This window comes from Wolffia australiana, chromosome 12, assembly GCF_029677425.1.
Source record: "Wolffia australiana isolate 7733 chromosome 12, ASM2967742v1".
In the NCBI taxonomy this organism is placed as follows: Eukaryota; Viridiplantae; Streptophyta; class Magnoliopsida; order Alismatales; family Araceae; genus Wolffia; species Wolffia australiana.
In genome coordinates this window covers 1,771,110-1,915,288 of record NC_135846.1, presented here as the reverse complement: position 1 = coordinate 1,915,288, position 144,179 = coordinate 1,771,110, and the positions used below count along the sequence as shown (strand labels likewise).

The 144,179-nt window shown below is 40.6% G+C and overlaps 4 protein-coding genes and 8 long non-coding RNA genes across 19 annotated transcripts in view; 1 reads left to right on the top strand and 11 right to left on the bottom strand.

The window, feature by feature from the left end:
- Window positions 1-4,046: 4,046 nt before the first annotated feature.
- Window positions 4,047-4,564, bottom strand: LOC144710198 (uncharacterized). Its single transcript, XM_078583897.1, has one exon. It carries the CDS (start codon window positions 4,542-4,544, stop codon window positions 4,125-4,127), a length of 420 nt encoding a protein of 139 aa, XP_078440023.1. The 5' UTR covers window positions 4,545-4,564; the 3' UTR covers window positions 4,047-4,124.
- A 5,674-nt stretch (window positions 4,565-10,238) lies between these two features.
- LOC144710197 (cell division cycle 20.2, cofactor of APC complex-like) lies at window positions 10,239-15,589 on the top strand. Its single transcript, XM_078583896.1, has 5 exons — window positions 10,239-10,596; window positions 11,476-12,030; window positions 12,919-13,485; window positions 14,545-14,909; window positions 15,449-15,589. Exons 1-4 carry the CDS (start codon window positions 10,480-10,482, stop codon window positions 14,686-14,688), a joined length of 1,383 nt encoding a protein of 460 aa, XP_078440022.1. The 5' UTR covers window positions 10,239-10,479; the 3' UTR covers window positions 14,689-14,909; window positions 15,449-15,589.
- A 14,298-nt stretch (window positions 15,590-29,887) lies between these two features.
- Window positions 29,888-37,967, bottom strand: LOC144710691 (uncharacterized). 2 transcript variants are annotated; one of them, XR_013583374.1, is made up of 6 exons: window positions 37,939-37,956; window positions 35,009-35,079; window positions 32,572-32,630; window positions 31,795-32,497; window positions 30,496-30,747; window positions 29,888-30,079 (listed from the first exon to the last, which is right to left on the bottom strand). It is a non-coding gene; the product is annotated as an uncharacterized LOC144710691 (long non-coding RNA). The 2 variants fall into 2 exon arrangements; XR_013583373.1 differs by lacking the exon at window positions 35,009-35,079 and having other exon boundaries at window positions 37,939-37,967.
- A 27-nt stretch (window positions 37,968-37,994) lies between these two features.
- On the bottom strand, window positions 37,995-39,343 carry LOC144710692 (uncharacterized). Its single transcript, XR_013583375.1, has 2 exons — window positions 39,260-39,343; window positions 37,995-38,188 (listed from the first exon to the last, which is right to left on the bottom strand). It is a non-coding gene; the product is annotated as an uncharacterized LOC144710692 (long non-coding RNA).
- Window positions 39,344-44,795: 5,452 nt separating this feature from the next.
- LOC144710710 (uncharacterized) lies at window positions 44,796-46,735 on the bottom strand. The gene is made up of 3 exons (XR_013583384.1): window positions 46,714-46,735; window positions 45,400-45,651; window positions 44,796-44,987 (listed from the first exon to the last, which is right to left on the bottom strand). It is a non-coding gene; the product is annotated as an uncharacterized LOC144710710 (long non-coding RNA).
- A 5,521-nt stretch (window positions 46,736-52,256) lies between these two features.
- Window positions 52,257-54,361, bottom strand: LOC144710730 (uncharacterized). Its single transcript, XR_013583394.1, has 3 exons — window positions 54,182-54,361; window positions 52,858-53,109; window positions 52,257-52,448 (listed from the first exon to the last, which is right to left on the bottom strand). It is a non-coding gene; the product is annotated as an uncharacterized LOC144710730 (long non-coding RNA).
- Window positions 54,362-54,541: 180 nt separating this feature from the next.
- Window positions 54,542-57,673, bottom strand: LOC144710457 (uncharacterized). The gene is made up of 3 exons (XR_013583294.1): window positions 57,402-57,673; window positions 54,955-55,013; window positions 54,542-54,880 (listed from the first exon to the last, which is right to left on the bottom strand). It is a non-coding gene; the product is annotated as an uncharacterized LOC144710457 (long non-coding RNA).
- Window positions 57,674-59,729: 2,056 nt separating this feature from the next.
- Window positions 59,730-61,754, bottom strand: LOC144710718 (uncharacterized). The gene is made up of 3 exons (XR_013583389.1): window positions 61,655-61,754; window positions 60,335-60,586; window positions 59,730-59,921 (listed from the first exon to the last, which is right to left on the bottom strand). It is a non-coding gene; the product is annotated as an uncharacterized LOC144710718 (long non-coding RNA).
- Window positions 61,755-62,047: 293 nt separating this feature from the next.
- Window positions 62,048-65,135, bottom strand: LOC144710474 (uncharacterized). The gene is made up of 3 exons (XR_013583298.1): window positions 64,864-65,135; window positions 62,429-62,487; window positions 62,048-62,354 (listed from the first exon to the last, which is right to left on the bottom strand). It is a non-coding gene; the product is annotated as an uncharacterized LOC144710474 (long non-coding RNA).
- A 2,061-nt stretch (window positions 65,136-67,196) lies between these two features.
- LOC144710717 (uncharacterized) lies at window positions 67,197-69,305 on the bottom strand. The gene is made up of 3 exons (XR_013583388.1): window positions 69,136-69,305; window positions 67,805-68,056; window positions 67,197-67,388 (listed from the first exon to the last, which is right to left on the bottom strand). It is a non-coding gene; the product is annotated as an uncharacterized LOC144710717 (long non-coding RNA).
- Window positions 69,306-81,046: 11,741 nt separating this feature from the next.
- Window positions 81,047-85,669, bottom strand: LOC144710305 (polyamine transporter PUT1-like). Of its 6 annotated transcripts, none has more exons than XM_078584035.1 (4): window positions 85,508-85,669; window positions 84,571-84,668; window positions 84,434-84,496; window positions 81,047-82,818 (listed from the first exon to the last, which is right to left on the bottom strand). In XM_078584035.1, exons 2-4 carry the CDS (start codon window positions 84,583-84,585, stop codon window positions 81,406-81,408), a joined length of 1,491 nt encoding a protein of 496 aa, XP_078440161.1. In that variant the 5' UTR covers window positions 84,586-84,668; window positions 85,508-85,669; the 3' UTR covers window positions 81,047-81,405. The 6 variants fall into 6 exon arrangements, with proteins under 6 accessions (XP_078440161.1, XP_078440163.1, XP_078440164.1 ...); XM_078584037.1 differs by having other exon boundaries at window positions 81,047-82,815; XM_078584038.1 differs by having other exon boundaries at window positions 84,434-84,489; window positions 85,508-85,657.
- A 43,549-nt stretch (window positions 85,670-129,218) lies between these two features.
- Window positions 129,219-144,179, bottom strand: part of LOC144710142 (DNA polymerase I A, chloroplastic-like) — a 19,544-nt gene continuing 4,583 nt past the window's right edge. Inside the window, exons 6-13 of one of the 2 annotated variants that reach the window (XM_078583819.1) lie at window positions 143,479-143,574; window positions 143,259-143,351; window positions 142,862-143,056; window positions 142,248-142,340; window positions 131,961-132,173; window positions 130,247-130,336; window positions 129,502-129,666; window positions 129,219-129,417 (exon numbers count right to left, since the gene is read on the bottom strand). In XM_078583819.1, coding sequence (XP_078439945.1) covers window positions 129,505-129,666; window positions 130,247-130,336; window positions 131,961-132,173; window positions 142,248-142,340; window positions 142,862-143,056; window positions 143,259-143,351; window positions 143,479-143,574 — 942 coding nt within the window. In that variant the 3' untranslated portion in view covers window positions 129,219-129,417; window positions 129,502-129,504. Of the gene's footprint in view, window positions 129,667-130,246; window positions 130,337-131,960; window positions 132,174-142,247; window positions 142,341-142,861; window positions 143,057-143,258; window positions 143,352-143,478; window positions 143,575-144,179 lie in introns of both variants that reach the window. The other variant, XM_078583818.1, reaches the window with a different exon arrangement.

Below are 144,179 nucleotides of genomic sequence, written 5' to 3'. Positions count from 1 at the left end.
GTGATATTAGAATTCTGGAAGAATTTAAATTTGATTTTGTAACGTAATATAATGTGAATAAAAACTACTTTTAATATAATTCACATTACTTTAAATATAATTTTAAGTATATCCAAATTAGAATATAATGTGAATAATAAAATGTATTAGAATTCCAAGTGGATAGTTTACTCATTAAAATTTAGAAGACTTTATAAAATACTTGAGATACCCATCGCCTTATTATAAGTTTGTGTCAGATAAGGCGGTAAGGTTGATCCTAATTATGCCATCTAGTATTGTGATATGCTGAAGTGACCCACAAACAGAAGTATTGTGGTATCCTAATTAGTCTGCTTTTTTTAAAATAAATCCTAATTAGTCTGATACAACCTAACAAAATAATTATTCAATATAGGGTCCTTTGTATAGATGTGAATTCAGGTTGTAATTGATTACTATTCCTCTTAAATTATGTGAATTTAGCTTCCATGTATTTTCTCATAACATCAAAAAAGTATATTGTAAAACACATAATCCATGTATTCTTTAAAAATTATTTTATAAACGATGGTTGTTAGTCAAAGAGAATAGTTCACGATTGGACCGAATATATCCATTCTAACAATGCATATATTGTAATATAGTTGGAGCATAACCCGCATTGGGAAATATTTGTTTGATCATCAAAATTTCTGGTTATAAACTTTTTGTAAGGCAGAAATAAATTTTTAGCCCACCATTGAGACAAATGTGAATTCCCTGTACTATCCAAAAAATCTTCTCTCACTATCTAAAAAGCTCAACACCCGTTCTCTCTCATAATTTATTTTAAATTATCATTATACATTATTTCCCTTGTGACATTAGCCTTGTGAATTTTAACTGAAAATGTGTGTTTAATGAGTTAAGTAATAAATCAGAAGGCTAGACAGAGCAGCTTTGGGTAATTTCTTAGACTGACCAAAATATCATTCATTCCTGTTCTCTCCATCCTTGCTCTATGGGAGACCAATCGATCAGTCCTCACATCTGACACATGATTGAAGTAGGTCAATGTAATCTATCTTCTTCACCGCCCACAGTAAACTACTAGGATTAAACTTATTTAATGAGCTCGTACAGCAACATTTAAGTGAAACAGTTATTAATCCAAGGAATTAAGAAAGCAGTAATCAATGATCATGAATTATCTTTTCAAAAAAAATGATAATCAGTTACCCAATGTAAAATCCAAGATTTTGAACTCGTTCAAAAGCTTCCTACAGCAATGTACATGTTTTTAAATGGAGCATAACCTACATATAATCTATCATTTCTCACATTACAGAAAGTTTTTAAAGCTCAGTGACAGTATGAATGAGAAATCAACTTAGATAGTCTGATAAATTTTCCACCAAAATACAACAGAGAAAAATTCCTGCAAATCAACTGACTCCAGGCTTGACAAGATCCAATAAAACCTGAAGTTTAGGAGGAATTCGATTTACATTTCTTGCCATCTAAATATTCAAAAAACAGGAGACCTTAGACAAAAAAACATATGTAATAATTTCTCCCACATACATTTTCCTGAAAATCGTTTTCAGAGCACCAATTTTGACAAGATTACAACAAACACGAAGATTTTTGAGGAAACTCCGCATTGCCTTACCTGCCCAGAAAGATCAAAAAAACTGACACCTTTGAGAAGAAAAGTTGAGAAATGATTTCGCCAGCACCAAAAAATTCCTAGGAGCGCTTGGATATATCCTAAGAAACATGAAGAATTCGGCATTGCATTACCTACACGACTGATCTAGAAAAAGGGACTTCAATGAAGAAAACCAGAAGTACGATTCCTCCGCAGGATAATACAAGACCAAATAAACCTTTATGGAAACCCATTATATAAATATCTATGTCAAATTACAAAACTTTCGGAACTACACCTCATTCCATAACCTGTTTAAATAAAGATCCAGAAAAAAGGGACCTGAAATCAGAAATAGCATGCAATCGGCTCATAAATACTAATTGTGCAGAATCAACAGAGAAATCACATAAAAATTGAATAATCTCTCCCTCCCTCTGAGAGATAACTCCAGAAAGCATACTACAATTCAAAATAAACCTTCCTGGAAACCCCATCGCCAAAATATCGCGAGGGAAATCAACAATAAGGAAGAATTCCGTATCACACGACCTGTGGAAAGAAATATCCAGAGAAAAACGAGGACCTGAAACAAGAAAACTTCATAGTAATACCATCCGATCGTCTCACAGACACTAATAGCATAGAATCAAGAGAAAAATTCCATAAAAACTGAATTATCTCTCTGTTTCTCTGTGAGGCCTAATTCCTTGAAAATAAATACAAGACAAAATAAACTTTCCTGTAGACCCATTGCCAAAATGGGAAGAATTCCACATCACACTACCTATTCCAAGAAAGATCCAGAAAAGAAGAAGACCGGGAGCAAGAAAACATCATAGTAATACCATTCAATGGGCTCAAGAAGATAACTGCGTATAATCAACAGAAAACTTCCATAAAACCGAATTATCTCTCTGTCTCTCTCTCTCTCTGAGACCGAATTCCTCAATATATATATATATATACAAGACCAAACAAACTTCCCGGAGACCCATTGCCAAAATGGGAAGAATTCCACATCACACTACCTGTTCCAAGAAAGATCCAGGAAAAAAGACGACCTGAAGCAAGAAAACTTCCTAGTAATACAAAACAATGGGCTCAAGATGATTATTGCGTATAATCAACAGCAAAATTACATAAAAACCCAACTATCTCTCTGTCTCTCTCTCTGTGAGGCCTAATTCCTTGCAAAAAACAAAAAAACACAAGACAAAACAAACTTTCCCGGAGACCCATTGCCAAAATTGGAAGTGAATTCCGCATCACACTACCTGTTCCAAGAAAGAGGCCTAATTCCACAATATACATATATATATACAAGACGAAACAAACTTTCCCGGAGACCCATTGCCAAAATTGCAAGTGAATTCCGCATTACACAACCTGTTCCAAGAAATATCGAGAAAAAAAAAGAGGACCTGAATCAAGAAAACTTGACAGTAATACCATTCAAAGGGCTCAAGAAGATAACTGCCAATAATCAATAGCAAAATTCCATAAAAACTGAATTATCACTCTGTCTCTCTCGATGAGGCCTAATTCCACAAAAAAAACTAATAATAATAATACGAGACAAAACAAATTTTCCCCGAGACCCATTACTGAAATTGCAAGTGAATTCTGCAGCACACTACCTGTTCCAAAAAAGATCGACAAAAAAAAAGGGGACCTGAATCAAGAAAACATGACAGTAATACCATTCAAAGGGCTCAAGAAGATAACTGCCTAAAATCAATAGCAAAATTCCATAAAAACTGAATTATCACTCTGTCTCTCTCGATGAGGCCTAATTCCACAAAAAAAACTAATAATAATAATACGAGACAAAAAAAATTTTCCCAGAGACCCATTACTGAAATTGCAAGTGAATTCTGTAGCACACTACCTGTTCCAAGAAAGATCGATAAAAAAAAAAGAGGACCTGAATCAAGAAAACTTGAGAGTAATACCATTCAAAGGGCTCAAGCAGATAACTGCGTATAATCAACAGCAAAATTCCATAAAAACTGAATTATCTCTGTGCCTCTCTCGATGAGGCCTAATTCCTCAAAAAAAAAAAATAATAATAATACGAGACAAAACAAGTTTTCCCGCAGACCCATTGCCGAAATTGCAAGTGAATTCTGCCGCACACTACCTGTTTCAAGAAAGATCGAGAAAAAAAAAAGAGGACCTGAATCAAGAAAACTTGAGAGTAATACCATTCAAAGGGCTCAAGCAGATAACTGCGTATAATCAACAGCAAAATTCCATAAAAACTGAATTATCTCTGTGCCTCTCTCGATGAGGCCTAATTCCTCAAAAAAAGAAATAATAATACGAGACAAAACAAACTTTCCCCGAGACCTATTGCCAAAATTGGAAGAGTAATACCAATAATCCCACAACCTATTCCAAGGAAGATCGAGAAAAAAAAAAAAAGAGGACCTGAATCAAGAAAACTTGAAGATTAATACCACTGAATCGCGCAGAACCAACACCAATAATCCCACAAAAACTATAACAATCAGTCATCGCCGTAGGCCCGAAATCGGTAGCGCTCCTCGTAAGGCCCATCGAAGAAGAGATCCGCCTCGAACCACTTGGGAAATCGAATCAAATCTCCTTGGACGAACCGCATGAACCGGCGGCCACCGAAGGCAGCCCCGCCTTCGGGCACGACCCGGACCTCGCCCTTGACGACGTAGACCTCCTGGTCGACGTGCCAGTCCCAGGGCAGAGCGCAGCGGCCCGTCTTCCACGAGGACCAGCGGTGGACGCCGAGCTGGTCGAGGCGCTGCGGGGAGACTCCGCGCTCGACGCGGACGTTGTAGATCTCTTCGAGGGGGCGCTCCAGCTTGGATTTGACGGAGGGGGAAGCGAGGGAGGGCTTGTGAGAGGGGCGGGGGAGGAAGAGGGAGGGGATTCCGAGGGCGAGGGAGGCCATGGCGGAGCTCGGGGAGGTGGGTGGGGTCTTATCTTGTTGTGGTGGAGGGTTTAAGGGAGAAGAAGAAGAAGAAGACCGGTTGGGGGGGGGGGAGAAGGATGAACCGGATATATTTTTGGGTAAAAAATTTGGGTGTTTTTTTTGGGTATATCTGTTTTTTTCCTTGCTCTCTGTGTCTCTCTCTCTACCCTCTTTCTCTCTCTGACTCTCTCTACCCTCTTTCTCTCTCTGTCTCTCTCTCTCTCGTCCTATCTCTCTTCTCGCTTTATCTCTCTATCTCTCTCACTCTCTCTCCTCCTATCTCTCTCTCTTTATCTCTCTGTCTCTCTTTATCTCTCTGTCTCTCTCTCTCTCTCCTCTCTCTCTCTCTCTTTATCTATCTCTCTGTCTCTGCTCTATCTCTCTGTCTCTGTGTCTCTCTCTCTTTTCCTATCTCTCTTCCTCTCTCTGCTTCTCTTTCCACCCTCTTTTCTGTCTGTCTCTCTCTCACTGTCTCTCTGTCTCTATCTCTGCTCTCTCTTTCTATCTCTGCTCTATCTCTCTCTATCTCTGCTCCGTCTCTCTATCTCTCTCTCTATCTATCTCTCTATCTCTACTTTGTCTCTCTCTCTAGCTCGGCACTATTAGGTTTGGGAGACGGCCTTATCTGGTTGTGGTGGAGAGTTTATGGGAGAAGCAGAAGAAGAAGAGGACCGGTTGGGGACGGCCTTATCTATCTCACTCTCTATCTCTGCTCTGTCTCTCTATTTGTGTCTCGCTATCTCTCTCTATCTCTATCTGTGTCTCTCTCTACCCTCTTTCTCTCTCTGTCTCTCTCTCTCTCGTCCTATCTCTCTGTCTCTGCTCTGTCTCTCTGTCTCTATGTCTCTCTCTCTCTCTCTCTGTCTCTGCTCTGTCTCTCTCTCTCTCTCTCTCTCTCTCTGCTCTGTCTCTCTCTCTCTCTCTCTCTCTCTCTCTCTCTCTCTCTCTCTCTCTCTCTCTCTCTCTCTCTCTCTCTCTCTCTCTCTCTCTCTCTCTGCCTCTCTTTCTAGCCTCTATCGTCTCTCTCTGTCTCTCTCTCTAGCTCGACTCTATGAGGTTTGGGGGAGGACTTTATCTGGCTGTAGTGGAGAGAGGGGGGGGAAGGGTTTAAGGGAGAAGAAGATGAAGAAGGATGAGTTGGGTCTCTTTGGTAAATTTTTTGGGTGTTTTCTTGGGGATATGTCTGTTTCTTTTTCTTTCTCTCTCTTTTCCTATCTCTCTTCCTCTCTCTGCCTCTCTCTCTCTCTCTTTATCTCTATCTCTCTTCCTATCTATCTCCCCCTCTCTCCCTCTCTCTCTCTTCATATCTCTCTCCCTCTCTTTGTCTCTCTCTCTTCCTATCTCTCCACCCCTCTCTTCCTCTCGCTCTCTCTTCCTATCTCTCTCCCTCTCTTTGTCTCTATCTCTCTTCCTATCTCTCCCCCCCTCTCTCCCTCTCTTGCTCTCTCTTCCTATCTCTCCACCCCTCTCTTTCCCTCTTTCTCTCTCTTCCTATCTCTCTCCTCCTTTCTCTCTCTCCCTCTCTTTCCCTCTCTCTCTCTCTTTCTATCTCTCTCCCTCTCTCTCATCCCCTCTCTCTTTCTCTCTCTCTCTCTCTCCCCCTCTCTTTGTCTCTGTCTCATTATCTAAGACTTGAAAAAGTGATCACCCCTAACCCAAGAAAGAATCCATTTAACAAAGATTCCTTTCATTTGAGAGATTCAGCTAGTGGAAAGTGTTGTGATGGGTGGTTCACTCAGCACTCAACTTAGAAAATATTACTTCAACCATTTGATTTTCATGTATGTTCCTCACCCTACCAGATATCCTAACCATTTAGGAAGAGATCATGGATCTTGAATCACGGCTCCTACCATTAAGAGGTATACTCGATCTGCTACAAGAGCCTAACTTCTATGCCCCTATTTCTAGGATTCAAAGTGGAGCAACTTCCCAAGGTGGGGTTGCTTTAAATGAAGGGAGATATTTGGAAAAAAATTCTAGATTTTTAAAGAAAATCAGTTCCCCCCAACTTGACTTAATTCATGAATTTAGAAATTACTAACAATCTGCTTCCCCCTAACTAAAATCTGCATTGTCCCTCATGCAAGAAATAAAAGTGTAGGAGAAGGGATTGTCAAACCGTGATTCTTGTGCCACTGATCTTTCTTGTCGTGGATCCTGTTGAGGTTTTTGTGTTTTAATGTACATTAAATTAAAATAGTAATCATGACTTTATAAATTAATAAGTTCCTTGAAGTTAAAGGTTTTTGAATGCTTTTAAAAAAAATGTTTTAAAATATTAAGAGCTATTAATATAATTGTTAAAGAAATTGTTAAAATCTTCTGTATAATTAAAAATACTTTTTAAATATTCTTTAAATGTTTTTAAAATGTTTTAAATAATATAAAGGGCGTTTTAGGTTTTAAAGTGTCTTTAAAATATTGATTTATATTTTAAAATGTCAAAAAAATAATAAATAAATTAAAAGAATTTTTATTGAATGAGAAATGGTTTTTTAATCACTTTTTTCTTGGATTTATTTTGGGTTATAAAGGGCCCAATAAGGCCTAAATGGGCGGAGCCCGTTAGCCTTAGTGGCGGACCCGACGGGCGGACTTATCCAGTTAAGTCTGCGGTCGGGTCTGCAATAGAAAGTTTATATAAAGAAAAAAAAATGGGGTGGGCGGGATTCGAACCCGCGACCTCCGCCCTGGAAACGTGGCGCTTGACCAGTGCGCCGCTTGTGCAATTTAATATAGAAATAAAATTTCTATATTTAACTCACTTCAGACCCGATAAATCGAATTAGGAAATTCGATTTATTCCAAAGGTCGGGTCCGACGGTCGACTTTCCAAAATTCATTTGTCATTTCTAAAAATCATATTTTTTCTGACTTTTGGAATTCCTATATTAAAACTAACTACTTTAATTAGCACTAATTACTATAATTAATTTTTTAATTAAGGAAACTTTCTATAAAACTTTGAAAGATCATAAAAAATTAATTACAGCTCCTTTTGAGCTCGATTTTTTTTTAAAATTCTCATAAAATTACAATCTACCCCTCTAGCCCTATAAATACCCATTCAGAGCAAGGGTTGAGGCATCGACTTTGAAAACCATCTCTCTTGAGCTCCTCTTTGAAGAAGAAAGTGCTCCCTCTTGTGAAGTTCTTCCCCTGCAATCAGTGTGCTCGTGCTTCTTGACTCTCAAGGGAAGTTTTTTATTTTCATCATTCATTCATTTACTGAATAGGGTGATAGTTTCCTCCACAATCATTGAGTTAGTGGTGATTTTTATGAGATTTTGTGAAGGATAGTGAAGGGATTGATATTATTTTTGAAAGTGATTAAGAGGAATTCATTTGTTGATCTTGAAAGTACTTATGAGACAGGTTTTCAGAGTTGATCTTGATATCACATTTGAATCTTAGTGTGTTTGATCATTCATACATCATTGAGAGCGGTGATTGATACATAGTATATTGGACGTCCTGAAGCATGTCTTGGACGTCCTGAAGGCGTTTGATCCCTAGCCCCCTTGTACTTCGTTTAATACATAGTATATTTATTAAATATATTTGTCTACTGAATTAATGCCTCGTTTAATATATATAACTCAATGTTTTTGTTTTCTTTCATATGGGATAATAGGATTCGGAAGTTTAATGTTAAACTTTGAATCCTGTTATTCCATATGGAAGAAAACAAAAAGTTTGAGCTATATATATTAAACAAGCTAGAAAATAACTTAGAAAGCTCTCTGCTTACCTATTGGCCCACATATTTTCTCTCCAACAATTAAAATATATTTTTATAACCCTTCTAGTTTGGATATTGAAATCCAATATCCAACTCTGATATATGATATCGTCATCCTCTACTGACGGAGGCAGATCACGACATCGAGACGGATCACGATATCGGATATCAGTATTGTAGCAACCAATATCCGATATCATTATCCGATATTCGGATATCGGTAAAAATGGATACCTGAAATTTGATTTCTGATATCCGGCATCGCATCCGTCCCAATACCGTAATCCGATGTCAGTATCGGGACGTGAGATCCCTACTTGACAAGGAAGATACGAAAAAAAGACAGCCAACAGGAAAGGGAGAGAGAGTAATAACTTGAAATAATAAAGTGAATTGGCTGAGAGAGGGAGAGAGAGCAAAGATTCTAAATAATAAGGGAGATTGTAAATAGAGAAAAGAGAACATGTTGGTGCTTCAAGAGAGATTTTCTGGAGAGGTTATCACACTAAAACACTTTATTAGTTGGCTCATTAAGGACGTCAATTACATCCTAACATGCAAAAGTGCAGAACTCTAGAGAAACCAAATGTTTATTGATGTACATGATCTATAGTTAAAATGTTTATGCTTTATACTCTAAATACCATGTAACCATCTATGTTAAAATGCCAATTGGATTAAAAATTGGCACCTTTTTGCATAAAATAGAACCAGTAATAAAAAATTATGTTCAAATATCTACAAAAAGTGAGGCTGCCCAGAGAATCTCCAATGTGAAAAGGTGGCAGTGATGAAAAATCACCAGTGTAAGGTTCAACAGGCCAAATTTATGACTAGTGTGAGAAAAAAGCTCACATTTTTTCCCTTAGGAAAAACACAAGTAAACCATTCCTAATTTGAACTTTTAAGGACTCCAACTTTTCAAATAAAACACATCACCAATTGAGATATTTCAATTAACCCTTGAAATGTTAAGTTTAGCAGGAACACCTTTAAATCATTCTTTGTCATTGAATTTAAACTTCAAAAAACTGAAGGAAAAATATAAATTGTAGTATTTAGTCATAAAGGGAGTTAATCTTGTTGTGATTGGGCTCGAATGAATCCATTTTTTAAGATGAAAATCAATCTTTGAAGACTAACATTTAAGATTTCGTTGATCCGCATGGGGCAATGGGAAAGCACAAGCTTAGCCATATGATGTAGTTGGTAATAAAAGAAAGAGAATAAATACCTATTTCTTTGTTTTTTAAAGTTCATCATTCATTTTCTATTTCTGGGATGTATGTTCCCATGAGTTGGAGGTACTAGATTTTAAGCCTCACATACCTCTGTCGTCACAATTTTTTATTCTCTCTCATAAGGAGGCATGATCTCATCTGTTTGACACTCAAGATAAATCAACCAATATTTAATAAAATACAGTTCTCTGCTTTGATGTTTTCTCTTTGATTTTCTCTCATTGCGAGGTGCAATCTTAGCTGTTCAGTCTACTGGAGAATTAAAAATGAATAAATGGATTTATATCTCTCAAATTTTATTCTCTCTCATCAGGAGGCATGAACTCAGCAATTCGATCAACACAATAAATAAAAAACAAACTAAATATATATATATATATGTCTCTAATTTGTAGGCAATTATACATGAAAAAATTGATACATTTGAATCTCTCTGTCTCATTTGGAGCCACGATCTCAGCCGTTCATCTTCTAAAGAGTTAAAAAGAAAAACAAATTAATAAATTTCTACTACTGACCGTCTGAGGAGAAGATATAAATTAATACTTAAAATAATTTACTTAAAAATAATTAATAATCTCGAAATCCGAGGCCAACGGCTAGTTTTCCAAGTCTCGTGAGACGAGGGCTGGATATGACCGTTGGACAGCCGTAAGATAAATACGACTGTCCCTCCTTCAAAAATGCTCCTCGGTCTTTCTGTTCGACGCGCTTCTCGCTGCACCGTTGAGAACGAATCAAGCTAGCTTGCGCTCTTAACTGATCTCTGTTGCTCGTTTTGATCTGCATTTGGCCGATTTTATAGATATTTCATTTGATTAATTTCGATTTTGGCGTGACGATCTTGCTAACCGTGCAGGAAATAGGTACAGTTTTTTTTTCCGCTTGTGTTTTTCGTTCTTCCTTTATCTTTGATTGCAGATCTTTGATGTCGTCGGTGGAGAAGATGAGCGGCAACAATCGTGATTCGCTCGATCGGCGTCCCCTTGAGGAAGTTCTCGGATCGAAACTCCGGACGAGACCGCAGAACTCCTCTCGGCAATGTGTAAGCATCGCGATCTACGCGTTCCCGATCTTATATTTTCGACTGTTTCCGGATGAATTTGTTGATGTTCTTCCGCGATCGATTCGGACAAAGAAATCTTGTTTGCTCTGTACTTGAATGCATTCGGTAAATTACTTTGGCGATTTTCCTTGGCCTATCGCAAGGACGTAACGTCGATTCTGCTCTTGATCGGTCTGGAGTTCAGATCGTATTTAGTTATTCTGATCTTTCTTGGTTTATCACTCGTCGATTTGGAATTAGCATTTCAACGATCTGATTTTGATTTCTCAGATCTCCAATGACCTGTTGTTTCAATTGACGTACCGAAAATCTCAAGGTTTCAAACCGTATTGTCGGATCCGCCCAATCTCCACGGTCGGCATGTATCATCAGGTCTTCAACTAACTATTGAAGATTTGATCATGTTTTTTCAGTCGATCAACCGGAAATCTCAAGATCCCCAATCGGACGGTTGAATTCGGCCAACCTCTTCGATCTGATCATGTTCTATCAGTTCTTCATGGAAAGACTGAAGATATGTTCAAGATTTGTCAATCCATCAATAGGGAACTTCAAGATTCCTAATCGGACAGTTGAATCTCAACGACATATAGAAAATCCGATCATTTATTTTGCAATCGATGGAATTCTTAAGATTTCTGATCGGGCAATCGAATCCGCAAAATCTCAACGATTTGTTCTTGATTTATAAATTCTGAAACGACCGATCGAAACACTGACCACATTTTATCAGATTATCACCGATCTATCGAAAATCCGATCAGATTTCTTCAAAAGATCATCTGAAAAATCGCATAATTCCTAATCGGACAGCCAAACCCTCACACTCTCAACGATCTGTTCTACGAACAATCGCAGGGCGACCGATTCATCCCGGACAGATCGGCGATGGACATGGACACGGCCTACTACCTTCTAACGGAGACGAAGAAGGAGAAGGAGAACGCGTCATCCGTCCCGTCCCCGTCCAAGGAAGCGTACCGAAGACAGCTCGCGGACACATTAATCCCAAACAGAACGAGAATCCTCGCCTTCAAGTCCAAGCCGCCGCCTTCCTGCCAGCTGTCAGAGCAGAGCCAGCTGTCAAGCCAGCTGGCAGGCCAGCTGGCAAAGCCGACGAAGCCGAGAAGGCACATTCCTCAGTCGGCGGAGAGAACGTTGGACGCGCCGGACATCGTGGACGACTATTATTTGAACTTGCTTGACTGGGGGAGCGCCAACGTGCTGGCAATTGCGCTGGGGCCCACGGTTTACCTGTGGGATGCCACGGAGGGTGCCACGTCGGAGCTCGCCACGTGCGAGGAGGACGCCGGTCCCGTGACCAGCGTGTCGTGGGCGCCAGATGGCCGCCACCTGGCAGTCGGCCTCAACAACTCCGAAGTCCAGCTGTGGGACACCTCCTCTTCACGCATGGTTAGTATCTCATCATCATCATCAACTTAATAGCCATTTTTTATCATCATAATCTCATCATAACTATCAACTTCTCTTCAGTCATGTTCAATTTGTATCGTTGCCATCATCATCATCATCAGCGTCATTATACTATGATTATCATCACAACTATAATCATGTTCGATATGATCAGCAGCAGCAGGATCATCGTAAGGATCTATAATGATTATCACCATAAGGATCGACCTTTCAGTGTAATGTAGCCATTACAATATTATTATCATCATGTTCACCACCAACGACCACGGCTATGATCATATGATTATCATTAGTTGGCAATGTCATCATAATGATTATTTTCCTATAATGATGATTTGTGGCCATATCATCATTATTCTCATCATCACCGATCATAATGATCTGCTGCCATCATGATGATCGCTTCCCATCATTGTAATGATGATCATCACAAGTATCAAACCATGTTCAACACCACCACGGTCGTCAGGATACCCGCGTCGTCATAATTATTATCTTTCCCATGATTATTTTTCCGTTCACCACCATCATCATTGTTTGATCATCACCAGTCATAATCATCATCATCACCACCAATCATCATCATTATTATATGGTCACAACTCATCATCACCAATCATCATCATCATCATTGTCATTATGATCATCATCAACAATCATCATCGTCATCACTATTATGATCATCAACAATCATTGTCACTATTTTGATCAGAATCAACTATCATCATCATCATCATCATCGTCATCACTATTATGATCATCAACAAGCATTATCATCATTATGATCATCATCAACAATCATCAACCATCACCATGAAATCCTCATGAGCACGAATGAATGGGTGATGGGTTGACACGTGGCAACAGCTGAGGACGCTGCGCGGGGCCCATCAGGGGAGAGTGGGGGCGCTGTCGTGGAACGGGCACGTGCTGAGCACGGGGGGGGTGGACGGGCTAGTGGTGAACCACGACGTGCGCGTGCGGGCCCACGCCATCCGGACCCACCGGGGCCACCAGCAGGAGGTCTGCGGCCTCAAGTGGTCCCCCTCGGGGCAGCACCTGGCGAGCGGCGGCAACGACAACCTCCTGCACATCTGGGACCAACAGCAGGCCGACACGTGGCTGCACCAGCTGGATGGCCACGTGGCGGCTGTTAAGGCGCTGGCGTGGAGCCCCTTCCAGAGCGGTTTGTTGGCCTCGGGGGGCGGAGGCGGGGACCGGTGTATAAAGACGTGGAACGCGCACACGGGGGCGTGTTTGAATTCGGTGGACACGGGGTCGCAGGTGTGCGCGCTGCAGTGGAGCAGGCACGAGAGGGAGCTGCTGAGCTCGCACGGATTCACGAACAACCAGCTTACTCTCTGGAAGTATCCTTCCATGGTGAAGATGGCCGAGCTCACCGGCCACACCTCCCGCGTCCTCTTCCTCGCGCAGGTGCTGATTTTTTATTCCATCTCTCTCCGATATTGATTCTCATCTTGATTTTTTTAGTTGTTTGTTTCTCTTCTTTTGATAGTTTCTTTCGACTTTACGTTTTGCTCATCTTGATCCTCTTTCGATCTGTTTTTGCTCCACTTCCGATCTGTTTTTTTTATTGTCGACTTTTTTTTTTCATCTTGATCCTCTGTCGATCTGTTTTTCTCTGTCAATCTCGGATCCTCTGTCTATCTTCTCCACTTCGGATCTTTTTTTTCTGTTTATTCGCTATTCTGATCTTGATTTTTCGATGTTTTTGATTATTCGGATCTCTTTTCGATGTTAATTCGCTTTGTTGATCTTGATTTTTCCACTTCGCTCTGTTTTTAAGCTGTTTTTCAGTGTTTTTCTCATCTTGATCCTCTTTCTATCTGTTCTTTTCTCCTCTATCGGTTCTTTTGTTTATTTTCTGTTTTTCTTTGTCTTTTTTTTATATTTTTCTACGGACTGCTTTTTTTACGGAATACAATCTGCTTTTTCTCGTTTTCCTTCAGCACTTGGTCTTTATTTTTCTTCTGATCTGTTTTTTCCCTCTTCTCATCTTGTTTTGTTTTCTGATATATTTCTGTTGACTATTTTGTTCACATCTCTTCTTCCTCGGTTTTCTTCTCCTCTTCTGAATTGTTTTTTCTGCGTTTGCCTTCTTTTGATCTGTTTTTTCTTTCCTCTTCCGTCTTTTTTGTCTTTTTTATTTTTGTTTTTCATCTGTTTTCTATCTTATGATATTTTTCTCTGTTTTCTGTCTTCTTTTGATCCTTTTTCGATTCGTGTTTTTCTCTGTCATCTGATCTTCTCCACTTTGTCGCCCTTAAAAAACAGTAGCATGATCCTTCACCTTCGGATCTCGTTGTTTTTGTTTTTTCTTTTGATTTTTTCCTCTGGACTGTATATTTTTTCTTGTCTTTTCTTTTTCTACTGTTTTTACTTTTTTTATGTTTTTTTTTATCTCATCTCAATACCTTTTGATTTCGTTTTTCTTATTTATTCTGATTTTATTTTAATTCTTTGTGCGTGAAGAGCCCGGATGGCTACACGGTGGCGTCAGCGGCGGGGGACGAGACGCTGAGGTTCTGGAACGTGTTCGGCACGCCAGAAACGGCGGCCCAAAAGCCCATTAAGGCCGCCCCTGCTGCCTTCTCCGGCTTCAACCACATCAGATAAAGACTGCAGTAATTATAACTAATATATATATATATATATATATATATATATATATATATACACATATATATATATATATACATACATATATATATATATACATACATATATATATATATATATACATACATATATATATATATACATACATATATATACAAATCCCTGCGCGGCAGCTTCAGCAGAAAAAGAAAAAGAGGAACCAAAAATCACCTGCACAGGTAACCACCAAATCATCGTATTATGTCCTGTTTCCGATTTATAATTTGTTTCCACTTCATACACCGCTTAGAGTTTCTAATTTTCTTTCGTATTCTTCTTTCCGCTAGCATTTTCTAACTAAGTTTTACTTTATTCGCCGTTCAGTTTTTCTCGGGTTTTTGGAATTCATCAATAATTATTTATCAGTTTTACTATATTCTCCACTCAGTTTTTCTCAATTTTTTGGAATTCTTTTAGTTCATTCATTAATAATTATTTATCAGTTTTACTCTATTCTCCGGTCAATTTTTCTCGGTTTTTTGGAATTCTTTTAGTTCTTTCATTAATAATTATTTATCAGTTTCTCTTCATATCATTTATTTTTCTAGCTTTCATTAAAAAATATGAATATCCAATTTATTTTCTCTTACCGCCCTATATTCCCGTCCCAATTATGCTGAAAATTAAATTTCTTAAACGTATATGCATTGTTTCTTGTCCTAGTTTTTAGAAATTAGCGCAGTTAATTAATATTTTCCTTTCCATCTTTTTGCGACAGCGCCGCGGCAGAAGAGAAGCCTAAACTGAAAGAAGGAATAATAAATGTGAATCTTCTTATCAGATGTAATTTTTTCTTTCCCTCCTTGAGAAAGAAGGAACCAACTAAATTTCCGTTTTATTGGAGAATCTTTTCAAATCTTGCCCTTCTTGAGAAAGAAGATATTAATAGAAATCGCACTTCCAGAGAAAGAACGAATACTATTACCGACATGTCTTTTAAAGATGCAAGAGGGAGAAAGGTAGAGGGAGAAAGAAGAGAGAGAAAGACAAAGACAGAAAGAGAAAGGGAGAGGGAGAGAGAGAGAAGAGGGAGCAAGAGGAGAGGGTTTTTAATTTAGGGGTTGACATATTTAAAATTTAGGGGTCTTAATTTGTTGTTGAGATTATTCAATAAAAATATATTTAATCGTACTTATGTGATATTAATAAATATCGCACTTCCAGAGAAAGAATGAATACTATTACCGACATGTCTTTTAAAGATGCAAGAGGGAGAAAGGTAGAGGGAGAAAGAAGAGAGAGAAAGACAAAGACAGAAAGAGAAAGGGAGAGGGAGAGAGAGAGAAGAGGGATCAAGAGGAGAGGGTTTTTAATTTAGGGGTTGACATATCTAAAATTTAGGGGTTTTAATTTGTTGTTGAGATTATTCAATAAAAATATATTTAATCGTAATTAAGTGATGAGTACAAATCGTCTCCAAAGGGAATGATAATTAAGGATTTAATTTTCTCACAATAGTGATTATCAGTTATAGGAGAGATAAAAATGACAAGAATAGGTGAGATAGAGAGGTACAAGGAAAATATAGATATAGATAGAGATGGTATAATGGGTGCCTAAGGGAGTGGAATGAATAAAACTCTAATTGTGATGATGAAGATGTCGGGAAACAAAATAAGACAAGGCAATGACATTTACTTTGATTTTTACGTCCAGCTAGGATCATGACGATTTACGAGTGTTGGTAAACTCTGCCTCTTCCAGTCGGCTCCCCCTCTTCTCAAATATTTATCCCCACACATCCAAGCACCAAGAAAACAACTGACAGATCTCAAACCTCACTATCTTTCAATCAGCCCCATAAGTTCAATAAGGACTTCACAGTCACCCATGCCTTTATTTATAAGATCAGAAGGTATGGATGGAAAGAGGGGGGAGGATAAAGCAGCATTGAAAATTTAAGCTCAATTAGATTTGTAGATCAAATTATATGGCCGTTTGAAGTTGGAGAAACCCTATGCATTGATTTTTTGTCTCTCTTGGTCATCTGCTTCCTCAATTTTTTTTATTAAACAGTCACGTGGTTCCAAAATTCTCCATCTCCTCATCTTCCGTGCTTGGATTTCTCTCCCGTGCTACGTATACCTATAGTGGGAAAATGACAAAAAACACAAAAAACGAAAAGACTATTCTTTCTCAAGCTGACATGGAGGCGCGTCAACGTGCCCCATGTGTTTTTTCCTTTTAATCCATTCAACGGCAGACACCTGGCAACTCGTGTACTCATACATGTAGCGCACTGTCGTGCGGGCACGTTGCCATCGCTTTTTCAATGAAAAAAGAAAAAGTAAAGTTTGTCATTTATTCCTTCGGTCCACGTGCATTTATTGCAAAAGGGTCTCCTTTTAAATTGGTCCACATCCCATGCGTCAAAAAATCCAAAAATCAATGTTAATCATAAATGCAATCCTGGCTTGGCAAATCACGAAGTCATGCTTGCTCGGCAAAATGATTGACTTATGCCAGTCATTAACTAAGTTAATGGTTGGCTGTTGGAGTCATCACACATCAATGTGTTATTTGCATCGTTCCGTGAATTGAACGGCGACACGTGGTGACGTGAAATTAAAAAAAAATCAAATATTTTAAAAGTCATAATAACTAAAATAAAAGGCCAAAAATACACACACACATATATATATATATCGATTTAGAAAACTTTTATCTTTCCAAATTTAACGTAAAAAAGAACCATAAATTATATGCTTTTCGAATCCATTGTTAGAAATATCAAAAAATACATACAATTGTAGAAAATTTAGAAAACTATTCTAAAAAGAGATTTAATCATTTTCAGAATGATAGCATTTTCAGAAAACTATTCTAGAATTTGAATATAAGTGAATTCAGTAAAATAAAGGTGTAAATATGATCAGATTAAATTAGTAAAAATGCATGTCATCAGAAAGACAAAGAGAGAGGGAGAGGGAGGAGAGGGAGAGAAAGAGGAGAGAGAGAAAAATAGAGAGAAGGGGAGACAGAAGAGGGAGAAATAGGAGAGGGAGATATAGGGAGAGACGGAGAGAGAGAGGATAAGGAGAAAGAGGAGAGGAATAGACAGGTAGAGGAAGAGAGAGATAAAGAAGAAGGAGAAAGAGGAGGGAGAGAAAGAGAAAAATACGAGAGGGACACAGGGAGAGAGATATATAGAGCGAAAATCAGAGAGAGAGAGATGGATAGAGAGAGAAATTAAGGAGAGAGAGAAAACGAGGAGGAGAAAAAAAAGACAGAAAGTGAGAAGCAGATACAGAAAAGAGGAAAGATGGAAGGAGAGAAGGAGACAAGGAGAGAGAGAAAAGGAAAGAGGAAAATAGAGAGAGAGAGAGAGAGAGAGAGAGAGAGAGAGAGAGAGAGAGAGAGAGAGAGAGAGAGAGAGAGAGAGAGAGAGAGAGAGAGAGAGAGAGAGAGAGAGAGAGAGAGAGGAAGGGAGTCATAGAAATAGAGAAGAGGAAGGGAGGTATAGAAAGAGAGATGGATAGAGGGAGTGATTGCAGAGATGTGTATGAGAGACACAGAGACAGAGAGAGAGACAAGCACAGAGAGAGAGAGGAAAATAACCAGAGCGCAATTTTCACGATGCCCATCATTAGTTAATAAAAGTAATAGTGAGATTGAGGTCAAAGACGAAGTTTGTATGGTTCCTTGTACCCTAGGGGTTCGTCTCCATCTAAATAGGAGAGAGGGGAGAAAGGAGAGAAGAAAGATAATGATGATATGAGCTGAGAGAGGGAAGGAATGAGAGAAGAAAGAGAGTGATTAGATGAGATTAATGAGGGAAAAAAGGGAGAGAAGAGATAGAGTGATGAGATAAGATGATTGGAGATGAGAGAGAAAGTGATGTATGAAATAATGGAGAGAAGTGAATGGGAGAACAGAGAGAGAGAAAGAGAAGTGAGAGAGAAGTAATGGAAAAAAGTGAGAAAGAGAAGAGAGAGAAAGAGACGTGAGATAGAAATAATGGAGAAAAGCGAGTTAGAGAAGAGCAAGAAAGAGAAGTGATAGTGAAAATGAGCAATATAAGAGAGAGCACGAGAAGTGAGAGTAAAAAAGAGTACGAGGAGAGATAGAAAGCGAAGTGGGTAAGAAAAGCGAGAGACAGAGAAGGGAGGGAACGAGAAGTGAGTAAGAGAAAGAGAGAAAGAGAAGTGAGAGAGGAATTGGGTGACAAAATAGAGATAAAGAGAGGTGAAAGTGAAAGTGAGTCAGAGAACAAAGATAAAGAGAAATGAGAGAAATAAAGTAGAGAGCAGAGAGAGAGATAGAGAACAGAAAATAAAAAGTGAGCAAGACAAGAGAGAAAAATAATAAATAGAAGAGAAAGAAAGGATAAAGAAATTATCCAGAGAAGAGAGAGAAAGAGAAGTGAGAGAAATAATAAAGAGTGAGGAATAAAAGATAGAGAAATAATACCGAGTGAGGAATAAAAGATAGAGAAATAATACAGAGTACCTCAGGAGAGAAGAGAGAGAAATAATACAGAGAAGAGTAACATAATAGATGGTGAAATAATACATAGTACCTTAGTAAGAGAAGAGAGAGAAGGAAGTCAGAGAAAAAAGAATGATAGAATAATACGCACATAGTAACAGAAGATGGAGGAATAATATAGAGAGCGTTGTTGAGGATCTTATCTTAATGGAGCCTTAGTATGTATCCAAGTAACTCAAGAATCCACCAAGAATATAGGGACGAGAGTAAACAAAGCCCACACCCAGATTTGGAGAAAATAACCTTCTTGAACAGGATGATAAGTGTTCACAACAATGGTCCAAGATAGCAAGTACAAAAGGAGAAAAGAGAACAGTTTTCCAAAGGGACTAACCAATAAGAAAATACGCCAATGGTGTCACCTTCTTCCAAAAACCTATTTGCAAGATGCTTTGTCCCCAACTCTTCTCCAACTCTCCAATTAGCTAAGCTTGAATCCTCCAAGGATGATCACAGGATGCTCTCAAGAATTCCTTCAGAATTCCACCCCATGATGAGGAAGACACCTCCTTTTATAGAGCTCCTTGGAAGCTTCTAGAAACCTCCCTCTCTAGAAGGTTTCCACATCTTTCTAGAACACCTAGAAAGACCCACAAGCTTCTAGAAAGATCCATTGGCTCCTAGGATGGACTAGAGGACTCGATAAGATTCTAGAAGCATCTAAAAGGTTCAAGAAGACTCTTGATGGTTCTAGAAGCATCTAGAATATTCTAGAAGAGTCCACAATTCTAGATCATTCTGAAAGCTTCTAGAACATGAGTGCTGAACAAGTCAACCCTCACAAGAGTAACGGAAAAGAGAGAAATAATACAGAGAGAGTAAGAGAAGAGATAGAGAACTAATACAGACTAATTTAGTAAGAGAAGAGAGAAGAAGAGAAGCGAAAGAAATAATAGAGAGAGGGTAACAGAAGAGATAGCGAAATAATAGAGTACCTTAGTACGAGAAGATAGAGCAAGAGAAGTGAACGATTTTATGGAGAGAGAGTAACAGAAGAAATATCGAAATAATATAGAGAGAGAGTAACAGAAGATAGAGAAATAATACAGAGAGTGTAACACAAGAGAGAAAAATAATACAGAGAGAGTAACATAAGAGATGGATAATTAACAGAGTACCTTCAAAAGAGAAGAGAGAGGAAGATAAGTGAGAGAAATAGTAGAGAGAGAGTAACGCAAGAAAGAGAAATAGTACAGAGGGAGTAATAGAAGAGAGTGAAATAATGCAGAGAGACTAACAGAAGAGATATAAATAATACAGAATACCTTAGTAAGAGAAGAAAGAAGAAGATAAATGAGATAAATATTAGAGAGAGAGTATGAGAAGAGAGAGAAATAATACAGACTACCTTAATAAAAAAAGAGAAAGGAAGGTAAATGAGAGAAATATTAGAGAGTGAGTGTAAGAAGCGATAGAGAAATAATACATAGAGAGAGTAACAGAAGAGATAGAGAAAATAATACGATGTACTTTAGCAAGAGAAGAGAGAGGAAGAGAAGGGACAGAAATAATACAGAGAGAGAGAGAATAACAAAACAAAGAGAATGACGAGTGAGAGTAATAAAAGAAAACGAGTATGAGAAGAGAGATAAATAATAAGGATTGTTTCGATTGGTCAGGTGAATTTGTGCGATTGTTTCGATTGCATGAAATCCCTTTTCGATGGCCGGTGCAAATCTGTGCAAAAAATCACATCGCACATTGCACAAATTTGCACAAAAAATTGACTTCAGAGATGGAATGAAGGAGAGAGCCAGCGAGGCAGAAGGAAGGAGAGAGCCAGCGAGAGACGAGACAGAAGGAAAGGGGGAGCCAGCGAGAGACGAGACACAAGGAAAGAGAGAGCCAGCGAGAGACGAGACAGAAGGAAAGAGAGAGCCAGCGAGAGATTCCTATCTGTTGATCTCCTTCTCTCCCTCCCTCTTTCTCACTCATTCTCTTCTTGTCTTTCTCTCAATCGATGTCTCTTTCCATCCTTTTTATTTCTCATTTTCTTTCTCCCCCCTTTTTTCAATCACTTATTATCTCATTCTCGATCTCTCTCAATCGATGTCTCTTTCCAAACATTCTCTTTCTCATTCGCTATCTTCCTCCCCCATTCTCTCTCATTCATTCTATCCCTCCCTCATTCTCTCTGTCATTTGCTATCCACCATCCTCTCTATTTCTCTCACTCGTTCACTGTCTCCATCCCTCTCTCTTTCTTACTCGTTCTCCCCCTTACTCCCTCCCTCTCTGTCTGTCTCTCTCTCTCTCTCTCTCTCTCTCTCTCTCTCTCTCGTTTTCCTCCTTCCCCTCTGCTTCTTTCTCTCTCACTATTCCTGTCCCTCCCTATCTCTTTCCCTTTGTCTTTTTTCGCCTCTAGCCCTCTTACACTCTCTAACTCTTCCTCTCCCTCTATGAGCGAGGGAGAGGAAGAAAGAGGGAGCAAGAGCGGAAGGGAGAGAGAGAGAGAAAGAGAAGAAAGAAAGAGCGAAGAAGGGCCAAAGAGAAAAACAGAGAAAGAGAGAGAGAGAGAGAGAGAGAGAGAGAGAGAGAGAGAGAGAGAGAGAGAGAGAGAGAGAGAGAGAGAGAGAGAGAGAGAGCAGAAGGCGCAGATAGACTTGTAGACATGGTCATTCTATTCTGTTCATTTTAAACGAACAAAAAATTCGCACAAAAGAACCGCACAGGGCCTTGTTCTTTTTTTTCGAAAACGAACAAAATTCGCACATTTGCACAAAACTAGAACAAAATTCGCACACGGGTCTGTCCGATGTTCTATTCTAAATTGTTTTTGTTCTGTTCGGAAAACTGAATAGAATGAACAATTCGCACAAATTCACACCAAAAGAACAGAGCGACCATGTCTAGGTTCAGATCGAGAAAGCGAGAAAAGAAAAAGAGAGAGAGAGAGAGAGAGAGAGGGAGAGAGGAAGGGACAGAAAGAGAAAGGAAGAGAGAGAGAGAGAGAGAGAGAGAGAGAGAGAGAGAGAGAGAGAGAGAGAGAGAGAGAGAGAGAGAGAGAGAGAGAGAGAGAGAGAGAGAGAGAGAGAGAGAGAAGAGAGAGAGAGAGAAAGAGAGAGAGAGAGAGAGAGAGAGAGAGAGAGAGAGAGAGAGAGAGAGAGATGAAGAGATAGAAGAGAAAGACAGAAAGAAAGAGAGAGAGCAGAAGGGACAGAGAGAGAGAAAGAGAGAAAAAAAGAGATGAAGAGATAGAAGAGAAAGACAGAAAGAAAGAGAGAGAGAAAGGAACAGATAGAGAGAGATGAAGAGACAGAAGAGAAAGACACAAAGAAAGAGAGAGAGCAGAAGGGACGGAGAGAGAAAGAGAGAGAGAAAGAGCTAGGAAGGTAGAGAGAAAGGAACAGAGGGAGAGAAAGAGAGAAAGAAATAGAGAGAGAGAGGAAAGACAGAGACAAAAAGAGAGAAAGATCTCTATCTCTCTGTCTCTCTCTCTCTCTCTCTCTCTCTCTTTCTATCTCTTTTATTCAAAATCTCTATCTCTATTTCCGTGTAACCCTCTCCCCATTTCTAAGTTTATCTCTTTCCAACTTACTTCGTAGCCCATTCTAACTTATCTTTTATTCCAATCTCTTTCGCTCTATAACTTTGTCTCTTTTACGCTCACTCTCTTTCCATTTCAAATACATCCATTTCTTTCACTCTCTTCCTGTTTATAATATTTCATTTTTCCTTTCCCCTCTCTAAATATATCTCTTTCACTATCAATCTCTCCCTCTATTGACATCTATCTATTTCCCTTCTACTCTCTATCTCATCCTCTCTAGTTAGAACCCATGTTTGTGACATTCTTACAATGCATTATTGTGTGTACTTTTCTAACCAGCTTGAGAAAGATAATTAACTTGAAAGGGGTACGACGGTTTGTGGAGTCACTGAAAGATGAATATAATGTTTTTCAGTATGGACTTAAGAGAGATTAATATATGCGTAGGATGGGTATTAATGTGAATATTTTGTTTGATTTATGATAAGCTAACATGTATACGTTTGACTCTGAACTATTGATTTTTCGCTCAAAACAATGAAATTGGCTTTTAAACCTTGACTTTGACATTGATCAGTCTTCGTGACCTGACTGAGACTGGATGAGACCAGTCCACGAGCAGACTGAGGCCAGATAGAACTCCAAGGCGTAAGTTGACCTTCCTAACTATAACTTAATTGAATAGTTCAATGAAACTGGAGAGAAATAGTTTCATTGCTATCAAGGCATTCTTTTTTGAGTAATTCTTATAACATCAGTAAAAGTGCTATATATTTACATACGACTTGAATCATTTGTAGGTTTAAATATCCGTTTACAAGCAGTGAGATTCTCACCTTGAGGTAATTGAACAATATCACAAATGGCATTGTGTGACATACATTTACACTCTTCGTCCATGACATCCATCTACATTTGACCAATAAATTGAGATTGTTCGATTCCCTGATTTATATAAAAAACTATTGTTTCTTAAGAAATATAATTTCCTAAAATATCATTGCATTGATTTTTCTTGGTTAGAATAGGTAATAGCCCACAAATGTATGCATGTGTCAATTTTTATGCATATGCAACTTGACTGACCCCTTTTTTCTTAGGTTTCATTTTTTCCCCTGGATACATTTGACACAAGCGTGAAAATATTTGTCATCAAAGGGATCTACTATATCATTTATTGTCTGTTGAATAATGAGAACAAGTTTTCTTGGCATTCTGAAATATCACTTTTATGAAAAAACTTACTTAGATGACACATATATCAAGAATACAGAGGTTGTTGCAACTAGATAGAGTGCTTAAACCAATTTGATTTCATTCATAAAACATAACACCTTTTATGTTTGATATAAACAAGCATAACTTAATTTCTTAAAAATAGAAACAGCAGCCAAACGTTATCTGAAAGGTTGTACACAAAAAATCCTCTATCAATTCAAATCGGGGACCATATTTTGACTGCAACATAAAGCTTACTATTACATCCATTTAAACTGAAATTCCATTTCAATATATATGAATCTTCCGACGTCAGTAAGTCTCTAACAATGAAAACAACCATGCACACACACAATAACTTGGACAGTAGCCCAGAGTAGAGCCACCGCATGCTTAAGAGCACAAAGCCAACATTAGCATTTCAAAAACCTAGAGAGTTAATATTAGCGTCTTGGCTTTCCACGCGTGATGCATAATGAAACTATACATAATGCGTATAATATTTCATAATGGAAAAAAGTCACCACTTTATTCGATAGTTTTCCTATAGTTTTGGCCACTTCTTTTACTAGTTGCAAGTTGTTTCCAAGTTAAAGATTTCATGATGCCATGTTGTCAACTGTTGTTCTGCTTGAGAATTCAGTTAAGTACAATTATAAACATTCATTTTATCCCACTGATCCTTGTATACCATATTTAAGTCTTTATATTTTGAATTAAGTAAACATAGCAGACAATTCATAAGCACATTTTCACTCATGTCCTTGCCTAAATGTGAATTAAGTAAACATAGCAGAAAAAGAGAGAGAGAGAGAGAGAGCAGAAGGTGCAGATAGAGAAAGCGAGAAAAAAGAGCGAGGGGGAGGAAGGGTCAGAAAGAGAAAGAGAGAAAGAAAGAGCGCGAGAGAGAGAGAAAGGGACAGAAGAGAAAGAGAGACGGAAACAGATAGAGAGCAAAAGGGACAGAGAGACAGAACGATAAAGAAAGAGCGAGAGAGAGCGGAAAGGACAGATTGAGAAAGAGAGAAAGAAAAAGCGAGAGAAAGAGAGAGAGAGAGAGAGAGAGAGAGAGAGAGAGAGAGAGAGAGAGAGAGAGAGAGAGAGAGAGAGAGAGAGAGAGAGAGAGAGAGAGAGAGAGAGAGAGAGAGAGAGAGAGAGAGAGAGAGAGAGAGAGAGAGAGAGAGAGAGAGAGAGAGAGAGAGAGAGAGAGAGAGAGAGAGAGAGAGAGAGAGGGAAAGGGAGAAAGAAAGAGCGAGAGATAGCGGAAGGGACAGAGAAGGAAAAAGCGAGAGAGAGAGACAGAGAGAGAGAGAGAGAGAGGGAAAGGGAGAAAGAAAGAGCGAGAGATAGCGGAAGGGACAGAGAAGGAAAAAGCGAGAGAGAGAGACAGAGAGAGAAAGAGAGAAAGAGGAAGGGACAGAAAGAGAGAGCGAAAGGGATAGAGAAATAGATTTACAGACATTAAGAGAGAGAGAGAGAGACAGGGAGAGAATGAGAGCGAGAGAGAGAGAGAGAGAGAGAGGGAGGGGAGAGGGAGAAAGAGACAAAGACAGAAAGAGAAAGAAAGAGACAGAGACAGAAGAGAGGAGAGACAGAGGAAGAGAGAGCGAGAGCGACAGACGCAGAGAAAGAGAGAGAGAGAAAGAGGGAGAAAGAGTGGGAAAATAAAAGACAGACCGAGAGAGAGAGAGAGAGAGGGAGAGAGAGAGAGTGTGAGGGAGAGAGAGAGGGAGACAGAGAGAGAGATATTGACACGATTTAAACGCATGAATCCAGCTCTTCTCTGCGCCGACGAGGCTATCAAAAACCAGATCATCTCTTCTTACGAAAACTTTAATATATGTTGTATTAATGATATTTAATACAGTTAGAAGAATCAGAAGTACAAAGAGAAGATCAACGACTTTAAATTCCTGCCCGCCTCCATCTTTCCCTGTAGATATCTTAGTCGTGTGCTCAGGGACGTTCATTCATTGACTAATTTTTATTTGCTTTCCGCCGCTTGATCGCTGGAGTTACTCGGGAGGTAGACTCACCCATATCTGGTTCATTTTCTCCAGTTCCCTCTGTACAAGAATGTGCATCGGACAGAGCAGCCATACACTCATCCCTAACTTCGGTGCGCGCGCTTCTCACTCTTTGCCTTTCCAAGTTTGATCTCACCAAGACGAAATAATCATCAAGTTCTCGCAGTTGGCGTTCTAGGAATGTACTTCTCTTGAGAGTCTCCCTCTCCTCCTTCGTGTGGCATCTCATGTGCTTGCGCAATGCCATCGGGCTCTTGAAAGACTTGGTGCAAATTCCACAGCTCTGTGCTTTATCCATTGCACCTTCGAGAAAGAAAGTCTGTTAGTCTGTGAATGCAGCCGATGTTCTTTGTCGACTGATTTCATCGCTATATATAGCGCAACGGAAGCGCTTGTGTCTCGGTAGAAAAGCGTTTGGTTTTTATTCCGATGTTTTCTCTCCGCCTTTGGATTGCTCGTAATCAATGGCTATCATAGGACTTAACGCACCCACGCGGATTGCAACGACCAAATCAGCAACGGTGTATTAATAAATGGAAATATTTGGCACTAAGATAGAGACTTAGATAGAATAGGCATGCGTGACGGAGAGCGAGCGAGCGAGCGAGGTATAGAGAGAGAGAGAGAGAGAGAGCAACACGGAGGGCCAACGAACGACGAAGAGAGAAATAGAGAGAGAGATATGGGAGAGATAGATAGAGACAAATATATATATATATATGTATATATATTTATATATAGGGGAGAGAGAGGGAGAGAGAACGAGACAGAGTTAGCGAGTAAGCAAGGTTGATACGGATGGATAAAAGTGAAATAAAAAACAGAGAGAGAGCCACACCTCCCGCGTCCTCTTCCTCGCGCAGGTGCTGATTTTGATTCCGTCGCTCTCCGATTTTGATTCCAATCTTGATTTGTTACTTATTTTTTGAGCTGTTTGTTTCTCTTCTTTTGATATTTTCTGCCGATCAGTTTTTTCTCCACTTCCGATCTGTTTTTTGATTTTCGACCTTACTTTTTCATCTTGATCCTCTGTCGATCTGTTTTTCTCTGTCAATCTTTGGATCCTGTGTCATGACTTCTTTCGATGTTTTTTTCTCATCTTGATCCTATTTCCATCTGTTTTTTCTCTGTCATCCGATCTTCTCGACTTCGGATCTCCATCTGTTTTTTGTGTTTATTCGCTATTCTGATCTTGATTTTCGATGTTTTCGCTCTGTTTTTAAGCTGTTTTTCAGTTTTTTCTCATCTTGATCCTCTTTCTATCTGTTCTTTTCTCCTCTATCGGTTTTTTTTTGTATATTTTCTGTTTTTTTGTCTTTTTTTTTATATTTTTCTACGGACTGTTTTTTCTACGGAATACAGTCTGCTTGATCCTTTCGAATCTCGGTTTTCTTGTTTTCCTTCATCACTTGGTCTTTATTTTTCTTCTGATCTGTTTATTTCCTCTTCTCATCTTGTTTTTTCTTCTGATATGTTTCTGTTGACTATTATGTTCACATCTCTTCTTGCTCCGTTTTTTTCTCCTCTTCTAATTTGTTTTTTCTGCGTCTGCCTTCTTTTGATCTGTTTTTTCTTTCTTCTTCCATCTTTTTTGTCCTTTTTTTAATTCGCTTGTTTTTTTTGGTTTTTCGTCCGCTCGTGGACTGGTTTCAGCCAGTCTCAGTCAGGTCACGACGACTGGTCATTGTCAAAGTCGAGGTTCAAAAGCCAATTTCATTGTTTTGAGCAAAAAATCTCAGTTCAGAGTCAAACATAAACATGTTAGCTTCTCATGGAACAAAGACAATTTATCAAACAAAATCTTCACATCAAAACCCGTACTACGCATATTTTAACCTCTCTTAAGTCAATCTTGAAAAACATTATATTCACCTTTCAGTGGACTCCACAAATCTCTATACCCCTTTCAAGTTAATTATCTTTCTCAAGCTGGTTAGAAAAGTACACACAATAATGCATTCTAAGAATGTCACAAACATGGGCTCTAACTAGAGGGGGTGAGACAGAAAGTAGAACGCAAATAGATAGATGTCAATAGAGGGAGAGAATGATAGTTAAAGATATATATTTAGCGAGGGCGATGGAAAAGTGAAATATTATAAACAGGAGGAGAGTGAAAGAAATGGATGTATTCGAAAGGGAAAGATAGCGAGATTAAAAGAGAAAAAGTTATAGAACGATGGAGATTGGAAAAAAATATATGCTAGAACGGTCTAGGGAGTAAGCTAGAAAGAGATAAACTTAGAAATGGGGAGAGAGTTACACGTAAATATAGATAAAGATGTTGAATAAAAGAGATAGAAAGTGAGTGAGAGAGAGAGAGATCTTTATTTCTCTATTTCTCTCTCTTGCTTTCCCCTCTATCTTTCTCTCTCTGTTCCTTTCTCTCCATCCTGCTAGCTCTTTCTCTCTCTCTTTCCCTTCTGCTCTCTCTCTTTCTTTCTGTATTTCTCATATTTCCCTTCATCGCTCTCTCTCTTTCTTTCTCCCTTTCTCTTTCTGGCCCTTCCTCTCTCTCTCGCGCGCTTTTTCTTTCTCGCTTCTCTATCTGAACCTAGATATGGTAGTTCTGTTCATTCTGTTTTTAATCATAACAAAACAAATTAGAACAGAACATTGCACAGACCCGTGTGCGGTTCTTTTGTTCAGTTTATGCGAAATATTTTGCCGAGCAAGCATGGCTTCGTGATTCGCCAAGCCATGACTGCATTTATGACTAACATTGATTTTCAGATTGTTTGACGCATGGGGACATGGACAAATTGAAAAGCGGATTTTTTGCAATACATGCACGTGGACTGAGGAATAAATGACAAACTTTACTTTCCCTTTTTCATTGGAAAACGGTGGCAACGTGGCCGCACGACAGGGCGTTACATGCACGAGTACATGTGGTGCCAGGTGTCTATCGTTGAATGGATGACAAGGAAAAGCACATGGCGCATGCTGACGCGCCTCCGTGTTAGCTTGAGAAAGAGTAGTCTTTTTGTCTTTCGTGTTTTTTGTCATTTTCCCAATGCAGGTATACGTGGCACGGGAGAGGGAAATCCTGGAACGGAAGATGAGGAGATGCAGAAATTTGGAAGCATGTGACTGTTTAATAAAAAAGTTGAGGGAGCAGATGACCAAGAGAGCGAGAAAATCAATGCATAGGGTTTCTCCAACTTCAAACGTCCGTATAATTTGATCTACAACTCTAAGTGAGCTTAAATTTTCAGCACTGCTTCCTCCTCCTCTCCTCTTTCCATCCATACGTCCTGCTCTTATAAATAGAGGCATAGGTCACTGCGAAGTCCTTATTGAACTTACTTCTTACTTTTGGGCCTGATCGAAAGACAGTGACGTTTGCAATCTATCGACTGTTTTCCCCGTGCTTGCATGTGCCGGGATAAATATTTGACAAGAGCCCGAGCCGACTGCAAGAGCCGGAGCTTACTAACGCTCGTCAATCGTCATGATCCTAGCTGGACGTAAAAATCTAAGTAAATGTCATTGCCTTATCTTATTTTGTTTCCCGTCATCTTCATTAGAGCAATTAGACTTATCATTCCACTCCCTTAGGCACCCATTATACCGTCTCAATCTATCTCTATATTTTCCTTGTATCACTATCTCACCTATCGGTGTCATTTTTTTAAATTTCTCCTATAACTGATAAACACTATTGTGAGCGAATTAAATCCTTAATTATCACTCACTTCGGAGACGGTCAATACTCATCACTTAAGTACGATTAAATATATATTTATTGAATTATCTCAATCAAAATTTTTATTATATACAACAAATTAAAACCCCTAAATTTTTTATATTGACACCCTATCCTCTTGCTCCCTCTGTTCTCTCTCTCCCTCTCCTTTTCTCCTACCTCTCTCCCTCTCTCGTCTTTAAAAGACATGTCGGTAATAGTGTTCGTTCTTTCTCTGGAAGGGGGGAAGTATAAAGTGTGAATTTCATTGATATCTTCTTTCTAAAGGAGGGCAAGAATTGAGGCGATATGCTAATAATACAACGGAAGTCTAATTAATTACTTCTTTCTCAAGCAGGGAAAGAAACAATTACGTCAGATAAGAAGATTCACGTTTATTATTCCTTCTTTCAGTTTACGCTCGTCTTCTGCCGCGGCGCTGTCGCAAAGAAACCATGTTTTTTTTTATTTCCAAGTAGAAGAAAACTTTTAAGAAACTAAAGGTGGAGAAAAGACAAATATGTTGGATAATCTTAGTTCTCAGAAAATTGGGACGGGAACATAGAGCGGAATATAAGGTGGATAGTCATTTTTTTTAATGAAAGCTAGAAAGAAAAATACCTATTCCCGTCCCAATAAATGATATAACCAGAAACTGATGTATAATTATTAATGAACAAACTAAAAGAAGTCAAAAAAACCCAGAAAAACTGAACGGAGAATAAAGTAAAAATTTGTTAGAAAATGATAGCGGAAAGAAGAATACGAAAGAAAATTAGAAAAACTGTGCGGGGTATGAAGCGGAAACAAATTTTAAATTGGAAACAAGACATAATACGATGATTTGGTAGTTACCTGTGCAGGTGATTCTTGGTTCCTCTTTTTTTTTTGTGCCGAAGCTGCCGCGCAGGAATTTGTCTTCGAGGTATAATATATATATGTATTAGTTAATTACTAGAGTCTTTATCTGATGTGGTTGAAGCCGGAGAAGGCAGCCTGGGCGGCCTTAATGGGGTTTTGGGCCGCCGTTTCTGGCGTGTCGAACACGTTCCAGAACCTCAGCGTTTCGTCCTCCGCCGCTGACGCCACCGTGTAACCATCCGGGCTCTTCTCGCAATAAGAATTAAAATAAAATCAGAAAAAACAGGTCGAAAGATGATCATATATAAGAAAACGAAATCAAAGGGTATTATGATGAGATAAAAAGAACATAAAAAGTAAAAACAGTAGAAAAAGAAAAGAGAAGAAAAAAATATCGAAAGAAAACCACGAGATCTGAAGGGGAAGGATCATGCTTCTGTTTTTTAAGGGCGACTAAGTGAGAAGATCAGTTGACAGAGAAAAACACGAATCGAAAAACGATCAAAAGAAGACAGAAAACAGAGAAAATATCAAAAGAAGATAGAAAGCAGACGAAAAAAAAAAGCGAATTAAAAAGGACAAAAAGATGGAAGAGGAAAGAAAACAGATCAAAAGAAGGCAGACGCAGAAAAACAAATTAGAAGAGGAGAAAAAACGGAGCAAGAATAGATGTGAACATAATAGTCAACAGAAACATATCAGAAGAAAAACAAGATGAGAAGAGGAAATAAACAGATCAGAAGAAAATAAAGACCAAGCGATGAAGGAAAACAAGAAAACTGAGATTCGAACGGATCAAGCAGACTGTATTCCGTAGAAAAACAGTCCGTAGAAAATATAAAAAAAGACAAAAACAGAAAATATACAAAAAAACCGATAGAGGAGAAAAGAACAGATAGAAAGAGGATCAAGATGAGAAAACTGAAAAACAGCTTAAAAACAGAGCGAAAACATCGAAAATCAAGATCAGAATAGCGAATAAACACAAAAAACAGATGGAGATCCGAAGTCGAGAAGATCGGATGACAGAGAAAAAACAGATGGAAATAGGATCAAGATGAGAAAAAAACATCGAAAGAAGTCATGACACAGGATCCAAAGATTGACAGAGAAAAACAGATCGACAGAGGATCAAGATGAAAAAGTAAGGTCGAAAATCAAAAAACAGATCGGAAGTGGAGAAAAAACTGATCGGCAGAAAATATCAAAAGAAGAGAAACAAACAGCTCAAAAAATAAGTAACAAATCAAGATTGGAATCAAAATCGGAGAGCGACGGAATCAAAATCAGCACCTGCGCGAGGAAGAGGACGCGGGAGGTGTGGCTCTCTCTCTGTTTTTTATTTCACTTTTATCCATCCGTATCAACCTTGCTTACTCGCTAACTCTGTCTCGTTCTCTCTCCCTCTCTCTCCCCTATATATAAATATATATACATATATATATATATTTGTCTCTATCTATCTCTCCCATATCTCTCTCTCTATTTCTCTCTTCCTCGTTCGTTGGCCCTCCGTGTTGCTCTCTCTCTCTCTCTCTCTCTATACCTCGCTCGCTCGCTCGCTCGCTCGCTCTCCGTCACGCATGCCTATTCTATCTAAGTCTCTATCTTAGTGCCAAATATTTCCATTTATTAATACACCGTTGCTGATTTGGTCGTTGCAATCCGCGTGGGTGCGTTAAGTCCTATGATAGCCATTGATTACGAGCAATCCAAAGGCGGAGAGAAAACATCGGAATAAAAACCAAACGCTTTTCTACCGAGACACAAGCGCTTCCGTTGCGCTATAAATAGCGATGAAATCAGTCGACAAAGAGCATCGGCTGCATTCACAGACTAACAGACTTTCTTTCTCGAAGGTGCAATGGATAAAGCACAGAGCTGCGGAATTTGCACCAAGTCTTTCAAGAGCCCGATGGCATTGCGCGGGCACATGAGATGCCACACGAAGGAGGAGAGGGAGACTCTCAAGAGAAGTACATTCCTAGAACGCCAACTGCGAGAACTTGATGATTATTTCGTCTTGGTGAGATCAAACTTGGAAAGGCAAAGAGTGAGAAGCGCGCGCACCGAAGTTAGGGATGAGTGTATGGCTGCTCTGTCCGATGCACATTCTTGTACAGAGGGAACTGGAGAAAATGAACCAGATATGGGTGAGTCTACCTCCCGAGTAACTCCAGCGATCAAGCGGCGGAAAGCAAATAAAAATTAGTCAATGAATGAACGTCCCTGAGCACACGACGAAGATATCTACAGGGAAAGATGGAGGCGGGCAGGAATTTAAAGTCGTTGATCTTCTCTTTGTACTTCTGATTCTTCTAACTGTATTAAATATCATTAATACAACATATATTAAAGTTTTCGTAAGAAGAGATGATCTGGTTTTTGATAGCCTCGTCGGCGCAGAGAAGAGCTGGATTCATGCGTTTAAATCGTGTCAATATCTCTCTCTCTGTCTCCCTCACACTCTCTCTTTCTCCCTCTCTCTCTCTCTCTCTCCGTCTATCTCTTGTGTTCCCACTCTTTCTCCTTCTTTCTCTCTCTCTCTTTCTCTGCGTCTGTCGCTCTCGCTCTTTCTTCCTCTGTCTCTCCTCTCTTCTGTCTCTGTCTCTTTCTTTCTCTTTCTGTCTTTGTCTCTTTCTCCCTCTCCCCCTCCCTCTCTCTCTCTCTCTCTCTCTCTCTCTTTCTCTCCCTGTCTCTCTCTCTTAATGTCTGTAAATCTATTTCTCTATCCCTTTTTCCTCTCTCTTTCTGTCCCTTCCTCTTCTCTCTCTCTCTCTCTCTCTCTCTCTCGCTTTTTCCCTCTCTGTCCCTCCCGCTCTCTCTCTCTCTCTCTCTCTCCCTCTCCCTCTCTCTCTCTCTCTCTCTCTCTCTCTCTCTCTCTCTCTCTTTCTCTCGCTTTTTCTTTCTCTCTTTCTCAATCTGTCCTTTCCCCTCTCTCTCGCTCTTTCTTTATCGTTCTGTCTCTCTGTCCCTTTTGCTCTCTATCTGTTTCCGTCTCTCTTTCTCTTCTGTCCCTTTCTCTCTCTCTCGCGGTCTTTCTTTCTCTCTTTCTCTTTCCGACCCTTCCTCCCCTCGCTCTTTTTCTCGCTTTCTATCTGCACCTTCTGCTCTCTCTCTCTCTTTTTCTGCTATGTTTACTTAATTCACAATTAGGCAAGGACATGAGTGAAACTGTGCTTATGAATTATCTGCTACGTTTACTTAATTCAAAATATAAAGACTTTAACATGGTATACAAGGATCAGTGGGGTAAAATGAATATTTATAATTGTACTTAACTGAATTCTCAAGCAGAACAACAGTTGACAACATGGCATCATGAAATCTTTAACTGGGGAACAACTTGCAACTAGTAAAAGAAGTGGCCAAAACTATAGGAAAACTATCGAATAAAGTGGTGACTTTTTCCCATTATGAAATATTATACGCATTACGTATAGTTTCATTATGCATCACGCGTGGAAAGCCAAGACGCTAATATTAACTCTCTAGTTTTTCTAAATGCTAATGTTGTCTATGCGCTCTTAAACATGCGGTGGCTCTACTCTGGGCTACTGTCCAAGTTATTGTGTGTGTGCATGGTTGTTTTCATTGTTAGAGACTTACTGATGTCGAAAGATTCATATATATTGAAATGGAATTTCAGTTTCAGTGTATGTAATAGTGAGCTTTATGTTGCAGTTAAAATATGGTCCCAATTTGAATTGATAGAGAATTTTGTGCGTACATCCTTTAAGATAACGTTTGGCTTCTGTTTCTAGTTTTAAGAAATTAAGTTATGCTTGTTTATATTCAAACATAAAAGGTATTATGTTGTATCAGTGAAATGCAATTGGTTTAAGCTCTGTATCGAGTTGCAACAACCTCTGTATTCTTGATATATGTGTCATCTAAGTAATTTTTTTCAGAAAGTGATATTTCAAAATGCCAAGAAAGCTTGTTCTTATAATTAAACAGGCAATAAATCGAGGAAATTCAAATGATATAGTAGGTCCCTTTGATGACAAATGTTTTCACTCTTGTGTCAAATGTATCCAGGGAAAAAGATGAAACCTAAGAAAAAAGGGTTCAGTCAAGTTGCACATGCATAAAAATTGACACATGCAAACATTTGTGGGCTATTACCTATTCTAACCAAGAAAAATCAATGCAATGGTATTTGAGGAAATTATATTTCTTAAGAAACATTAGTTTTTTATCTAAATCAGGGAATCGAACAATCTCAATTTAATGGTCATGTAGATGGATGTCATGGACGAAGAGTGCAAATGTATGTCAGACAACTCCATATGTGATATTGTCCAATTACCTTGAGGTGACAATCTCACTGCTTGTAAGTGGATATTTAAAACCGACAAATGATTCAAGTCGTATGCAAATATATAGCACTTTTACTGATGTTATAAGAATTACTCTTAAAAGAATGCCTTGATTATAATGAAACATTTTGTCTCCAGTTTCATTGAACTATTCAATTACGTTATAGTTAGGAAGGTCAACTTACGGCTTGGAGTTGTATCCGGTCTCAGTCCGCTCGTGGACTGGTCTCAGCCAGTCTCAGTCAGGTCACGACGACTGGTCATTGTCAAAGTCGAGGTTCAAAAGCCAATTTCATTGTTTTGAGCAAAAAATCTCAGTTCAGAGTCAAACATAAACATGTTAGCTTCTCATGGAACAAAGACAATTTATCAAACAAAATCTTCACATCAAAACCCGTACTACGCATATTTTAACCTCTCTTAAGTCAATCTTGAAAAACATTATATTCACCTTTCAGTGGACTCCACAAATCTCTATACCCCTTTCAAGTTAATTATCTTTCTCAAGCTGGTTAGAAAAGTACACACAATAATGCATTCTAAGAATGTCACAAACATGGGCTCTAACTAGAGGGGGTGAGACAGAAAGTAGAACGCAAATAGATAGATGTCAATAGAGGGAGAGAATGATAGTTAAAGATATATATTTAGCGAGGGCGATGGAAAAGTGAAATATTATAAACAGGAGGAGAGTGAAAGAAATGGATGTATTCGAAAGGGAAAGATAGCGAGATTAAAAGAGAAAAAGTTATAGAACGATGGAGATTGGAAAAAAATATATGCTAGAACGGTCTAGGGAGTAAGCTAGAAAGAGATAAACTTAGAAATGGGGAGAGAGTTACACGTAAATATAGATAAAGATGTTGAATAAAAGAGATAGAAAGTGAGTGAGAGAGAGAGAGATCTTTATTTCTCTATTTCTCTCTCTTGCTTTCCCCTCTATCTTTCTCTCTCGGTTCCTTTCTCTCCATCCTGCTAGCTCTTTCTCTCTCTCTTTCCCTTCTGCTCTCTCTCTTTCTTTCTGTATTTCTCATATTTCCCTTCATCGCTCTCTCTCTCTTTCTTTCTCCCTTTCTCTTTCTGGCCCTTCCTCTCTCTCTCGCGCGCTTTTTCTTTTCTCGCTTTCTCTATCTGAACCTAGATATGGTAGTTCTGTTCATTCTGTTTTTTAATCATAACAAAAACAAATTAGAACAGAACATTGCACAGACCCGTGTGCGGTTCTTTTGTTCAGTTTATGCGAAATATTTTGCCGAGCAAGCATGGCTTCGTGATTCGCCAAGCCATGACTGCATTTATGACTAACATTGATTTTCAGATTGTTTGACGCATGGGGACATGGACAAATTGAAAAGCGGATTTTTTTGCAATACATGCACGTGGACTGAGGGAATAAATGACAAACTTTACTTTCCCTTTTTTCATTGGAAAACGGTGGCAACGTGGCCGCACGACAGGGCGTTACATGCACGAGTACATGTGGTGCCAGGTGTCTATCGTTGAATGGATGACAAGGAAAAGCACATGGCGCATGCTGACGCGCCTCCGTGTTAGCTTGAGAAAGAGTAGTCTTTTGTCTTTCGTGTTTTTGTCATTTTCCCAATGCAGGTATACGTGGCACGGAGAGAGAAATCCTAGAACGGAAGATGAGGAGATGCAGAAATTTGGAACCATGTGACTGTTTAATAAAAAAATTGAGGAAGCAGATGACCAAGAGAGCGAGAAAATCAATGCATAGGGTTTCTCCAACTTCAAACGTCCGTATAATTTGATCTACAACTCTAAGTGAGCTTAAATTTTCAGCACTGCTTCCTCCTCTCCTCTTTCCATCCATACGTCCTGCTCTTATAAATAGAGGCATAGGTCACTGCAAGTCCTTATTGAACTTACTTCTTACTTTTGGGGCTGATTGAAAGATAGTGAGGTTTGGGATCTATCGACTGTTTTCCTCGTGCTTGGATGTGCGGGATAAATATTTGAGAAGAGGGCGAGCTGACTGGAAGAGGCGGAGTTTACTAACGCCACAATCGTCATGATCCTAGCTGGACGTAAAAATCTAAGTAAATGTCATTGCCTTATCTTATTTTGTTTCCCGACATCTTCATTAGAGCAATTAGACTTATCATTCCACTCCCTTAGGCACCCATTATACCGTCTCAATCTATATCTATATTTTCCTTGTATCACTATCTCACCTATCGGTGTCATTTTTTTAAATTTCTCCTATAACTGATAAACACTATTGTGAGCGAATTAAATCCTTAATTATCACTCACTTCGGAGACGGTCAATACTCATCACTTAAGTACGATTAAATATATATTTATTGAATTATCTCAATCAAAATTTTTATTATATACAACAAATTAAAACCCTAAATTTTTATATTGACACCCTATCCTCTTGCTCCTCTGTTCTCTCTCTCTCCCTCTCCTTTTCTCCTACCTCTCTCCCTCTCTCGTCTTTAAAAGACATGTCGGTAATAGTGTTCGTTCTTTCTCTGGAAGGGGGGAAGTATAAAGTGTGAATTTCATTGATATCTTCTTTCTAAAGGAGGGCAAGAATTGAGGCGATATGCTAATAATACAACGGAAGTCTAATTAATTACTTCTTTCTCAAGCAGGGAAAGAAACAATTACGTCAGATAAGAAGATTCACGTTTATTATTCCTTCTTTCAGTTTACGCTCGTCTTCTGCCGCGGCGCTGTCGCAAAGAAACCATGTTTTTTTATTTCCAAGTAGAAGAAAACTTTTAAGAAACTAAAGGTGGAGAAAAGACAAATATGTTGGATAATCTTAGTTCTCAGAAAATTGGGACGGGAACATAGAGCGGAATATAAGGTGGATAGTCATTTTTTTTAATGAAAGCTAGAAAGAAAAATACCTATTCCCGTCCCAATAAATGATATAACCAGAAACTGATGTATAATTATTAATGAACAAACTAAAAGAAGTCAAAACCCAGAAAAACTGAACGAAGAATAAAGTAAAAATTTGTTAGAAAATGATAGCGGAAAGAAGAATACGAAAGAAAATTAGAAAAACTGTGCGGGGTATGAAGCGGAAACAAATTTTAAATTGGAAACAAGACATAATACGATGATTTGGTAGTTACCTGTGCAGGTGATTCTTGGTTCCTCTTTTTTTTGTGCCGAAGCTGCCGCGCAGGAATTTGTCTTCGAGGTATAATATATATATGTATTAGTTAATTACTAGAGTCTTTATCTGATGTGGTTGAAGCCGGAGAAGGCAGCCTGGGCGGCCTTAATGGGGTTTTGGGCCGCCGTTTCTGGCGTGTCGAACACGTTCCAGAACCTCAGCGTTTCGTCCTCCGCCGCTGACGCCACCGTGTAACCATCCGGGCTCTTCTCGCAATAAGAATTAAAATAAAATCAGAAAAAACAGGTCGAAAGATGATCATATATAAGAAAACGAAATCAAAGGGTATTATGATGAGATAAAAAAGAACATAAAAAAGTAAAAAACAGTAGAAAAAGAAAAGAGAAGAAAAAAATATCGAAAGAAAACCACGAGATCTGAAGGGGAAGGATCATGCTTCTGTTTTTTAAGGGCGACTAAGTGAGAAGATCAGTTGACAGAGAAAAACACGAATCGAAAAACGATCAAAAGAAGACAGAAAACAGAGAAAATATCAAAAGAAGATAGAAAGCAGACGAAAAACCAAAAAAAAAAGCGAATTAAAAAAAGGACAAAAAAGATGGAAGAGGAAAGAAAAAACAGATCAAAAGAAGGCAGACGCAGAAAAAACAAATTAGAAGAGGAGAAAAAAACGGAGCAAGAATAGATGTGAACATAATAGTCAACAGAAACATATCAGAAGAAAAAACAAGATGAGAAGAGGAAATAAACAGATCAGAAGAAAAATAAAGACCAAGCGATGAAGGAAAACAAGAAAACCGAGATTCGAACGGATCAAGCAGACTGTATTCCGTAGAAAAAACAGTCCGTAGAAAAATATAAAAAAAAAGACAAAAAAACAGAAAATATACAAAAAAAAACCGATAGAGGAGAAAAGAACAGATAGAAAGAGGATCAAGATGAGAAAAAACTGAAAAACAGCTTAAAAACAGAGCGAAAACATCGAAAATCAAGATCAGAATAGCGAATAAACACAAAAAACAGATGGAGATCCGAAGTGGAGAAGATCGGAGGACAGAGAAAAAACAGATGGAAATAGGATCAAGATGAGAAAAAAATATCGAAAGAAGTCATGACACAGGATCCAAAGATTGACAGAGAAAACAGATCGACAGAGGATCAAGATGAAAAGTAAGGTCGAAAATCAAAAACAGATCGGAAGTGGAGAAAAACTGATCGGCAGAAAATATCAAAAGAAGAGAAACAAACAGCTCAAAAAATAAGTAACAAATCAAGATTGGAATCAAAATCGAGAGCGACGGAATCAAAATCAGCACCTGCGCGAGGAAGAGGACGCGGGAGGTGTGGCTCTCTCTCTGTTTTTTATTTCACTTTTATCCATCCGTATCAACCTTGCTTACCCGCTAACTCTGTCTCGTTCTCTCTCCCTCTCTCTCCCCTACATATAAACATATATACATATATATATATTTGTCTCTATCTATCTCTCCCATATCTCTCTCTCTATTTCTCTCTTCCTCGTTCGTTGGCCCTCCGTGTTGCTCTCTCTCTCTCTCTCTATACTGCCTGCTCGCTCGCTCGCTCGCTCGCTCTCCGTCACGCATGCCTATTCTATCTAAGTCTCTATCTTAGTGCCAAATATTTCCATTTATTAATACACCGTTGCTGATTTGGTCGTTGCAATCCGCGTGGGTGCGTTAAGTCCTATGATAGCCATTGATTACGAGCAATCCAAAGGCGGAGAGAAAACATCGGAATAAAACCAAACGCTTTTCTACCGAGACACAAGCGCTTCCGTTGCGCTATAAATAGCGATGAAATCAGTCGACAAAGAGCATCGGCTGCATTCACAGACTAACAGACTTTCTTTCTCGAAGGTGCAATGGATAAAGCACAGAGCTGCGGAATTTGCACCAAGTCTTTCAAGAGCCCGATGGCATTGCGCGGGCACATGAGATGCCACACGAAGGAGGAGAGGAGACTCTCAAGAGAAGTACATTCCTAGAACGCCAACTGCGAGAACTTGATGATTATTTCGTCTTGGTGAGATCAAACTTGGAAAGGCAAAGAGTGAGAAGCGCGCGCACCGAAGTTAGGGATGAGTGTATGGCTGCTCTGTCCGATGCACATTCTTGTACAGAGGGAACTGGAGAAAATGAACCAGATATGGGTGAGTCTACCTCCCGAGTAACTCCAGCGATCAAGCGGCGGAAAGCAAATAAAAATTAGTCAATGAATGAACGTCCCTGAGCACACGACGAAGATATCTACAGGGAAAGATGGAGGCGGGCAGGAATTTAAAGTCGTTGATCTTCTCTTTGTACTTCTGATTCTTCTAACTGTATTAAATATCATTAATACAACATATATTAAAGTTTTCGTAAGAAGAGATGATGTGGTTTTGATAGCCTCGTCGGCGCAGAGAAGAGCTGGATTCATGCGTTTAAATCGTGTCAATATCTCTCTCTCTGTCTCCCTCACACTCTCTCTTTCTCCCTCTCTCTCTCTCTCTCTCGGTCTGTCTTTTATTTTCCCACTCTTTCTCCTTCTTTCTCTCTCTCTCTTTCTCTGCGTCTGTCGCTCTCGCTCTTTCTTCCTCTGTCTCTCCTCTCTTCTGTCTCTGTCTCTTTCTTTCTCTTTCTGTCTTTGTCTCTTTCTCCCTCTCCCCCTCCCTCTCTCTCTCTCTCTCTCTCTCTCTCATTCTCTCCCTGTCTCTCTCTCTTAATGTCTGTAAATCTATTTCTCTATCCCTTTCGCTCTCTCTTTCTGTCCCTTCCTCTTTCTCTCTTTCTCTCTCTGTCTCTCTCTCTCGCTTTTTCCTTCTCTGTCCCTTCCGCTATCTCTCGCTCTTTCTTTCTCCTTTTCCCTCTCTCTCTCTCTTTCTTTCTTTCTCTCTCTCTCTCTCGCTTTTTTTTTCTCTCTTTCTCCATCTGTCCTTTCCCCTCTCTCTCGCTCTTTCTTTATCGTTCTGTCTCTCTGTCCCTTTTGCTCTCTATCTGTTTCCGTCTCTCTTTCTCTTCTGTCCCTTTCTCTCTCTCTCGCGGTCTTTCTTTCTCTCTTTCTCTTTCCGACCCTTCCTCCCCCTCGCTCTTTTTTCTCGCTTTCTATCTGCACACCTTCTCTCTCTCTCTCTTTTTCTGCTATGTTTACTTAATTCACAATTAGGCAAGGACATGAGTGAAACTGTGCTTATGAATTATCTGCTACGTTTACTTAATTCAAAATATAAAGACTTTAACATGGTATACAAGGATCAGTGGGGTAAAATGAATATTTATAATTGTACTTAACTGAATTCTCAAGCAGAACAACAGTTGACAACATGGCATCATGAAATCTTTAACTGGGGAACAACTTGCAACTAGTAAAAGAAGTGGCCAAAACTATAGGAAAACTATCGAATAAAGTGGTGACTTTTTCCCATTATGAAATATTATACGCATTACGTATAGTTTCATTATGCATCACGCGTGGAAAGCCAAGACGCTAATATTAACTCTCTAGTTTTTCTAAATGCTAATGTTGTCTATGCGCTCTTAAACATGCGGTGGCTCTACTCTGGGCTACTGTCCAAGTTATTGTGTGTGTGCATGGTTGTTTTCATTGTTAGAGACTTACTGATGTCGAAAGATTCATATATATTGAAATGGAATTTCAGTTTCAGTGTATGTAATAGTGAGCTTTATGTTGCAGTTAAAATATGGTCCCAATTTGAATTGATAGAGAATTTTGTGCGTACATCCTTTAAGATAACGTTTGGCTTCTGTTTCTAGTTTTAAGAAATTAAGTTATGCTTGTTTATATTCAAACATAAAAGGTATTATGTTGTATCAGTGAAATGCAATTGGTTTAAGCTCTGTATCGAGTTGCAACAACCTCTGTATTCTTGATATATGTGTCATCTAAGTAATTTTTTTCAGAAAGTGATATTTCAAAATGCCAAGAAAGCTTGTTCTTATAATTAAACAGGCAATAAATCGAGGAAATTCAAATGATATAGTAGGTCCCTTTGATGACAAATGTTTTCACTCTTGTGTCAAATGTATCCAGGGAAAAAGATGAAACCTAAGAAAAAAGGGTTCAGTCAAGTTGCACATGCATAAAAATTGACACATGCAAACATTTGTGGGCTATTACCTATTCTAACCAAGAAAAATCAATGCAATGGTATTTGAGGAAATTATATTTCTTAAGAAACATTAGTTTTTTATCTAAATCAGGGAATCGAACAATCTCAATTTAATGGTCAAGTGTAGATGGATGTCATGGACGAAGAGTGCAAATGTATGTCAGACAACTCCATATGTGATATTGTCCAATTACCTTGAGGTGACAATCTCACTGCTTGTAAGTGGATATTTAAAACCGACAAATGATTCAAGTCGTATGCAAATATATAGCACTTTTACTGATGTTATAAGAATTACTCTTAAAAGAATGCCTTGATTATAATGAAACATTTTGTCTCCAGTTTCATTGAACTATTCAATTACGTTATAGTTAGGAAGGTCAACTTACGGCTTGGAGTTGTATCCGGTCTCAGTCCGCTCGTGGACTGGTCTCAGCCAGTCTCAGTCAGGTCACGACGACTGGTCATTGTCAAAGTCGAGGTTCAAAGCCAATTTCATTGTTTTGAGCAAAAAATCTCAGTTCAGAGTCAAACATAAACATGTTAGCTTCTCATGGAACAAAGACAATTTATCAAACAAAATCTTCACATCAAAACCCGTACTACGCATATTTTAACCTCTCTTAAGTCAATCTTGAAAAACATTATATTCACCTTTCAGTGGACTCCACAAATCTCTATACCCCTTTCAAGTTAATTATCTTGCTCAAGCTGGTTAGAAAAGTACACACAATACTGCATTCCAAGAATGTCACAAACATGGGCTCTAACTAGAGGGGGTGAGACAGAAAGTAGAACGCAAATAGATAGATGTCAATAGAGGGAGAGAATGATAGTTAAAGATATATATTTAGCGAGGGCGATGGAAAAGTGAAATATTATAAACAGGAGGAGAGTGAAAGAAATGGATGTATCTGAAAGGGAAAGATAGCGAGATTAAAAGAGAAAAGTTATAGAACGATGGAGATTGGAAAAATATATGCTAGAACGGTCTAGGAGTAAGCTAGAAAGAGATAAACTTAGAAATGGGGAGAGAGTTACACGTAAATATAGATAAAGATGTTGAATAAAAGAGATAGAAAGTGAGTGAGAGAGAGAGAGATCTTTATTTCTCTATTTCTCTCTCTTGCTTTCCCCTCTATCTTTCTCTCTCGGTTCCTTTCTCTCCATCCTGCTAGCTCTTTCTCTCTCTCTTTCCCTTCTGCTCTCTCTCTTTCTTTCTGTATTTCTCATATTTCCCTTCATCGCTCTCTCTCTCTTTCTTTCTCCCTTTCTCTTTCTGGCCCTTCCTCTCTCTCTCGCGCGCTTTTTCTTTTCTCGCTTTCTCTATCTGAACCTAGATATGGTAGTTCTGTTCATTCTGTTTTTTAATCATAACAAAAACAAATTAGAACAGAACATTGCACAGACCCGTGTGCGGTTCTTTTGTTCAGTTTATGCGAAATATTTTGCCGAGCAAGCATGGCTTCGTGATTCGCCAAGCCATGACTGCATTTATGACTAACATTGATTTTCAGATTGTTTGACGCATGGGGACATGGACAAATTGAAAAGCGGATTTTTTTGCAATACATGCACGTGGACTGAGGGAATAAATGACAAACTTTACTTTCCCTTTTTTCATTGGAAAACGGTGGCAACGTGGCCGCACGACAGGGCGTTACATGCACGAGTACATGTGGTGCCAGGTGTCTATCGTTGAATGGATGACAAGGAAAAAGCACATGGCGCATGCTGACGCGCCTCCGTGTTAGCTTGAGAAAGAGTAGTCTTTTTGTCTTTCGTGTTTTTTGTCATTTTCCCAATGCAGGTATACGTGGCACGGGAGAGAGAAATCCTAGAACGGAAGATGAGGAGATGCAGAAATTTGGAACCATGTGACTGTTTAATAAAAAAATTGAGGAAGCAGATGACCAAGAGAGCGAGAAAATCAATGCATAGGGTTTCTCCAACTTCAAACGTCCGTATAATTTGATCTACAACTCTAAGTGAGCTTAAATTTTCAGCACTGCTTCCTCCTCCTCTCCTCTTTCCATCCATACGTCCTGCTCTTATAAATAGAGGCATAGGTCACTGCGAAGTCCTTATTGAACTTACTTCTTACTTTTGGGGCTGATTGAAAGATAGTGAGGTTTGGGATCTATCGACTGTTTTCCTCGTGCTTGGATGTGCGGGGATAAATATTTGAGAAGAGGGCGAGCTGACTGGAAGAGGCGGAGTTTACTAACGCTCGTCAATCGTCATGATCCTAGCTGGACGTAAAAATCTAAGTAAATGTCATTGCCTTATCTTATTTTGTTTCCCGACATCTTCATTAGAGCAATTAGACTTATCATTCCACTCCCTTAGGCACCCATTATACCGTCTCAATCTATATCTATATTTTCCTTGTATCACTATCTCACCTATCGGTGTCATTTTTTTAAATTTCTCCTATAACTGATAAACACTATTGTGAGCGAATTAAATCCTTAATTATCACTCACTTCGGAGACGGTCAATACTCATCACTTAAGTACGATTAAATATATATTTATTGAATTATCTCAATCAAAATTTTTATTATATACAACAAATTAAAACCCCTAAATTTTTTATATTGACACCCTATCCTCTTGCTCCCTCTGTTCTCTCTCTCCCTCTCCTTTTCTCCTACCTCTCTCCCTCTCTCGTCTTTAAAAGACATGTCGGTAATAGTGTTCGTTCTTTCTCTGGAAGGGGGGAAGTATAAAGTGTGAATTTCATTGATATCTTCTTTCTAAAGGAGGGCAAGAATTGAGGCGATATGCTAATAATACAACGGAAGTCTAATTAATTACTTCTTTCTCAAGCAGGGAAAGAAACAATTACGTCAGATAAGAAGATTCACGTTTATTATTCCTTCTTTCAGTTTACGCTCGTCTTCTGCCGCGGCGCTGTCGCAAAGAAACCATGTTTTTTTATTTCCAAGTAGAAGAAAACTTTAAGAAACTAAAGGTGGAGAAAAGACAAATATGTTGGATAATCTTAGTTCTCAGAAAATTGGGACGGGAACATAGAGCGGAATATAAGGTGGATAGTCATTTTTTTTAATGAAAGCTAGAAAGAAAAATACCTATTCCCGTCCCAATAAATGATATAACCAGAAACTGATGTATAATTATTAATGAACAAACTAAAAGAAGTCAAAAAAACCCAGAAAAACTGAACGGAGAATAAAGTAAAATTTGTTAGAAAATGATAGCGGAAAGAAGAATACGAAAGAAAATTAGAAAAACTGTGCGGGGTATGAAGCGGAAACAAATTTTAAATTGGAAACAAGACATAATACGATGATTTGGTAGTTACCTGTGCAGGTGATTCTTGGTTCCTCTTTTTTTTTTGTGCCGAAGCTGCCGCGCAGGAATTTGTCTTCGAGGTATAATATATATATGTATTAGTTAATTACTAGAGTCTTTATCTGATGTGGTTGAAGCCGGAGAAGGCAGCCTGGGCGGCCTTAATGGGGTTTTGGGCCGCCGTTTCTGGCGTGTCGAACACGTTCCAGAACCTCAGCGTTTCGTCCTCCGCCGCTGACGCCACCGTGTAACCATCCGGGCTCTTCTCGCAATAAGAATTAAAATAAAATCAGAAAAAAAAACAGGTCGAAAGATGATCATATATAAGAAAACGAAATCAAAGGGTATTATGATGAGATAAAAAAGAACATAAAAAAGTAAAAAACAGTAGAAAAAGAAAAGAGAAGAAAAAAATATCGAAAGAAAACCACGAGATCTGAAGGGGAAGGATCATGCTTCTGTTTTTTAAGGGCGACTAAGTGAGAAGATCAGTTGACAGAGAAAAACACGAATCGAAAAACGATCAAAAGAAGACAGAAAACAGAGAAAATATCAAAAGAAGATAGAAAGCAGACGAAAAACCAAAAAAAAAAGCGAATTAAAAAAAGGACAAAAAAGATGGAAGAGGAAAGAAAAAACAGATCAAAAGAAGGCAGACGCAGAAAAAACAAATTAGAAGAGGAGAAAAAAACGGAGCAAGAATAGATGTGAACATAATAGTCAACAGAAACATATCAGAAGAAAAAACAAGATGAGAAGAGGAAATAAACAGATCAGAAGAAAATAAAGACCAAGCGATGAAGGAAAACAAGAAAACTGAGATTCGAACGGATCAAGCAGACTGTATTCCGTAGAAAAACAGTCCGTAGAAAATATAAAAAAAGACAAAAACAGAAAATATACAAAAACCGATAGAGGAGAAAAGAACAGATAGAAAGAGGATCAAGATGAGAAAAACTGAAAACAGCTTAAAAACAGAGCGAAAACATCGAAAATCAAGATCAGAATAGCGAATAAACACAAAAAACAGATGGAGATCCGAAGTCGAGAAGATCGGATGACAGAGAAAAAACAGATGGAAATAGGATCAAGATGAGAAAAAAATATCGAAAGAAGTCATGACACAGGATCCAAAGATTGACAGAGAAAAACAGATCGACAGAGGATCAAGATGAAAAAGTAAGGTCGAAAATCAAAAAACAGATCGGAAGTGGAGAAAACTGATCGGCAGAAAATATCAAAAGAAGAGAAACAAACAGCTCAAAAATAAGTAACAAATCAAGATTGGAATCAAAATCGAGAGCGACGGAATCAAAATCAGCACCTGCGCGAGGAAGAGGACGCGGAGGTGTGGCTCTCTCTGTTTTTTATTTCACTTTTATCCATCCGTATCAACCTTGCTTACTCGCTAACTCTGTCTCGTTCTCTCTCCTCTCTCTCCCTATATATAAATATATATACATATATATATATATTTGTCTCTATCTATCTCTCCCATATCTCTCTCTCTATTTCTCTCTTCCTCGTTCGTTGGCCCTCCGTGTTGCTCTCTCTCTCTCTCTCTCTCTATACCTCGCTCGCTCGCTCGCTCGCTCGCTCTCCGTCACGCATGCCTATTCTATCTAAGTCTCTATCTTAGTGCCAAATATTTCCATTTATTAATACACCGTTGCTGATTTGGTCGTTGCAATCCGCGTGGGTGCGTTAAGTCCTATGATAGCCATTGATTACGAGCAATCCAAAGGCGGAGAGAAAACATCGGAATAAAAACCAAACGCTTTTCTACCGAGACACAAGCGCTTCCGTTGCGCTATAAATAGCGATGAAATCAGTCGACAAAGAGCATCGGCTGCATTCACAGACTAACAGACTTTCTTTCTCGAAGGTGCAATGGATAAAGCACAGAGCTGCGGAATTTGCACCAAGTCTTTCAAGAGCCCGATGGCATTGCGCGGGCACATGAGATGCCACACGAAGGAGGAGAGGGAGACTCTCAAGAGAAGTACATTCCTAGAACGCCAACTGCGAGAACTTGATGATTATTTCGTCTTGGTGAGATCAAACTTGGAAAGGCAAAGAGTGAGAAGCGCGCGCACCGAAGTTAGGGATGAGTGTATGGCTGCTCTGTCCGATGCACATTCTTGTACAGAGGGAACTGGAGAAAATGAACCAGATATGGGTGAGTCTACCTCCCGAGTAACTCCAGCGATCAAGCGGCGGAAAGCAAATAAAAATTAGTCAATGAATGAACGTCCCTGAGCACACGACGAAGATATCTACAGGGAAAGATGGAGGCGGGCAGGAATTTAAAGTCGTTGATCTTCTCTTTGTACTTCTGATTCTTCTAACTGTATTAAATATCATTAATACAACATATATTAAAGTTTTCGTAAGAAGAGATGATCTGGTTTTTGATAGCCTCGTCGGCGCAGAGAAGAGCTGGATTCATGCGTTTAAATCGTGTCAATATCTCTCTCTCTGTCTCCCTCACACTCTCTCTTTCTCCCTCTCTCTCTCTCTCGCTCCGGCGGTCTTTTATTTTCCCACTCTTTCTCCTTCTTTCTCTCTCTCTTTCTCTGCGTCTGTCGCTCTCGCTCTTTCTTCCTCTGTCTCTCCTCTCTTCTGTCTCTGTCTCTTTCTTTCTCTTTCTGTCTTTGTCTCTTTCTCCCTCTCCCCCTCCCTCTCTCTCTCTCTCTCTCTCTCTCTCTCTCATTCTCTCCCTGTCTCTCTCTCTTAATGTCTGTAAATCTATTTCTCTATCCCTTTCGCTCTCTCTTTCTGTCCCTTCCTCTTTCTCTCTTTCTCTCTCTGTCTCTCTCTCTCGCTTTTTCCTTCTCTGTCCCTTCCGCTATCTCTCGCTCTTTCTTTCTCCCTTTCCCTCTCTCTCTCTCTCTCTCTCTCTCTCTCTCTCTCTCTCTCTTTCTCTCGCTTTTTCTTTCTCTCTTTCTCAATCTGTCCTTTCCCCTCTCTCTCGCTCTTTCTTTATCGTTCTGTCTCTCTGTCCCTTTTGCTCTCTATCTGTTTCCGTCTCTCTTTCTCTTCTGTCCCTTTCTCTCTCTCTCGCGGTCTTTCTTTCTCTCTTTCTCTTTCCGACCCTTCCTCCCCCTCGCTCTTTTTTCTCGCTTTCTCTATCTGCACCTTCTGCTCTCTCTCTCTCTTTTTCTGCTATGTTTACTTAATTCACAATTAGGCAAGGACATGAGTGAAACTGTGCTTATGAATTATCTGCTACGTTTACTTAATTCAAAATATAAAGACTTTAACATGGTATACAAGGATCAGTGGGGTAAAATGAATATTTATAATTGTACTTAACTGAATTCTCAAGCAGAACAACAGTTGACAACATGGCATCATGAAATCTTTAACTGGGGAACAACTTGCAACTAGTAAAAGAAGTGGCCAAAACTATAGGAAAACTATCGAATAAAGTGGTGACTTTTTCCCATTATGAAATATTATACGCATTACGTATAGTTTCATTATGCATCACGCGTGGAAAGCCAAGACGCTAATATTAACTCTCTAGTTTTTCTAAATGCTAATGTTGTCTATGCGCTCTTAAACATGCGGTGGCTCTACTCTGGGCTACTGTCCAAGTTATTGTGTGTGTGCATGGTTGTTTTCATTGTTAGAGACTTACTGATGTCGAAAGATTCATATATATTGAAATGGAATTTCAGTTTCAGTGTATGTAATAGTGAGCTTTATGTTGCAGTTAAAATATGGTCCCAATTTGAATTGATAGAGAATTTGTGCTTACATCCTTTAAGATAACGTTTGGCTTCTGTTTCTAGTTTTAAGAAATTAAGTTATGCTTGTTTATATTCAAACATAAAAGGTATTATGTTGTATCAGTGAAATGCAATTGGTTTAAGCTCTGTATCGAGTTGCAACAACCTCTGTATTCTTGATATATGTGTCATCTAAGTAATTTTTTTCAGAAAGTGATATTTCAAAATGCCAAGAAAGCTTGTTCTTATAATTAAACAGGCAATAAATCGAGGAAATTCAAATGATATAGTAGGTCCCTTTGATGACAAATGTTTTCACTCTTGTGTCAAATGTATCCAGGGAAAAAGATGAAACCTAAGAAAAAAGGGTTCAGTCAAGTTGCACATGCATAAAAATTGACACATGCAAACATTTGTGGGCTATTACCTATTCTAACCAAGAAAAATCAATGCAATGGTATTTGAGGAAATTATATTTCTTAAGAAACATTAGTTTTTTATCTAAATCAGGGAATCGAACAATCTCAATTTAATGGTCAAGTGTAGATGGATGTCATGGACGAAGAGTGCAAATGTATGTCAGACAACTCCATATGTGATATTGTCCAATTACCTTGAGGTGACAATCTCACTGCTTGTAAGTGGATATTTAAAACCGACAAATGATTCAAGTCGTATGCAAATATATAGCACTTTTACTGATGTTATAAGAATTACTCTTAAAAGAATGCCTTGATTATAATGAAACATTTTGTCTCCAGTTTCATTGAACTATTCAATTACGTTATAGTTAGGAAGGTCAACTTACGGCTTGGAGTTGTATCCGGTCTCAGTCCGCTCGTGGACTGGTCTCAGCCAGTCTCAGTCAGGTCACGACGACTGGTCATTGTCAAAGTCGAGGTTCAAAAGCCAATTTCATTGTTTTGAGCAAAAAATCTCAGTTCAGAGTCAAACATAAACATGTTAGCTTCTCATGGAACAAAGACAATTTATCAAACAAAATCTTCACATCAAAACCCGTACTACGCATATTTTAACCTCTCTTAAGTCAATCTTGAAAAACATTATATTCACCTTTCAGTGGACTCCACAAATCTCTATACCCCTTTCAAGTTAATTATCTTTCTCAAGCTGGTTAGAAAAGTACACACAATAATGCATTCTAAGAATGTCACAAACATGGGCTCTAACTAGAGGGGGTGAGACAGAAAGTAGAACGCAAATAGATAGATGTCAATAGAGGGAGAGAATGATAGTTAAAGATATATATTTAGCGAGGGCGATGGAAAAGTGAAATATTATAAACAGGAGGAGAGTGAAAGAAATGGATGTATCTGAAAGGGAAAGATAGCGAGATTAAAAGAGAAAAGTTATAGAACGATGGAGATTGGAAAAAAATATATGCTAGAACGGTCTAGGGAGTAAGCTAGAAAGAGATAAACTTAGAAATGGGGAGAGAGTTACACGTAAATATAGATAAAGATGTTGAATAAAAGAGATAGAAAGTGAGTGAGAGAGAGAGAGATCTTTATTTCTCTATTTCTCTCTCTTGCTTTCCCCTCTATCTTTCTCTCTCGGTTCCTTTCTCTCCATCCTGCTAGCTCTTTCTCTCTCTCTTTCCCTTCTGCTCTCTCTCTTTCTTTCTGTATTTCTCATATTTCCCTTCATCGCTCTCTCTCTTTCTTTCTCCCTTTCTCTTTCTGGCCCTTCCTCTCTCTCTCGCGCTTTTTCTTTCTCGCTTTCTATCTGAACCTAGATATGGTAGTTCTGTTCATTCTGTTTTTAATCATAAAAACAAATTAGAACAGAACATTGCACAGACCCGTGTGCGGTTCTTTTGTTCAGTTTATGCGAAATATTTTGCCGAGCAAGCATGGCTTCGTGATTCGCCAAGCCATGACTGCATTTATGACTAACATTGATTTTCAGATTGTTTGACGCATGGGGACATGGACAAATTGAAAAGCGGATTTTTTTGCAATACATGCACGTGGACTGAGGGAATAAATGACAAACTTTACTTTCCCTTTTTTCATTGGAAAACGGTGGCAACGTGGCCGCACGACAGGGCGTTACATGCACGAGTACATGTGGTGCCAGGTGTCTATCGTTGAATGGATGACAAGGAAAAAGCACATGGCGCATGCTGACGCGCCTCCGTGTTAGCTTGAGAAAGAGTAGTCTTTTTGTCTTTCGTGTTTTTTGTCATTTTCCCAATGCAGGTATACGTGGCACGGGAGAGAGAAATCCTAGAACGGAAGATGAGGAGATGCAGAAATTTGGAACCATGTGACTGTTTAATAAAAAAATTGAGGAAGCAGATGACCAAGAGAGCGAGAAAATCAATGCATAGGGTTTCTCCAACTTCAAACGTCCGTATAATTTGATCTACAACTCTAAGTGAGCTTAAATTTTCAGCACTGCTTCCTCCTCCTCTCCTCTTTCCATCCATACGTCCTGCTCTTATAAATAGAGGCATAGGTCACTGCGAAGTCCTTATTGAACTTACTTCTTACTTTTGGGGCTGATTGAAAGATAGTGAGGTTTGGGATCTATCGACTGTTTTCCTCGTGCTTGGATGTGCGGGGATAAATATTTGAGAAGAGGGCGAGCTGACTGGAAGAGGCGGAGTTTACTAACGCTCGTCAATCGTCATGATCCTAGCTGGACGAAAATCTAAGTAAATGTCATTGCCTTATCTTATTTTGTTTCCCGACATCTTCATTAGAGCAATTAGACTTATCATTCCACTCCCTTAGGCACCCATTATACCGTCTCAATCTATATCTATATTTTCCTTGTATCACTATCTCACCTATCGGTGTCATTTTTTTAAATTTCTCCTATAACTGATAAACACTATTGTGAGCGAATTAAATCCTTAATTATCACTCACTTCGGAGACGGTCAATACTCATCACTTAAGTACGATTAAATATATATTTATTGAATTATCTCAATCAAAATTTTTATTATATACAACAAATTAAAACCCCTAAATTTTTTATATTGACACCCTATCCTCTTGCTCCCTCTGTTCTCTCTCTCCCTCTCCTTTTCTCCTACCTCTCTCCCTCTCTCGTCTTTAAAAGACATGTCGGTAATAGTGTTCGTTCTTTCTCTGGAAGGGGGGAAGTATAAAGTGTGAATTTCATTGATATCTTCTTTCTAAAGGAGGGCAAGAATTGAGGCGATATGCTAATAATACAACGGAAGTCTAATTAATTACTTCTTTCTCAAGCAGGGAAAGAAACAATTACGTCAGATAAGAAGATTCACGTTTATTATTCCTTCTTTCAGTTTACGCTCGTCTTCTGCCGCGGCGCTGTCGCAAAGAAACCATGTTTTTTTATTTCCAAGTAGAAGAAAACTTTTAAGAAACTAAAGGTGGAGAAAAGACAAATATGTTGGATAATCTTAGTTCTCAGAAAATTGGGACGGGAACATAGAGCGGAATATAAGGTGGATAGTCATTTTTTTTAATGAAAGCTAGAAAGAAAAATACCTATTCCCGTCCCAATAAATGATATAACCAGAAACTGATGTATAATTATTAATGAACAAACTAAAAGAAGTCAAAAACCCAGAAAACTGAACGGAGAATAAAGTAAAAATTTGTTAGAAAATGATAGCGGAAAGAAGAATACGAAAGAAAATTAGAAAACTGTGCGGGTATGAAGCGGAAACAAATTTTAAATTGGAAACAAGACATAATACGATGATTTGGTAGTTACCTGTGCAGGTGATTCTTGGTTCCTCTTTTTTTTTTGTGCCGAAGCTGCCGCGCAGGAATTTGTCTTCGAGGTATAATATATATATGTATTAGTTAATTACTAGAGTCTTTATCTGATGTGGTTGAAGCCGGAGAAGGCAGCCTGGGCGGCCTTAATGGGGTTTTGGGCCGCCGTTTCTGGCGTGTCGAACACGTTCCAGAACCTCAGCGTTTCGTCCTCCGCCGCTGACGCCACCGTGTAACCATCCGGGCTCTTCTCGCAATAAGAATTAAAATAAAATCAGAAAAAAAAACAGGTCGAAAGATGATCATATATAAGAAAACGAAATCAAAGGGTATTATGATGAGATAAAAAAGAACATAAAAAAGTAAAAAACAGTAGAAAAAGAAAAGAGAAGAAAAAAATATCGAAAGAAAACCACGAGATCTGAAGGGGAAGGATCATGCTTCTGTTTTTTAAGGGCGACTAAGTGAGAAGATCAGTTGACAGAGAAAAACACGAATCGAAAAACGATCAAAAGAAGACAGAAAACAGAGAAAATATCAAAAGAAGATAGAAAGCAGACGAAAACCAAAAAAAGGAATTAAAAAGGACAAAAAAGATGGAAGAGGAAAGAAAAAACAGATCAAAAGAAGGCAGACGCAGAAAAAACAAATTAGAAGAGGAGAAAAAAACGGAGCAAGAATAGATGTGAACATAATAGTCAACAGAAACATATCAGAAGAAAAAACAAGATGAGAAGAGGAAATAAACAGATCAGAAGAAAAATAAAGACCAAGCGATGAAGGAAAACAAGAAAACCGAGATTCGAACGGATCAAGCAGACTGTATTCCGTAGAAAAAACAGTCCGTAGAAAAATATAAAAAAAAAGACAAAAAAACAGAAAATATACAAAAAAAAACCGATAGAGGAGAAAAGAACAGATAGAAAGAGGATCAAGATGAGAAAAAACTGAAAAACAGCTTAAAAACAGAGCGAAAACATCGAAAATCAAGATCAGAATAGCGAATAAACACAAAAAACAGATGGAGATCCGAAGTCGAGAAGATCGGATGACAGAGAAAAAACAGATGGAAATAGGATCAAGATGAGAAAAAAATATCGAAAGAAGTCATGACACAGGATCCAAAGATTGACAGAGAAAAACAGATCGACAGAGGATCAAGATGAAAAAGTAAGGTCGAAAATCAAAAAACAGATCGGAAGTGGAGAAAAAACTGATCGGCAGAAAATATCAAAAGAAGAGAAACAAACAGCTCAAAAAATAAGTAACAAATCAAGATTGGAATCAAAATCGGAGAGCGACGGAATCAAAATCAGCACCTGCGCGAGGAAGAGGACGCGGGAGGTGTGGCTCTCTCTCTGTTTTTTATTTCACTTTTATCCATCCGTATCAACCTTGCTTACTCGCTAACTCTGTCTCGTTCTCTCTCCCTCTCTCTCCCCTATATATAAATATATATACATATATATATATATTTGTCTCTATCTATCTCTCCCATATCTCTCTCTCTATTTCTCTCTTCCTCGTTCGTTGGCCCTCCGTGTTGCTCTCTCTCTCTCTCTCTCTCTATACCTCGCTCGCTCGCTCGCTCGCTCTCCGTCACGCATGCCTATTCTATCTAAGTCTCTATCTTAGTGCCAAATATTTCCATTTATTAATACACCGTTGCTGATTTGGTCGTTGCAATCCGCGTGGGTGCGTTAAGTCCTATGATAGCCATTGATTACGAGCAATCCAAAGGCGGAGAGAAAACATCGGAATAAAAACCAAACGCTTTTCTACCGAGACACAAGCGCTTCCGTTGCGCTATAAATAGCGATGAAATCAGTCGACAAAGAGCATCGGCTGCATTCACAGACTAACAGACTTTCTTTCTCGAAGGTGCAATGGATAAAGCACAGAGCTGCGGAATTTGCACCAAGTCTTTCAAGAGCCCGATGGCATTGCGCGGGCACATGAGATGCCACACGAAGGAGGAGAGGGAGACTCTCAAGAGAAGTACATTCCTAGAACGCCAACTGCGAGAACTTGATGATTATTTCGTCTTGGTGAGATCAAACTTGGAAAGGCAAAGAGTGAGAAGCGCGCGCACCGAAGTTAGGGATGAGTGTATGGCTGCTCTGTCCGATGCACATTCTTGTACAGAGGGAACTGGAGAAAATGAACCAGATATGGGTGAGTCTACCTCCCGAGTAACTCCAGCGATCAAGCGGCGGAAAGCAAATAAAAATTAGTCAATGAATGAACGTCCCTGAGCACACGACGAAGATATCTACAGGGAAAGATGGAGGCGGGCAGGAATTTAAAGTCGTTGATCTTCTCTTTGTACTTCTGATTCTTCTAACTGTATTAAATATCATTAATACAACATATATTAAAGTTTTCGTAAGAAGAGATGATCTGGTTTTTGATAGCCTCGTCGGCGCAGAGAAGAGCTGGATTCATGCGTTTAAATCGTGTCAATATCTCTCTCTCTGTCTCCCTCACACTCTCTCTTTCTCCCTCTCTCTCTCTCTCTCTCGGTCTGTCTTTTATTTTCCCACTCTTTCTCCTTCTTTCTCTCTCTCTCTTTCTCTGCGTCTGTCGCTCTCGCTCTTTCTTCCTCTGTCTCTCCTCTCTTCTGTCTCTGTCTCTTTCTCTCTCTCTCTGTCTTTGTCTCTCTCTCCCTCTCCCCCTCCCTCTCTCTCTCTCTCTCTCTCTCTCTCTCATTCTCTCCCTGTCTCTCTCTCTTAATGTCTGTAAATCTATTTCTCTATCCCTTTCGCTCTCTCTTTCTGTCCCTTCCTCTTTCTCTCTTTCTCTCTCTGTCTCTCTCTCTCGCTTTTTCCTTCTCTGTCCCTTCCGCTATCTCTCGCTCTTTCTTTCTCCCTTTCCCTCTCTCTCTCTCTCTCTCTCTCTCTCTCTCTCTCTCTCTCTTTCTCTCGCTTTTTCTTTCTCTCTTTCTCAATCTGTCCTTTCCCCTCTCTCTCGCTCTTTCTTTATCGTTCTGTCTCTCTGTCCCTTTTGCTCTCTATCTGTTTCCGTCTCTCTTTCTCTTCTGTCCCTTTCTCTCTCTCTCGCGGTCTTTCTTTCTCTCTTTCTCTTTCCGACCCTTCCTCCCCCTCGCTCTTTTTTCTCGCTTTCTCTATCTGCACCTTCTGCTCTCTCTCTCTCTCTCTTTTTCTGCTATGTTTACTTAATTCACAATTAGGCAAGGACATGAGTGAAACTGTGCTTATGAATTATCTGCTACGTTTACTTAATTCAAAATATAAAGACTTTAACATGGTATACAAGGATCAGTGGGGTAAAATGAATATTTATAATTGTACTTAACTGAATTCTCAAGCAGAACAACAGTTGACAACATGGCATCATGAAATCTTTAACTGGGGAACAACTTGCAACTAGTAAAAGAAGTGGCCAAAACTATAGGAAAACTATCGAATAAAGTGGTGACTTTTTCCCATTATGAAATATTATACGCATTACGTATAGTTTCATTATGCATCACGCGTGGAAAGCCAAGACGCTAATATTAACTCTCTAGTTTTTCTAAATGCTAATGTTGTCTATGCGCTCTTAAACATGCGGTGGCTCTACTCTGGGCTACTGTCCAAGTTATTGTGTGTGTGCATGGTTGTTTTCATTGTTAGAGACTTACTGATGTCGAAAGATTCATATATATTGAAATGGAATTTCAGTTTCAGTGTATGTAATAGTGAGCTTTATGTTGCAGTTAAAATATGGTCCCAATTTGAATTGATAGAGAATTTTGTGCGTACATCCTTTAAGATAACGTTTGGCTTCTGTTTCTAGTTTTAAGAAATTAAGTTATGCTTGTTTATATTCAAACATAAAAGGTATTATGTTGTATCAGTGAAATGCAATTGGTTTAAGCTCTGTATCGAGTTGCAACAACCTCTGTATTCTTGATATATGTGTCATCTAAGTAATTTTTTTCAGAAAGTGATATTTCAAAATGCCAAGAAAGCTTGTTCTTATAATTAAACAGGCAATAAATCGAGGAAATTCAAATGATATAGTAGGTCCCTTTGATGACAAATGTTTTCACTCTTGTGTGAAATGTATCCAGGGAAAAGATGAAACCTAAGAAAAAGGGTTCAGTCAAGTTGCACATGCATAAAAATTGACACATGCAAACATTTGTGGGCTATTACCTATTCTAACCAAGAAAATCAATGCAATGGTATTTGAGGAAATTATATTTCTTAAGAAACATTAGTTTTTATCTAAATCAGGGAATCGAACAATCTCAATTTAATGGTCAAGTGTAGATGGATGTCATGGACGAAGAGTGCAAATGTATGTCAGACAACTCCATATGTGATATTGTCCAATTACCTTGAGGTGACAATCTCACTGCTTGTAAGTGGATATTTAAAACCGACAAATGATTCAAGTCGTATGCAAATATATAGCACTTTTACTGATGTTATAAGAATTACTCTTAAAAGAATGCCTTGATTATAATGAAACATTTTGTCTCCAGTTTCATTGAACTATTCAATTACGTTATAGTTAGGAAGGTCAACTTACGGCTTGGAGTTGTATCCGGTCTCAGTCCGCTCGTGGACTGGTCTCAGCCAGTCTCAGTCAGGTCACGACGACTGGTCATTGTCAAAGTCGAGGTTCAAAAGCCAATTTCATTGTTTTGAGCAAAAAATCTCAGTTCAGAGTCAAACATAAACATGTTAGCTTCTCATGGAACAAAGACAATTTATCAAACAAAATCTTCACATCAAAACCCGTACTACGCATATTTTAACCTCTCTTAAGTCAATCTTGAAAAACATTATATTCACCTTTCAGTGGACTCCACAAATCTCTATACCCCTTTCAAGTTAATTATCTTTCTCAAGCTGGTTAGAAAAGTACACACAATAATGCATTCTAAGAATGTCACAAACATGGGCTCTAACTAGAGGGTGAGACAGAAAGTAGAACGCAAATAGATAGATGTCAATAGAGGGAGAGAATGATAGTTAAAGATATATATTTAGCGAGGGCGATGGAAAAGTGAAATATTATAAACAGGAGGAGAGTGAAAGAAATGGATGTATTCGAAAGGGAAAGATAGCGAGATTAAAAGAGAAAAAGTTATAGAACGATGGAGATTGGAAAAAAATATATGCTAGAACGGTCTAGGGAGTAAGCTAGAAAGAGATAAACTTAGAAATGGGGAGAGAGTTACACGTAAATATAGATAAAGATGTTGAATAAAAGAGATAGAAAGTGAGTGAGAGAGAGAGAGATCTTTATTTCTCTATTTCTCTCTCTTTTCCTCTATCTTTCTCTCTCGGTTCCTTTCTCTCCATCCTGCTAGCTCTTTCTCTCTCTCTTTCCCTTCTGCTCTCTCTCTTTCTTTCTGTATTTCTCATATTTCCCTTCATCGCTCTCTCTCTCTTTCTTTCTCCCTTTCTCTTTCTGGCCCTTCCTCTCTCTCTCGCGCGCTTTTTCTTTTCTCGCTTTCTCTATCTGAACCTAGATATGGTAGTTCTGTTCATTCTGTTTTTTAATCATAACAAAAACAAATTAGAACAGAACATTGCACAGACCCGTGTGCGGTTCTTTTGTTCAGTTTATGCGAAATATTTTGCCGAGCAAGCATGGCTTCGTGATTCGCCAAGCCATGACTGCATTTATGACTAACATTGATTTTCAGATTGTTTGACGCATGGGGACATGGACAAATTGAAAAGCGGATTTTTTTGCAATACATGCACGTGGACTGAGGGAATAAATGACAAACTTTACTTTCCCTTTTTTCATTGGAAAACGGTGGCAACGTGGCCGCACGACAGGGCGTTACATGCACGAGTACATGTGGTGCCAGGTGTCTATCGTTGAATGGATGACAAGGAAAAAGCACATGGCGCATGCTGACGCGCCTCCGTGTTAGCTTGAGAAAGAGTAGTCTTTTGTCTTTCGTGTTTTTGTCATTTTCCCAATGCAGGTATACGTGGCACGAGAGAGAAATCCTAGAACGGAAGATGAGGAGATGCAGAAATTTGGAACCATGTGACTGTTTAATAAAAAAATTGAGGAAGCAGATGACCAAGAGAGCGAGAAAATCAATGCATAGGGTTTCTCCAACTTCAAACGTCCGTATAATTTGATCTACAACTCTAAGTGAGCTTAAATTTTCAGCACTGCTTCCTCCTCCTCTCCTCTTTCCATCCATACGTCCTGCTCTTATAAATAGAGGCATAGGTCACTGCGAAGTCCTTATTGAACTTACTTCTTACTTTTGGGGCTGATTGAAAGATAGTGAGGTTTGGGATCTATCGACTGTTTTCCTCGTGCTTGGATGTGCGGGGATAAATATTTGAGAAGAGGGCGAGCTGACTGGAAGAGGCGGAGTTTACTAACGCTCGTCAATCGTCATGATCCTAGCTGGACGTAAAAATCTAAGTAAATGTCATTGCCTTATCTTATTTTGTTTCCCGACATCTTCATTAGAGCAATTAGACTTATCATTCCACTCCCTTAGGCACCCATTATACCGTCTCAATCTATATCTATATTTTCCTTGTATCACTATCTCACCTATCGGTGTCATTTTTTTAAATTTCTCCTATAACTGATAAACACTATTGTGAGCGAATTAAATCCTTAATTATCACTCACTTCGGAGACGGTCAATACTCATCACTTAAGTACGATTAAATATATATTTATTGAATTATCTCAATCAAAATTTTTATTATATACAACAAATTAAAACCCCTAAATTTTTTATATTGACACCCTATCCTCTTGCTCCCTCTGTTCTCTCTCTCCCTCTCCTTTTCTCCTACCTCTCTCCCTCTCTCGTCTTTAAAAGACATGTCGGTAATAGTGTTCGTTCTTTCTCTGGAAGGGGGGAAGTATAAAGTGTGAATTTCATTGATATCTTCTTTCTAAAGGAGGGCAAGAATTGAGGCGATATGCTAATAATACAACGGAAGTCTAATTAATTACTTCTTTCTCAAGCAGGGAAAGAAACAATTACGTCAGATAAGAAGATTCACGTTTATTATTCCTTCTTTCAGTTTACGCTCGTCTTCTGCCGCGGCGCTGTCGCAAAGAAACCATGTTTTTTTTTATTTCCAAGTAGAAGAAAACTTTTAAGAAACTAAAGGTGGAGAAAAGACAAATATGTTGGATAATCTTAGTTCTCAGAAAATTGGGACGGGAACATAGAGCGGAATATAAGGTGGATAGTCATTTTTTTTAATGAAAGCTAGAAAGAAAAATACCTATTCCCGTCCCAATAAATGATATAACCAGAAACTGATGTATAATTATTAATGTTCAAACTAGAAGTAGTCAAAACCCAGAAAAACTGAACGGAGAATAAAGTAAAAATTTGTTAGAAAATGATAGCGGAAAGAAGAATACGAAAGAAAATTAGAAAAACTGTGCGGGGTATGAAGCGGAAACAAATTTTAAATTGGAAACAAGACATAATACGATGATTTGGTAGTTACCTGTGCAGGTGATTCTTGGTTCCTCTTTTTTTTTTGTGCCGAAGCTGCCGCGCAGGAATTTGTCTTCGAGGTATAATATATATATGTATTAGTTAATTACTAGAGTCTTTATCTGATGTGGTTGAAGCCGGAGAAGGCAGCCTGGGCGGCCTTAATGGGGTTTTGGGCCGCCGTTTCTGGCGTGTCGAACACGTTCCAGAACCTCAGCGTTTCGTCCTCCGCCGCTGACGCCACCGTGTAACCATCCGGGCTCTTCTCGCAATAAGAATTAAAATAAAATCAGAAAAAAAAACAGGTCGAAAGATGATCATATATAAGAAAACGAAATCAAAGGGTATTATGATGAGATAAAAAAGAACATAAAAAAGTAAAAAACAGTAGAAAAAGAAAAGAGAAGAAAAAAATATCGAAAGAAAACCACGAGATCTGAAGGGGAAGGATCATGCTTCTGTTTTTTAAGGGCGACTAAGTGAGAAGATCAGTTGACAGAGAAAAACACGAATCGAAAAACGATCAAAAGAAGACAGAAAACAGAGAAAATATCAAAAGAAGATAGAAAGCAGACGAAAAACCAAAAAAAAAAGCGAATTAAAAAAAGGACAAAAAAGATGGAAGAGGAAAGAAAAAACAGATCAAAAGAAGGCAGACGCAGAAAAAACAAATTAGAAGAGGAGAAAAAAACGGAGCAAGAATAGATGTGAACATAATAGTCAACAGAAACATATCAGAAGAAAAAACAAGATGAGAAGAGGAAATAAACAGATCAGAAGAAAAATAAAGACCAAGTGATGAAGAAAAACAAGAAAACCGAGATTCGAAAGGATCAAGCAGACTGTATTCCGTAGAAAAAACAGTCCGTAGAAAAATATAAAAAAAAAGACAAAAAAACAGAAAATATACAAAAAAAAACCGATAGAGGAGAAAAGAACAGATAGAAAGAGGATCAAGATGAGAAAACTGAAAACAGCTTAAAAACAGAGCGAAAACATCGAAAATCAAGATCAGAATAGCGAATAAACACAAAAACAGATGGAGATCCGAAGTCGAGAAGATCGGATGACAGAGAAAAACAGATGGAAATAGGATCAAGATGAGAAAAATATCGAAAGAAGTCATGACACAGGATCCAAAGATTGACAGAGAAAACAGATCGACAGAGGATCAAGATGAAAAAGTAAGGTCGAAAATCAAAAACAGATCGGAAGTGGAGAAAAACTGATCGGCAGAAAATATCAAAAGAAGAGAAACAAACAGCTCAAAAATAAGTAACAAATCAAGATTGGAATCAAAATCGGAGAGCGACGGAATCAAAATCAGCACCTGCGCGAGGAAGAGGACGCGGGAGGTGTGGCTCTCTCTCTGTTTTTTATTTCACTTTTATCCATCCGTATCAACCTTGCTTACTCGCTAACTCTGTCTCTGTTCTCTCTCCTCTCTCTCCCTATATATAAATATATATACATATATATATATATTTGTCTCTATCTATCTCTCCCATATCTCTCTCTCTATTTCTCTCTTCCTCGTTCGTTGGCCCTCCGTGTTGCTCTCTCTCTCTCTCTCTCTCTATACTCGCTCGCTCGCTCGCTCGCTGCTCTCCGTCACGCATGCCTATTCTATCTAAGTCTCTATCTTAGTGCCAAATATTTCCATTTATTAATACACCGTTGCTGATTTGGTCGTTGCAATCCGCGTGGGTGCGTTAAGTCCTATGATAGCCATTGATTACGAGCAATCCAAAGGCGGAGAGAAAACATCGGAATAAAAACCAAACGCTTTTCTACCGAGACACAAGCGCTTCCGTTGCGCTATAAATAGCGATGAAATCAGTCGACAAAGAGCATCGGCTGCATTCACAGACTAACAGACTTTCTTTCTCGAAGGTGCAATGGATAAAGCACAGAGCTGCGGAATTTGCACCAAGTCTTTCAAGAGCCCGATGGCATTGCGCGGGCACATGAGATGCCACACGAAGGAGGAGAGGGAGACTCTCAAGAGAAGTACATTCCTAGAACGCCAACTGCGAGAACTTGATGATTATTTCGTCTTGGTGAGATCAAACTTGGAAAGGCAAAGAGTGAGAAGCGCGCGCACCGAAGTTAGGGATGAGTGTATGGCTGCTCTGTCCGATGCACATTCTTGTACAGAGGGAACTGGAGAAAATGAACCAGATATGGGTGAGTCTACCTCCCGAGTAACTCCAGCGATCAAGCGGCGGAAAGCAAATAAAAATTAGTCAATGAATGAACGTCCCTGAGCAAACGACGAAGATATCTACAGGGAAAGATGGAGGCGGGCAGGAATTTAAAGTCGTTGATCTTCTCTTTGTACTTCTGATTCTTCTAACTGTATTAAATATCATTAATACAACATATATTAATGTTTTCGTAAGAAGAGATGATGTGGTTTTTGATAGCCTCGTCGGCGCAGAGAAGAGCTGGATTCATGCGTTTAAATCGTGTCAATATCTCTCTCTCTGTCTCCCTCACACTCTCTCTTTCTCCCTCTCTCTCTCTCTCTCTCGGTCTGTCTTTTATTTTCCCACTCTTTCTCTTTCTTTCTCTCTCTCTTTCTGCGTCTGTCGCTCTCTCTTCCTCTGTCTCTCCTCTCTTCTGTATCTGTCTCTTTCTTTCTCTTTCTGTCTTTGTCTCTTTCTCCCTCTCCCCTCCCTCTCTCTCTCTCTCTCTCTCTCGCTCTCATTCTCTCCCTGTCTCTCTCTCTTAATGTCTGTAAATCTATTTCTCTATCCCTTTCGCTCTCTCTTTCTGTCCCTTCCTCTTTCTCTCTTTCCCTCTCTGTCTCTCTCTCTCGCTTTTTCCTTCTCTGTCCCTTCCGCTATCTCTCGCTCTTTCTTTCTCCCTTTCCCTCTCTCTCTCTCTCTCTCTCTCTCTCTCTCTCTCTCTTTCTCTCGCTTTTTCTTTCTCTCTTTCTCAATCTGTCCTTTCCCCTCTCTCTCGCTCTTTCTTTATCGTTCTGTCTCTCTGTCCCTTTTGGTCTCTATCTGTTTCCGTCTCTCTTTCTCTTCTGTCCCTTTCTCTCTCTCTCGCGGTCTTTCTTTCTCTCTTTCTCTTTCCGACCCTTCCTCCCCCTCGCTCTTTTTTCTCGCTTTCTCTATCTGCACCTTCTGCTCTCTCTCTCTCTCTCTTTTTCTGCTATGTTTACTTAATTCACAATTAGGCAAGGACATGAGTGAAACTGTGCTTATGAATTATCTGCTACGTTTACTTAATTCAAAATATAAAGACTTTAACATGGTATACAAGGATCAGTGGGGTAAAATGAATATTTATAATTGTACTTAACTGAATTCTCAAGCAGAACAACAGTTGACAACATGGCATCATGAAATCTTTAACTGGGGAACAACTTGCAACTAGTAAAAGAAGTGGCCAAAACTATAGGAAAACTATCGAATAAAGTGGTGACTTTTTCCCATTATGAAATATTATACGCATTACGTATAGTTTCATTATGCATCACGCGTGGAAAGCCAAGACGCTAATATTAACTCTCTAGTTTTTCTAAATGCTAATGTTGTCTATGCGCTCTTAAACATGCGGTGGCTCTACTCTGGGCTACTGTCCAAGTTATTGTGTGTGTGCATGGTTGTTTTCATTGTTAGAGACTTACTGATGTCGAAAGATTCATATATATTGAAATGGAATTTCAGTTTCAGTGTATGTAATAGTGAGCTTTATGTTGCAGTTAAAATATGGTCCCAATTTGAATTGATAGAGAATTTTGTGCGTACATCCTTTAAGATAACGTTTGGCTTCTGTTTCTAGTTTTAAGAAATTAAGTTATGCTTGTTTATATTCAAACATAAAAGGTATTATGTTGTATCAGTGAAATGCAATTGGTTTAAGCTCTGTATCGAGTTGCAACAACCTCTGTATTCTTGATATATGTGTCATCTAAGTAATTTTTTTCAGAAAGTGATATTTCAAAATGCCAAGAAAGCTTGTTCTTATAATTAAACAGGCAATAAATCGAGGAAATTCAAATGATATAGTAGGTCCCTTTGATGACAAATGTTTTCACTCTTGTGTCAAATGTATCCAGGGAAAAGATGAAACCTAAGAAAAAAGGGTTCAGTCAAGTTGCACATGCATAAAAATTGACACATGCAAACATTTGTGGGCTATTACCTATTCTAACCAAGAAAAATCAATGCAATGGTATTTGAGGAAATTATATTTCTTAAGAAACATTAGTTTTTTATCTAAATCAGGGAATCGAACAATCTCAATTTAATGGTCAAGTGTAGATGGATGTCATGGACGAAGAGTGCAAATGTATGTCAGACAACTCCATATGTGATATTGTCCAATTACCTTGAGGTGACAATCTCACTGCTTGTAAGTGGATATTTAAAACCGACAAATGATTCAAGTCGTATGCAAATATATAGCACTTTTACTGATGTTATAAGAATTACTCTTAAAAGAATGCCTTGATTATAATGAAACATTTTGTCTCCAGTTTCATTGAACTATTCAATTACGTTATAGTTAGGAAGGTCAACTTACGGCTTGGAGTTGTATCCGGTCTCAGTCCGCTCGTGGACTGGTCTCAGCCAGTCTCAGTCAGGTCACGACGACTGGTCATTGTCAAAGTCGAGGTTCAAAAGCCAATTTCATTGTTTTGAGCAAAAAATCTCAGTTCAGAGTCAAACATAAACATGTTAGCTTCTCATGGAACAAAGACAATTTATCAAACAAAATCTTCACATCAAAACCCGTACTACGCATATTTTAACCTCTCTTAAGTCAATCTTGAAAAACATTATATTCACCTTTCAGTGGACTCCACAAATCTCTATACCCCTTTCAAGTTAATTATCTTTCTCAAGCTGGTTAGAAAAGTACACACAATAATGCATTCTAAGAATGTCACAAACATGGGCTCTAACTAGAGGGGGTGAGACAGAAAGTAGAACGCAAATAGATAGATGTCAATAGAGGGAGAGAATGATAGTTAAAGATATATATTTAGCGAGGGCGATGGAAAAGTGAAATATTATAAACAGGAGGAGAGTGAAAGAAATGGATGTATTCGAAAGGGAAAGATAGCGAGATTAAAAGAAAAAGTTATAGAACGATGGAGATTGGAAAAAAATATATGCTAGAACGGTCTAGGGAGTAAGCTAGAAAGAGATAAACTTAGAAATGGGGAGAGAGTTACACGTAAATATAGATAAAGATGTTGAATAAAAGAGATAGAAAGTGAGTGAGAGAGAGAGAGATCTTTATTTCTCTATTTCTCTCTCTTGCTTTCCCCTCTATCTTTCTCTCTCGGTTCCTTTCTCTCCATCCTGCTAGCTCTTTCTCTCTCTCTTTCCCTTCTGCTCTCTCTCTTTCTTTCTGTATTTCTCATATTTCCCTTCATCGCTCTCTCTCTCTTTCTTTCTCCCTTTCTCTTTCTGGCCCTTCCTCTCTCTCTCGCGCGCTTTTTCTTTTCTCGCTTTCTCTATCTGAACCTAGATATGGTAGTTCTGTTCATTCTGTTTTTTAATCATAACAAAAACAAATTAGAACAGAACATTGCACAGACCCGTGTGCGGTTCTTTTGTTCAGTTTATGCGAAATATTTTGCCGAGCAAGCATGGCTTCGTGATTCGCCAAGCCATGACTGCATTTATGACTAACATTGATTTTCAGATTGTTTGACGCATGGGGACATGGACAAATTGAAAAGCGGATTTTTTTGCAATACATGCACGTGGACTGAGGGAATAAATGACAAACTTTACTTTCCCTTTTTTCATTGGAAAACGGTGGCAACGTGGCCGCACGACAGGGCGTTACATGCACGAGTACATGTGGTGCCAGGTGTCTATCGTTGAATGGATGACAAGGAAAAAGCACATGGCGCATGCTGACGCGCCTCCGTGTTAGCTTGAGAAAGAGTAGTCTTTTTGTCTTTCGTGTTTTTTGTCATTTTCCCAATGCAGGTATACGTGGCACGGGAGAGAGAAATCCTAGAACGGAAGATGAGGAGATGCAGAAATTTGGAACCATGTGACTGTTTAATAAAAATTGAGGAAGCAGATGACCAAGAGAGCGAGAAAATCAATGCATCGGGTTTCTCCAACTTCAAACGTCCGTATAATTTGATCTACAACTCTAAGTGAGCTTAAATTTTCAGCACTGCTTCCTCCTCCTCTCCTCTTTCCATCCATACGTCCTGCTCTTATAAATAGAGGCATAGGTCACTGCGAAGTCCTTATTGAACTTACTTCTTACTTTTGGGGCTGATTGAAAGATAGTGAGGTTTGGGATCTATCGACTGTTTTCCTCGTGCTTGGATGTGCGGGGATAAATATTTGAGAAGAGGGCGAGCTGACTGGAAGAGGCGGAGTTTACTAACGCCACAATCGTCATGATCCTAGCTGGACGTAAAAATCTAAGTAAATGTCATTGCCTTATCTTATTTTGTTTCCCGACATCTTCATTAGAGCAATTAGACTTATCATTCCACTCCCTTAGGCACCCATTATACCGTCTCAATCTATATCTATATTTTCCTTGTATCACTATCTCACCTATCGGTGTCATTTTTTTAAATTTCTCCTATAACTGATAAACACTATTGTGAGCGAATTAAATCCTTAATTATCACTCACTTCGGAGACGGTCAATACTCATCACTTAAGTACGATTAAATATATATTTATTGAATTATCTCAATCAAAATTTTTATTATATACAACAAATTAAAACCCCTAAATTTTTTATATTGACACCCTATCCTCTTGCTCCCTCTGTTCTCTCTCTCCCTCTCCTTTTCTCCTACCTCTCTCCCTCTCTCGTCTTTAAAAGACATGTCGGTAATAGTGTTCGTTCTTTCTCTGGAAGGGGGGAAGTATAAAGTGTGAATTTCATTGATATCTTCTTTCTAAAGGAGGGCAAGAATTGAGGCGATATGCTAATAATACAACGGAAGTCTAATTAATTACTTCTTTCTCAAGCAGGGAAAGAAACAATTACGTCAGATAAGAAGATTCACGTTTATTATTCCTTCTTTCAGTTTACGCTCGTCTTCTGCCGCGGCGCTGTCGCAAAGAAACCATGTTTTTTTTTATTTCCAAGTAGAAGAAAACTTTTAAGAAACTAAAGGTGGAGAAAAGACAAATATGTTGGATAATCTTAGTTCTCAGAAAATTGGGACGGGAACATAGAGCGGAATATAAGGTGGATAGTCATTTTTTTTAATGAAAGCTAGAAAGAAAAATACCTATTCCCGTCCCAATAAATGATATAACCAGAAACTGATGTATAATTATTAATGAACAAACTAAAAGAAGTCAAAAAAACCCAGAAAAACTGAACGGAGAATAAAGTAAAAATTTGTTAGAAAATGATAGCGGAAAGAAGAATACGAAAGAAAATTAGAAAAACTGTGCGGGGTATGAAGCGGAAACAAATTTTAAATTGGAAACAAGACATAATACGATGATTTGGTAGTTACCTGTGCAGGTGATTCTTGGTTCCTCTTTTTTTTTTGTGCCGAAGCTGCCGCGCAGGAATTTGTCTTCGAGGTATAATATATATATGTATTAGTTAATTACTAGAGTCTTTATCTGATGTGGTTGAAGCCGGAGAAGGCAGCCTGGGCGGCCTTAATGGGGTTTTGGGCCGCCGTTTCTGGCGTGTCGAACACGTTCCAGAACCTCAGCGTTTCGTCCTCCGCCGCTGACGCCACCGTGTAACCATCCGGGCTCTTCTCGCAATAAGAATTAAAATAAAATCAGAAAAAAAAACAGGTCGAAAGATGATCATATATAAGAAAACGAAATCAAAGGGTATTATGATGAGATAAAAAAGAACATAAAAAAGTAAAAAACAGTAGAAAAAGAAAAGAGAAGAAAAAAATATCGAAAGAAAACCACGAGATCTGAAGGGGAAGGATCATGCTTCTGTTTTTTAAGGGCGACTAAGTGAGAAGATCAGTTGACAGAGAAAAACACGAATCGAAAAACGATCAAAAGAAGACAGAAAACAGAGAAAATATCAAAAGAAGATAGAAAGCAGACGAAAAACCAAAAAAAAAAGCGAATTAAAAAAAGGACAAAAAAGATGGAAGAGGAAAGAAAAAACAGATCAAAAGAAGGCAGACGCAGAAAAAACAAATTAGAAGAGGAGAAAAAAACGGAGCAAGAATAGATGTGAACATAATAGTCAACAGAAACATATCAGAAGAAAAAACAAGATGAGAAGAGGAAATAAACAGATCAGAAGAAAAATAAAGACCAAGTGATGAAGAAAAACAAGAAAACCGAGATTCGAAAGGATCAAGCAGACAGAAACCCAAAGAAAAAACAGCCCGTAAAAAAAAATAAAAAAAAAGACAAAAAAACAGAAAATATACAAAAAAAAACCGATAGAGGAGAAAAGAACAGATAGAAAGAGGATCAAGATGAGAAAAAACTGAAAAACAGCTTAAAAACAGAGCGAAAACATCGAAAATCAAGATCAGAATAGCGAATAAACACAAAAAACAGATGGAGATCCGAAGTCGAGAAGATCGGATGACAGAGAAAAAACAGATGGAAATAGGATCAAGATGAGAAAAAAATATCGAAAGAAGTCATGACACAGGATCCAAAGATTGACAGAGAAAAACAGATCGACAGAGGATCAAGATGAAAAAGTAAGGTCGAAAATCAAAAAACAGATCGGAAGTGGAGAAAAAACTGATCGGCAGAAAATATCAAAAGAAGAGAAACAAACAGCTCAAAAAATAAGTAACAAATCAAGATTGGAATCAAAATCGGAGAGCGACGGAATCAAAATCAGCACCTGCGCGAGGAAGAGGACGCGGGAGGTGTGGCTCTCTCTCTGTTTTTTATTTCACTTTTATCCATCCGTATCAACCTTGCTTACTCGCTAACTCTGTCTCGTTCTCTCTCCCTCTCTCTCCCCTATATATAAATATATATACATATATATATATATTTGTCTCTATCTATCTCTCCCATATCTCTCTCTCTATTTCTCTCTTCCTCGTTCGTTGGCCCTCCGTGTTGCTCTCTCTCTCTCTCTCTCTATACCTCGCTCGCTCGCTCGCTCGCTCTCCGTCACGCATGCCTATTCTATCTAAGTCTCTATCTTAGTGCCAAATATTTCCATTTATTAATACACCGTTGCTGATTTGGTCGTTGCAATCCGCGTGGGTGCGTTAAGTCCTATGATAGCCATTGATTACGAGCAATCCAAAGGCGGAGAGAAAACATCGGAATAAAAACCAAACGCTTTTCTACCGAGACACAAGCGCTTCCGTTGCGCTATAAATAGCGATGAAATCAGTCGACAAAGAGCATCGGCTGCATTCACAGACTAACAGACTTTCTTTCTCGAAGGTGCAATGGATAAAGCACAGAGCTGCGGAATTTGCACCAAGTCTTTCAAGAGCCCGATGGCATTGCGCGGGCACATGAGATGCCACACGAAGGAGGAGAGGAGACTCTCAAGAGAAGTACATTCCTAGAACGCCAACTGCGAGAACTTGATGATTATTTCGTCTTGGTGAGATCAAACTTGGAAAGGCAAAGAGTGAGAAGCGCGCGCACCGAAGTTAGGGATGAGTGTATGGCTGCTCTGTCCGATGCACATTCTTGTACAGAGGGAACTGGAGAAAATGAACCAGATATGGGTGAGTCTACCTCCCGAGTAACTCCAGCGATCAAGCGGCGGAAAGCAAATAAAAATTAGTCAATGAATGAACGTCCCTGAGCACACGACGAAGATATCTACAGGGAAAGATGGAGGCGGGCAGGAATTTAAAGTCGTTGATCTTCTCTTTGTACTTCTGATTCTTCTAACTGTATTAAATATCATTAATACAACATATATTAAAGTTTTCGTAAGAAGAGATGATGTGGTTTTTGATAGCCTCGTCGGCGCAGAGAAGAGCTGGATTCATGCGTTTAAATCGTGTCAATATCTCTCTCTCTGTCTCCCTCACACTCTCTCTCTCCCTCACACACTCTCTCTCTCCCTCTCTCTCTCTCTCTCTCGGTCTGTCTTTTATTTTCCAACTCTTTCTCCCTCTTTCTCTCTCTCTCTTTCTCTGCGTCTGTCGCTCTCGCTCTCTCTTCCTCTGTCTCTCCTCTCTTCTGTCTCTGTCTCTTTCTTTCTCTTTCTGTCTTTGTCTCTTTCTCCCTCTCCCCCTCCCTCTCTCTCTCTCTCTCTCTCGCTCTCATTCTCTCCCTGTCTCTCTCTCTCTCTCTTAATGTCTGTAAATCTATTTCTCTATCCCTTTCGCTCTCTCTTTCTGTCCCTTCCTCTTTCTCTCTCTGTCTCCCTCTCTCGCTTTTTCCTTCTCTGTCCCTTCCGCTATCTCTCGCTCTTTCTTTCTCCCTTTCTCTCTCTCTCTCTCTCGCTTTTTCCTTCTCTGTCCCTTCCGCTATCTCTCGCTCTTTCTTTCTCCCTTTCCCTCTCTCTCTCTCTCTCTCTCTCTCTCTCTCTCTCTCTCTCTCTCTCTCTCTCTCTCTCTCTCTCTCTCTCTCTCTCTCTCTCTCTCTCTCTCTCTCTCTCTTTCCCTCGCTTTTTCTTTCTCTCTTTAATCTTAGTTTTATTTATGATATTCAATACAGTTATACGAATCAGAAGTACAAAAAGAAAAGCAACGCCTTTAAATTCCTGCCCCCCTCCATCTTTCCCTGTAGATTTCTTCGTCGTCTGCTCAGGGACGTTCATTCATTGACTAATTTTTATTTGCTTTCCGACATGTTGGGCGCAAACACTCGCGGAAGCGTACTGGGACGTGAACACCTGCAGAAGATGTCGAGGAAGATCCCAAGACGATACGAGGAAAAACACCGAGGCGTAGTCGTTAGCCTCGTCACGTCCCCGCGTCGTCACCGTCAAGAGAGCACCAACTCCAAGAGTGAGAGAGAGAGGAAGAGGAAGAAATTTCCAGTTCAAAAGAACTTTCAACAAACTCTACTCAACTCAAAGGGAGAAAAGAAGAATACATCAAGGGATGTTAGGGTGAAGAAAACAAGGGAAATGGGGGGCCTTTTATAGGCAGAAGCCAAGGCCTAAACACCCCCTAAAAACTAGGCACGATCCTAGAAAGTAGGCACAATCCTATTTTCAAGGATAAGCTTGGTCATCCTACTTTCAAGGATGTACCAAGTCATCCTATTTTCTAGGATGTACAAAGTCAACCCCCACAATCCTGAAACCTAGGGCTGGGGGGTTTGACATTTCCAACAATCTCCACCTTGGCAAACTTCCCAGCTAGTGTACTTGTCACTCGATCGTCTTCAAGGTGCTCCACCTTCATCGAGGTACCATCTCCTTTTTCACTCATATGGCGTAGCCGCAAGTGCCATAATTGAGTGTCCTCAGTCGACGGCTCATGGGGTGTTGTTGTAGCAGCTCCACCTACAACGGTGCTCCCTTCAAGTCTGTAAATGTTGGCTCGTTGTCGACTCCCTTCATAATGACAAGAGAACCTTTACAAACTTTGAGCATCCCGTTCTTAGCCTGATAAGAACATCCATTTGCCTCTAGCACACCAAGTGAAATCAAGTTCTGATGCAAGGCCGGTACATGCCGCACGTTCCCCAGCTTTCTCACCCCGCCGTCAAATATCCGAAGCTTCACGCTCCCAATGCCAACAACCTCGCACGGAGCATTGTTTCCAATAGAAACACTCCCTGTCGAACTCCTATAGGAGTCAAACCAGGCAGCATGCGAACACATATGATAAGAGCAGCCGGAATCAAGGATCCACGTGTCCACCGACTCCGCAGTCGCAACAAGGGCAGAATAGACTTCACCATCATCACTATCCTCCACCTTTGCGACGTTGGCCGAACTCGTCTCTCCACCTGTTCCTTTATCACCATTCAGCTTCTGACAATCACGCCTTAAGTGCCCCTTTGCATGACACTTATGGCATTCCTGCTTTTTCAACCAGTTGGCCCTAGACCATCCCTTCTTCTTTTATCCGGTCTTGCTTCTCTCTCTCGTACCACCTCTTTCTTGCCCGCCTTCCACGAACAAAGCTTGACTCTGATCAGCATCTAACATTACTTAAGACTATATTATATTAATTTATATCTAACATTACTTAAGGCCCACATTTATGTCACATATTACACTCTCCCCTTATAATTACACCGTTATATTTTTTATTCATCTTCTTAACTATTTCTATTTTCTATGAAAAAAACATATGTTGCTACTTTATTTTCTTAAGAATATATTATATTAATTTCTATCTAATATTACTTAAGGCCCACATTTATGTCACATATTACACTCTACCCTTATATTTACCCCATCATATTTATTATTCATCTCCTTAACTATTTCTATTTTGTATGTGGGTTAGCAAGGACGGCGGGGGATGAGTTCAACCAATACCTGACGGAGGTCGTGCCTGATGACGGAGTCTTCACGCCACTATCCTGGTGGGCCAACACAGGTGCGAAGCATTTCCCCTTGCTTGCTGCCGTTACGAGGGAGCTGTTGTCCGTATGTGCGACAAGCGCACTTGCTGAGCGCATGTTCTCGGTGGGCAATGCTATTGTCATGTACAAGAGATCACGTCTGTCTCCAATCAGCATTGAAACTCTAATCACCATGACCGTTGGCTCCGTGCGGATAACAAATGATGGTACAATGACGTTTATCTCGCAACGATGATAAAGATGGTGTCGTCGCATGTATGAGAGGTACACATCAAAGTCAATAACTACATGTTTCCTTTTTTTAATGAAACCAATGTTTTCTTATTCTTCAACCTTCACTACACAAGTGACGACCGAGTGAGTACAAACCTCTAGCATCACAGTACTGGCGTGCTCCAATGCCCAGAGGAATAGCATGTTTTTTACATGGCATCCTTTGTTCAGGACTTTACACAGATGTCTGAAACAGTTTCTCAATTTAACTCAACACTCGTAATTATTTCTCTCAAGGCATATTTATTATCTCTACTATCTAACAAAGATATTGCTTATATTGTGTAATTTTATTTTCTTAAAATTACCGTATACTATATCACTAACAAATCAAAAAAAATTATGAAATCAAATTCAAGTCTAAAAAATTACTCCACAAATATTTTACAATCTCCCCTTACTATTAAGCCTTAAGTTTAATTATTACACTTACCAACAATTAAAATTATCTACTAAAGGCCCACAGTTAAGGCTCACATTTATGTCACATATTACACTCTCCCCTTATAATTCCACAGTCATGTTTTTCATCCATTTTCTTAACTATTTCTATTTTCTACCAAAAAAATAAAAATATGTCTCTATTTTATTTTCTTAAGACTATATTACATTAATTTCTATCAAACATTACTTAAGGCCCCTATTTATGTCACATATTACACTCTCCCCTTATAAATACACCGTCATATTTATTATTCATCTTCTCAATTATGTCTATTATCTATAAAAAAAGTAAAAACATGTCGCTGTTTTAGTTTCTTTAGACTATATTATATCAATAGTTATCTAACATTACTTAATGCCCACATTTACGTCACATATTATGCGCTCCACATATAATTACACCGGCATATTTTTTATTCTTCTTCTAAACGATTTCTATTTTCTACGAAAAAAATAAAAGTTTGTCGCTCTTTTATTTCATCAAGACTATATTATATTAATTGGTATCTAACATTACATTACGCCCACATTCACGTCACATAGTACACTCTCCCCTTATAATTACACCGTCATATTTGTGCTTCATCTTCTTAACTATTTCAATTTCTATGAAAAAAATAAAAATATGTCGCTATTTTATTTCTTAAGACTATATTATATTAATTTTGAATTAACATTACTTAGGGACCTCATTTTGTCACATATTACACTCTCCCCTTATAATTACATCGTCATATTTTTATTCATCTTCTTAACTATTTCAGTTTTCTATGAGAGAAAATAAAAATATTTCGCTCCTATATTTTCTTTAGACTATATTATATTAATTTCTATCTAACATTACTTAAGGCCCACATTTATGTCACATATTAGACTCTCCCTTTATAATTACACCGTCATATTTATTATTCATCTTCTTAACTATTTCTATTTTCTATGAAAAAGAAAATATGTCGCTACTTTGTTTTCTTAACAATATATTATACTATTTTCTATCTATAATTACTTAAGGCCCACATTTATGTCACATATTACACACTCCGCTTAAAATTACACCAGCATATTTTTTATTCTCCTTTAAACTACTAGTTTATACTAAAAAAAATCGAAGTATGTCGCTCTTTTATTTTCTTAAGAGTATATGATATTAATTCCTATCTAACATTACATAACGCGCACATTAATGTCACATTTTACACTTACCCATTATAATTACACTGTCCTTTTTATGTTCATCTTGTTAACCATTTCTATTTTCTTTAAAAAAAATAAAAATATGTCGCTATTTTATTTCTTAAGACAATATTATATTAATTTCGAAATAACATTACTTCGGGACGAAATTTATGTCACATATTACACTCTCCCCTTATAATTATACTGTCATATTTTTTATTCATCTTCTTAACTATTTCTATTTTCTATTAGACAGAATAAAATATGTCGCTACTATATTTTCTTAAGACTATATTATATTAATTTCTATTTAAAATTACTTAATGCCCACATTTATGTCACATCTTACACTCTCCCCTTATAACTACACCGTTATATGTTTGATTCATCTTCCCAACTATTTCTATTTTCTATTAGAGAAAAAATAAACATACGTCGCTCTTTTATTTTATTAAGACTATATTATATTAATTTCCATTTAACATTACTTAAGGCTTACACATATCTCACATATTACACATTCCCCTTATAATTACAGCGTCATATTTTTTCTTCATATTTTTAACTATTTCTATTTTCTACTAAACAAAATAAAAATATGTCACTCTTTTATTTTCCTAAGAGTATATGATATTAATTTCTATCTAACATTACTTGAGGCCGACATTTATGTCACATATTACACTCTCCGCATATAATTACACCGTCATATTTTTTATTTATCTTCTTAACGATTTCTATTTTCTAGGAAAAAAATAAAATCCTTTCACTCTTTTATTTTCTTAAGACTATATTATATTAATTGGTATGTAACATTACATTACGCCCACATTTATCTCACCTATTACATTCTCCCCTTATAATTACACCGTCATTTTTTTATTCATTTTTTTAACCATTCCTGTTTTCTATCAAAAAATAAAAATATGTCGCTATTTTATTTTCCTAAGACTATACTATATTAATTTCAATTTTCACATTTCATAATGCCCACATTTATATCACATATAACACTCACCCCTTATAATTACACCGTCATTTTTATATTCATCTTCTTAACTATTTTTATTTTCTATCAAAAAAAAAGATTGTGCTATTTTATTTTCATAAGACTATATTATATTAATTTCTATCTAACATTACTTGAGGCCAACATTTATGTCACATATTACACGCTCTGCTTATAATTACACTGGCATATTTTTTTCTTCATCTTTTTAACTATCTCTGTTTTATATTAAAAAAATCAAAATTTGTCGCTCTTTTATTTTCCTAAGACTATATTATATTGATTCGTATCTAACATTACATAACGCCAACATTTATGGCACATATTACACTCACCCCTGATAATTACACCATCCTTTTTCTTATTCATCTTGTTAACTATTTCTATTTTCTATCGAAAAAATAAAAATATGTTGCTCTTTTATTTTCCTAAGACTATATTAGATTAATTTATGATTAACATTACTTAAAGACCAAATTTATGTCACATATTACATTCTCCCCTTATAATTACCCTGTCATATTTTTTATTCATCTTCTTAACTATTTCTTTTTTCTATTAGACAAAATAAAAATATGTCGCTACTATATTTTCTTAAGACTGTATTACATTAATTTCTATCTAACATTACTGAAGGCCCACATTTATGTCACATATTACACTCTCCCCTTATAATAACACCGTCATATTCATAGTTTTTCTTCTTCTCTATTCCTATTTTCTATCCAAAAAAATAAAAAATTATCGGTATTTTATCTTCTTAAGGCTATATTACATTAATTTGAAATTAACATTACTGAAGGCCCACATTTTTGTCACTTACACTCTCCCCTTGTAATTACACCGTCATTTTTTTATTCATCTTCTTAACTATTTCTGTTTTCTATGAGAGAAAATAAAAATATGTCACTACTATATTTTCTTTATACTATATTATAATAATTTTTATGTAACATTACTTAAGGCCCATATTTATGTCACATATTACACTCTCCCCTTATAATTACACCGTCATATTTGTTGTTCATCTTCCTAACTATTTCAATTTCTATCAAAAAAATAAAAATATGTCGTTATTTTATTTCTTAGGACTATATTAATATTTGAATTCGCATTACTTAGGGACCTCATTTTGTCACATGTTACACTCTCCCCTTATAATTACATCGTCGTATTTTTTATTCATCTTCTTAACTATTTCAATTTTCTATGAGAGAAAATAAAAATATTTCGCTACTATATTTTCTTTAGACTATATTATATTAATTTATAACTAACATTACTTAAGGCCCACATTTATGTCACATATTACACTCTCCCTTTATAATTACACTGTTATATTTTTTATTCATCTTCTTAGCTATTTCTATTTTCTATGAAAAACAAATATGTCGCTACTTTATTTTCTTGACAATATATTATATTATTTTCTATCTAACATTACTTAAGGCCCACATTTATGTCACATATTACACTCTCCCTTTATAATTACACTGTTATATTTTTTATTCATCTTCTTAGCTATTTCTATTTTCTATGAAAAAAAAATATGTCGCTACTTTATTTTCTTGACAATATATTATATTATTTTCTATCTAACATTACTTAAGGCCCACATTTATGTCACATATTACACTCTTCCCTTTTTAATTACACTGTCATAGTTTTTATTTTTCTTAACTATTTCTATTTTCTATCAAAAAAAATAAAAATATGTCGCTATTTAATTTTTTGAAGGCTATATTATATTAGTTTCTATCTAACATTACGTATGGCCTACATTTATGTCACATGTTATTGTCTCCCGTTATAATTACATGGTCATATTTTTTATTCATCTTCTTAACTATTTTTATTTTCTATCAAGAAATTTAAAAATATGTCACTATTTAATTTTCTTAAGACTATATTATCTTAATTTCTATAATTGTTTAAGGCCCACGTTTTTATTACACTCTCCGCTTATAATTACACTGTCATTTTTTTTTTTGTTTAACTATTTCACTCGCCTAATAATTACACTCTCCCCTTCTTAACTATTTCTATTTTCTATTAGAAAAAAAATATGTCGCTATGTTATTTTCTTAAGACTATATTATATTAATTTCAGATTAACATTACTCAAGGCCCACATTTATATCACATATTACGCTCTCCCCTTATCCACTTTTATCCACTTCTTCTTCAGTTATAATATTCTAAAATTTCTTTCTAGACTTGAAAATATCACCGTGACCAAATATCTAGTCTCTTAGTGCAGAGTACTCGTAGGCAATTATTAGCTACTTAATGAATGATTCAATCTCTTCCTGGATATGAATTTAAATTCAGCTTGTATTGACCTATTATTGTTGTTAATTTATTGGAATTCATATTTTCAAGTATGATTACTGTTTTGTCCTTATGTGCTAATCATACAAACACTCCTCTATAATAATAGTTTATGCACAAGGTGATCGCATTTCCTTGTCTGCATGATTAAGAACGTCCTCTATATCTTAACGTTCACATATACTAATCAAACACTTTTCGTGGTCTTGGTCGGTTCACCCCTTTGCACTCACGATGACTGTTTAAACCTATAGAGGCCTTTGTATCGGCAATGTCTACATCTTGTCCAAATGGCATAGGCTCTCCTTCGGCTCCTAGCTGCCGAAATCTTATCGATTGATCATTTTCTAAATGTTTGGAACCCCGATTGTTTCTGTCCAATCATGAGATGTGTCTTCTACATGAGCCACCAATTCCCCTAGGTCCCTTGGAAGGTGAGGCCCATAATATAAGGTTTTCTCGTCATTGTGATGTCCTCCGTGACATGGCAATGTTTTCCAAAAAAATATCATAATACATAAATATATCTCATAATGTTGTCATTGACTACCTTACATAGATACATCTAAATGCTCTATGTGATAATTTTTGAGTGTGTATATGTTATGAGGTAGGATTTGTTTCCTCCTCCTCAAGACATTATAGGTCCATTTTTTTAAAAAAATGAGTATCAATTAATGGTGCATCACATTCAAATATATTGTGGAACATTTCCATCTAACAGCTGTGCTTTAGTGACCTCTGACAAAAGCGAATTAGTATTTTCTTTTATCACCTTCTGCTTTGCTAATATTCATACATGTTTCATAGATCACTCTTGTTTTCTCAAATGATTGTTTAGTTTCTTCGTTCATAAACTATTAATTATTATGTACTGATTACTGCAGTGTAATGTAGAGTCAGACTTTTGGGCTGTACCATTTAAAATTACCACATCACTTAATTTTATAGCGCATGTTCTTGGTGTGATTTTGTATTGATGTTTCCTGTAATGAGTACCACAGTTTAGCCCTCAAAGGTCATCTCATTTTGAAGATTTGGATATGGGGCATCATGCGTCATTTTTGAAATCTGGTTTGACGCTTGGTTATAAAAGAAAAACTCTTGAGAAGTAGGGTATTTGGGGTATAAGATTTGAGGCAACTCTCCTCTCTAAGTAACATGTTGATTGGTGCTTCAAAGGTTGGAACTCTATCCTGATTTATAACCATTGTCATGTCTTTAGAATGTTCAATAGGGAGTTTAATCCAGATATAAATTTATGAAAATCATTTTCCTTCAACTCGGGGTCTTCCACATGATGATAGTGGTCCAGTTTGGTCTACATGGTTCCAAGAAGTTGCATAAGCATACATACTTGTGTAATTTCACTTTGAGCACATCTTGTGCACCGGATACCATAATTTTGAGGATGACTCAATGCAGATAATAGATTGTTGAATTGAGAGATGCATATGCAATAAGAGCCAGTCTTGAATGAGAGTGTCAGCCTCCAACTAGCTTTCCTACAAAGGCTTGTTCTCACTACTGGGCGTATCTGGTAAATGTTCTATTGTCCTACTTAGTTGGATTCTTTTCAGAAATTCAGACCACTATAGAAGGTTAGGTCCTTTTAGTTAAAAGAATTTTGGTAAATGTTGGGAAGTTTGTAAATTTTCTCTGTAAACTCAGCCAGATGTCACATGTACAAGAGACATAAGAGATGGATCCATTTATCATTCAATAAACGAGGAAAATAAACGCCAGAAAATAGTGGATCAATGGCTTGTCAGACTATATTCTTAAAATGAGACTTGTGGCCTTAGACTCACCAATTTATTTTCGTGCTTAACCACCTTTAGAAGTTTTCTCAAACCATTTAATCAATACTCAGCTTAGAGTCATTGATTGATAAAGGACCTAACCAAGAGCTCTTCTGATAATGACAATAGAAGTAGAAAGATCATGGTTCATAATCAAGGATAATAGATAGAGCTCGTGCTGCGTGGTCCACACAACTACAACCTACTGGACCCCCATCCCAGAGTTCTGTTTAGAGGGAATTGTTTTGAAACATTAACCAGTAGAATATGGAGAACGTATTAGAGAGGACAAACCCTTGTGAGCATCGAATTTATACACCATTTTGAAGTAGAGTTCCGTAAACTTATTTCATCACAGTGGATGAGTGACAAATGATATACAATGACATTAAAGGAATGACATGTTCTGTATACGATGGCTTGGACATGATGGGATGGACGATGGTTGGTGAGGGACAATAGTGTGATGTGGATTTTGTCATGCCCTCTATCCCATCATGCTTTCCAGGATTTTGTTGAGTTAAGCAACAGCAAGGAAAACTCGATTTGCAATATTAATCCTACTGCTTTAATCTAACTGAACATAAACTTAGCATGTATGCTCCCTCCCACCGTTTACATCTGTCCTGTTTTCATCACCCATCATTAGAATACTCGTTCCCTCCTCATCCCATCTCCACATGGTGTCCTCAACACAGTGGGTTAAAGGACATTTGAGCAATTACATAATTTACTCGTTTGATTTGAAACTTTTCAAAACTCTCTCTCCCTGACTTTCTCTCTCTCTCTCTCTCTCCCTCTCTCTCCATAACACCAACTCTCTTAAGGTTTCCCTCTTCCTTTTCTCTCTCTCAAACTCCCCCCTCACTCTCTCTACCTCTAAAAGTCCCTCTCTCTCTTGGACTCCCTCTCTATCTCTCTTGCAATCCCTCTCTATTTGTCTCTTGACCACCTTCTCTCTCTTCAACTCCCTCTCTCTCTCCATCTCTCTCTTTGTCTCTTGAACACCTCTCTCTTCAACTCCCTCTCTCTTTTTGTCTCTTGAACTCCCTATATTTGAGTCTCCCTATATCTCTATTGGGCTCTCTCTCTCAAGCTTCCTCTTTCTTGTACCCTCTCTCTCTCTCAGACTCTCTCTCTTTCACTCTTATCTCCAGAACTCACTCTCTCTCTCAAACTCCCCCTTTCCTTCTTAGACTCTCTCTCTCTCCATCTCCCTCCCAATCTCTCTCAGACTTCCTCCAAAAAAATAGCAAAGCAAATAATGAAAAAAAACTGTTTCTCATCCAAAAAAAAAGCACACACACACATGCTGCTCTGTTATTAGTTCAAAAAAAAAGCGCACACGAATTTCCGTCCCGGGATGAATTTTTCATCCTGGGACGCAAAAACCATCCCTGCACTATAGTCTGAGCAAGTATTTTAAAAAATACCAAAGCAAATAATGAAAAAAAAACGCTAAAAAACAGTTTCTCATCCAAAAAAATAAAAAGCACACACACCCAACAAACCCACATGCTGCTTGCTCTCTATAAATATACATAAAGGAGAAGACAAAAAACAAAAAAAAAAAAAACCACCAGAAATTAGAAAAAAAAAAGGAGATGGATCAGAAGGCAAGGTCAGAGGCGGGGAGAAACCTGAGCCAGCGGCGGTTCCTTGCGAGCTCGAGCAAGGGATGAAGCAACAGCCCGACTCCGACGGCTACGAGACTGACGGCCAACACCTTAAACGTGGACAGCGCAAGCACCACCCCAATGAGCGCCGTGGGCGGGGCCAGCATCGCCACGCACCCGCCCGTCCCAAGCGGCACCCTAAACCCACCCCCGCCTTCCCCCACCCTCCTCACCCTCAGCCTCACAAACGCCACAAACTCCATCACCATCCCCACACAATAAAGAAAATTCTCCGCCGCGACGATCTCCTGAAAGCTCAGCCACGACAGCACCGCCACCCCCGCGGCGGAGAACAAAATCCCCGCCGCCGGCGTCCCGTACTTTGACCTCCTGGCGAAGACCTCCGGGAGCATCCCCCGCTCGGCCATGCCGAGCAGCTGGAACGAGTCGCTGCTCATCTCGGCCAAGAACATGCCGGCGTTGGAGACGGCGGCCGCGGCCTGGACCCAGGCCCCGAGCGCGGGCCCGCCCAGGGCCCGCGCCGCGACCGCGAAGAACCCGTCGGTCCAGTCGGCGCGGTCGGCGGCGACCGCGCCGGTGGCGGCGAGGAGGGGGACGAGGTAGGCGAGGACGACGAGGAGGAGCGCGTAGAGGAGGGCCCGGGGGAGGGTCTTCCTCGGGTTGTGGACCTCGCCGGCGAGCGTGCTGACCGAGTCCCAGTAGTTGAGGTTCCAGAAGAGGGTGTTGAGGTAGAGCCCCCAGTCGGGGGGGCTCGGGGGGGGGCCGAGCCAGCGGGCCGGGTCGAGCCGCGGGGCGGCGAGCGCGGCCATGGCGAGGAAGGGGAGGAGGGAGAAGGCGCCGAGGAGGACGGCGGCGCGGCCGACGACGACGAGGCCGCGGTAGTTGAGGAGGGTGAGGGCGGCGGTGAGGAGGAGGGCGGAAACGGAACGGGGGGCACCGGCGGCGACGGAGGGGACGGAGGATTGGAGGTAGTCGAGGAAGAGGACGGGGTAGAGGGCGTTGTCGATGACGCCGCTGAGCCACTTGAGCCAGCCCTGCTGGAACCCCCAGAAGGGGCCCAGCGCGGCGGAGACCCAGACCACGTAGCCGCCGTTTTCCGGGAAGAGGGTGCCCAGCTCGGCCGTGATGAGGGCCTCCGGCACGCTCCAGACGAGGGGGAAGAGGAGGAAGCCCAGCAGGGCCAGCAGCGGACCGGCGGCGCGGACGCTGTCTTCCACGCCGAAGGGCCCGCCGGAGACCTCGTAGAAGATGAGGAAGACCAAGGGGAGGACGGATACCTTGCGGAACGAACCGGCGTCGTCGTCCTTCTCCGCCGCGGCGGTGCCGTCGTTCTCGGGGAGGACGCTGTATTTTGAATCGCCCGCCATGCTGCTGGCTACTCTCTGCTGCAGTCGGAGGAAGAGGGTGGCTGTCATGGTTTCTGGACTTGATCGGAGTATGAGCTTGCTTGTGTATGTTTTTTTTTTCGTGCGAAATGTTATAGGTATGCATTTGTGGAGAATCAAGAATTTGAAGCAAATTATGACTTCGATGCAGTTGTCATGAAAATCTTGTTCATTTGAACCGAGTGATGGATGCATTTGATGCGCGTTTTCTTGTTTTTTTTTTGTTGGATTTTCGTGCGGAATGTTATGTACGCATTTGTGGGGAATCAAGAATTTGAAGCAACTCATGACTTTGATGCAGATGTCATGAAAATATAGTTCATTTGAACCGGGTGATGGATGGATTTGATGCGCATTTTCTTGTTTTCTGTTCGATGTTCGTGCGGAATGTTTGTAATGCATTTGTGGGGAATCAAGAATTTGGGGCAACTTATGATTTTGATGCATTTCTCATGAAAGTCTCGTTCATTCGGACCAAGTGATCGATGGATTTGATGCGCGTTTTCTTGTTTTTTGTTCGATTTTCGTTCGCAATGTATGTATTCATTCAGAGAATCAACAATTTGAAGCAACTTATGATTTTGATGCGTTTGTCATGAAAATCTTGTTCATTCGGACCAAGTGATTGATGCATTTTGATATGTGTATTCTTCTTTTTTTGTTCGAATTTCGTGCGGAATGCACGCATGTAGAGAAATAATGATTTGGGGCAACTGATGATCTTGATGCATTTGTGACGAAAATCTTATTCATTCGACCCAAGTGGTTGATGCATTTTGATATGCGTTTTCTTGTTTTTTTGTTCGATTTTCGGGCAGAATGCATGCATGTAGAGAAATAATGATTTAGGACAAGTGATGTTTTTGATGCATTTGTGACGTAATTTCTTTTTCCTCCTAGTAATTCATTCGAACCAAAAAATTGACGCATTTGCTATGCGTTTCTTGTTTTTTGTTCGATTTCGTGCGGAATGTATGCATTTAGAGCATTAATAATTTGAACCACTTGAGGATTTTGAATGCATTTTTCATTCGAACCAAAAGATTGATGGATTTGATCTGTGTTTTCTTCTTTCGGATTCGACTTACGGGCGGAATATGTGCATTTATAAAAATAAAAATTTCAAGCAATTGATGATTTTGACGCATTAGTTACGAAAATCTTATTGATTTGAACCAAGTGATTGACGCATTTGATATGCATTCCGCACGAATTTCGAGAACCAAAATTCGATGCATTTGATGCGAAAATCTTGTTTGTACCAGTAATTTAATTTGTGTGGGTGCTCATATTTCTGGCTCAGCTTTTTGATGATGGCCATGCAAAGCGATCGGTGCTCCTGTGAATGATCTTGGTCAAAGCTTCCAGCAAGATCATGCTCGATAATTTAGATTTCATGGGAGAATCAAGGATTTGAGTAAACATGAAAGTTTATCAAGTTCGTGCAAATGCATTTATGTTCTTGGTTCAAGTTTCTGGCAAGATGATGCATATTAGTTTAAATTTATAGGGAGCATCAACGATTTGAGCGACATGATGCACAGGGAAGGATGATGCATGCAGCGGTAAAATAGTTCATTTTATTTTGAAAAAGAAGAAGATAAGAATGTCGTACCAGAATGGCGGTCGATCCGGCTAATCGATCGTCTTCATTCGCGTTATCCCCAAAGGCTGTTCGCTACAAGCATCGTCGGTGAGATCGCCGCAGAGATTTATTTTCAAAAAGAGAAGAAATTTTCGTGGAAATCTCACCTTCCGAGGCAGCATGAAGCGATGCTTCAAGAAAAGAACGCGAAAGTAAAAGAAATTAGAAGGAAGGCCATCGGCTTCGGCGATTTTTGTACGAACTTCTGCAACATTCAAATTCACAGAAAAATTTTGAGCCTTTCAAAAGTCTGACAAAAATTGTTGGAATAAGAAAAAAAATTTAGACAGAGTGTACGGATGAGTTCGTCTATGGCAAGATGAATAAAAATTTGCAATTTTGAATATTACTAGACCTGAAAGACCTAAAAAACTTCTAATTGAACCTATAGGATCCACTTTATTTCTCTTTTATCCCTTTGCCGGAATGTGGAAGAAATGTTCGGCAGAGAGTTTCACCGCAATGATCGAGAGAAATTACAGAAGGTAAAACAATGTTCTCAAGAAATAGGAATTTTCTTGATAATTCAGAAACAAAATTCGCAGAAAATCCTCGTATGAACGCCACAGACGCGCGCTAAAAGCTTCGAATCCTGGTCGGCGATGCTTCCTAAACGAGATCGTCGCAGAGACTTAAAGAAAAACAAAAAACAAACAAACTGCGCAGAATCTCACCTTCCGATGCATCATGGATCGATAATTCTAGAAGCGATGATGAAAGAAGATGAAAGTGGAGGAAGCATGTACGAGCTTCTACAGCATTCAAATGATTCTTTGCGCCGGAATTATAGAGAAATAATCGCCGGAGACTTCCACCGCAATGCAATTGCTCGAGAGAAATCACAAAAAAGAAAAAAAAATCAATCTCTGGAACGATTCGGAAGAAAAAATCGCATTAAAATCCTCCATTAAATGCTTCCAGAAACGTACACGGAATCATCGAGAGAACAGATCATTCTCGAGAAATCAGAAGTTTACTCGACGATTCGGAAGAAGAAAAATATCAGCAAATCCTCGAACGAATGTGATAACTGCACCTACTTACCTCCTCCAGCAGAAGAAGATTGAAGAACAGTGGCGATCTCTACGATTAGCAAAACCGCAGATCTGACACTCCGACAGCCTTCTAAAACCTTCGCTGCAGCGGTTATGGCGGGAGATTTGAGATTTCCTTCGCAGACGATCGCAAGATCTCTTCAGTTTTGGGGAAAGATACTTATCAATTTATAATCACGAACAAGCGGTCTGCTACGGTGCAGGTGAAGTTTAATATCTTCTTAAAATGATCCTATGCTCTTGCCGTTTCAGTGCTGGATCATGTTAACGACAAGGTTCGGCGGATCACGGAACGTTAGTTTATCCGTCGAAGTCCAGCACGTGGCAGTAGTCCAAATGTACCTTGTGCTGCTGTCAAAACTCGGTGAGGATTCCAATGTGGATTATTTATTTAAATAATGAATATATGGATACATGGAAAACATGGAAAATAATATATGGCATGAATAAACCATGCTCAAATGAACGAATATTGAGGTGATTATATGTAATCGAGTATGTGTTTAGTTTTAATAAAATGTTAAATCAAGATCCGCTTTTGAATATATTTTTTTTCTATTGGACTTTGCCTAAAAAACTGTTGGTTGTTTGGGATGTAGAAACTACAGCAGTAGTATCTTATTGTTTGTGTATTAATTTCTTCAGCACAAAGTGAATAAAACTATACATTTTCAGGGTAGCCCCTTTTTCATCATTGTAATTAAATCAAGTTTGGTTGATTAGTTATTGTTTCATTCTTTTGGCAGATCGACATGAAAATAAGGGCTGTTTTGTTCTTACATAACTGTTCTTCCCTTCCTATGATACGAGGGGGTCCCTGGGAAGATAACACACTTATTTTCTGTTCTCATAATTTTACCCCTATATATTAGTACTAGTAAGTGTATTTTTTGGGTCTAAAATCAGCCATTTTACTAAGAAATTAGTAAGAAATCAGCCATTTTTTTTCTAAAATGGTGTATAGGAGTTAGAGTTACTGGTAATAAGTTTAAATATATTATATTAGAAAAGTTTAAATTATAAATGAAAGAGCAAGGATTGGTAGTGAGGCTTTGCCGATTGAGAAATCCCAGTACTAATGAGATAGCCATAGAGAATGAAATAAATTACAAATATAACAGAAAAATATACATTCATAGATAGAATTTTATTTCTTACCTTTTCTTGAATTTATTTGATTCTCCAAGGAAGGAAAACATCGAGAGATACCATTCATAGAACGAAAGCTTAAATTCAAAGAGTGAAAAAATAAACATGAAAACTGAATCACCACATAAAATAAAAATAAAGAGACATTTTTCATCACAAATCATTTTCTATACACGTTCTTCTTTTCAAGTGGGGATTTGAAATCTCAACGATATAGAACTGACAATATGAAAAAAGAGAGGAAAGAAAGAAAATTGGTATAATAAAAGTAAAACAAATACATAAAGAGAAATTTTAGTTTAGGGTCAAATAAGGTAACCATAAACCTTGTCATTTAGTTAATTCCGTCGTATTTATATATGAGTTATTTTAGGTTAGACTTATCTGATTGAGTTTAAGAAAATATATTCTCGATAAGGATTAGTGTTTTATTTTAGAAGAAATTAAAGGAGTGAAGTAACATTTAGGAAACCAAAGGGGTTATTAAAAGAGATATTGATATTTATTGAGGTGAATTTGAGTTATTCAAAGATGAAATTAGTTCTTGAATACATGATCTGACTTGGTGAATTATGATGTGATTGGATTACATAGATCACTAGTTTTTTAGCATGTGTTCTAACTATTCATATTTGAAGTGTACTTGAGAATGACATCAAAGTATCCAAAGAGAATATCGCTATCTGGCCTCAATCATATGATGAGTATGGTCAGCCTTATAGCCATTAGTCTGGAGAGAGACATTAAGGATAGATGGTTGGTTCTATTTAGTAGAAAGATTTCATTGAATTGATCCATAAGGATCCCTAAATGGTATAATACCACATTATTAATCAGGTTAATTTGCGTCACTATTGTGTAAGTGGACCTTAAACTTGAGACACCAATTAAGTCTCATGGACAAAGAGTTGTTTAAACTATGACCTATGGGTTCCCTATCATGGGATTCTAAAGAGTCTTAGTTTAAGTGCATCAAGAAATTCTCGAAGAGGATTGAGTGGTCAATATGGGATCACGTGCCCTCGTTATAAGAGGAGACAACTTAACTAAGATGATGTGATGAAGTCCTTGGCCAAGACACTAAATATGAAATAAGAGTTCTCCAATAAGCTCTGAATGCATTATTACTAACTCGAATGACCGGTTAGGGTTTGACATTTGACTATACCCTAAGCATCGAGTTCGAAGGCTTTTATGAAAAAGACTCACTTAGTATAAATGCCCTAAAAAAAGTTCATCCATGCCAGAATTGTTTAGGGCCCTTCCCTTTCTTCTCCCTTCTCCCCATAGCTACTCTCCATTCTTGATACGATTAGGAAGGTGTAATGACGAGGACGAAGCGTGAATGGAGCTCATTAAGGTGGAGGAGGAGATTTGATGTGTCGAGAATCATGTGGATATGTCTAGAGACTGCACACATGGGTGGCTTGACACAATCCACTCAAGGATCTAGGAAATCATGGATGTGATCTGTGCCCAAATGATTTGATTCATGTTTTTATAGATGTCATTCAATTCCATTTAAAGCCTTCTACTACAAAGCCTTCTAAATTATGATCAAAATGAAGGCCCTAGAATCTTTGTAATGTTGAGTTTCTATTGACATTAAAAATACTTGTATCTGTCGATTAAAAAAATTATCCCCAAATTATAATTGGTACATTGGAGTAAAGTTATCTTAATCATTTTCACAAAAAAAGATTTAGAATTGTTTTTGTGTCAACAATAAAAAATTTGTGATTAACTCATATTCAGTTTGAGATGCTAATACTGTGTTCTTCCTTCATGATATCAAAGAACCATGCCCAAACTTCCTTGTTTTAAACCTATGCACATTTCTTTATGATAACTTGATGTGTGACTATCATTATTGGGGTAACTCTATTAACTTATCGAGCGATGGAGATTCATCATCCCCGTATATAGAAGCAAGAAGCCATGGACCTTAGATTTTGGGGCTGTAACTGTTTTTGATAGGGAACACCCACCACGTGTTAGGCCATTGTCCCTAGTGAGGTAAGTGTTGCTTTTATTCTGCATGTTTGATATGCCAATCACCTATTTAAGAGAAACCTCTATTGCAGGTTAGCTTGATTCTATTATCTTCCATTTACAATTTGTTAATCTAGTCATACTTATCACCTTTTTAATCAAAGTCCCTAATGAAAAAGGATTGTCTGGTCTTGTTGAAAACCTTTGACTGCCGTGTTATCCATTATTTAGGTTTATTTTATACATGGAATGGAATATAATTTAGTACCCATTCATGTGAAGTCCTCTCCTAAGTATGCCAAGTTATGCCATGATCTACTTAATTTTTTTGAGGCGTTTAATCTCAAAGGGGATAACCTCTTGACATTGTCCGAGTACATAAAAATGATTGATGGGGACCATCTAGCTCCAAAGACCAATCTCAACCAGCTTGAGGAGCCGAGGCTAAGGTGAAAGACCCATGCTCAAGTATTTGTCCTAGTCAATGTGTCCCCGAAGGTTGACGTTGTCTTAGTTCGTGTTTTTATGACCTATTTTCATTTGTAGGCCATGTATACATGCCAAGGTGTTAGTTTGCATGTTTGGGCCCCCGTGTGGCCCTCTTTATTTTAGGGGGCCCACAGGACCCTATATGTGGGCCTCTCTCCCTCTTTTCCTCAGGTGGGTTGGGGGGAGGGGGAACACCCGCTTAAAGGAAGAACAATGAAGAACAAAAAAAGACAGACGTGTTCCTTTTTTCTTTCATCTCTTTCAACAGTTTTGCCCTATTTTTTTTTCCATTTTGCCCTTTTATGTGTTTGTTCCCTTGAGGTACCTAAGAAGATGCTTGAGGCATGTCCAGTTTGAGAACTACAGCTCATGCATATATAGGTAAGCCCGACTGATTGCAAAGGCAATGTCCGGCCGTGTGAGCATCACGTATTACAGTGCACCAATGATGATGTGAAATGTGGATGCATATGCTGGTGGTGATCACGTGACGGTTGTCTTGGATAGAGGCAACACAGTGGTGAGTAGTTTACATCCATGCATGTGGTGCTTCATGAGAATGGAGAGAAGTTATCGAGATTGTGAGAGATGCATAATGAAGGAGTGCGATATGAGCTCGAGCTCCAGAAAGTGATGGGCGGGGCTGAGATTAAGAATGACAAAAGCGGATTGAAGAAAGGATAAAATAGATGAAATGTTGATCAATTGGGGTTCGAGGATAAGGATATCATCAACATGAATCAAGAGATAGATTAGGTGTGGGAGAAGATGATAGTAGAGAGAGGGATCAGTTTTAGAACTAGAGAAGCCAAGAGAAATCAATAATGTTGTATGCTTATGAAACCAGGCGCCCGGTGCTTGTTTGAGACCATCTAGAGATTTTTTTAAACAGCAGACATGAGAGGGGAAGGTAGATTGCGAGAAGCTAGGAGGTTGTTCCATGTAAATTACCTCCTCAAGGTCATCATCGAGAAAGGTGTTGCTTACAGCAATCTGACAAAGCTCCAAGCGACATTGAATTGCCACCATAAGGAGGAGGCAGATGGTCATGATCTTGATTACGAGGCTGAACATGTCAATGTAGTTGACCCCAGCTTCTTGTGAATAGCCTTTGTCAACTGAGCAGGCTTTGTAGCACTCGACAGAGTTTCTAGCATTGTATTTTATGCGGAAGATCCATTTACAGCCTATGATATTACGGTGTGGGGTGCGAGGGATGAGAGACCAGGTATTGTTGTGTAATAGGGCAGTGAATTCAGCTTGCATGGCTTGCAGCCAATGTGGGTACTTGGCGGTAGAGGCATAGGAGGTAGGTTTTGGGGGGATGAGCGGGAGGGAGGAGGTGAGACATTGGGTATGGAATAACGGGAGACAATCAAATGGGCGGTAGGTTCAGAGGAAGGTGGATTAGTAGAGGTGTAGATATCAAAGAGGGATCGAGTTTTGGGTTGTGCAGGAGTTATGTTTGTGGTTTGTCGGACAGTAGGGGAGAGTGGTGTAGCAGAAGAGGGAGGGGAGGGTGGGGGTGGGGGGTGGACGTGGGTGGGACTGCAGGAGGTGAGGTGAGGTGAGAGGCAAGGGTGGTGGACGATGGCTGATGATTCTTGCATTGAGAAGGCTGAGTCAGAATAGGCAATGGTGGGGATAGAAATTGATATTCCTAGGGGTTCAGTAGACACCAGGGGAGATGATATGGGGTATTGAGCAATTGGAAAGACTGTTTCATAGAAGACCTTATCGCAAATGATGACTAGCTTACCGAAGATGAGGGAGAGGCAGTAGTAGCCATGATGAAGAGAGTAATAGCTAACGAAGAGGCTATGTGTGTCTTTGGGCTGGAGTGTGTGGTAGTTGTATGAGAGAGTGTGGGAGTAGTAGAGGCAGCCGAAGCTGTGAAGAAATGTATAGTCCTATGCTTTTCAAAAGAGAAGCTCAAACGGTGAACGGTTGTCAAGGAGAAAAGTTGGTAGCCGACTGATGAGGTATGCTATAGTGGCAACCGCCTCGTCCCAATATGTTGTCAGCATGGAAGCTTGATGCAGGAGGGTGAGAGTTGTCTCGACGAAGGGTCGATCTTTGCGTTATGCACTATCCTTCTGCTAGGGGTATGAGTACATGAGAGATAGTGGATAATACCTTACATTTGAAGATGTGCAAGGAGGCCTTGGTATTTGCCGCTCCAATCAGACAGTAAGGTAAGAATTACTTGGTTGAATTGGCGCTTGACTTGGCGTTGGATTTTGATGAAGGTGGGAAGGACTTTGTTCTTATTCTTGAGGAGATATAACCTTGTGTGCTTGCAGCAATCATTTTCAAAAATAACATAGTAGCAAAACCTTGAATGGGAGACAACTAGGGAACGACAATCGTCATCCGTCACATCACATGTCACCGTGATGGAAACGTGATGGATGACATGATGGTGACGATGACAGAATGCTGGGGTTGTGACGGTGATAGTGACGCGTAATGAGGTGTACGTGAAGGTGACGTGACGTTGATGGGATACCTTGGACGCATGACGTGACGAAATGTCCGTCACGGATGACGGCCGTGACATTGTTTTTATGCATTTTAATAATGAATTTATTGACAGAAAAGGTAAGAATTTATTGGTTTTATCGAATAAATTTTAGTAATTAATTTGTTGTTGGGGAATGTGTATAAACAATTTATTAATTAATTTCTTGACAAAGAAATTAAGGATTTAGTGATGCATTTTTAATAGAATTTAATACTTTGTTTATGGATAAATAATTCATAATTACATTTTAATAATGAAAATTATGAATATAATAATTTAATAAATTAATATATTGATGGGAAAATTAAGGATTTAGTGACTTATGTTTTAATATCTTGAGATAATTAAATTATTGACATCAAATTAAGAATATTAATAATTTAATAATTAAGTTCTTGATTGAAAAATTAAAGATTTAGTGAGGTTTTTCGTGAAAACAATTTAATAATTATTATTATGAATGTGAAATTATGAATACAATAATTAATTTGTTGTCATAAAAGGTAACAAATTTATTGGTTTTTTTAAATAGATTTCAGTAATAATTTGTTGCAGGGAAATGTAACAAATGAATTTCTTGACGAATAAATTAAGGATTTAGTGACGCATTTTTAATAGCATTGAATAATTAGTTTACGGATAAATAATTCATAATTACATTTTAATAATGAAAATTATGAATATAATAATATAATAATTTAAAATATTGATGGATAAATTCAGGATTTAGTGACTCATCAAATGACTTTCGTTCACTAAAAATGACTTTCATCAATCTAATAATGTAATAAATTAATATATTTATGGAGAAAATGGCAAAATTTCTCCATCAAGAAGAATGTAGGGTAAAAACAATAAATGCTCACGTTGAGAAAGCAAAATGAAGATTTATTCTCCAACAAAAAATAATAAAATGTCCACCAAGTTTGCCATGAGACATCATCTCATGGATAGTGCGTCTTCATGTTACAATGTCAATTCAGATTCAGATTTTTGTCATAAACGTTGGGATGAAGATGGTTAATCCATCAAGAAAATTATTTTAAAATACCATGAATTTTTTTTACAAACCATTACAAAGTTTGATAGTGTACAGCTTGGTTGTTAAAAAATTTAAGAGCCATTAAATGCACCTTCGTCCACATAGATTCCAGGGGACTTTTGCAGCATTAGGGTAGTAAAGAAATAAACAAGAGTTGTATTTTTTACCAGAAGTATCCCATCGGGTCAACCTATGAACCGGGAAATCAAACTCACCTCATACCCCATGCATGATCAGTCAATCTAAATTTAATCTGATGAATTTTCTCGCTCACTCAAAGAAACGCTTCACTGAAATTGGCCCATCCTGATAACAATCCATTCCAAGAAATGTCACAATTAGAAAATTTAACAGACAAATAAATGCATTTTTTAACACTAGTATCGCATCACAATAAATGCTATGATCAATCAATCCAAATTTCATCAGATCCAAACTTTGCTACACTTATTTGACATTGGCCCAAATAGCAAAGAGATGTAGAGAAAGAGCGAGAATTTGAAGGCTACATTCAACGAGGGGAAGTCTTGACAACGGGTTTGTGGGGTAGAAGGTACGGCTGAATGCTTGCCATCCTACAAGAGAAGATCCACCGTCCAATAAGCAATTAGGAACCAAACAGTCAGACACATTCATCCAATAGGCAATCTCAAGCCATTACTCACCAAATGACTTCCATTTCGTTCACTATAAATGGGACACAAGCAATTAAGAACCAAATAATTAGACCCATTAATGCAAATTGATGGCGAAGCCCTCTAATATCTAGTTTTTTTCCTAGGTTTAGTTAAAGTTTCATGTTCAAATAAACCATGTATTAGTGGTCTTAAGAGGGGACCTTTTCCTAATGGGTTCCCCTTCTTTTGATCCCTCCTTAGGGCCCATTATCCTCCCTACATAAGGGAAGGAGAGGGCGCCCGTTCTCCTAAGTATATTTGGAATTTTTGGAAAAAAAGAAGTCCCATTCCGTTTTGAGAGTAGAGAGTAGGAGAGTGAAGGGCGGACGGGACGGGGCGGACATTGGCCGCCCATCCTGTTCCGCGCCCCCCCCCCCCCCCCCCCCCCCGTTCCGTCAGGAAAGACTGACAAAACCCTAGGCGGCCGATGCTGTCGGGATCCCAGGTCGGAGGGGCGCCGCCCGGATCGCGGAGCAGCCGCCCGAGCTGGGGCCGCAGCCGCCTGACCCGCGGCCGCCATCGCGAGTAGCAGCCACAGCTGCCAAGCGGCGGCCCCCGCCCGCAGCAGCCGCTACAGGCCCAAGCGGCCGCAGCCACCCGCAGCGGCCTCAGCCGCCGGCAGCCGCCGGAGCGGCCGCAGCAGACCGCAGCGGCTGCAGCCGCCCGCAGCCTCCGAGCGGTCTCAGCCACCCTCAACGGCGCGACGCGCCGGATCGGCCGCAGCGGTGGCAATAGCCCGCTGCCGCCGCGGCCGGAGCGGCCACAACCACTACAGCCGCGCGGCCGCCGCATCGCGGAGCGCGCATCAGTCCGTAGTGGCCGCAGCTGCAGGCGGCCGTAGCGCCAGAGGCGCGCCAGGCCGCGAGCGGCCAGCAGCGAGCGGCAGCCGCCCTCACGCCGCCGCCGCCGCCGGATCAGCCGTAGCGGTCGAAACGACCGCAGCCGCCCGCAGCCGGAACGGCCTCAACCGCCGCAGCGAGCACAGCAGCCGCAGCCGCCGGAGCAGCCGCAGCCTGATGACTCTCAATATGTCCTCAATTATTAATGAGTTTCTTGAGCATTAAGTATCCATTGCATTCATTTAATCTATATTTGTTATCATTCATATGCATTATTTTTCCAACTTACTAACCCCACTCGATTCTTTGAATCAAGTGGATTAGATCTCATGTATTTGATTAATGAGTTCAGATATGGATTAAGCATCCAAAGAAAGATGAAATTGATTAAGAGGAGCTGGACAAAATCAGGAAGAAGAAGAAAAGCCCTAAAATCTCAAAGAAGCCATATTAAAAGAAAACTATAAATAGCCTCACAAGGGCTCATTCTAGGTTGTCCAGAATTTCCAGCACAACAGGCCAGGGTTTGGAGGAGAGGAGATCTGCAGACCCTCCAAGAGCTGATGAGCATTGGAGTTGGGAGAGAGACAAACTGAGGCATAGCTAGACCAAGAAGATCATCGCCTTGCCGGGAGGAAGTGACACAAGGATGTGTGATTGTTCTGGTTTCAGTGTTTTCCTCTTCTCCCTTCTAAGACAATCTGTGTTGGGTTGGAGATCACAGTTTGTGTCTTCCAGCAGTTTCCAACAACAGTTGTTCATCTATTACTCTTGATTTTCTTTTCAGTGTCGTTCTCGTTCTTGTCCTTAGTTCCATTCATCATCACGCTCGTTCATCAATCGTTCATCAATAGTTCATCAATCACACCTGCGCCTGGGCTCCCTTCACGCACCGCAATCAGCAGGCAGGGACGCCACGCACAGGCGCCCCCACGCCCCGCAAGCAGAAGCCGCGTGCGCAGCCAGCTGCGCGCAAGGGTTCCTCGCGCGCAGCAGAAGCCGCGCGCACAGCAGAAGCCGCGCGCATAGCAGAAGCCGCGCGCGCAGCTTGCTGCGCGAACATCCTGCTGCGCGCAAGGACTGCCTGCGCGCGTTGGTTCCGCGCACAACAGAGCAAGCGCGCAGACTTCTACGCGCAAGGTGGGCTGCGCACAAGAGCCCCGCGTGCAGCAGAAACCACGCGCGTGAGCGCCTGTGCGCAAGGCTTCCTTGTGCGCAAGGCTTGCCTGTGCGCAAGTCTGCGCGCAGCCTAGCATCTGCACGCGCACACAAGGTGTTTGTTAAATCGCTAAAACCACAGACGTGAGTTTGTGAGTTATTTTGGTAAACTTGTGTGCTCTAATTCTGCTAAAGAATTTATCAGTCTTGTGAGAACACATTTCACAGAACTCTTCTAAAAATATTTAACTAAACAGTACTGAAGATAATTTCTCTGATTGATAAGATTGAACCTTGAGATCTGAATACACATACTGAACCGAAAAGAAATTTCTGCTGTTTTGTCTGCTCTCTGTGGATCGACACCCCACTTACCCTAAGGTTGTGAGGTTATAAATTTTGTTGTATAAGCTCTTTCCTCACACGATTTAACTGATAATTAACCAATAAAACACCCTAAATTTGAGTTTATCACAGCCGCTGAGTGGCCACAGCCGCCCTCTATGGCTGTAGCTGCGGGAGCAGCTGCAACGGCCGCAGCCGCCTGTAGCCCAAACGGCCTCAATCGCCGTAGTGAGCGCAGCCACCGCAGCGGCCGCAGCCGCCAGAGCCGCCAGAGTTGCTGCAGCCGGCCGCAGCGCGCGCAGCCGCCGAGCGGCCTCAGCCGCCCGCAGCGCGCGCAGCCGCCGAGCGGCCTTAGCCGCCCTCAACGGCCGTGGCCGCCGGAGCAGCCGCTGCCTCCCGCAGCCGGAGCGGCCTCAACCGCTGCAGCGAGCGCAACCGCCGCAGCCGCTCAGCGCCGCGGAGCGCGCCGCGCCGCTGCATGGGGTCGACGGCGCCGCATGGCCGCGCCGCGCCGTGTCGCGCGCCGCGGCCCGCGCCCCGCCCCGCGCTGCGCCCCACATTGGTCAGTTCTCAACATTGCCGACTCCGCCCATTGGGCCGGAGCACTATGGGTCGGTGCCCCTATTCTGGCCCAAGAGGCCGACTTGATGACCTGGCTCCCGCATCCCGAGGCTCCGCATCTCGCCGCCCTCCGAATCGCCGCGTAGTCCAGCCGCCAGCATGCGCCCCGAGGCGCCGCAACCGCTCTCCAGGAAGCCCAATCGCCATGCAAGCATCTCGAGGATGCCACGACAGCCCTATGCCCGTTACGGGCATAATTTAATGGGCCGCCGCAAATCTAGGTGGCCTGGTCTGGCCCAATCCCGAGGCCTGCTACCCCGAAAGAGGCCCATTACTGTGGCTCAATATCCGGGCTATCTCCGGGCGCCACCACCGCTGCCGCCGCCATCTTGGCCGCTGCCACCTTCTGTCGCCGCCATCTCCGGCGGCCGCCGCCGCCACTGTTGCTGACCATCGCTGCTCGCCGCACAACGTCACCCATGGGCGTCGTATGCAGCTGCCACTTCACCACCGTCCTCGTCATCCAGGCGGCTGAACATCCCCTTCCACCAGTAGTCAGGCCCACCAACGCCCCGATGACTATCTGTGGAGCGCAGACCAAGTGGAGAACGGTCACCCTCGGCTTCTACGAATTGAGGCCCCGCGCAGGACTTTTCGGGACACCCACATAGAGCAGGGCATGCCGTCCAAGATGACCGTCCTTGGAGAAGGACGAATGGATGAGCACTCCCGCCGCAGGACGTCGACCACGTCCGTCCTACATCACAAATGGAAACCATAATTAAGAAAAAATCTATTTCGTTGATCGAAACTGCGACACAGGCAATCAGGAACCAAAAAGCAAAATCGGTTCATCCCAAATGGAACAAACACCATTAAAAACAAAATAACTAATCTCTTTGAACTAAATTGGAACACAAGCCACTAAGAACAAAACAACTTTCACAAGCTGAATTGGAACAGGCCCCATTAAAAACAAAACAGGTTTTAACGCACAATTTAATCAGATAAAAGTTAAACTCTCACTTTAGGCTTGCTCTCATTGTAAATAGTCAATTTTTAACATAAAAATTCAATTTTTTTTAAGAAAATGAATATAAATATACTGATTGAGAACTCAAAAGGGCTTGCGAGTTAGTTCAGTTCTCCAAAAAAAGGTACCTGCGCTCGGATCAGAACAAAAGACATCGGTCCGGGAAGAAGAATGGTAGAGACAATTTTCCCAACGATGATTCCCGTAGCTGCAAAAAACTTGTCCAGTAAAATTACCGTAGAAGATTGGACTGATCGAAGTAAATTAAGAGTAACGACTTACACTAATCTTTGTTGTCAGACAAGTCATTCGAACTTTCTCCATCACATAGTTGGGCATTCTCGGCACGTAACCAACATTTGACTGTGACCAGAAGCTCAATGCTTTCAGCAATAAGATGTACCCGCTTAAGGTGACGATTGCACATCCCACGGAGAATAAACATTCTGCTGGGGCACTAGTTGCACAAACTAAGAGAAACTCTTGCGCAAGGGTAGAAAGGCGTGGGTAGGTTCGTGTGTCTATGCGTGCCCACCATCCTAGTGCTATCTCGCTGTCCTTCCTCTCCGTTGATTTTAGATATGCCTCTGATTCCTCGAGTGGAGTTGGTACTTGTCATTCCATCTCCCTAGCTGACGTTACACCATCGATGAGTTCTGTGAGCCAGTCTTCATCCTCGGGGTCGTTACCAATTATGTCTTGCTCACAATGTTGGGGCATAAGTTTCCGGACAAATGCCAATGCATCCTGAATCCCACTAGGATCAAGTGATGCTCCCTTCTTGGAAGGGTCAAGAATTGCTGTTGTTCACTCCAAAACACCCTAAATTTGGTCTTTATTTCATGCTACTAGCACAATTTTATGCATTTAAAGAGCTTAAAATGGAGTTGTTATCATATATTTACATAAATTTTATGTTTCCAAGTGATTTCTAATTTTTCCATAATTTTCTGTTAATTTTATGAATTTCTGAGATTTATTTGAGCTTTAAATAATTATTTTTAAATGAAAATGGCAGGTTTAAATTTAATATCGAGAGTAATTATTATGGGGATAAAATACTGAATTTTCTAAGATTTTTTAGGATGTTATTGGATTTTTGTGAGATTTATTTGAGGAAGAAATGCATTTTTATGAAGAAAAAATTATATATTTATAAAGAAAAATGAGTATTAAGATTATGTTCAAACTTTGAGGGGCTTTTCGTAAATTTTACTTGCAATGCTGCCCTCAAATACAGCTCTCAGTCATGGTTGCAGGCGTAAAGATATTATTTAAACTCTTCCAGGGTTTTATTTGAATTATTTTATATTTAGTTCAATCTTTTTAGGGGAAACCAGAGGAGCGAGAGTGCGCAAGGGGCATATACACAAGTACTATTGGGCGGCGTCCAACAGCAATTCCAGTCTTTTTAAAGGAATTTTCTACAAAAAGCAGAATTCAAAATGCACCAGCCAACGAGAGAGCGACACGTCATGGCGTGTTAAAAAAAGAAATGAATAAATAAATGAATTTAAATCCAATGGATTAAATTGGTTTAAAATTCATTTATTAATAACTTTTGATCCTGAAGTCCGATTGAGATTACTTTTTTATGGATTTTCTTGTCTTGATCCCCTCTTTCTATCTGTACAGTTGGATCATTCAGATCCAACATACATTGAGAGATAAAAATTAATTACTAAACGGGAGTAAAATGGTGATTTTTACCATGTAACCTAAGTATAAAAACTAAATTTTGAGAGGGGGAGCTCATTCTTGATGGTGCTCTATCTCGACTGCAAGACAGAGAGGAGCTCCAGCTTGGATCAACCTATCTGGTACATTTTTCTTCTTTGTATTTGAACTTTCGGTGTATTTTGGATGTTGTTAGTTGAATTTCTTAATCGTTCTTCTTGATCCTTGTTTGAACTTCTAAATCGCTTGGCTTGAGCGGCATGTACAAGCCCTGACTAGGATTAAGAAGAGAAATTGAAAGATTTACCTAGCTATTCCAAGTGCATATCAAGAAAACTATTAAAAAAACTTATAAAAAGGTTGACTTTCTAGGAGATTAGGTTTCCCATTTTATTATCCAATAGTGTAACTATTCTTGAATTATCAAACCTGAAAAACCAACCAAAACAAATCAAAATTTTCTTCTTAATCTCTCTAATTGAATTATTTGACCCTTTCAATTGGATCAATTAATTCAATTTAGAGCCCTTTATTTATTCTATTCCTCTCATCTACTCTACCCCCCTTTCTAAATTTAACCTCTAATTAGGGTAGTTTGATCTCCGTTGAAGATTAAATTAACCTGAATTAGGTTCAAGTTATTCAAGAAGAACATCAATTGGATTCCTTACTAGCTTCCCTTGGATGATACTTGTACTTATCACTACACATCTTAAGTCGAGTTTTTATAAATTTTATTGTATAAGCTAAAATTGACAATGCCAAGGGTTTAAAATTGCATAAAATTACCCCTATTTTTGGCTTATCAACGTCGCTCGGTTTTTCAAAATCATCTTCTCATACTTCAACATCTTACACTTCATGCTCACACAAGCTTTGCGGATGGACACAATTTGAATAGCAGCCATCCTTCTTCACGATGTGAATATTGTAGACATATCAAACTTGAGCAAGATTGTGTCGATATGTCGCATCAGCACCTTCAAGATGCGAATCACTTCCATGACTCTCACTGTCTTCGAGCCACTAACATAGTTTGTCGTCCTATAAAATGACCCTAGAATGTCGCAGAAGTCTGCCAATATTTCCCACCCTTCACGTGAGATTCTTATTCCTTATCTTTCACCGACAAGATTTGTAAAGCCATAAAATCTACGGCTTCTCATTTCTCCAACACGGCATGCAACATGTCATGCGTATGATTCCACCGCTTCGGGCAGTCTAATGGGATTTGGTTGTGATTCTTCTACATGTCTTTGCACATCTTTACGTACTGTTGTCTTCGTTGTGTCGACGCTCGGATGTTTTTCACTGAGTGCCTAAGATGTGCAATCGCATCCCCCAAGACGAGGCCACTATCATGAATGACCATTTTTGCATGACTTGAGCAGCTTCTCGCATGGCATCCAAACCGCCTATGTCAGCATCGTAATCAGGATCATATGCTGCGTGCGTTGCGCTACTGTCAATAGTCTTAGGAGGAGGTGCGTTCACCGATACACGTAATGCTTTTAATGCAGCCTAGATGATGATGTTCAGCATGTGGGCAGCACAAGGGACATGTCAGTCCTTTGTGAAACGGTCATTAATCGGCTTGAGTTCCTTTGCGAGCAGTTCTATCATCTGCCCATTACTTGATGCATTGTCTATAGTGGTAGATCCAACCTACATGCTCAAAACGTTTGTTTTGCATTAAGGTAGTACGACGCATAATGGAGCCAGACGGGATGTCGCCAACCTTCGTCTTCAACCCAAAGTCTTCCAATGCTTGGATCACTACAGCGCTCATATTCTCACCATCATGTTTACCCACTAGCTTGCGTATAGCAAATACACTTTCGCATGGTTCCCACTAGTTGTTCACCATATGAACCGTGATGCCGAGAAGACCACACAAATTCTAGGCAGTCCACACATTCACCGTTAGTGAGACCCTGGGAAGATTTACCAATAACTCTAGCCTCCCCTTCATGGTTTTGTATAGCTTACGGCGCAGCCTTTATTGCCTTCGAACTTGGCGGGTCAATTGTTGTCTCTACGGCATACTTCCACATAATCTTGAATCCCACATTGTCCACTATGGCCCATGGGGAGTCTGTGAGGCAAACAAACTGCACTATGATCTCATTTGTCTTCTCCAGCGTCTTCTTGATGGCACCACCCTGCCCGTAAGCCTTAGCTATTGTCCGTTGATCGAGATTAGTGCCCTTCAGCTCATGGTATCCTTTGATATGACTGAACTCCAAGTGCCTCTAGAAAATATTTGTAGACCCGCCTTTTTGCCGCTTCAACCTATTCCACAGTGGGTCAACTTTTTGGTCGCGGTATAATAGGCACGCCCATACACCTGACCCAAGCTCTATGAAGTATCATAATGTTTCAGCCTTCCCTTTGTGTTTGGGACGTGACGGCCCTACCACCGGTAGAGGGGTCTCTCGAACATCCTCCTCTGATGACTCTACTACCAAGTCAACGCACCCATCGCCAATTGGAGTTTCCATTGGCGATTGTGTCGTAGAGAATAGATGGAAAATCTCATTTAGTCAAATACAAAAATTAACTCATTCAATGGATAAATCTCCATGACATTAACAAGAAGATACTATGAACATTGGAGACGACATGTGCAACTATTAGAGCTACATCATCATCGCATGAGCACAATTCTTTTTGAGATTTGGCATAAATACTTTAAATATTTTCAAGACTCTGAATATATGAATAGCTACGTCATCATCACATGAGCACAATGATTTATGAGATTTGGCATAAATAATTTTAAATATTTTCAAGACATTGAATATATGACTAGCTACATCATCATCACATGAGCATAATTTTTTATAAGATTAGGCATAAATAATTTTAAATATTTCCAAGACTCTGAATATATGAATAGCTACGTCATCATCACATGAGCATAATTCTTTATGAGATTAGGCATAAATAATTTTAAATATTTTCAAGCCTCTGATTATATGAATAGCGTAACTGTCACTCTAATCTCAAAAGAAATCACAAAAATGCAAACGTGTATATAATCACTAGTTACATATCACAAAATAGACAGCATAAATGTGGAGCTATGTGTCAAATTATTGCCTTCAACCGTGCCTCATTTACAGAGCACCCAAATTGTGAAATTAAAACTGTCGTACTACGAATGGCCAATCAAGCAGAATGTCACAATTTTCGGTAGACAATTTGAGATAGGGAGAAAGAGAAATAGGGAAAGCAGAGAGGGATGGAGAATTTGAGATAGGGAGATAGATAAATAGGGAGATCAGAGAGGGATGGAGATAGGGAGATAGAGAATTTGAGATAGGGAGATAGTGAAATAGGGAGAGCAGAGAGGGATGGAGAAATAGAAAGATAGAGAATTTGAGATAGGGATATAGGGAGATAGGAGAGGGATGGATATAGGGAGGTAGGGAAATAAGGAGAGCAGAGAGGGATGGAGAAATAGAAAGATAGAGAATTTGAGATAGGGAGATAGAGAAATAGGGAGATCAAAGAAGGATGGAGAAATAGAAAGATGGAGTGATCGGGATAGGGAGATAGAGAAATAGGAAGAGCAGAGAGTAATCTAGAAATAGAAAGATAGAGATAGAGTTGCAATGATTGTTAGTGAAGAGTACGATCGGATATGGAAGAAGATCAACGTGAAGTAAGAAGATCGGATGTAGCATGGAAAAAAAATGCACAACTCACCGCGAGAGAGTGAGGAAGGAGATCAACGTGAAAGGGAATTTTCCAAAGTTCCCCTTCACAAATTACCAGAGAAATAGGAGAGGAATGGGGCTTCCTCTGACTTCAACTTCAACTTCAACGATCGAACTTTGACCTAACGGGGCTCTAACTCAAAGAATTAGAAGTTAGATTATTATGTTTCTTAGCATAGTAAAATAAAGAACACTTTTTCTGTCACCGGTGACCGTGATGGCATCACAGTGATGGTGACGTGATGGAACGTGGAAAGAGGGACGCATGACGCGTACGTGATGAATTTTTTCAGAATCCACGGACATGTGAGGACACAATGACGTGATGAACATTTCATCACATCACCGTTCATCATCCGTCGTCATCTGTCCTGTCACGTATGGGGGTGTCACGTCTCAGACAATCCTTTCCCTAGAGAGTATGAGGGGAGATATTAGGAGATCAAGAGTATGAGATTTCAAATTGTTTCAGGCATCACAAATGATGAGTGGCCAGAATATCAAATTTGTGGAGTACATTCTAAAGAATCTGGAATTGGGAGTGGCTGAGGCAAGCATGTTAGACTTGTGAGGTCGCCTTTTCGCCTAGGAAAGCTTGTGGAGCAAGAAGCGTGAGATGGTACAGATCATCCTTAGGAGCGCCGGAAAGAAAGTCTTAGTAAGCAATTTTTTCCTTGATGAAGCAAATGTCATACTGAAACTCAAAATAAACATTGTCATTAGCGGTGAATTTTTTAACAGAAAGAATTTTTTTGATGATGGAAGGAAATGTAGAATGTGCTTGAGGAAGTTAGGATGAGAGGGAGTCAGGATAGTGATCTTACCGATGCAGAGAATGAAAAGGCCTGCACCATTGCCCACTTGCAAGTGAGCTTGGCCTTGATAGAGTGTGTTGGGCAACTTGTGTGAAATCAAAGTGACATAGCATGTGGCACCCTTGGGAGTGGTAGTGCCGAGACTGATCGTCATCATGTTTGCATGAGGCTGGGAGTCAGAGTTGAGGTCAGTTGCCAACCAGCAAATTGCTTACTAAAACATTCACGGAAAGTGGCCACTTGATTGCCACATTGGCTATAGAGTTGGCACTCGGGTGTGCCTAGTGGGCAGCAACCTTTGTTACCTAATTTGCCTCAGTTTGGTGCTGATCTTGATGATTGAGCATGATATCTGGCCAGTGAGAATGGAAGGATAACATGGCATTGTGTGAGCATACTTGGGCAACGACGTTGTCAAAACTTAGTTCGTCCAGTCTGGAGTTGAGGTCAGAGATGAAGATGTTGTATTTTGGTCCTAATTCTCAACTGAAAGCATAAGTTTCAACAGATTTTTCAATTGTATGTCTATATGCTTGTAGTCTTTTGTACCCACTACGTGCGGCGAGGATATAATCTTCAAAGTCTGGTGTGTAATGCCATGATGCGAGAGGGGGTTTAAAAGCAACATTATTGCAGAGTTCTTTCTAGGCTTCCTTGGATGTGCATTTGTTGATGATACATGGAAGAACTGATTTAGAGAGCAATGCCTTTATGATGGTGAGGACTTGCTAGTCGGCACGCTACCATAGTCGATACTTGGGGTTGGTTAGTATTTTCCCTGATTGATTGACAATAGGGATGGGCAGACGATCATGATCGATGAGATTGCCAGCTCCCTCTCGTTGAGGATTGGTGTGAGATGTACCTTCTAGAGGAGGAAATTTTCATGAATAAGCTTCAGAGGAATAGTCACGATTAGAAGAGCCAAGAAGGGGGGAGGCTCCCGTAATGCTAGCGGTAGAGCACAATGCCATTTATTTCAATGATATAGCTAACGAGATGGCTCTGATTGGATGAGAAAAATGTGTGTGTGAGAGAGAAAAGCAATCACCAATAAAGAAGAAAAGAAATTATGTTCTTTGTAGAGACCTATATTAGGAGGAAGAATTTAAAACGATCTATAGGGGAAGACTTAGAAGAATCAAAACAGCATTGACAAAATATGAACCTGTGCATGAATCACATCCGTGTTTTCTTGGATCTCGGAGCAAGATAAGTTGAGCTACTCAAGTGTGCACCCTCTAGACATATACACATGGTCCTCGGTACGTTGGATCTCCTTCTCGTTGACAAGCCCCGTTCAATTTCCGTCATCATCGTAACATTGTCCCCATTGGATCAAGAGTGGAGAGGAGTCATAGGGAGAAGGGAGAAGAAAGGGAAGGCCACTAAACAATTCTGTAAAGGGTGAATTTCATTCAGGGATTTCCCATATTTATTCTAAATGGGTATTTTTCATAAAACCCCCCAAAAACAAAGTATGTATTTTGACGTCTAAAAAGACCATTTGCACGTGACCCTCGAGGCCTATGTATTAGTCTAGTTGATGACTCGAGCAACCCAATACTCATAATTGGTGTTCCAGATTAATGAACTATATAATCATATAGATTAAATAATGTCAAATAAATTTAACCCAATCGATAGGTTGAGTCTCCAACACGTAGGGTTCCAAACTACACCTCTTGCCCTAGAAGATACAAAGGACAATGTATAAACTCACTCATGGAACATGTTCATCATCGATTACCATGTATTTATAGTCCTTCATCCCGTTAATGCTCTTAGAACGACTTAGGGTATGGTCAAGTGTAAAACCCTAATCGGTCATCCAAGTTAGTACTGATGCATATAGAAATCATTGTAGAACTCTTCTCCAATATTTCTCTATCTAGGCCAAGGACTTCATCACATCATCTTCCTTGAGTTGTCACCTCTTATACCGAGGGTGGACGATCCCATCTTGACCACTCAATCACCTTCATGAACTTCTTGATGCACCTGAACTAAGGCTACACAGAATCCCATGATTAGAAACTCATACGTCATTATCAAAGTACAACTGTCCATCCACAACACGTCTTTGGTGCCTCATGTCTAAGGAACACTTACATAACTGTGAGGTGAATCAACATGATTGACAGTTCGGTATAATACCATTCAGGGATTTGTACCGATCAATTCAGTGAACTCTTTACATTAAAGAGAACCCACTCTCTATCCTTAGTGTCTCCACACTAATGGCTACGGGAACGACCATACTCATCATATGAGTGAGGCTAGATAGTGCTTTTTTATCCGGACACTTGAATGTCCTTCTTGTGTATCTTTCAAATAGGATTATTTATAACACATGTTTAAAGAGTAGTGATCTCCGTATTGCGATCTCATCATAATTGACGAAGTTTGATCATATATTCATGGACTTCATTATAAGCATCACACCTGCACTGTAATATGTTTTATCAATGAACATGGAATGAGATATGAAATGTTTGATTGGCTTGCCAGCCACATATATTTCCATCATGAGGGAGTACTCGGATGAAAACATGTCATTCATCAGGCCCTCCACGATGCAAAGAAAGTGGCCCATCATTGTTTGCACCACGAGAGAAGAATGTGGATCATAAAAAGGACTCTCTCTTTCAAACTTTTCTTTTCTTTTCAAACTCTTCTCCCTTGCTCTCTCTCTCTCTTTCCCTTTACTTTTCTTTTCTCCTCTTCGTCATATTCTTTTTTCTCCTCCCTCAACCACTTTCTTTGAATTTTCTCCTCTACCTATTCTCTCTGTTTCTGTACGTTCTATCATCCTCTCAACATCCTACAATTATTGACTTTCCAACCGTTCTCTTCCCACACTATGTCTTTTTATTCTTCTCTTTTCTATAACTTCCAAATTGGACTTTTCTCAAAAACTCTTTCCCTTAACTTTCTCCCATGATTTCCAAATCACATCTCTGCTCTCTTCCATTGTCTTTTAAATAATCCAAAGATTTTCTACTTTTGTGACTGGATATTTTATTTCAAAGGGCTACAAGCATGTGTGTAAGAAGATTTTGGCTTCATTTTATTATCAAGGTTATTTATTGAAGAAGTGTGATTATCTAGTGATAATGGCAACAGAAGCGATTATTGTAGCATCTCATTTTTAACATCAATCAGCTCCTTTTGGGTGTCTCTCTTCCTTTCATCCATATCTTATCTTCTTAAAAGTTAACCCTTTACATCACTGCCCACACACCCACATCTCACTCCCATAATCGCCATCTCGCCTCTCATTTTCTTCCCTCTTCATATCTTTATCCCTTCTCATGCCTTATCCCACCTATCTTGTGAGTTCACTGTCATCACTTCACTTTTACCTTTCTAACGATACACGTGAACATCATCTCTTGCCACCAGATTCTTTCACACCCATTATATCAGTTCGCCACACATTTTGCTCTTCTCTTCATACCCTTTCATGGAGCTGCAGATCAAAGTCAATCAAGGCCATTCAATGTCAGAGTGACTACATTATTGGTTCCCTTGTCCATGGAACCATATGATGCCCTAATTTTGAGGTAGTTTTTGGTTCACAATAATTGTTGATTTTTTCTGAGTGGTTGTGTGACCTTGCGAATCCTTTTGTGCTAAACTTTGTTTGGGTATTTTCAATATTCTACTTTCATTAAGTTTGTGATATCATCGGCATTCCCTACTTCACAGATTCAGTCTCCTTCCATGGTATTAAATTGATTCAGATCATCCTCAAGCAATATTTAATACTATTATTCGGTATTAATAGACATTTTCATGAAATCTGCTTTCATATCCCACATCAAAGCAGTAATCATTAGTGGTCCTCTAATATTGATTAAAGATCCTCTTTCTTAACTTTTTGTTGGTTTTCCTTCTTTTCATGTTTTGGTGATAAGCATTGAGTCTTTTATGCGTTAATGTTGCTTTTTTGTACATTTTGTTGTTTTCCCTTCCTTTTCATGTTTTGGTGAAAAGCCTTGAGTTTTTTCATCTTTCTGTAACAGTTTTTCCTTCCAATGTCTGATTCTAATCTCAATTGTGTACATGAGATGGTCATTCATGCGCCGAGGTTGCTTTTTCAGTATATACTCTAGTAGACACACTTGGGTCATTGGGGAAAACATGTTATCTGAAGAATGGCCAATAAATAATTTCCCCTTTTAAATAGAAATATTTTCGTAAGCCTAATTTATAAGAAGGAATGGGGTTAGTAAAGTAATAATTTTTTTCAAACATGTTAATTTATTTTTTATTCATCTATGGACATAAATTTATTAAATGAAAGTTAAAACCTTACGAATATATATTATATAATTTATATAAATGATAGCATAGCTTACATGAATCACCTAAGTAAAATTATTTAAAACTTATCTGAGTGTACTTTCACTCCCTTGTAATAGGCTCCCTGATAAATACTTATAGTAATTCTCCCATTGAAGGCATGAATAAATGAACACCTCAATAATTTAGTGAGATAATTCATGATAACTAAATGAATTAACCAAAAAATGCACAAATAAACATTTTAATAAATTTTCAAGTACTGAAAGCAAAAATACTGTGACCATGGAAAATAAATATAAAGGTCCTCAAGACATAAGTTAGAAGATTGAATGATAAAGTTACCAGTATGTTCATCCTCTTTAGAAATTTCCTGCTACTCTATATGATTAAACTCTTCTAATAAATATTTGCCTTTAAAATTTTGTGGGAATTGATTTTTGATATGAGCCACCCCGTGGAGCTGTCTTGATAAAGAATTAGAGAAGGTGAAAAAAACCAAATAAAAAACCAAATTTTCAATTTTTTTAAATGGTAGAAATTATCCTCAGGCTTAAATATAATAATATGTAACTCTGCTCCCTGAAAATGGGATCCCAAAACTAGAAATATCTAGCTCCTTCTCATTATCTCATTGGTTGGCATACCTTTGTTTTTGTGGTAATGACTTCTAAAGTTCTATTTCCTCTTCATTTGACATAATCACGACACAAATTAAAAAAACAGATATTTGTGAAGGTTGAATTATTTTACTCCAATTGATAAACTTAAGGTTTTTACATAAATGTAATACATATTTAATTAGAATTTTAGAGATAAAATGATGAACAATAATATACAGCAATGATGAAAGTATATTAAGTTATAAAAACATTAAACAATTTTAGGCATAAAATCTGTGAGTTTTCTCTTAATGACACCATAAAAAATTTTAAGTTCATAACTAAACACGGTATGGCCCAATAAAAATATTCTCTCATAACCACTTATTAGTTAGTGAGCATTTACATAAGCATTTTGAATAAACATGTGTCATGCCAAAAATATGAAAACACAATGTCTCATTAAATGTTGAGAATAAAATAAAGTTCAATATACTTAATAAAGGGTGTACATTAACTATTGTAATTAAAAAATTATAGTATGCAAGCTAAAGAAGAACTTTCTACCTCACGTGGATATAAGATACATTGAACATGAATAATAAAGATATGAATAAAAATTATTGTATTTAACAATTTTTTTACTTTAAATTAATAAATATTCCATGGAAATATATTTTTAATTAAATCCAAGTTTAAAAACTTTCGTCAATGCTTTCAAGTGTTTGAATTATACATGAATATCCAATCAACATATTGAACAAATTGAGAAAAATAAAACTTCTCATCCCTATAAGTTAGAGAGTTTAGATTTTTTTTCATCTTGATTTAAATAATAACTGATTTTCCATTTATATTAGCATGCATACAGTTTATTGTATTTTTATGAATATTTGAAAATGTGGGCAGTATACTAAATAATATCCTCAAACAAAGTTAAACATGTAGTTGTATTTTCTTCCATATGAATTATGAATATATTATTTAAGATAAAAATAATTTCCCTGAAGTTTGGGAAGACTATTATAATCTACAAATGCTAAAAAAAATTCATAAGGTATTTTTCTACTCTAAGTAATCATTAAACTTCTAAAGGTATAATTTTCTTAATTTTTTATGTGGTGGTCTAATTTCTCAGAAATTATATCACTATAAAAAATTATAAATCAGATTTCTATCTTATTTCTCTAAAATTTAATTCATTTTATTCTTATGCGCGTTTTTGTCTTCAGTATTATTAGAAAACTATTCAGTGACACCTTTCTTGTGGATAACCATAATTTTCTGATTATGAATGAACCTTCATATTCTCATCTGGTTTTTTTAAGACGATACTTTGGCTGAAACCAGGCATAGTTTTCTTTAGCAATATAATTTACTTAGTGTGAGATTCATGTCCGCCACATTTATTTTTATTTCATCCCACCCTATTGGACAACAATGTGAAAACAGAAGTGCTGCATTCAATATTGTTACTCAGCACCACAATGAGAGTGACCATTTTTTAAACTGTTGTCTTTTGTATACATGGATTGAAATATACATGAGTTATGGTTAAATAATCTGGGCCACCTATGCCCCTGCCTCTTCCATAAAATTTACAGAAATACAGTTGACCAATTACCCAATTTACATGATATTCATAATTGGAAAAAAAAGTAGGGCATTCTTACCTGTAAATAGTAAGCGGTGTCATCCAGTGAAAGAGAAGAATAAGCATCAACTATCCATGAAAGACTCAGTGAAACCTGATCGCATCTCCATCGCAGCTCATAAATTTCTCTTGATAGTTTCTATCCAAAATTTTTGAATTTAAGTCATCTCATGTTGGGATGTATAGTCGAAATTATCACTTATTGGTTTGGAATATTCTCCATGCTCTATGTTTTCTTCATCGGTAATCCCTTGCTCTCTCTCTCTCTCTCCATCTCTCTCTCTCTCTCATTTTTCTCACTAAGTTCCTCCTGTTCCACAGGAAAATGAAGAAAATAATAGTGACCGCACATCTACCTTTTGTATTCTATTTACACACCTTAACAAATAACACATCACGATTCATGACCATAATCCCTCATTCTACTCCATTTCACTTTTTCTCATACTCAAAAGCTCATACAATCTTTGTGGGGTTTGACCTTGGATGGGTCCCATGGATTTATTTTAGTTCCCGCTCAGCACTCTTTCTCTCCCGCTCTATGTTCCTTGTTAAAAGGAACATTTGGACCATCTAATTTTAGAACGAGGGTTTTCTTTCTTTTGGTTTTTTCTTCCATCTTCTTCTCCCTTGTTCTCTCCCACCAGGACCTGTGCTGTCAAGGAGGCAGCAGGGATTCTATCCCAACATTTGGTATCAGAGCTTGAAGTCTGGTCCAAGGAGGAAGCAAGAGCAGATCCATGCCACAACGGGCTGGTGAATCTGCCTTGCAAGCTGGTGGGATGTCTTTGGCAGAAGGTGAGTTTGCTGGAACCTTTGTCGTGATGCCCAGGTCTCTGATCGAGACTAGACATGGTTTCCCTGTTCTCTCCAAGCAGAACTATTCTCTATGGGCTATGAGAATGCAAGTTCTGTTGGAGGCGAATGGCTTATGGGAAGCTATTGAGGCAGAGACGGTGACGAAGAAGAAGGATCGGCAAGCATTGTCGGGTATCTATGACGCAATATGTGATGAGATATTGGCTCAGCTAGATAGCACGCTGACGGCCAAGGAGACGTGGATGATGTTGAAGATGAAGAACTTGGGTGCTGCTCGTGTTCAGAAGGCTAGAGTCCAAGCCCTCAAACGCGAGTTCAAGCTGCTCATCATAGGAGAAGATGAGCTTGTGTCTGATTTTGCAGGGAAGCTGTCCAAAGTTGTCACTCAGTTAAGGACCATGGGAGCAAAGTTAGAAGAAGGAGACATGGTGGCCAAGCTACTCCGAGCTACTCTGGCAAAATTTGACTCTATTACATCCTCCATTGAGCAATTTGGGAAGATGGAGTCAATGACGTTGGAAGAAGCAGTGGGAACCCTCAAGATACATGAAGACAAGTTGAAGGATCGCCAATCAAGAAGAGAGGAGCAAGTTCTGTTAGCGATATCTATCAGAAAGGGCAAGCAGAAAGACGAAGAAGAAAACTCAAGTGGTCGTGGACGTGGACGCGACAAAGGAAGAGGCCGTGGCCAAACCAGTGATGGCAAAGGATGGAGCAAAGACAAGGACTAGAGAGCTCGAGATAACTCAAAAATTAAATGTTACAATTGTCAAAAATTTGGGCATTTTGCTTTTGAATGCCGCAGTGACAAGAAAGAGGAGAAGGCAAATTTGGCCAATGCCAAGGAGAAGGGCAAGTCGGCCCTGCTGATGACGATGACAGAGCCTCTGGATCATGCACTACTCCAGAGAAATGAGGGAGATCCTCCAATGCCGGATATGTGGTACCTCGATACGGGGGCCAAAACCATATGGTGGGCATGAGAAGTCGATTTTATCATCTAGAAGAAGCTCACCTCGGTAGTGTTCGCTTTGGTGACAGGTCGAAGGTGGATATTCAAGGCAAAGGAAACATCATACTGTAGCGTCAGAGTGGAGGAGAAATGACGCTGATTAATGCTCTCTTTATCCCTAAATTACATTTTGAGTATTGGGCAGCTTGAAGAAGGCTGCAAGACTGTGATGGAGCGTGGTCATTTGATCATATACGATCAGCAGGGGAGATTGCTGGCTCATGTAAAGAAGACGAATGGCCGGTTATAGCTGTTGAATCTAAATACTATCAGAGGTTGTTTGGTTTTGGTTGATGATTCTGGTTGAGTATGGCATGAGCGCTATGGGCATCTCAACCACCAAGCATTGAAGTTGATGGCTGATTGAGAGATGGTCGAAGGATTACCATCTCTAGACCAGTTATGTCGAAGTTGCATAGCAGGCAAGCATTCGAGAGCTCCATTTCAATCTTCATCAACATATAGAGCGAAGACACCACTTGAGTTGCTGCATGTTGACTTATGTGGTCCGATCACTCTGTCGACATGGAGTGGTAATTCTTATTTTATGTTGATTGTTGATGATTTTAGTCGACTCACTTATGTTGCCCTACTGAAGAAGAAGTCTGAAGCTCTTGGCACTTTCATAAAGTTTAAGGAGATCACACAAGGCGAGAAAAATGTGAAGGTCAAAGTTCTCAGAAATGATCAAGGAGAAGAGTTTGCTTCAATAGAGTTTTTCACTTATTGTGACAAGCATGGGATAAAGTGACACTTGACGGTTCCATATTCTTCGCAGTAGAATGGTGTTGTTGAGAGGACTCAGACAATTATGTCCATGGTGAAATCTATGTTGAACGGGAGAAGCCTACCCAAGGAGCTACGGGGAGAGGCAGTGAGCACTGCCGTGTATCTCACGAACCGCGCTCCCAGTAGAAGCCTAGAAGGAGCTACAACGTATGAAGCTAGGACACCTTAGAGTTTTTGGCTGCCTAGCTCATGTGAGAGTGATGGGGGGGCACTTGGACAAGTTGGATGACCGAAGCAAGCCTATGGTCTTCATCGGTTATGAAATTGGGTCTAAAGCTTATCTCTGCTATGACCCTAACAGTGAAAAGATGCATGTGAGTAGAGACATCATCTTTGAAGAAGATGCCAAGTGGGACTGGGATGTCCTTGAAGTGAAGAAGAAGCAAGGTACCCCGCTCTCTCATGATTTTCCTATGTTAACTGACGATTGTGATGGTTAGGTGGATGAGACACCGGTGGAGGAAGCTGATGTTGCATCACCTCCGCATGAAGTGAGCCCTGAACCATGGGAAGGAGATCCTCTTCTCACTACTGAAGAGAGCTCGCCCAGGAGGTTCAAAAGTTTACGTCGAGTTTATGAAGATACTGAGCAAGTCCACCTTGACCAAGAAGAGTGCTTGGTGATTGAGTGGGAGCTAGAAAATCTCCTAGAGGCTTCCAAGGAGGAGGTGTGGAGATGTGCCATGAAGGAGGAGATGGAATCCATTGAGAAGAACCGGACATGGGAGTTGGTGAATCCACCAAAAGGCTGCAAGACGATCGGTCTTAAGTGGGTTTTCAAGCTCAAGAAGAACTCACAAGGAGAAGTGGTGAGACACAAGGCCAGACTGGTCGCGAAGGGCTCCGTCCAGAAGCTCGGAGTTGACTTTGAAGAGGCATTTGTGCTAGTGGCGAGAATCGACACCATCTGCGTCTTGGTGGCTCTAGCAGCACAAGGAGGATGGGACTTGCACCACCTTGATGTCAAGTCAGCTTTTCACAATGGAGAGATAAAATAAGAAGTGTACATGAAGCAACCCGAGGGGTTCATAAAGAGGGGCAAAGAGCATATGGTTGTGAAGCTGAAGAAGGCCTTGTATGGCCTAAGACAAGCACGACGAGCATGGTATACCAAGTTGGATAATTTTCTCATTTCCATTGGTTTTACCAGGAATGTCCAAGAGCACGCAGTCTACATGAAGATTGTAGATGATGTTCACTGGTTCGTGGGAGTGTACGTTAATGATTTGATCGTGGTCGGGCCAGAGAGCTGTCACATTGACGCGTTCAAGGGCGAGATGATGGACATGTGCGAGATGAGCGACTTGGGATTTCTCAACTCTTACTGGGACATAGAAGTTATTCAATTAGATGGGCAGATCAAACTGAGTCATAAAGGTTATCCAATGAAAATCCTACAATAGAGTGGGATGATGAATTACATTCCAGTTCATACGTCGCTTGAAGCAAGACAGAAATTTACCATTGAAGGCTTGCCCACTCCCGTTGACTCCACAGAGTATCGTAATCTGATCGACAGCCTAAGGTATTTGACTATTGCGATAGTGACCACGCTGGAGACCTTGATGACCGCAAGAGCACCACTGGTATGGCATTCTTCCTTGGGCCAAACCTTATAAGTTGGGCCCCACAGAAGCAGAAGATCATAGCTCTCTCTTTGTGTGAAGCCGAGTATATATCCATGACTACTGCCGTGTGTCAGGGAATTTGGTAGACCAGGATGATTGCAGAATTGAAAGGAGAAAGTCCGAAGCCTGTGAGACTGATGGTCGACAACAAGTCTGCCATTGCCCTTGGCAAGAATCCCGTCTACCATAGTCTCTTGAAGCACATTGACACAAGGTTTCATTTTATCAAGGAGTACATTGAAGAAGGTAAAGTTAATGTGCATCATGTCAGTTCAGAAGATCAGCTGGCTGACATATTCATGAAAGCTCTCGGATGGCTTAAGTTTGGGGAGCTGCGTACGAAGATAGAAGTTCGAAGCGTCTGCGGGGAACGATGTCAAGATCAAGGGGGAGATTGTGGGGTTTGACCTTGGATGGGTCCCACGGATTTATTTTAGTTCCCGCTCGGCACTCTTTCATTTCCCGCTCTATGTTCCTTGTTAAAAGGAACATTTGGACTATCTGTTTTTCAGAACGAGGGTTTTCTTTCTTCTGGTTTTTTCTTCCTTCTTCCTCTCCCTTGTTCTCTCCCACCAGGACCTGTGCTGCCAAGAAGTGGCAGCAGGGATTCTATCCCAACAATCTTGACAAACGCTGATCAGCTTCATATTTTCCGATTCACGAGGATGGAAAAGAGAACTGGCTTTGATATTATTCGTAACATTACCGGCCACAAACATTACTAGTAAGATTACAAGCAGATAGACGCCAACTCTCTCCAACAGTTAATAAAAACGTAACTTAATAGTACTAGACCCCAACGTGCGCGCTTCTCTTCTCTGGTAGAATAAATTAATTTAAGGGGAAGTGTTTCCATGACAAAGCTAGAGGTGCATAAATTAAGCAATCTTAGCAGTAAGACTACAGTAGAAAAGAAGTGTAGCTTTGAATTCTTCAATCGTATCTACATCGCAGCGCATAAGTTCCTCTGGTTAATTTCTACTCTAAAAATTGGAATAAGTCATCGCATCCAAGGATATCTAAAGGAAAATATCAATTTATTAATTTGGATTATTTCTCCGTGCTTTAGGTTCCTTATATTCCATCTGAAAATTAAGAAAAACTAGAGCCACACAGTCATCTTATATCTTCTCTTTGACACCTTATAACCGAACGCCAATTTGACATCTGATAACAAACGACACATCATGATCCGAAGATATCATCTTGCTCTCGAACCTCGTAGTCTATAGTTTTCATGGCCGTCAGATATCAAGAATAAAAAATGCGAGGATACTTTTTACAAACTCCGGACACTTATCATTTACTGGTTTTGAATATTTCTCCATGCTCTAATTTCCTTGCCTTCCACAGGAAAATGAAGAAAGAAATGGGGCCCCTACAGCTACCTTATTTCTTCTATTTAGACACTTTAAAGAACAACACAACGCGATTCGCGACCGTAATCCCTCATTCTATTCCACTTTTCTTGTTCTCAAGCTCAGAAGCTCATACAATCTTAACATATTTTCCGATTCACGAGGTGGGAGAAGAGAACTGGCTTCGATAATATTCATAACATTACCGGCCACAATCATTACTAGTAGGATTACAAGCAGACAGACGCCAACTCCCTCCAACAGGTAACAAAACGAAACTTAATAATAACTGATACGAGCGTCTAGGATGAAACACACGGCAAGCTGTGACGGCCGCCCTCTTATTTTTTCTTTCATACTGGTACGATTTTATGGTTTACCCATTTGATAATTTTGGATCAAGGCCCAAGGTCGGTCTGCTTGATGCTTTGGAAGGGGAAACCGTTGGTGCACTCGTAGCTGATACTCAGTGTAACGTTTGGCCTACCGTTGCAGCGGTCGTCGTTGCTGTAGAGATAGGCGGGCCAGCCGTCGTTGTAGTAGAAGCGAAAGCTCGCCTTGTACCTTACGCTGCAGCACTGGCGATCCCAGCACGGCTCCCACACGCCCGTGCAGTTCTCCCCCGCGTACATGTTCAGCTGGCTCGCCTCTCCCTTCAACGAAAACAGAACAAGAATCACCGCCAAACCCATCGCGGATGAAGAGTAACAATTATAAGAAAGCTTGCTTCTCGCGGCCATCTTCTAGTGGAGCGGAAGAGAGATTATGTAGAACAGACGGGAAAGAAGAGGAAAGAGCGATAGATGCTACTGCCCTTCCGCTGGGAAACTACGTTGGGGATGCTCTCCTTGCGATTTATTTATAGGGTTTTAAACCAGGCGAGAAGCCGTCCCTTGCTCAACGCCGAGAGCCAACAGACGGCAATGAGAAAACAGTCTTCATGGGTGTGAAGAATACTCGCAATGCGTTCGGTTGTGTTCTGACCTAAACTTCACTCTTCTTTTGGTTTTAACATTCGATATTTCTTAAAATCTTGTTTTATTCTTTTGAATGGCTGACCTAAGACTTCTTGCTCGTGATCTGCGGATGCTGTCCGTCTAGTTTTTGTTGGATTTGTTCAAAAAAAAGTCATAGAAAGTGACGGCTCGCAAGAAGTCGAATCTTATCAGAAGAACGAGAAAGAGCCAGAGACTGGTAGATGTTTGACGGGTGTGAATCAGGAGAACACGGCTCATAAATTCGTCTCGCAGACACGGACTATTCAATGTTTCGTCAATAATCGCTGCTGACTTTGAGCGAAACTTGTTACATTCTATGGGCATCTAACAATATGCCTTATCCTTCCGGTGATCGATTAGAGCAAAACATTGACTAGTGGATATGCCGGGCGTACTTTGTTAAAGAAATATGTTTCGCTTTCAGATGTGCTCAAGTAGTCGTCGGGAGGTGGCAATTCTTTCTCATCTTCTTATTCTTTAGGAGGAAGGAGATATTCAAGCGTTAAGACTGATTTTTCTTTTACGGATCGTTGATATGATGAGGTATGTGAGGATGTTCAAAACATCTCTTACCATTTCTAAATAGTAGATTGGATAATTCATCACATGAGAGCCAACATTCGCAGAACAAAACCATGCTTCTAGGAGCACAGCATCCAATGTAATGGATGTTTTCATGTTATCAGACGATAATTACAAGACAAGAAAGTAAATATCTTCTACTTGATGGGTCAATTCAAAAGGTCCTGCTTGGCTGATGATGCTCTTCATTTTGGTGTCTTAGCCTCTGGGATCAAATGTTGTTTGAGCAGATCAGATGAAGGCTCTAATAAAGGTCAAATCAGATCAGATCAGATCAAATCGGCAGGGATGCTTTATTAAATGAAGGAAGAAATCGTTTTAAAGTTAAATACACGAAATTTGCACTTTGCATAGTTATTTATATAATGAGAGCGATCGTTTGACCATTCAGGGACGGATAGAAACTATAGCTGTATGAGAATTTTCAAGACACAAAAATCAGCGTGCATTGTATCACATATTGAATTTTTCAATCGATCCGGATTGATCTGACAACCAAGCTGCCAATATCAAAGCTCCTATGTACTATTTGGTAAACAGAGACTCTAATAACCGTTATTCTTTCATCTGATTCTTCACGAGAGAGAGAAATATTTGAGGAGTATGTTTTTAATGAAATAAATTCTTGCTAACCTGTTTTCATCCAAACATTCTGAAAAGTTATGCTTATGTGTGTGTAATTTAATATATATATAATTAAATGACTTCAGAGTATATTAATAGTCAATCAATGTGATACATTTCTGAGTCAGGGACGTGATAGATGTCTTTCGTAGTCTCAAATTCAACCAAGAAATGGTTTCAATAACTGATGATGTTCAATGTATCACAAGGGAATAAAGGCATGAGACAAGAGAGGTTTGGGGTAGAGAGGAAGACAACTGGATTGCTGAACAGTTGGGGAAAGAATTTCTCATGAATAGTCGTGACTCAGCAAGGGAAGATGGCATCGAGTTGGAAGAACAAGAGAGTAAGAGCCATGACCAGATGTAAGCCCCCGAGTAGGCTTCTGTTCTTGCGCAAAAGCATGCATGCTTACAATGCGGAGTGCATGAACACACGTGTCATTGGACAAACCCCACATAGATGTATCAGGATAATAACCCGAGTTCTTTGCGTGGACAACACATGCATAATAGGCGGTGACGCCTGTCACGGTGAGTAGCCATGGTGAACGGTGTGTCGAGATAGTAGGGGGGCACATGGCGTGTCCCTGCAAGTAGTGCTACAGCTCACAGGCATCAATGTTTGGCGCTTCAAGCATGGCAGTGCCAATGTGACCAAATCAGTAGAGGTGTCAGCGCGGGTGCTAGACATGAGTGGAGCATCAAGGCTGGGCTCCAACCACAATGGTGTTGTAGGTGGATGTCGACACATGTGGTATGACCAACAAAAAGATGCGATGAGGGCCATGGCCCACAAGCGTTTAGAGCTTCATAAGCACATTTTAATAGCTTAATCAGACAAAGTTTACATGTTTATTTGCAGTATATTGATCATTTATATATCATTAAATTTAAAATGATTAAATTAATTTTTAGAATGGTATTTTGAATTTTATCAATTTTAAAGTACTTTTAATCATGTTTCTGACATCCAATTTTGGAAGGGTATAATTTTTTGAGTTAACGTATAATTTTCTGGAATTTTTATTCATTAAATTCTTAAATATATTACAAATAAATATTTCTAATTTGATATTTATTGTAAACTCAGAACCCCGTTATCCCACATGGAAGAAATTAGAAATCTTTCTTTGTGTATATTAAATAAATCCGACAATACATTAAATAGTAAAATTATATTTTAATTGATATTCACTATATTAAAGGCCCTGATATTTAGTCATTATTTAGTATATAACCACAACGTCCAATAAATAGAAGCAAAAAATTTTATTTTCTTCCATATGGGATAAAGGGATTTGGAGTTTAACACCAAACCTGAATCCTGTTATCCCATATGGAAAAAATAAGAATATTTGGCTGTATATATTAAATGAGATGTATTAACCATTAAAAGTTCTCTCATAACTCTCTTACCCACGAAAAACCGTTCTGATTGCTATATAAATATCACTTAAAAATGTCTTTAAGTATCCTTTCGATGTGGATATCGAAAATCAATATCCAGACCTGATATCCGATGTCGTCATCCTCCCCCCTGAGACAAAGACGGATGCCGACATCGAGACGGATATCGGTATCGGATATCGGTACTGTATCAACCGATATCCAATACCGATATCCGATATCTTGATATCAAAAAGGACAGATGTTGGAAAGTGCATTTCTGTTATCTGATACGCCATCCGTCTCGATACCGACATCAGTACAGGTATCGAGACCGGCGAACACTAATGGCGAGGGACTAAGGGCGTTAGCCACCAAGGTGCCCCCGGAATAGATCCCCTCATTTTATTAACACATGTTGTCCATCTTGACGTCGTGGATTTTGGAGGAAATGCATCACAGCCTGTTCTAGGGATATAAATGGTCTTTCTAATTACCCCCATTAACATGATATCCAACAACTGCAACTCAACAAGGTACTTGTCCTGACCCTAGAACTTGAAGGCAGTCGGGCCTATGTCTCCCAGGTAACTATTAGACACGCACCATAACTCCAATGTGAGCTGGACCAACCCACCTAGGTAAGCATGGGCTTTGAAACGAGATGGGCCTCTCCCACCAAAAGGGTGGAGGGGGTCAAAATCAGTTGCCCTAGGTGAAGGGCAGACGTTAAAGACCACTTTCTTCTACATAGTATCCTTCAAGGTTTTGTTTGTTTAAGGTTCTTTTGTCCCACCACAAGGCATTTCGAAAGAGCTTTTGTGGATGGCACTACAACGGATTGTTCTGCAGCAGTGAAGTGGAAACAACATGGCAGGTGTGTGGGTGACTACAAGAGCCAGGCCTTTTCATCTTCAAAGATGGAATCCAGCATGCCATGGTCTAATTTGGGGTTGCTCTGTTTGGACCAGGGGGTCCATTGTGACAGCAATGGCAGAATGTATTTCTGGGAGAGGCACCATCATTGTAGCGGAGAGTTGTTGATGGCAAGCAATCATCACCACCTTCACCTGCTCATAAAGTGATGAGAGGTGGTGCTCCATAGCATCAATGACAGCCTTTTCCAATGCATCATTTCTTCCTTAGTTCTTAGACGTGGCTTCCACGACAGCAGCAACACGAGGTTAGGAGGGTTTGTCTCTGCTACCAAGTTGATGCATTCATGGGGGGGGGACCTGATCAATCCCTTGTAGTTTCAAAATAAACTAGAGCACTTTCAATAAACAAAAATGTTTAAGGTGGTCCCAAAACTGTCATTTCAAACAACTCTTAAATATGATTCTTGAACATTTTGATGTCATTTGGTGACTCTCCTCTAAATATTTCAATACATTGACTTGAACTAACAGCAGATGACCTAATGTTATCCTCTGGTATAGCGTCGGATCCTTCAAATGGGTTGGAAAATCCCAAAGGAATCACACTTAACCTCTTTGTGAGTGGGGTAAACTCAAGTTTTGGGTAAAATTACATCGTTGAGAATTTGGGTTTAATCAATAAAATGTATAAATCTATTCATGTAAATAATTTAATTAGTTTGTAATGAGTATGGGTCGTCTCTAAATGGAATGTATATTAGGAAAAGTAGGATCTCAATTGGGGCGAAGCAAAGATGAGAGGAGTAATGTATATGGTAGTGGATGTGTGATGATAGTATATAATAAGATGATAAATGGCTACATAGGGTTTTACTAATTTGGAAATAAGATGGGCAAGAATGGGGGGCGAGACAGGATCATAATAATTGTGTTGTAAGTGGTATGTGGCATAATCGCGAGTGGATAGAATGATAAAGATAGCGAGAAGGAGGTGGAACGATGATACAAATAAAAGACGTAGAGATGTGTTTGTTTAAATAGTGAGCACGTGAAATGAAGGTTAAGATGAGGATGTAAATGGAAATATATGTGGCCGGCAAGCCAATCACACATTCCACATCGCGTTCCATGTTCATTAATAGAATATATTCATTATAGTGCACGTGTGATGTATATAATTGATGGAGGACCATCCAGTCGATCACGCCCCGATCCGTCGCCAGCCACGTCATGAAGCCCCAGCGAAGATGAAGAATCTACAATTTCACTACCAAGCTTGAGAACCGACATCGTCTTATCGCTTTGCGTCGTGTATCTTTATGTTCCTTCTTTATTTCGTCGTCTTTGGATTATCAGGAGGCCCCTCTTGCGTGAGTAACAGTCTCCCCTCATGCGTGTTTTATTTTAATTATGTTTAAGTGTCATCTTTAGGGGGAGGAAATCCATGTTGGGCTTATTCTCCCCCTAAAGATCCCTCTTAAGGTGAAAGCCCAATAGGCTTTCTCCTTAGAAGGGGGTCCATTTTAGCCTCCACAACTGCCACATCCCCTCTATAAAGAATAGGGAAGAGAGGACGTGGAGGCCAGGCTAAGTCATTTGTTCAGAAAACCAGATCTCGTTTGTCCTTTTTTTATGATTGGCAGTTATTTTTTGTGTTCATTGTGATTGTACTCTGAAGACGAAGAAGTCCTCGAAGAAGAAAAAGAATCAGAGTTTTTATAGAAGAGGAAAAGAGTGTCGATTGCGTTCAAGAAGAAGACATTCTAGAGCGAAGACGTCCGCAGAAGAATTGAACACGCTGCCCTGACCACGCCTATTTCATCCGCCGGAATGTTGAACACCCTACTCTAACCGGAAGTCTACAAGATTTGCCAACGGAACTGGCCAGGCACCGGTCGTCTTCCTGTTTTGTTGACTGGCTGTCACGGGAACAGAATATTTCTGTGGAACTTCAGCCAGTGAATGTGATTGTGCCGCTGGGAGCCACCCCTTTCAGACATCATCCTGGAGAAATACTTCATAGAGCAGTCCCGATATCCTACTGGTCGCCGTGAGATTGTTAGACCGAATCTTCCTCTTTATGTTGTTTATTGTATAAGAGGTCCTCCTCGAATACCCAAGCTGATTTGGCAGGTCACAAAGCTTCGACGGTGCCCAATTTTGCGAGAACTTGCTGCAAACTGATTCTCAGGACGTGGATCATTCTTGAATTTTTACAAGATACCCACTCGCCGTATTCGTTGTTCCAAGGTCTTGCTAAGGATCGTGCCTCTTTTCCTGTCTGCTCAAAGAACAGATCGGTGTTCATGAATCCACAATGCTGCCTTCATCACTAGCACACCGGAATAACATTCATTGTGTTTTTCCATCTTGAAGTTCTCCCAGTCCCAGACTCCCTGTTCTGCGGCTGGGGTCATGGTCCTTTAAGCCCGAGGGTCAGCTCCATTTGCTTGTCGAATGTGTTAATCCGAAGACGTCCACTTGAGCCTTTATGGGTGAGAACTTACCAGTACCCGTCGATTGCGCCCGGTCAAGATACCTGAAATCGAACTAGCAGGTTCCATTCTCTTCCCTTTTTCTTACAATGTTAATTGCTTCTTTCAGTGCCGGTTACAACTGCTCCTCTACCTAGAGAGAATTGAATGTATTTTTAGGTTAGCCACCAAACACTGTGTTAGTTAATTTCTTATTGACGGTTTTTGGAATAGTGTCATTTTTCGTGAAGGTGTGGACGTTCATGGACAAAGAGTGTTTCTCATCATGTTGGTTCCTTCGATCTGGTCACCTGGATCATTGGGAGCTTGATCGTGACTAACCTGTTTTGTGTCTCTAATTGTTCTGCGTCTCAAATCAACAACGGTCTTCATATTTCTTGTTAATATCTACTCAACTCATACACATTAAGACTCGGCATCTCATTGCATTTAGAATATACCTTCCGAAGTTAACACGAAGCGTCAACTCCGACCAACGTGTTACATCAATAATGAAGTCCATGAATACATGGTCGGACTTGGTAAATTATGATGAGATCGTAATACGGAGATCACTGGTCTTTAAGCATGTGTTCTAAACATTCCTATTCGAAGCATATGCGAGAAGGACATCGAAGTATCCGGATCGAATAACACTTTCTAGCCTCACTCATATGATGAGTATGGCCGATCCCATAGCCATTAGTGTGGCGACACTAAGGATAGATAGTGGGTGCTCTTTAGTGGAAAGAGTTCACTGAAGTGATCCGTACGAATCCCTGAATGGTATTATACCGAACTGTCAATCAGGTTGATTCACACCACAATTGTGTAAGTGGTCCTTAGACCTGAGACACCAAAGATGTCTTGTGGACGGACGGTTGTACTTTGATTATTCCCAACAAGTCTCTAATCATGGGATTCTAAACGGTCTTAGTTCGGGTACATCAAGAACTTCACAAAGATGATTGAGTGATCAAGATGGTATCATTACCCTTTGCTTTAAGGGGTGACAACTCGCGGAAGATGATGGAATGAAGTCTTGGCCAAGGCAGTAAAATATCGGAGAAGAGTTCTCCGATGATTTCTGAATGCATCGATACTAACTCGGATGATCGATTAGGTTTGACAGTTGACCATACCCTAAGTCGTCCAAGGAGCATCAAGTGGATAAGGGGTTATGCATACATGGTAACCGATGCCGAAGAGGTTCCATGAGTGAGTCGATATACACTCCTTTGCATTGTCTAGAAGACGAGGTGTAGCTTGGCCCCCCACGTGTTGGAGTCTCGACCATCGATTGGATTAAATCGATCCGATGTTAATTAATCTATATGATGATATAGTTAATTAATTTGGAAGGCCAATAAAGGTTATTGGGCCGCTAGAGTCATTAACTAGACTGATACATGGGCATAGAGGGTCACACGCAAATGGTCTTTTGGACGTTGGAAGATATACTTAAGTTTTGGGGTTTTTTATGAAAGACACCCACTTAGTATAAATAGATGAAGGCCTGTACGAAATTCACCCAGGATAGAATTGTTCAGGGTCCTCTCCCCTTCTTCTCCCCTCTCCCCACACCCCCTCTCCATCCCTGATGTGATCGGGCGACGTAACGTCACCGACGGAGAAAGAACGGGGCTTGTCAATGAGAAGGTGGAGATCCGACGTGTCGAGGACCATGTGGATACATCTAGAGGCTGCACACTTGAGCAGCTTGACTTGTCTCGCTCTGAGATCAAAGAAATCATGAGTGAGATTTGTGCAAAGGTATCATTTCAATGTTCTTGTTGATGTCGTTCAATTTTCAAAAGTCTTTTGCTACGAATCATTTTTATTTGTTCATGCAGATCTAGGCATCCAGAACCCAACAGACGTATAAGGGACAATGATGGCGTGGATGAAATATGGTAATGGATGAGGGTGAAAAGAGAATGAAGACCATGTAAGCACACTACACGCATGGCAGGGGCGACGTAGGCGCGTTCCAAGCATGGCAGCGGCCACGTAGGCGCGCCGCACACGTGGCGCGCGCCTACTGGGCACGCTGCATGCATTGCGGGCGCCAGCTGGGCGCGGCGCACACATGGCGGGTGCCAGCTTGACCAGTAGGCGCGTAGCCTGCGTGGAGGGTGCTAGTTGGGCGGCTAGGCAGCGGGATCCATGCCACCTAGGCGCGAGTTCCACGTGGTGGTTGCGAGCTAGGTGGCGTGCACACATGGTAGGCACTATTTGGCATGATTCCCACGTGGCAATCGCCACGTGGGAATCAAAATAACAGACATTATCTTAACCAAACTATTGAAAATAACCGTGTAGTTTGGTGGGGGTATACTCCAGGATTACACATAAATCTATTTCTGTCAAGTAATGAAGGTATTACTTAGACCAAACTCAACGGTTGGTGGGGGTATACTCCTCGCAGCATGGGCGTTGGGGACCAAACTATAATTGGATATTGCAATTGGTTGCAAGTCCCATGAGATGGGTGCTCAGTGATATGTATTGTGATTGGTGGGGGTATACTCTAGGTCATAGTATGTGTTTTGAGATTTTGATCCCCACTAGGAGAATGTAGGTTTCTCCTCTTCCTTACACATGAGGGTTGTATGGATTGATAAATTTTAGCGGGAACCCTTATTGATGAATAGAACATCTGCTAAAACTTTCTAGGTCTTTGATTGACCTAATCTTTGATAACCACTTGTCGTCATGTAGGCCATTAGATTGCATGTTTGATGAAACTCATTGACAAGTTGATAACTATGAGGTGCTCATGGACTTGATGAGAGTCTTCAAGTCTAAAAGGTTAGTTTATGGCCTTACAAACAATGTCGATGACGATGATGGGATACGAGTAAAAGGTTGAAATGAAGAGTTCACTATGACATGGTTCAATATTAAAGCACCGTCAATGAGCGTTAGCTATTGAGGTAGCATGAAGACAAAGAACCTAATGCCATAAGACACTATATGATAGTTATTTGGATGTGCAATCCAAGAGTCAATTCAAGGCTCACATGGTCGAGGGATTTTCTGCATATGAGGATATGTTGAAGATGATTGAAACAAGAGACTGATATCTACTAGGAGAATGGCCATATGAGGATATGCCGTTCAATTTATTATTAATCTCGTCATTCAATTCCTTCATGACTTGAACTTAGCTTTCTTAAAAACATCAAAGGTGAACCTTGACAAGGTAACATCCATATACACCTTATTTGGTATGACCAATGGAAAGGTGTTCCATGTCCTTGAGAAGAAAAAAAAAGGAAAAAAGTATGTTAAGGTATCCCAATGACAAAAGGATGTAAGCATCAACAGATATTTACACTGCAGTCTGAAAGGTCACTAGAAGAGTAACTTTGCGTAGTAACTCACTAAGATTGCTTAGAGCAAGTTGAAACATATGGATGTTTTAATTGCTTAACATATGGAAAATATTTGAGGAAAAGGAAAGATGAAGTTGAGGTTACGAAGTATCGTAAAGGTTATGAAGATCACTATTTAGATAGTGAACCTCAATTTTCACTTTGGAGATATGGTACTTTTGGAAGATATTCATGTTCCTATCATGAAGAAAAAAACACATCTGTTATGAACAGATTTGGATATTCCCTAACTATTGAGAAGCATAGTTGTTCCATTTATTTTCAGAAATAATTTGATTGCTTTGGCACAGATAGAAAAGGAATACTTCTAGTGGATGATTCTTACCATTATCTGAAAATGATATTGCTACTAACAAGAGCAAAAACTACGTGAAGAAAGCTCATCTTTATGAGCATACATAGCATTGGCAAAAGGAAGAGAACTTAAAATGAATAGGATGTACAGCTAGCACAATTTGATTTTCAATCATATGCTAGATGCTAACCGTACCTTTTGGGTAAAAGTACCCATGTCTCCAAACTTAGATCCCTATATTTTGCAAGGATAATGGCATCTACCTGTTACAGAACAACGTCCCCTCTTCTCTATTGAACCTTCCCAAGCACTAGAGACACCATGGAACACTCGATGCACCTTCTAACCTTCACTTTATTTCAAACAGACTCACTAGGAGGAAGTGAGTTTAACAATATTTTAACAAAGATCAGGGAGTCAATTTATATATCAAGATCTATGGATGGATATAGGAAAAAAAAACAAAGCTGCCCTTAAAGTTCCAACTTCATCTGAGTTCTGGATCGTGAGATACCAAGCATAGAAATTAATCAATATTTGTTTCTCATCATTCTCATCAACACCATCACGCCATTTGGTCAGGGTTTTTTCTATTGTAGGCATTAAATGTGATGATTGGCTAAGATTCCTCCTCGTCATCCGTGATCGACGACTCTTGTCGCACCACGTCTGGCTCTGGGAAAAAGGCGAAAAGAAATAATGATAGTTTATTATTCAAATATATTGTTTAATAGATTTTATCATAGCTGATGTGGTGCCACTACAGCGATTCCCCATTCTAAACCAATAGAAATGTGACCTATATGCCCCATGTGTACAACTGGCGATTTGTGGCTCTGTCATTGTTAACTATTCTAAGGAGAGAAAAAGGAGAGATGAATAATAATATATTAATCATCTCTTTTTCAGGCCATGGAATGCATTTATTGCTAACAAATAGCACCTTTTTCTTATTGGTCCACATCAACTGCGCCCAGAAATGTTAAAAAACCCAAAAATATATTCTAAAATGTATATTTAATAAAAAAAGACCCAAAAAATACAAATGAATATATATAGATTTTGAAAATAAAATCTGATATTACCATCGATCCGATAGAGGGGAGCGACCAGAAAAATAAATAGAGTTAGAAAGCCGTATGATAGGCGGTAACTATCTTGTACGGTTTGGGGGGTAATCAGCGTACTCCGATCAGTAGAGGGGGGGGGATATTTGGCTCTATTAAACATATAGGGAATTGGAGGTAGCATTATATTTCCAAATTTGATGCCAAACATTCCAAAAAAATCATATTCTGACACAAAAAATTGTTTTCTTTCAGAGTATGTTGTCAGAAAATTCTCAAAAATACATAAAAATAAAGAAAACTCAGAATATCATTATTAAAAAGAATTTAATCATTTTAAGCTTGAAAACATGCCTATATGATTAGTTCAATGGAAATAAACATGTAAATATGATCATATTGATACTAAAAATCCATGCTATCACTAGCTCATGGGAGGGTATAGAGAACTTCTATCAACTTTTTCAAATGTGATTTTGGAGACCAGAACACAGATCTTCATTGCAAGAGTAAAGAATACCAGCAGAGATCTTTTCCAAGGGTGGAGGAGACGCTTGGGACTGGTGATAGCTCTACCATGGTGACAGCACTATCATGCGCATCAACTTCAACTCCGCTCTGGTCCGCATGCATCTGCATCAGTCTCTGTCGCAATGAGTGGAGGTATTTCTTTCATCGCTATACTTCACTCACATCTGTCATCATCAGCCATCACTTGTGCTGCGAAAGCACTCGCTACAGTATTTCATTACAATTATTTGGAATTTTTCATTAGACAATTTTACTAAAATTCCGAGATTTATTTATCAAAATGTTGAACTCATTAGATTCATTAGGAAATCAATGTTCCATCATTTTGGAAGTATATAAAATTTATTTATAATAGTTTGATTTTATTCAATTAGATTTAGTTAGTGAAAATATATAAAAATTCATAAAAAAACATTTTCAGTTTAAATTTAACTTTTTCAATTATTTCTCGTATATTCAACCCTTGTGATGTGCTCAGAAGGCAAAATATAAATATTGTTGCATAAACCAAAAAACCTTGAATGATATTCTAATTATAATTTATGGTTCATCGATTACTTTGGAACTTTAAATCACATTAACCATCTGAGTAGCATACTTCAGTAGAGAAATCTGCAAGGAATATAGTAATGAGTTTTTTATCATATCGATTAAAAATACAAGTTCAATACTTTTTGTAGAATATAAAAAATATCCCCAAACATACACAATTATCAATGTATAGACATTCACTCTGAAAATAAAACATTCTTACTAAATCAATGAGTGTTATAGAAAGAACGAAATAAATTTGCCTTATTTTACCCGGATCAGGTCATCATCTGATCAACTCATGTTCATGCTTCCTACTTTCAGGATTGTGTATCTTTTAATTGATATTAAGCGACGTGGAGATTTATGTGGCTTATTCAGAATATCATGCAAGGGTGATGCACTGATTAACCTTTGATATCAAAAGAAAGTATGCATGAAAAACTAAAACATACAATTAAATAAATAAAAGTATATCCAGGGAATGTCAGCATTTAAGCCTATTAATCATTCGGTCGAGATTTGAGAAAGGAATTATTATCTGAACTTGGTGACCCCTTTATTCTGCTGTTGGCTCTGACTTCATCAAAATGTGGACATATCATCGAAGTTCTCACCGCATAAACTCATCACCATTCCCACAGTGGCAAATTCTTCTTCCTTTTGAGAAACAACTTTTTTTTTCCATCCGTAGCTTGGCTCAAGAATTCAATCAGAAAGAGAGGGAAAGGGAGAGAAAAATCAAACAATCAAGGATAAGTTTTCCTTATCAATTCCATCAGTCAACTCCACCAACATACAAAACAACACCTTCCACAGGAAACCACATTCATCACCCTATACACAGACCTTTCCTTGGAGAAAAATACACAAAATACAGGGCAAGACCCTGCCCTGCCGCCCAGCCAAGAGGGTGGAGGCAGAAGTTGAGCTGCAAGCGCTGCCGCCAAAGGAAAAGGTGGGCCCGGTCAAAAATCCAATAAGAGCCCATTAACAAGTCCACGTGGCACTGGTGCCTGCTGACCTGTCACTTGCCCGCGTACCAGTTGGGGGCACACTTGGCGTCCACTGATAGGCCAACTCTCAGTGTGTTCCTCCCATTAAAGGGCTTCGACATGCAATCGACGACGATGGTTTTCGCCTCCTCAGCTGACTCGGTGGGGCCCTCTAGAATCACCTCGTCGTGGACCTGGTTAAATCACATCAGCCCCCACTCAGGGTTTTTGATTTGTGTCTTCCTCTCTCTCTCTCTATCTTTCTAGCAATCTATCTCTCATCTCTCTCTATCTACCTCTCTCTTTCTATATATCTCTTCTCCTACCTCTCACACACTTTCTACATGTCTCTCCTTCCTGTCTTTTCTCTCTCACACACACACTCTTTCAGTCTTATCTCCAAATCCCAGTCTTCTCTCTCTTTCTCTCTCAAACACACTCATTCAGTCTTGCCTCTCACACCCAGTCTTCTCTCTTACATACACTCAATCATAGTTGTCTCCCAAACACAGTGTTCTCTGTCTCTCTCTCTCACACATCCAGAGTCTCCTCTCTCACACACTCGGTCTTATCTCTCAAACATTCTTCTCTGTCTTTCTCTCACACACCCACATTCTCTGGATCTTCTCTCTCAGACCCACCCACATACAAAACATCTATCCTTCTCACTCATCCCCCATGTGTCTCAGACACTCTCAAACACACTCACAGTCTTATCTCAGACTGACTTTTGCGGTCAGTCTGAACGGAGAAAGATGTGGGCAGAAATTAGACCTGAAGTAGAAGCTTCCATCCTAGCTCTTTCAGCCTTCTGTTCTTGGCGATTTCAAGCATGGCACACATCGCCACGTCGGCTGCGCTGCCCTAGAAAATGAAAAATGACATGGAATTCATTCACAGGAAAATTCTTCATGACAACGAGATGCAAGGGGTAGAGAACAATAAGAAAAATCTCTCAACAGTGATTATAATAGTAAGATAAAAGGCTTCATCAGAAAAGACAAAAAGAAGAAGAATGATAGCCTTAGGTTCTGCAATCTGATCAATCACATCGATTGAGTTGATAGACCAAACAGCCCTGATAGATGTTTGGCTTGGCCAATTCAGTCAATCTACACAGCCGGATCGAGATCCATCGATTGGAAGGGTGGATTCTATCCGATTATCCCATTAAGAGAAATAAGCTGATGAGTCCAATCGGATCGTTTTGGGTTCAGCAATCTGATCAATCACATTGTCTAAGTTGATAGATTGAACAACCCTGATCGATGTTTGAATTGGCTGAGTCAGTCAGTCTACATGGCCGAATCGAGATCCATCAATAGGAAGGGTGGATTTGATATGATTATACCATTTAGTGAGATGAGCTGATTAGTCCAGTCAGTTGCCGGCAAGCCAAATAAGAGTTAGAGAAGCAAGGGGGCCGGAGAGAAGAGAGAGAGATTGAACAAGAGAGAGACTTTGATCATCGATTGAATAAGAGAGAGAGAGAGAGAGTGGAACTTGGAAGAAAGGGACGTTTTCCTCTTTTATCCTTATCAAGGATAGACAATCAGATTTTTTGACCCACTGTGTACAGCAAACTTTTTGATCAAGGGTATCGATCTATCCCGCTGATCAAGGATTGGATGGATCCTTGATCCATCAGAATCTGTCCAAGATGGATTGAGTCGATATGTGATTGCATGGTACTTTCAGTCATATCGATCATCCAAACCCTAATATCTCCCATGGTTAACCTCGTTTCTAGAAATGAAAAAACGGATTCATAACTAGTGCAGAAATATAAAAGAATTAAATAAAAACTTATTACATACTTTTAAAAAATCAGTCTACCCGTTCGCTTGATGAAAAAAAATATATTTACATAACTTGTTTCCACAACCATCTTAAATCTTCCACCATCTCTAATGTTCTATGCAGTTTGCATCTGAAATATCAAAAAAGTAGATCTCTCTGGGCTCCAGAGAGTAAAGCCAACGACAGGAATCAAAGGAAAAAATGCACCCAATATGCAAGAAAGTACATGCATTTTAGGCCATTTATGACAGAGTATTGAACAAACCCTCCGAATCTATAACCAGATTTTTTCCTGGTCGACCAAGTCAATTGATCGACCACACTATTCAAGGATCGGCTTGATCCTTGATCGAACGCGCGAACCCAAATTTCGTCCATTATAACATCATTTCTGGACATACAAGAGTTTCATCCCTAATCGAGCAAAAATAATCAAATAAAAAACTCGAAAATAACCAAAAATAAAAAAATAACTCTTATGTGTTCGGCAGAGCAACAGAAATAAAAAAGTTATCACAAAAAATGAATATTTTCTCAATCACCTTGAAAAAATTATTCCTAGTCTCCAATTACTCCTTCAGTTCATGTCGGATTAGAAAGAAATAAACTGATCTCTCTGCTCCCCCCAATAACATATTCAACGACAGGAATCAAAGATAAAAATTGCATCGAATTCGTAATAACCTACCTGCACAGGGGTATTTATTGCAGCACGTTCAATGTGCCCCTTCTGAGCATTACTCACTGAATCCACGGATGGGAAATGGCGAGCTCTTCCGAGCAATGTATGAACACAACGATTTTCCCGCGCCTCTCTCTTCCTTGCCTCTTGCCACTTCAGCACTTCCTTTCTATCGTTGTACCACAGGTCAACCGTTTCCTTGGCTTCTCTAACAGAAACCTGAACGATTAAACAAGAGAAAAACGGTTCAAATTCCATTACATGAATTCTACGGGATATTCTGATCTATATAACTCTTTTTCTCTCCTCCTAGTCTCATGTTTTTGTCAGCAGATGTTTTTCTAGGCTCTATTTACACCAACTAATGATTTATCAACAGCTTTGGCGTGTAATGAAAATCAGACACTATTTGCCCCCTGTAATAACTTATTAACGGCTTCCTTTCTAGGCTCATCTTGCCCCCGTTCTCTATGATGATAACGATTCCAATCGGATCAATGAAAAAGAGCTGTAGTAGCACTACTGATGAACTTTCCGGCAGTATTGTCATACACATTACATTTTTCAAGTGTTATTGCAAATTAAAACCCATCAATTGTCTAGCAAAACATGGGCCGTTCTGAACATACCATGGTCGCAGCTAATTTAAAAACTTCAAAACGACCTCTTCTTGATCAAACCCGTCAAATAATTCAGAAGCTAAACGTGAACCCGTTGATGATAAAATATTATTTCACTAAGCTTTTGGTAACATGAGATCAATTTAGAATAACTTCAAACATATAGAAAACTGTCATTGTTAGTGATAGACAATCCCTCATGGGCTAATGGGCCCTATTCTATAAGCCCATTAGCCCTATTATCCTCTCTCCCTCTTAGGGTACATATACCCTTACATGTACTCTGTTCAAGTTATGTCATTATCTTCTTCTTCTCTTCCCCAACATGGTATCAGAGCTCCAGAGCTCCTTCCCTAGGGTTTGACATCGCCCACCTATAGCCGCCGCGCACGCACAGAAGAAGCCGGAAGAAGAAGCACATTCTGGAACCCGGTGACCAGATTTGGCCCGCCTCCGTGACCAGATGGCTGCCCTGCAGAATCCGTCCACAGCCTACTTTGGTGGCTTTGGTGCGTCTTCCCCTCCTTCATCTTCAGATGAAGGAGGGGAAGATCTGATACCATGGCGCATCGTTCATATGAAGCCGCAGCCACCGCGTGCACGCACAGCAGCCGCAGCCGCCGCGCGCACGCGCCGCAACCCGCAGCCGCCGCGCACGCACAGCAGCCACAGCAGCCGCAGCCGCCGCGCGCACGCACAGCAGTCGCAGCCGCCGCGCGCACGCGCCGCAGCCCGCAGCCGCCGAAGATGAAGGAGGGGAAGACGCACCAAAGCCGCCGAAGTAGGCCGTGGACGGATTCTGCAGGGCAGCCATCTGGTCACAGAGGCGGGCCAAATCTGCCTGAAGCTGGTCCATGGTCACTGCGGAGGGGCTGGCGGAGGAGGAATCAGAATGGGCCACCATGGCCTTGCCTTCTGCGGCCTCTTTCTTCTTTTGCCAGTCATTCAGGCGCTTCTTGCACTTGTTCTTCCCGTGGCCCGGTTTGCCGCAATACGAGCAAATCGTCGTCCCAGTGGGAGGAGCGACGGAGGTGGGCGTAGAGAGGATCGACGGTGCCTTGCCGCCTAAAGAGAGGGCAGAAAGTAGTGCGGTCGACGCACCCGGGGGGGCGGAGGAGGGAGTCCCATGGAGGAGGAAGTGGCTTTCCTCTTCTTGAAGCTCCTTCACCAACTCCTCGAGGGCAGGAGGACCTTCCTTGCGGTGCAAGGCACGACGACGTACATCATCATACTCGCGGTTCAGGCTGCTGAGGAAGCCCATGATCCGCAGAAGAAGCACATTCTGAAACGTCTTGGACGTCGGATCGTCGGGCGGTAGGTAGTAATCCACTTCCTCCACGAGTCCTCTTGTGTGGCCACGCCGGAGAAGAATGGCATGGCTGAACGTCGCATCCGCTATGTTACCTCGACGGCGCGGACATTGCTGTTGGACTCCAAGGCGCCGGGGCGTTATAGGGGAGAGGCGGTTTTGACGAGTACTCACCTCGTTAACCGTATCCCCACCCCACTCCTGGAGTTCTCCAGCCCCTTGGACCGGATGACTGTGGTATTCCCGAATGCTTCTTTGCGGACGGGACTCTTGCCTCGTATCTTCGGAAGCACCGCCTACGTCCATGATACTTCTCCCACACGCACGAAGTTTGATGCACGCGCACTCCGGTGTGTTTGTGGGTTACTCTTCCCTCCAAAAAGGGTACCGGTGCTATCATCCGCCTTCTCGGCGGTTCTTCATCTCGACAAACGTCACCTTTGCCAAAAATGAACCCTATTTTGGGGACTACTCTACCTCATCACGCCTTCCGCTGGATGAGGCTCCCTCGGCCCCCCCCTTGGGGCCAAGTCCGATCGTGGAGTCCACCACTCCCACTCCACCCTCCTCACTTCCGAATCTTTCTCCCCTTGATTCCTCTTCCTCACTTCCTCCTGCGGGGTCCTTGGACGTGTCCACTACCTCTTCTTCGTTACCTGCCCTTCCCCCTTCGGCAGCTCTCCCTCTCCCATTGGTCTCCGTTCCTCCTTCCGGCCTCCCATCCTTGTCAACCCCCGGTGCGTCACCCTCCTCCTCTCTCGGTGACCAACCCTCGTCACCCCCCCCTCCCGGTCTACTCTCGCCCTCCGGTGAGTCTCCTCCGACTCCCGGTGTGTCGTCTACTGCTCCTCCCGGGGAGTCCCTGTCAAGAGAGGAAGGAAGAAGATAATGACATTCCTCAATAGAGTACATGGCTGGGTATACATATACCCTAGGAGGGAGAGAATGATAAGAGGGCTAATGGGCTTATAGAATAGGGCCCATTAGCCCATAAGGCTGACTATCTCACTAACACCCCCCCGCAAGCGAAGTATGGATGTCATCCATGCCGAGCTTGGACACTGCACGTTGCAGGAGAGATCGAGATAGTCCTTTGGTAAGGACATCAGCAGCTTGATCAGCGGATGGAACAAATTCCAAGTCAAAGATGCCCTCGTCCACGCGCTCCTTGAAGAAGTAGCGGTGGAGTTCCATATGCTTGATCCGTCCCTGTTGGCCAGGGTTCTTTGCCAAGGTGATTGCCGACTTGTTGTCGCAGTAGAAGTGGATCGGGCCGGAATACTCCACACGAAGGTCATGGAGAATTCCGTATATCCACTGGCCTTCAGAGGCCCCATCGGCAAGTGCCCGGTAATCGGCTTCAGCACTGGAGCGGGACACTTTGTCCTGCTTGCTGCTCTTCCAACTGACAAGACTGCCGAAGACAAAAGTGCAGTACCCCGTGGTGGAACGACAGTCCACAACTGAGCCGGCAAAATCCGCATCAGTGTACACCTTCACGGTCCGCTCCATACTCCGAGGAAAGAACAAGCCCTTCCCGGGGCAGCCCTTTAGGTACGCAAGTACCCGATTGGCCGCCTGACGATGGATCTCCCGCGGAGAGTGCATGAACTGACTGAGGAGGTTAACGGCGAAACTGATGTCGGGGCGGGTGTGGGTCAAGTACAGGAGTTTCCCCACCACCTGCTGGTACTGATATGCGTTCACCGGTGCTGAGTCCTCCCCCTTACCCAACTTGACATTAGGGTCGATGGGAGTAGTAACCGGTGCACACTCAGTCATTCCGGTCAAGGCCAGTAGGTCAACGGCATACTTCTGCTGTGACACAAAGATCCCCCGGGGGGAGTAGGCCACCTCAAGGCCGAGGAAGTAGCGAAGAGGCCCGAGGGCCTTGATTTCGAACTCCTTGGCCAACGCAGAGCTGAGGCGGCCGGCCTCTGCAGAATCGGACCCCGTGATGAGGATGTCGTCGACGTACACGGCCAAGATGGAGACACCCGCGGAACTGTGACGGAAGAATAGGGAGGCATCCCCATTGCTCTGAGTGTAGCCCTCGGTCTTCATGACCGAAGAGAACCGACCGAACCACATCCGCGGTGACTGTTTCAGTCCATAGAGAGACTTCCGCAGCCGGCAAACGGTGCCCGGGGGGCCAAGGGTATACCCGGGAGGTGGCTGCATGTACACCTCCTCCGTCAAGTCACCGTGGAGAAAAGCATTCTTCACATCGAACTGTCGTATCGGCCAGTCGGAATGAGCCGCAAGCGCCAAGAGGAGACGGACTGTTTCCATCTTCGCCACAGGAGAGAAGGTCTCGAAGTAGTCCACGCCATACGACTGAGTAAACCCCCGAGCCACAAGTCGAGACTTGAGGCGCTCGAGAGTACCATCAGCATGATGCTTCTTGGCATGAATCCACTTGCAATCCACCGCCCTCTTGCCAGGAGGAAGTGGGACGACTTCCCAAGTGTGGTTCTTGAGCAAGGACTGCATCTCCTCATCCATCACCGCTTTCCAATGAGGAGAAGCAAGAGCATCGGATAGGCGACGAGGGAGGGGATGCGACTCGATGTGAGAAAGAAAGGACCGGTAGGAAGGGCTTAGCCGATCAAAAGAGAGATAGTGAGATAAGGGGTAGAGAGGTGTGCGAGCGCACTGACGAACCCCTTTCCGAAGGGCGATAGGCCATCCCAACTGAGCATCATCATCAGTAGACGAGGGTGACGCATCGTCCGACGGAGGAGCGGAAGCAAAAGAGGGAGAAGACGATAGCTCCCCGGGGGTAGGGGGAGGCTCCCCGGGGGAAGATGGTGCACTAGGAGAAGGATACGGTGCACCAAGAGTAGGAGGTAGCTCCCCGGGGTGCGAGGTGGACTGCCCGGGGTTAGGAGGTGCACTAGGGGGAGGATACGGTGCACCGGGAGGTGAGACGGTAGGAGGCAAGGGAGAGAAGGTGGCTGGGGACGGCGACGGTGGAGGAATGGGTCCCACAAACGGAAAGGGTTCCAAGGAAGGAGTCGAAGACGCCTCAACCAGCGGAAGGCGTGGCGAGGTAGAATCACCGAAGTAAGACTCATGCTCGGCAAAGGTGACGTTTGCCGAGATGAAAAATCTCCGAGACGGAGGGTGGTAGCAACGGTAACCTTTCTGGAGAGAAGCGTACCCGACGAAGACGCACCGGAGAGCTCGAGCATCGAGCTTCGTGCGAGTGGGAGCCGTATCGTGGACGTACGCCGTGCACCCGAAGATGCGAGGGAGGAGTCCAGTCCGCAGTGAGAGATGGGGGAACGCCGTGGAGAGACGATCCAGTGGGCTGACAAACCCGAGGGGCTGGGAGGGGAGACGGTTTACGAGATGGGTACTCGTTAAGACCGCCTCACCCCAATACGCCCACGGAACAGAATAGTTCAGCAGAAGGGTACGGGCGGTCGACGTGACATACCCGATCCGACGTTCTGCCATACCGTTCTGTTCCGGGGTGGCCACACAAGAGGACTCGTGGAGAATCCCATGGTCAGCAAAGTACGTGGCCAGCTCGGTGTTGACGAAGTCCCGGGCGTTATCGGAGCGGAAGCGCTGAATACCTCGGCCAAACTGAGTACGAACCATGGTGCAGAAGTGACGGACCGTCGGAGCAACCTCAGATTTGGCGGTCAACAAGTAGACCCATGTGTAGCGGGTGGCCTCGTCAACAAAGATCTGAAAGTATCGGTGGCCCTTTAGGCTAGCCTGCGGGGCGGGTCCCCAAACATCACTATGGATGCGAAATAATGGAGTGGAGGAGTGCGAGGTGGACGGAGAGAAAGATGAACGACGGTGCTTCGCCAGTTGACAGGCATCACACACGATAGTCTGAAGGTCCAATCCAGTACACATCGAAGGAAAGAGACGCTGTAAAACTGAAAATGGCGGGTGACCCAGCCGTTGGTGAGCCAACTGGAGACGTCCCATACGCTGCACATCCGCCGGTCGGAGTTGGCGGTGAAGCAGGAAGCACCGAGAGCGCCCCCCATCGTCCAACAACAGCAACCCGTTCTCCCGCCTAATCGGTGTAGTCCGACCCACCTTGTCAGATAGAAACATCCCGTCAGGCTGGAGGTGAAAAGAACAGGACAAACTGTCAACCAAATGCTGACGAGACATAAGTATAGCTCGCAGGGCGGGGACATGAAGAACATTGCTGACCACTCCGAGGCCGTCTACAAACACTGCCCCAATTCCAGCAACACGCAACCGTCCACCACCGGCTGTAATAACTGTACGGTCCCCACTATGCCTTTCGTAGGATACAAACCGGTCATTGAACGGGGTCATGTGTTCGGTTGCCCCCGAATCAAGAACCCAGCTCGTATCCGATACGAGAGGCGAGTAAGAAGCCGTACCACAATACCACTGTTCAGACTGAGGGAGAGAGAACGCACCAAATCCACCAAAATGTGCCGTCGACTGAGTCGGAGTCTGCATAGTAGCCACTTGGTCACGGAGACGGGCCAAGTCGGCTTGGAGCTGCTCAAGAGTCGCCGGGCTGGTAGAAGAGGTAGAGGAGGAGGCAACCATAGCTTTCCCTTCGGTAGCCTCCTTCTTTTTCCGGTTGTCGTACTGACGCTTCTTGCACCACTTGCGGAGATGTCCAGGCTTGCTGCAGTAGGAGCAAATCAGCCCGGAGGGGGCCGCCTCCGCGGGGGGAGCAGGAGCGGGCGAGGGAGGCCGGGCGAGGAGGGCAGTCGAGTCACGAGCTGCCTCCGAGGAGAGAGTGCCAATGACATGAAAATGACTCTCCTCTTCCTGGAGTTCCTTCACCAAGTCATCAATGGAAGGAAGGCCTTCCTTGCGATGGAGGGCACGGCGCCGAGTGTCGTCATACTCCTTGTTTAGGCCATAAAGAAACCCCAAGAGGCGTAGGCAAAGAGTGTTCTGGAATGACTTGCACGTCGGATCATCCGTCGGCAAGTAGTAGTCCACCTCGTCCCACAGCTTCTTGTGTTCCAGCGCATAGTCCGAGATGGACAGTGCGCCTTGGCGAAAGTTGCTGGCTTTAGCAACGAGCATAAAGAGGCGCCAGTTGTCCCCTTCGCGGCCGCAAAATTTGTTGGCCTGGTCCCAAAAACCCTTCACGGTGGAGCAGCGAGGGAACCTTTCACGGAACGAGGGTGCCAAGGAGGTCGTGTAGAGCCATCCAAGGACGAAGTGTTCCTCGGCTTCCCACGCCACATAGTGTGGATGGGTCGATGGAAGCGGGGCTTGTGTGCAATGCTTGAATAGTTGGCGAGCCTTGAGAGTAGTCTCGACAAAGTGACGCCACTGTAACAAATTCGGGCCCGGGAGACACGTCGTGTCGGGAACCGCCGGCAGAGAATGAGTAACCTTGTGTGACAAGGGTTCTCGTTGAAAGTCTGCATCGGTGCAGCCATCATCTGGGACGGCCGGTTGACGCGTCTGGCCCGTGGAGTAAAGTTCCTCCGACATCAGAGCCATGGTCTCTACGGAGACGGCTGTTGTGACTGAGGTTGCGGCCCGTGCTGCGGCTACGGCTGCAAGCTGCGGCTGCGGCGGCGGCTGCGGTTGCTGGCAGTAGCTGCGGCTGCTGCTTCGACGGCGGCTGCGGCTGTTGGCAGTGGCTGCTGCTTCAGCGGCAGCTGCGGCTGCTGGCTGCGGCTGCGGCTGCTGGCTGCAGCTGCGGCGGCTGCTGCGGCTTCTGCTGCTGCTTCGGTGGTGGCTGAGGCAGCTGGCTGCGGATGCGCGCGGCTTCGGCTGGCGCACGGCTGCGGCTGCGGCTGTGCGCGGCTGTGGCTGGCGCGCGGCTGTGGCTGCGGCTCTGCGAGGCTGCAGCTAGCGAGCGGCTGCGGCTGTGCGCGGCTGCGGCTGCGGCTGTGCGCGGCTGCGGCTGTGCGCAGCTGCGGCTGTGCGCGGTTGTGGCTGGCGCTCGGCTGCGGCTGCGGCTGTGCGTGGCTGCAGCTGGCGAGCGGCTGCGATTGCGGCTGTGCGCGGCTGCGGTTGGCACTCGGTTCCAGTTCCAGCTAGGGCTGCGGCTGGCGCTCGGCTGCGGCTGCGGCTAGGGTTTTGGCTTCGGCTGGTTCTCCAGAAGCTCCGCGGGCTGGCTACAGCTCGCGCTGTGGCTGATCCGTCGGTCACGCTCCGGGTTCGCTAGACAGCGAGAGGGTGATATCAAACCCTAGATGGAAGAGCTCTGGAGCTCTGATACCATGTCAAGAGAGGAAGGAAGAAGATAATGACATTCCTCAATAGAGTACATGGCTGGGTATGCATATACCCTAGGAGGGAGAGAATGATAAGAGGGCTAATGGGCTTATAGAATAGGGCCCATTAGCCCATAAGGCTGACTATCTCACTAACAGTCCCCCATTGCTTCCGCTCCTTCTCCTGTCGATGGTGACGATCAGTTGGGGTGGCCTATTGCTCTACGGAAAGGGGTCCGTCAGTGCACTAAGGCCCCCCTCTATCCTCTCTCTCAATACCTCTCCTTTGACCGGCTGAGTCCTCCCTACCGGTTGTTCCTCACCCGCATCGAGTCGGATCCCGTTCCTCGCCGCTTAGCCGATGCTATCGCTTCTCCCCATTGGAAAGCGGCGATGGACGAGGAGATGCAGTCTCTCCTCAAGAACCACACGTGGGACGTCGTTCCACTACCTCCGGGCAAGAGGGTAGTGGACTGCAAGTGGATTCATGCCAAGAAGCATCATGCGGACGGTACTCTCAAACGCCTCAAGTCTCGGCTTGTGGCTCGGGGGTTCACTCAGTCCTATGGCGTGGACTACTTCGAGACGTTCTCTCCCGTGGCGAAGATGGAGACTGTTCGGCTTCTTCTGGCGCTTGCAGCGCACTTCCACTGGGCCATCCGCCAGTTCGACGTCAAGAACGCCTTCTTGCACGGCGACTTGACGGAGGAGGTGTACATGCAGCAGCCCCCGGGCTACTCACTCGGCCCCCCCGGTCACGTGTGCCGACTGCGGAAGTCCCTTTATGGACTCAAGCAGTCCCCGCGCATGTGGTTTGGGAGGTTCTCCTCTGTTCTTAAGACCGAAGGGTACACTCAGAGCAATGGAGATGCCTCTCTCTTCTTCCGTCACCGCCCGACCGGTGTCTCCATTCTTGCCGTGTACGTCGACAACATCCTTATCACGGGATCTGATGCTGCCGAAGCTGTCCGCCTCAGCACTGCCTTGGCTAAGGAGTTTGAGATCAAGGCCCTCGGCCTTCTTCGCTACTTCCTTGGTCTTGAGGTAGCCTACTCCCCCCGTGGGATCTTCGTCTCGCAGCAGAAATACGCCGTCGACTTACTGGCACTGACAGGGATGACCGATTGTGCGCCGGTGAGCACTCCCATTGATCCCAACGTGAAGTTGGGCAAAGGGGAGGATTCGCCGCTGACGAATTCCCACCGGTATCAGCAGCTGGTGGGGAAGCTCCTCTACTTGACGACACTCGGCCCGACATCGCCGCCGCCACAACCTGCTCAGTCAGTTTATGCACTCCCCACGGGAGATTCACCATCAGACCGCCCACCGGGTCCTTGCGTACCTGAAGGGCTGCCCCGGAAATGGCCTGCTCTTCCCTCGCAGCACTGACCAGACAGTAAAAGTCTTCACTGATGCTGACTTTGCCGGCTCCGTTGTGGATCATCGGTCTACCACGGGCTACTGCACGTTTGTCTTTGGCAGTCTCGTCAGCTGGAAAAGTAGCAAGCAGGACAAAGTCTCCCGCTCTAGCGCCGAAGCGAGTACGCGCGCTCGCCGATGGGGCCTCGAGGCCAGTGGATCTACGGCATCCTTCACGATCTTCGCGTGGAGTATGCTGGCCCGATTCACTTCTTCTGCGACAACAAGTCGACGATTGCGTTGGCCAAGAACCCCGGACAACAGGGCCGCATCAAGCACATGGAGCGCAACCGCTACTTCTTCAAGGAGCGAGTTGACGAAGGGATCTTTGACCTGGACTTTGTTGCATCCGCCGACCAGGCAGCGGACGTCCTTACCAAGGGACTCTCCCGCCCTTTTCTTCAACGTGCCGCCTCCAAGCTCGGTATGGAAGATATCCATACTTCGCTTGCAGGGGGGTGTTAGTGATAGACTATCCCTCATGGGCTAATGGGCCCTATTCTATAAGCCCATTAGCCCTATTATCCTCTCTCCCTTTTAGGGTACATATACCCTTACATGTACTCTGTTCAAGTTATGTCATTATCTTCTTCTTCTCTTCCCCAACAGTCATAAATCCTTAAAGTCCATTCGATCACCAGACTCCACTTTTTTATCATGATATTCATTTCCCAAAAGAAATTAATAATATTGTACTTATGCTCGCCACAAAACTCAACAAATGGTACGTAATGTTTCCAGAGACTACCTTCCAATCGCGCGAGAGCCCAACTGGCGTTTTCCCATAAGCGATGGAGAAATTAAGCATCTTGGCTTTTCTTCTTTCAGCAGCAAATGCATCCTACATCATAAAAAAACCATGAATTACAGAAACCAAATTTCAGTCTCAGAAATTCCATCCTAAATATCTATTCCCGGCAGTTAGGTATCCTGTTCAAGTCATATCATAATTTGTTTCTATTTCTTCCCTTTTCTTTATTTTTTTCAACTTTCTTTGACAATGGGAAAACTAGATGGGTCATGAGGGGCCTGACCGAGGGAATTACGGAGCCATGAGGGATAAAGTTACCGTGGCGAACCTTAAAATGGACGTTGCGAATATTCCTCACAACTGAACAAATATTATAAAAGAATGGTTTTATTCAACTAATAACCCCCATGATTAGTTTAACAATAAACACACGCCAATTAGTTCAGACACTAAGCCAGTTCACCAACCTTCTACTGAGTCCGGAAGAAAACGTAGGGAGGATTCAACGAAGGCACTAGCATGGAGAAACTAGGTAAATCGTACTGGACTTAAAAGGAAAAAAATTATTTATTTCTCTATACCAAATAAAATCAGAGTTCGCTCATGGATACCTTCAACAAAGGAACGGGAGGCTTATCCTGGCCGGGCTGGGGATGCCACTCAAGAAGCACATGTTTCTTATTGACAGCTTCACGAACGTGGTCATACATATTCATTGCCGTTCTCGAGTGGAAATCACCTCCAGCTTCAAACGCATGCAACATGCTCTTGCAGTTTGCCAAATGGGCTAATATACGAAGCTCCAGCTGTAAAAACGAGAAAACAATTCAGGATTCCAGACACTTAGTAAACGAGTTGTAAAAATAGGGTAAAAATACTAGTCTGTAATATACGAAGGAAATAAATTTTTTAACGTTATTTTTTTTATGAAGAAGCTCAATGCTGACAGAAATGTATGAACAAGAGAAGAACCCAATCATTCGGCAGAATTCCACAGTGAAAAGATACCTGGCCATAATCTGCGACGATAAGAGAGTTTCCTGGTGCAGCAATAAACGCCTGTCTGATTTTGTAACGGTCCTTCTCAAGAGCCGGTTGATTCTGGAAAAAGGTGGAAGCCAGTTCAGAGATGAACTCAAATCATGAAAAGTTTATTAATTTAAAGCAATTCGAAGGATGTTTGAAGAAAGAACAAAAATACATGAGGGGACAATATAAATCTAGAAACCTGTAGATTAGGTCTTCTGGCTGATAGACGCCCTGTTTCCGTGTTAATGTTTAAAGAACAGTGAACACGCCCACCACGCCCTGCTATATGATTGCCCTGGACAATAGAAATCGTGGCAATCAGAAGCTTCATAACGCCACAAGAATACCAAGTAATCCTTCACACATCCAAAAATAGTTCGCTATACTTTTCAAAAAAAATAAAAATAGTTCGCTATCCCGATGTTTTCAGGACTTCCACAAAATAAAACGTTTAGCAGACAGTCACATCATAAATAAAAATTAACTGAAATTTCATTGCCTTCCGGCAAAAAAGGTAAACATTGTAAATAGGATGATGCCTCAAAGTATTGACTGATATATATTTTTTTCTCTCTCTTATTTCTCTCTCCTCACAGTGGTTTCCCTGACAGATCCACCATTGTTCTACTTAAATAGAGTTAAAAAGTAAGTTAAACGTTCTCCAGGCAAATAGATTGATTTCGCGATCGGTATAAAAATTGAGCACCAAATTCCTTCTCTAAATTCATCCTAATAGATGATACGAGTAAAAGTATTCTTCAGACATGAAGTAACACATGATAGGACGCAGCAACTTCGAAGTTTACAAATGAGAAGGAACAGATGGGCAAAATTTTTGATAAAGAATATCAAGACACAGAAGGCTCGGTTTCTATAGACCTATTGTGCACTGTAAAAATC

Coding starts and splice junctions, on each gene's coding strand:
- LOC144710305 (XM_078584035.1), bottom strand. Junction 82,819..84,433: donor CCGGATCGACCGCCATTCTG/GTACGACATTCT, acceptor CTCCGACTGCAG/CAGAGAGTAGCCAGCAGCAT.
- LOC144710198 (XM_078583897.1), bottom strand. CDS start 4,544: ATGGCCTCCCTCGCCCTCGGAATCCCCTCCCTCTTCCTCCCCCGCCCC.
- LOC144710197 (XM_078583896.1), top strand. CDS start 10,480: ATGTCGTCGGTGGAGAAGATGAGCGGCAACAATCGTGATTCGCTCGAT. Junction 10,597..11,475: donor AGAACTCCTCTCGGCAATGT/GTAAGCATCGCG, acceptor GAACAATCGCAG/GGCGACCGATTCATCCCGGA. Junction 12,031..12,918: donor ACACCTCCTCTTCACGCATG/GTTAGTATCTCA, acceptor ACGTGGCAACAG/CTGAGGACGCTGCGCGGGGC.